The 144,179-nt window shown below is 41.7% G+C and overlaps 2 protein-coding genes across 3 annotated transcripts; one reads left to right on the forward strand and one right to left on the reverse strand.

Annotated features, from left to right (window-relative positions):
• Positions 1-4,317: 4,317 nt before the first annotated feature.
• Positions 4,318-25,878, reverse strand: SPRING1 (SREBF pathway regulator in golgi 1). Its single transcript, XM_075835197.1, has 5 exons — positions 25,362-25,878; positions 22,472-22,628; positions 19,994-20,145; positions 19,686-19,799; positions 4,318-6,472 (listed from the first exon to the last, which is right to left on the reverse strand). Exons 1-5 carry the CDS (start codon positions 25,470-25,472, stop codon positions 6,389-6,391), a joined length of 618 nt encoding a protein of 205 aa, XP_075691312.1. The 5' UTR covers positions 25,473-25,878; the 3' UTR covers positions 4,318-6,388.
• An 8-nt stretch (positions 25,879-25,886) lies between these two features.
• On the forward strand, positions 25,887-102,591 carry RNFT2 (ring finger protein, transmembrane 2). Of its 2 annotated transcripts, XM_075835176.1 has the most exons (10): positions 25,891-26,017; positions 36,378-36,598; positions 37,725-38,224; positions 39,184-39,260; positions 44,774-44,874; positions 58,215-58,368; positions 83,123-83,272; positions 92,186-92,251; positions 100,973-101,074; positions 102,151-102,591. In XM_075835176.1, exons 2-10 carry the CDS (start codon positions 36,525-36,527, stop codon positions 102,283-102,285), a joined length of 1,359 nt encoding a protein of 452 aa, XP_075691291.1. In that variant the 5' UTR covers positions 25,891-26,017; positions 36,378-36,524; the 3' UTR covers positions 102,286-102,591. The 2 variants fall into 2 exon arrangements, with proteins under 2 accessions (XP_075691301.1, XP_075691291.1); XM_075835186.1 differs by lacking the exon at positions 92,186-92,251 and having other exon boundaries at positions 25,887-26,017.
• The last annotated feature ends 41,588 nt before the right edge of the window (positions 102,592-144,179 follow it).

Raw genomic sequence — 144,179 nt, forward strand, 5'->3', positions numbered from 1 at the left:
ATGCCACCCATCGGCAAACCTTACGATTTCATTGTGAGGCTTGTCGATGTGCTAGAAACCCCTAAAATACGGAGATTGCAATCGATCGCTGCATTTAAGGGGTTAACTGCTGAAATCAGCGGCTATGAGCCGCTGATCGGCAACAGTGGAGTGTCAGCTATCGGGGACAGCTGGCCTCCCAGCACCGCGCAGTAACTGTACGTCCTCGTGTGCCAAGACACTGGCCACCAGGATGTACAGTTGCGTCGGTGCACCTAGGGGTTAAGAAAGACGCAAAAAAAAAATTTATAACTTTCCAGTAAATGGGACAGTAAAGTCCTTGGGATAAGCTTGTTCATAAGAGCAGCCACAAAAATTGGAAGGTCTTGTTCCAGGAAACTATTAGGCTGGATTCACACGAGCACATTACGTCCGGAAATCCCAGACCGAACACATTGCAGGGAGCCAGGCTCCTAGCATCATAGTTATGTACAATGCTAGGAGTCCCTGCCTCGCTGCGGGACAACTGTCCCGTACTGAAAAGATGATTACAGTACGGGACAGTTGTCCGGCAGCAAGGCAGGGACTCCTAGCATCGTACGTAACTATGATGCTAGGAGCCCGGCTCCCTGCAGTGTGTTCGGTCCGGGTCTTCCGGCCGAAATACGTTCCGTCCATTACGGACGTAATGTGCTCGTGTGAATCCAGCCTTAGGGTATGTTCACACGACAGCGTCCGTAACGGCTGAAATTACGGGGATGTTTCCGCCTGAAAACATCCCCGTAATTTCAGCCGTAACGGCATGTGCAGGCGCTTGAACGACGCGTCCATTACGGACGTAATAGGTGCTACTATTCATTGGAGTCCATGAATAACGGCTCCAATTACGCCCAAAGAAGTGCCAGGTCACTTCTTTGACGCGGGCGTCTATTTACGCACCGTCATTTGACAGCGGCACGTAAATATACGACTCGTGTGAACAGACAAACGTCAGCCCATTGCTTTCAATGGGCAGATGTTTGTCAACGCTATCGAGGTGCATTTTTCGGACGTAATTCGGGGCAAAAACGCCCAAATTACATCCGTAATTAGTGCGTGTGAACATACCCTTAAAATGCAACAATAGTGCACAAAATGTCTTCATAAACAATTTTTGCAGGTCCTTGCTTTGTGGCATCCAAAAAAAACAAAACAAAAACAATGGCACAACTCCAGTTCGTAATGGAAGCTTTAAAACTGGACTAAAAAAAATGATGACTCATTTTCTTCTGCGAAGGTACATCTTGGAATGATTAGTCATTTTGATATTTTTATGTTATCCAAGATTTGCATACCTCTTCAGAACTCGAAACCTGCTATTTAGCCTAATACATTGGCCACCATATTTGTGTGAAAAAGCAAAAAGTGTTGGCTAAAACTTCAAACAAGCTTTAGAGCGCAACGGTAATAAGAAAATCATCATTAGCATGCTACTTTACCATTTAGCGAAATCATCAAGCGGAGCCATTAGCGGTAATTAAAAATATGCAAAAATGGCAAACACATCTTCATCAGAACATTATGGTAATCTAATTTTAATGGAGGCCAACATGTTGAGTTTCCATACAGCAGAGCTTGTATGATGGATTGCAGGTGGACATTCTTTAAGATGACATGTACATCTACTCCCATCTGTCTGATGGCCCAAGAATGCCATAGGCATTGCCAAGTTAGTATAACAGAACATCATCATTTTCCACGAAAGATTACATTATAAACATTGACAAGCAGACGTGAGAGAATGCAGAAAGGATGAACCTGAAAATCTGTCCGTCATTAATCAACTGTGTGGAACTTGGCAGGAATAGGACGACGGGAAGAGGAAAGCCATTGTGCTTAATAGCAAATTAATCAGTCTTCCTTGAGAGGCAAATTTCGAGGACTGCACCATGTGGGCCCATGTGATACATAAACAAAAATGATGGTGACACTAAAAATGCCTACAGATTAGGAATTGAATTATCCTCTGAAGTCTCGGAAAACAAGAAGTGAATTTAGCGGAGATGGAGTAGTTTCTGAACCTATTTCCGACAATGTAAACAGTTTATGGGAAATTACCACATAGCCACTGACTCCAAAATGCTGGGTATGTAAATATTCTCATCTTTTACTATGGCGTTTCAACATACATCTAGCCGCTATGTTTTAGGCCCCCTTTAAAAAAGTAAAATACAAAACTTATGATGCTTCGAAGAGCGGTGTGTGAATCCGGCCTTACAGCACAATTATTAGAGCTGTGTCATGTAACTAGTCATACACCTGTGTGTCATTATATAACCATAAAACGTTTTTATCCAAAAGGAAGTAGTCAACGACCGTTCCTATTGAATGACAGCAAGCAGAGATCTTCCAAAGCGTTATGCAATTTTTCAATATACTGTGTATCCATTCATAACTTAATTATACAAGGAAAAACCTTTATTTGCTGAAAACCATAATACCCTCTTAAAGAGTCTCTGTCACCACATTATAAGTGGCCTAATGTAGATGTAGATTACAGCAGTGTTTTTTATTTAGAAAAACTATCATTTTTGACGGAGTTATGACCTATATTAGCTTTATGCTAATGACTTTCTTAATGGACAACTGGGCGTGTTTTACTTTTTGACCAAGTGGGCGTTGTTGAGTGAAGTGTATGACGCTGACCAATCAATGACCAATCCGCATCATACACTTCTCTCCATTCATTTAATCTGCACATAGCAATATAGCTATATCACTATGTGCAGTCATATAAACACACTATAACATTACTGCAGTGTCCTGACAATGAATATACATTACCTCCAGCTAGGACGTGATGTGTATTCAGAATCCTGACCACTTCTCTGTGAGTTACAGAATAGCAGGCGTAGTCTCGCGAGATTACATTGTAAACTGTCATTTATAGCGAGATCTCTCTGTGCTGTGCTGTGGTCTCACAGAGACGCTACAGAAGTGGTCAGGATTCTTGGCCAAAAAGTAAAACACGCCCAGTTGTCCTTTGAGAAACTCATTAGCATAAAGCGAATATAGGTCATAACTCCGTCAAAAATTGTTTTTCTAAATAAAAAAAAACTGCTGTAATCTACATTACAGCGCCGATCACATCATGTACAATAGTGAATTTATAATCTGGTGACCGAGCCTCTTTAATTATGAATTTATTGGATTTTTTTTTTCCCCAAGATGTAGAATTGTAATATTGTGCATGACAGTTCTAGGATATGGTCCTAAAGATAGTTTGAACTGAAGACGACATTGCAAGGGTACTTCAACAGGTATTTGAAAAACATTTTTTATCCCTATGTACAGTAATATAACAATCAGCGGCTGGAAGACGGGGGATGGGGAGAGCATGACTATAAGGATCTAGGTTGACTTATTAGCTGCATCGCGGGCCGTGTGCCGTAAGTATAGAATCAAAGTACTTGAACATAAAATCGATAGAACCCTGAAAGCAAGACCGGTTGGCTTTAAAAAAACAAAAGTACAGCAAACAAATTTATGCCAGCAATATGTAAAAGTCACATGACTACCTACAGCATGGTACGACTTATCTTTTTCTAACCAGAACTCACACACTACTTGTGTATTGTGATTGGCTGTTAAGTTCAGGTCATTATTACGAAATATACTCAAATACTTTTCTCCATGCTCCTGTAGGAATTGGCATAGTAACATAGCTCGGATTAGGTTGGCAAACGGGTCTCATGCATTTTAAGGGTACGTTCACACAGCTTATTTTTGGCCGTTTTTCGGGCCGTAAACTGGCGAAAAATCATAACGCCTCCAAACATCTGCCCATTGATTTCAATGGGAAAAACTGCGTTCTGTTCCAACAAGGCGTTTTTTTTACGCGGCCGTTCTGAAAAAACGCCCGCGTTAAAAAGCGCCCGCGAAGAAGAAGTGCGTGTCACTTCTTGAGCCATTTTTAATTGGCTCAATAGAATAACAGCTCCAAAAACTGCCGTAAACAACACTCCGAAAAATGCCAGTTAATTAAAAAACGGCTGAAAATAAGGAGCGGTTTTCCCTTGAAAACCGCTCCGTATTTTCAGAAGTTTTTTGCCAAGTGTGTGAGTGTACCCCAACAGACAAAATGTGGAATATCTGCCAATAGCAATCATTCAGATCACGTATTTTTCTTACTGGGATCATATTGGCTGCCGGCATCACCAAGTTTATTTGGCACTAGTTGTTACACACGAGATCCCATGTCTTTCCATCAGAGAGGTCCGTGCTACAGTACAAGAGTCGATTTCATCATCAAGCTTATATAGCCATTAACCAACGAACACCTCAATCTCGTTTCACTTCCTTTATTGACAGAATACAATGAAATATTTACATTCAATAAGTTATACAAAAAAAATTACATACAAAATAAAAAACAAAACAGTAATACTATTTAATGAACAAAAATAGAAAACAAAATGAAAGCAAAAGAAAATATTGGGACAGATTTACCGCAACAAATAACGCACGAAGTAGAGGTAAAAATGCATGCGTATTTGTTCATGCATTTCTGACTGCAGCTTAACCGAAACGTGTGAGTGGACCCCTGTTCACACAGTTTTTTTGCAGGCAGATTTTGACCTGCCTGCACGCCGTTTGCCACGGTATTTAATCGGCCACCGAGCACCTCGGGAAAAAAAGGCAGCGAAAAACGCTTTCTCTGCCTTCCATTGAGGTCAAAGGGAGGTCAGAGACGTAAAACCCCAAAGATAGAAGCGACACGCCCTATTTCCCGCCCGCAGTTTTTACCGCTCGCAGGAAAAAACCGCCTCCGCCTCCCATTGAAACCAATGGGAGGCGTTTTCAGACCATTTTACAACGCAGTTTCCGTGTCAAAAAACTCTGAGTGAACTCCCCCTTATTGTGTAATAGAAGTATAAGACCCTGGGGAGAACCATATAAGAAACGTGCTTCATATATTTCAGACAGCTAAGGCACCATTTGCTGCTTAAGACAACTGACACTTTATTGATGTAAAAAAGGTGGCGTTGCAGGGCTGTGGTGGGAGAGGGGCTTGTTATTCACAATTGTGCAGAACTCCCTCCATGGTCGAACAGAATTTTGCCTAAGGGCCTGTTCACATCACCGTCAGTTTCCGCTGAGGGGTTCCGTCTGAGGTTTCCGTCGGGTTAACACCTCAGCGGAAAGTCAAACAGAAATGTTAGCATCCGTTTCCCTCACCATTGAACTCAAAGTTGACGTGAACCTAGCTAATGGTTTCCGTCTGTTACCGTTGTGACAGGGTTCCGTCGTTTTGACGGAATCAATAGCGCAGGGAAAACGGAAGCTTAGGTTTCCGTTTGACTTTCCGCTGAGGGGTCAACCAGACGGACCCCTCCGACGGAACCCCTCAGTGGAAACGAACGGTGATGTGAACACAGCCTTACAAAAAATGGGGCACAGTAAGGGTATATTCACACAATGTGTTTTTTGTTATGGTTTATGCTCTTCAACCGCGGCAAGTTTAACATAAATAACTCCTGTATATACGTCCATAAGACAGGTCAGAATTTGGGCAAAAATTGAATCCCTTTTATAATAGGAGAAGCTGCATTTGCAACTTCTTATATTAAAATGTTGTAATGCAAAAAATGTATCACGAGCCCTGTGACACCTTAATAAAAACATTCCCGTGAAAATTTGGCCATGTTATTAACTATAGAGCTAAAGGGCAGCGCATGCCACGGGAATACAGAAGGAGATGGTCGCAAGTCATCATTTCTTTACTGCACAGGAAGGTGGTCCAGCAGGAGGGACATTGGGGCACAGCTATTGAAATTGGCATAGACCATTTGCTTGAGTAAAAAAAGAAAAAACAACAAAAAATACATGTTAAGTTTCCCCATCACTCCAGCGTCGACACTCTGGTGGTCCCTCCTGGGCTTTGTTTACTTTGCTGCACTGAAGACATGCTGTACACCTATATGACTGCTGCAGCCAATCACTGGCCTCAGCGGTGATGCTGGCATGTACAGCACAAGACCGCTGTGGCCATTGTAAAATGGGTTTTCTGGAGACTGCCCTCATGACCTCGATTCACACACCAGTGCAAGCCATTTGTGTGTATTTGGCCCCATGTGGTCAATTTAGCAGAGGAAAAATGGTTACCAAAAGCGCCCCGTAGTCTGCACGCTAGAGACTCTATATTTCTGTGGATTATATACTGCACTCAGTGCATACCAGAGAACGAAAACATTATTTCTAACACATTGTTCTTGGATCACAACTGTAAAAAATAACCAAAAACTGTCGATTTCACATTTCAGTCTGCATATGTAGTACCCGTAAACTTCTGTAACCAAGTCCTGAACACCAGATCCATATTGTTACATTTATCCATAGGGCTACCTCCGGGTAGTAGTCACATACTTGCTCACATGGGGAGGAGTTCGGGAGGATTTTCTCCGTAACAGAACTTGGCAACTGGATTCCTGTAACTGTTTTCATGTTGTACGCTCTAAATGGAAAAAAATAAATAAAATTATAAATATATATATCGCTGTGGAAATTCTATGAAATCATCACTGCATCCAGGTTAATCGGACATAGAAGATACATAGAGATGGCATCTGCCATGTAACACTGGACAACAATACACGTCTCATGAACAATTTTAAAAAGATTTATCTTTAGGAAAATAAAAAGTTGAGTGTGTAGAGTTCTCTGTTATACAGATGTTCTCCTCTCAACTTCTCTAAATCCAACATGAGATAAACATGTAAAAAAAAAACAACTTATACCTCCAATGGTTGCCTCCACATACTTTTAACGTGTACGTTCTTTACCGGATGGCTGTCACAGATGCCTCTGACGTATGACATCCATCACCCATAAACTCCCACGTTAAAGGGTAACTAAACGTTTCACAAACTTCTGACAGGTCGTAGTGACCGGCCAGAAGTTTGGATTGGTGGGGGTCCGAGCACTGAGACCCCCACCAATCACTAAAACAAGCAGCAGGAGCGCTCAGCGTCGGTTTGGCTTTTACAGGAAATCAATGTATCAGAGTACGGACTCAACAGAAAGTCTATGAGCCCGTACTCCAATACATCGGCTTTCCGGGGAAAGCCGAACAGAAACAAGACGGCTGAGCGCTCACACGAGCGATTCTGCCGCTTCGTTCTAGCGATTGGGTGGGGGTCTCAGTGCTCGGACCCCCACCAATCTAAACTTCTGACACGCCACTGACATTTCAGAAGTTTCCCAAACGTTTAGTTACGCTTTAAAAGAAAAAAAAAAAACAAAAAAAAAACTGCTTTAAACGTATACATTTTTGTACTTGACGGCGCGGGATTGTACTGAACCTAAAGTGAACCCCTCTTCATTATTTAATGGTTAAAAGAAACCAACACGTTTTAAAGCCATATATTGAACAGGAGGGGTAAACCCAAAGGCAAAGTCCATATCAAAAGTTAGAGCAGCAGCCAAAGTTTGGAAAGGCTTCTTTTTTTTTTTTTTTTGTCTTACAAAGATATGGCCATATTTCAGTTCTCACAGCGGCCATTTTACAAAATTGGAAAGCCGAAGTTCTGTCATATTGGTGCCGGATGATCTGCTGTCATTTTATCCTCCTTTTCAAACAACAACAGGGACAAATTCTCAGATATTGAAGGTAAAATTCAAAATGGACAATCAATATGGATGCACTTACGGGTCCTGGTCCTTCATCAAGGGTTAACACTAGAGGTCGAAGTGAAGTGACACGTGGGCTTATACAGTTTGATCAAAAGGTCTACTAGGAACCTCATGTTAAAAAAAAAAATAATATGCTTTCGCTCAGCTTACACCACGTTTGACATATATGCCGGGAAAAGCTCTGGGTGTATATACAAAATATATCCATAGGGCTCCATTCACCTGGTAGAGGTCAAAAGAATGTCCTCTTGGCCTCCGACATGATCGTATAAATTTTTTTTTGCTGTATAGAACACTTTTTTTTCGAGATGCCTCTGCATAGAAAACATACTGCGCAGTGTGCCATGTCAGTCTTTTGTCACAGGTATACATCAAGCAATACTCCCAATATATACGTATGACAGGAGGCTCTGTGTCATGGCAAAATGCACCACCAAACCGATTTTCGATCGATGGAATGAGAAAAGTTTAAAACTTCTAAGTACAGCTGCGCGTGTACTTTTGAGATAATTGATAGTTTTTGGAGCCGTTTTTCATTCACTCTATAGAAAAACAGCTCCAAAAACGGCCGTAAAAAACGCTGCCAAAAACGCGCGTTTGATAAAAAAAATGGCTGAAAATCATGAGCGGTTTTCTCTTTGTTTAGTAAGCGTGTGAACATACCCTTAGCCTTTTGGTGTGTCCTATAGCTTCTGCCAGGTGCAGAATTACACCCACAATGGCAACAGGACATTTGCTAAGCCATGTCCGGTTGCCATTGTGGGTGTAATTCTGCAGCTGGCAGAAGCTATAGGACACACCAAAAGGCTAAGGGTATGTTCACACGCTTACTAAACAAAGAGAAAACAGCTCATGATTTTCAGCCATTTTTTAATCAAACGCGCGTTTTTGGAGCCGTTTTTCTATAGTGAATGAAAAACGGCTCCAAAAACGTCCCAAGAAGTGATATTCACTTCTTTTTGGGGGGCGTCTTTTTACATGCCGTTTTTGAAGACACCTTTTCCTGTCTTGTAGGAGGGGGGGGGCGAGATTCCCTCCCACATTTACGGCAGCTGTGAGTCAGGTTGCTTTGCCTTATTCACCTTGCTGTAATTCTGGGAAGTGCTCCCTCTCGGTGGCCAACATAGGAAAACATGCCAAATTATTATTTAATTTTTAATACTTTCCACCATGTGGAAGAAAAAAAAAAAAAAAAAAACATACAGCAAAAAAACATTAAAAAATATAGTAGAAATAATTAACTTACTTATTAAAAAAAAATAATAAAGAAGCTTTAATTCGTGACACATTCCCTTTAAAAAAAAAAAACATTTTTATGAACTAAGTATGTTTTTTGTGCCACTAGGGGACTTGAAAGCATGAAGAAGACCTGATCGCTATGCCAATTAGGGATGTCACGATACCAGATACTTCGTTTAGTATTGCGATTTCGATACCAATTTAGATACTTTGCCAACAGTAATAAAAATAAAAAAAACTCTTCCGTTTTCTGATGTGAGGCGCGACGTGTGATGAATTTTGAATGCGCCTCACATTAATAGTAACTAATCCCATCATGTTTCTCAGTCATAATGGGTTAATGTGCGAGGTACATGATGGGGTTAATTGCTATTAATGTGAGGAACATGGAGGGTAAATTCATCACACCTCGCGCCTCACATTAAGAAGTGAATGAAAGCCGTGTTTATTTCATTTTTTTACAGCGTACACATCATAAATGATGCAAAAAAAAAAATTGTTGTGCACGACATTACTGAATGTGTGAATATTTTATATATTGAGACTTATTTTAATGTTTATTGTAAAAAAGGTGAATTTTTTTTTAAATTTAACAATACTTTATTTTTACTTTGTTCAGAAACTTTAATGTACTGACATATATCAGATATGTGCCAGTACATTAGCCTGTGGACGAATAGCACACAGGCTGTTAGGACATACCTCAGTATACCCTAACAACAAGAGATATGGTAGGACAGCCCTGGGGTCCGTCAATAGACCCTGGGCTGTCTGCCCATATATGATATGGCCCTCGATCGCGTCACAGGAATTCCCTGTGACGTGATCCAGGGGCATCCCCCTTCTCATTTTCTCCTGAATGCTGCAGTCAGCTGTGATCGCAGCATTCAGGGGAATAACGGCGGAGATGAGAGGTTTCTCCGATCTCTGCCGTTATAGAGCGGGGCTGCGGCTGTGTAATACAGCCATTGCCCCGCTCCTGACAGGAAGTGCGTGGTCAGCATGAGGAGGTGCGGCCGGCGCTGCACTAATGAGCGGCGGTTCAGGCACTGGAGACAGAACATGGGGGTGTTTTGTAGAGCGCCCGCCATGTTCTGTCTTCAGTGCCGCCGCTCATTAGTGCAGCGATGGCCGCATCGCATCATCCTGACCCCGCGAACTTATCATGACTCAGGAGCGGGGCTGTGGCTGAATTACACAGCCGCGCTCCCATAAATTCATGTATTACTATACTGAGCTGTGCGGCTGCGCAGCTCAGTATCGAAATACAGGAAATAGCGGTATCTAACCATTTAGGGATGAACAGTATCGAAGTTTCGATGCACCGTGCATCCCTAATGCCAATACACTCCACTACATAGTGCAGTGTATTAGAGCTGTCAGCTATTCATTGATAGCAAGCCTATTAGGCTTAGCGTCCTGGCAGGGCCTAATAGGCTTCCGTACATGGAGGCCATTGCTAGGCCTCCGGTTACCATAGCAACCATCTGCACCCATGGTTGCCATTAGCAACCATCGGGCGCGATCTAACCACCTAGATGCAGTGATTGCTTTTGATCGCTCCATCTAAAGCGTTAATCGGCCATATCGGAGCCTAGGTCCGGTCCTGGCCGGTACAGAGGGGTGTCGGCTGTAATATACAGCCGACATCCGGCGGTGATGGCGCTGGCTCAGCTTCTGAGCCAGCACCATCACATACGCGTTCTCAAGGAGCTGTGATTGGTCCCCTGCCGTCTTTCTGTGCCGATCAACTGTCAAACCGTTGATGGAACAGTTCTGTCACCTTGCCCTTTGACAGGGTGACAGTTGTTAGCCAGGACGCACCGGTACGGTGCATCAGGGGGTTAAAGGCTATGTAAACGTTTTAATGGAATTTTTTGTTTCTCTACAGAGTAGCTGTATCGTTTGATAAATCCTGCACCAGTCAGGTCCGCAAGACCGATGAGTTCAGTGAAAGAGGGTACTGCGTGTCTGACACGCAGGATCCATCTGTAATCTATCACATCTAAGTACATAACTTAGATGTGATAGATTACAGATGGATCCCCGCTAAGGGTATGTGCACACGCTAGCTAACTTTTACGTCTGAAAAGACAGACTGTTTTCAGGAGAAAACAGCTGCGTCGTTTTAGACGTAAAAGCTCCTCCTCGCAGTATGCGAGGCGTCTTTGACACTCGTAAATCTTGAGCTGCTCTTCATTGACTTCAATGAAGAACGGCTCAAATTACGTTGCAAAGAAGTGTCCTGCACTTCTTTGCCGAGGCAGTCAATTTACGCGTCGTCGTTTGACAGCTGTCAAACGACGACACGTAAATTACCGGTCGTCTGCACAGTACGTCGGCAAACCCATTCAAATGAATGGGCAGATGTTTGCCGACGTATTGTAGCCCTATTTTCAGACGTAAAACGAGGCATAATACGCCTCGTTTACGTCTGAAAATAGGTCGTGTGAACCCAGCCTAACACTCAACTAGTCAGGTCCGCGGGACTGACCGATTCAGGTCATAGCAAAAGATACAGCTGCTCTGTATAGATAATACAGAGCAGCTATATCTCAAAAAGAAAAATATATTTTAATAAAAACCATTTATAAAAGTAGCAAAATATCACACTTAGGCCTTATTCACACTGACGTGTCCGTTCTGCGCGCGCAAAAAGTCTGTGTGGCATCAGCATATGGTGCGTGGCTGCGTGATTTTCGCACAGCCGGCATCATTATGACACTCTATTTTTACGTTTACAAACAGAAAAGCATGTGGTGCTTTTCTGTTTTCCTTCTTTTTACTACTGTTGCGAAAATCACGCGCGGCACCCGGAAGTGCTTCCGTGTGCCGAGCGCGATTTGCATGCACCCATTGATTTCAATGGGTGGGTGCTGCACAAAACACGGGTAAGTATAGGACATGTCGTGAGTTTTACGCAGCGCACATACGCTGCGTGAAAATAACTGACAGTCTGAACGGCCCAATTCTCTTACATAGGTCCGTGCGACACGCGTTAAAATCACATGCGTTGCACGGACGTATAACACGTTCGTGTGAATAAGGCCTTACTGACCTTTTGATTAAAGAAGAAAAAAAAAAGCCTTTCAAAAAGGTGAACACTGGTCCTTACCACATTAAGAGAAGAATTCTCGACCTGTGCAACAGTGTGTCTGCGCGACCAGGAGCGGGGCAAAGAGAAAAGCGAGAAGCGAAACCTCTTCTCTCGGCCGTTAACCCCTTCAATGCCATGATCAAAGCTGACCGCTCAAAGGGAAAATGAGAAGTGGGGGGGGGGGGGGGGCATGGAATTATTGTGACAGCCCAGGTTCTATTGAAGGACCCCAGGGTTGTCTGTACACTGGCAGTTGTTAGGGCATACCTCAGTATACCCTAACCGGAAATATGGTCAATCAGTACACAGGCTAATTGTACTGGCATATAGATATATAGCAGTACATGAAGAGTAAAAAATTCCGCTGCGGGATTTAAAAAAAAATTTAATAAAATATAAATATATATATATTACACACACACACTTGTTATATTTTGTAAAGTTCATTAATTGTAAGTCCCTATACATGAAATACACATATTTGGTATCACCACGACCGTAAAAACCTATGCAACAAACGTATAATATTATTTCTGATGATCCGTGTATGGTGTTTTACAAAAATAAAAAATGGAAACTGCAGCAGAACTTTATTTCCTGCCAAAATAAAAGTATATATTAAACGATAATGTAAAAGTACCAAAAAAAAAAAAAAGTCACCTCCACATAAAGTACCACTTACTTCGCAAAAAATTGTCTCATACAGCTACGGTCGAAAAAAAAATTAAAAAAAAATTACGAGCGTCAGGAGGCAAAGAGGGAAATATAAAAAAAAATAAAAAAATTGTTCTGTCCTCAAGGCCAAAATTGTCCTGGTCCTTAAGGGGTTCATTTCCGCTTGGCTCCTGTCCCCTCTATTCAACGCACAGTGTTTGAGCAATGATTTAGCAGCCTCTGTAGACAGGGCTACCGTGAATAATACGCAATCAGCCAATAGTAGGCATTTAGTTAGAAAGTATCAATATCCGTTCAATACAAATTGTGAACAGCGAATACAATTAGTTACATAGTGTCAACATTAACAGCAAGCGGCCTTTACTTGGTTAAATTCATTCCGGCTTAGACGAGGAATAAATAGCGTACGGAGTATACACAGGAAATTAACGGCGATAGGATATAAAGCAATGACCAGAAAAGCTGCTTTATTCAGGTTTCATATTCAAGACAATTACAGTCTAAACTGACTCCATAAACCCGTGCACTGTACAGACAGAAAATGTGGAATATATATAGATTTTTGATTTAAGCTCCCATTATCTACCCCCCCCCCCCCCTAACCTCACCTATAAGCCCCTTTTTTTTTTTTTTTTCAAATATATTTTTATTCAAAGCCAGAACAGTTACAAGTATGCAATGTGTGTCACACATACAATAATACGTACATCAAATAACAATGTGTTCCAGCTTCAAAATTATTTTCCATTTTCCTTGTCATCATTAAGTTACAAAGTAATTAATAATACAAAACAAAGCCAACAATTCCCTTCCCTCCCCCCAACTTCTCCCCCATCTCGGTGAACATTTTCTTAACTAGCCACCAGAATGCCTAGCGTGCCCTGGATACTCTGTGAACTATACCATGATGTGTGTCAAAATGTGCGCATGAACACCCCTATCTCTGCTGTGGGATAATGTTGCTCGATGAATGTACGCCAAGTTTTAAAAAATTGTTCTGTAGACCTTTCTTTGTGTCTTTCTAGGTCCGTTTTATCATATCCCAATAAAGTCTTGAGAGTGGTCACGACCTCCGCAATTTCCGGTACCGATGCCTGTAACCAGTGGCGCAAGATGCACTTCTTGATAGCCAATAATGCCATATGTACTCCTTTCCGGGCCACTATAGGTGGTCCCTCCCCCCCTGGATCCAAAGGGATATAGTGAAACAACACTGCCTGTGGGTTTGCGTGCACCTCTTCCCCCCAGGTGTCTTTAATAAATTGTAGAGCCCGATCCCAAAACGTGCGAATTTGTGGGCACAACCACATCCCATGAAGTAAATTAGCTTTGTGTAAGTCGCATTTAGGACAACTACGCAGATAGTGTGCTGGAGCGTCCCTATAGGATAAATTAAAGGCGTATGTCGCTCTGTGCATAAGCCGGAAGTGCATCTCACGCCACTGTTCATTTACCATGACCTTCCTCACCCTCTCCCATCCATCTCGAATTTTGCTGGAGATTTCTGGATCCTCCAGCTCCACCTCCCACGTTCTAAAGCAAGAAGTACTAAAGGAATCAAGATGAGCATTCCGAAGTTTACCATATAAACTTGCAAGACTTCTCCCCGTACCACCCTGCGGCACCAACCCATCAAATGCTCCCCGTATCTCCACTCCATCAATATTGCAGACTTTGGTTTTACATAACCCTGTTACTTGAGCATATTGCAAATACTGGTTTCCCCTCAAATTATATTTGCTAGAGACCTCCTGCCACGTAAGCCATCTCCCCTCCTCAACATTCATGAGTTGGCCCAGGACATTGATCCCTTCATCTCTCCACTGCGAAAACAATTTATTCTGACTCCCCTGTGGGAACATGGGGTTATCCCACAACGGCCAGAATTTAGAAAGACCATACGGAAGACCAAAAAGCTTCCGCACCGCCTTCCAGGCACCGATTGTATCTTTCAGCAACAGACTTGACTTAACATTATTAGGCAGTTGAGCATACGGCAGATGTAGCAGGGCCTGCAGCGGAACCGATCCCGCCAAATCCTGCTCCAGCTGAACATTGGAGTACATATTAGTGTTATGTATCCAATCCCCTATATGCCTGCAGATGGCCGCTAAATTGTAATATCGTATAAGTGGCAGCTGAATGCCTCCATCCACTTTGGGTAGAGCCAATTTTTTATATGCAATCCTAGGTCTCTTCTTTTGCCACAAGAATTGTAAAAATGCTGTCTGTAATTTCTGGTTATCTAGATGCTTTATCAATATGGGTATGGTTTGCATTGGATATAGCAGACGAGCAAAGCTTATCATTTTTAAAAGAGCAGCTCTCCCAAACAACGACAATGGCAATGACGCCCATCGATTTAGTTCCTTATGAATTTTTTCAAACAAGGGTGAATAATTTAGCTTATAGAGGGAAGAGGGAAATTTGCCTATTTTAATCCCCAGGTATGTGATATAAGATCTGGCTATTTCCACCGTACCCTGCAAGGGTGGTCTTGCCCCTGATTCCTTCAAGTAAAGTAATTGACTCTTTTGCGCATTGACTTTATAGCCTGAGAATGACCCAAAGTATTTTAGCTTCTCCAGCACTCCCCCCAAATGATCCCCAGGCGATTTCAGAAACAACAGAAGATCGTCAGCAAAGCATGTTAGTTTGATCTCCTGACTGCCAACCATAATCCCTTCAAAATCCCTAGAGGACAAAAGATGTCTCGCTAGCGGTTCCAAGGCCAAGTCGAACAGCAATGGAGACAGGGGGCATCCCTGCCTTGTTCCCTTCTGTAAATGTATCGGTGCTGACAGAAAACCTGCAGTGAACACCCTAGCTAGAGGTTCTGAATATAATGCTTCCAAGTAATTCCTAAACAATCCTTGTACCCCAAATCTATCTCGAACTAACCTCAGCCAATCCCAGTGGACATTATCGAAGGCCTTTTCGGCATCTAGCGTTAAAAGTGCTGGCGAATCATGTCCCTCCATGTTAGAAGTCCTCATTGCGTCTTGTACCGCCAAAACCATGCGTATGTTTTTGACCGCCGACCTCCCCTTAACAAACCCCACCTGGTGTGGCCCAATCAAATTCGGGAGAAACATAGCCAACCTGTCTGCCAGTATCTTCGACAATATTTTAACATCCTGATTTATCAAAGAGATTGGTCGATAAGACCCCGGGTTAGCCGGGTCTTTCCCTTCCTTATACAAGACTTTGATATAAGCTACATTGCCCGATTTCAAGAATTCCTTATTTAACAGCATACGATTATACACCGGCAATAAAATGGGCGTGACTTCCTCCCTCATAAGTTTGTAAAAATCGCTAGAAAATCCATCTGGCCCTGGCGCTTTGTTATTCGTCAATGATTTAATGGTCGATATGATCTCTTGTTCCGTGATCAATGCATTTAATGCTTCTCTTTTAGAGTCCGAGAGAGACGGTAACGTTAAGGAATCCAGAAACTCCCTCCCCTCAGCCCTCTCCGAATTGTCCTGTGCATATAGCGCAGTATAATAATCTCCCAGTATATCATTGACGATCTTTGGATCTTTCTGTACTTCCCCGTTCCCATCTCTCAACCCCCCTATGTGAGTCGGGCGAAATTGTCCTTTCGCCATTTTGGCCAGCAGGGAGCCTGATTTGTTCCCATATCTGAAAAAATGCGCAGTTGTTTGTTCTCTCTGGAACCTTTCTTTTTTATCCAGCCACCTTTCAAACTCTGCCTTAGCCGTGAGCCAGTCCCCCCTAAGCGCTAGTGTCGAATTTGCCAAGTACGCTGTGTATTTCATGCGAAGATTCCTACTAGACTCGTTGTAATGCTTGTTGGTTTTTCGTTTAAGCGACGCCACATAAGAAATTATCCTCCCCCTCAGCACTGCCTTGGCTGTGTCCCAAAACAAGTGGCTGTTCTCTCCATGAGCTTGATTTTCCTGACTATATTCCCCTAACCACCCCTTCAAGCATGATTGAAAGGATTCATCAGTTGCCAGAAACGACGGAAATTTCCACAATATATCCGACCCCCTTTTAAATGTATCTGCCAAGATCAGAGAAACCGGTGAATGATCTGAAATCACCAAGTCCTCTATTCGAGCACTAAGGATCCTAGAGAGGAGCACCGGAGAAGCCATAAAATAGTCAATACGCGACCATGCGGTATGCACATGAGAAAAATGAGTGAATTCTCTACCTAATGGAAATTGTGTTCTCCATACATCTACCATGCCCGTGGAAGACATTAATGGGGCCAAGACTTTATCGTGTGTTCTTTCAACCAACACCCTACCATCTCCCCTTCTCCTATCCTCTGTTGTGCATAAGACTGAGTTAAGGTCCCCTCCCAGCAGAATCTGAGGTTCTTTATCCGCTAACAGTTTTCCTTCCAGAAATTTAAAAAAGACCCGATTGTTGTCATTTGGTGCATATATACAGTACAAACTCACTCTCCCCATGGCGCCCTCTAAGATCACATGCAAATATCTGCCCCCCTCATCCCGCTCATAAGTAATCACAGAACATTCAATTCTTTTGTGTATGAGCAGTAAGACGCCTGCCTTGCCATTAACTGCTGGAGAACCCATTACTGTGCCCACCCATAATTTACTCATTCTCTGGAAATCACGTTCCAATAGATGGGTTTCCTGTAAAATCGCTATATCCGCTTTCAGCTTTTTCAGGTGGCGAAGAACCATCATGCGTTTATGTGGGGACTGTAGCCCCTTCACATTCCATGTTATTACCTTAGGCATCTCACAGTAATGGCAAAGCAAACCTCATCCACCGAGACAGTTTCCCCCCCTCCTTCCCCCTCCCTAAACATAAAACAGAATTGAACCCCCAACAACAGATCATTACTAATTTCAGACTTCTCTTTTTTCGCACATTTTAGCGTGAAAACTCTGTACATTCCACCACTAGAAACCCCTTGGTATACAATGAACTCCCTGTATACCCGGAAAGTATCAACAGCGCCTTACACTCCCACCCGACTCCTTGCAAAAATTTCCTCAAGCCTCACTCAGCTGGGCCCTCCCCTACCATTAACATCAGTAAACCTCAACCTCCGATGCACCGATAGGTATAACAATTTTGTCTCAAACAATGTGGGACTTAAAATAACATGAGTCTCCTTCCATCACCGCCTGGGCAGCTCCCTTCAATCCGGGGAAGAAGAGGTGAGACCCCTCCTGATACTCCTGTTTCTGGAACGTCCCCTGCGAGGCAGTCCGTCCCTGTGTGTCTGGCTATCACCATTGTTGTCTTTGGACAAGCTTTCCACAAATTTAGCCGCCTCCCCTGGAGAAGAAAACGATTCCATCCCACCACCGGGTTCGAAGATCCTGAGAATGGCGGGAAACATCAAAGAGAACCGAATGCGTTTCTGGACCAGTAGAGAGCACACCGTGCTAAAAGCCCGCCGCTTACGTGTAACCTCAGCCGAGTAATCTCCAAACATTAAGATTCTGCTGCCTCGCACTCTCACTTGTGCCGATGACCTTCGGTAGGCCTGTAACACATTCGTTTTATCCACATAGTCCAGGTACTTCACAATGACTGGTCGCGGTCGTGCTGGGGCGCCATCTTGGGTCACACTTCGCACCGGTCCCACTCTATGAGCTCTCTCCGCTCTCAGCGGGGCTGGCAACCCCAGCGCCTGAGGCAACTCCACCGCACACAACTTTAGCAGCTGGCCTGCTGGTATAGACTCTGGGAGCCCAATAATACGTAAATTGCTCCTCCTCGAGCGATTCTCCAGGTCATCCACTTTATCAACCAGCTGTAGATTGCAAGCTATCACCTTCTTCACCTCCTCCTGTGTTCCCGCTAGCTCATCCTCCAATAAACTGAACCGTTGTTCCAAATCGTTAAGTCGTTCCGCCTGAGCTGAAACATCCGACTGAATTTGGTGCAATAATTTCGACACCGTCGCCTCCAGAGAAGCTGTGATATCTGGGGCTATAAGTTTCGCTACTTCCCTGGCCAAGACTCGACATGAAATGTCCATATTGTGAAACATAGTCTCAGGCTCACCTTCTTCCCCATCTGGCTGCACCAGAGGAGGTTGTGATGCCGAGCGCGAGCTCGTACTCCTCGTGTTCCTGGCCGGCTCAGGCGCCATTTTCCCCAGCGGCAGCATGTCGTCAGTCTGCAGGGCCTGTGATTTTAATCCTGGGGTCCCGGTTTTCACCAGATATCTCTCCATACGCCGGAGAGAAGCCTGTACGTAGGGTTGTCGGCCAGCAGCCTCAGGTCAGGTATCAAAGCCTCGGGACCCCGGTTTTTGAGTCGGGTTAACGGAGCTCTCCTTACTCGCGTCTACTCATGTGCCGGAACCGGAAGTCTATAAGCCCCTTTTAACTCACACTTTATTTCCTTGGCAAATAAATTGTGAGTGTTTTCTACTGTGTTATAATAAAACCTAAAAGTTCATTCTTATATTATTGGTTTTAGAAGTGTAAATTACAAGGCAATTCCATAATTTTTCCACTACTTGTTCTGGGAAAAAATATTCAATGAATTAATTTAACTTTATGAATCGGTTTGAGGTAACATCTTAAGAAGCCAGAATGTTCAGCTATTAAAGAAACATTGTTTTGAGTCATTTCTGCGATTTCTCTTTTTGCTACGAAGTAAAAAAGCCGGGTGAACACACAAATTCTGGCGATTCCATAATTTTTGCTAGGGGCTGCGCAATCCTGCTCAGTCTCTATCAACAATTCAGTACGGGGGGAAAAAAAAAAATGGAGTAAGCGAGTTCAGTATTTGAGTGCTATGATGCAGGACCAAGAATAAAGAAGTTTACAACAACTTAATTCGGGTCACTGGAATACGGACCTGTAAGGACGCCGTAATAATCTATCTACATAGCGCCAACATTTTGCGCAGCGCTGTACAATAGGTTAGTGCACAGTCACATACAACTATAATCAAGTACAATGTTCCAGCATGAGCCTATGGAGATAGGGCCGTAAGCAATTTCAATGTAACAAATAACGTGAATTGTAAAATTTAAGATGAAATATTTTACCTGCGAAGATGTCCGACATTTGGCCAAGCATAACTCAAAGTGGTCTTCTACAGCCATAAATAAATTCTGAAAGCCTATTGCAGCTCTTTTTAAAAAACGCTCCAATATATGTTGCTGAGAAGGGGGGAAAACAAATTGATTTACGATTTAGAGTTTTACATAGAACAATCCGTTATAATTTACCACATATTTGGTTGATTAAATAAAAGTTAGCGGCTGTACTTCTCAGATAAGCAATTCTGGAATACATACAGCTCATGTTAACATAGAATGACAATATATAATAGAAAATAAAATAAAAAACAGACCTTGTTGGGCTGTAAGCAGCAAGACACGCAGTACTCGTAGACACTGCAGCATCCATTGGACAGACAGCTCTCGCAGTTATATTGCCTTGTACTGGCCACGTTGATATTGCAACATCCATTAGCCAGAAGTTCTTTACGTTCACAAACATAACCTGTTAAAAAAATAAAAAAAGTAATAAATTAGATAAATGTTATATACAATGCAGCTTTGAGTATTAAATATGGCAATAAAGGCTCAAGAAAGAACCTGGGGCCTCAGCCAACTATTCTAGAGGGGCACAGTTTAGGCTCTGTTCACACTGCCGTCAGAGGCTATGACAGGTTTCAGAGGAAGAATAGCGCAGCACTATTTTTTTAATCACAAGTACAGACACCACATCACAGGACGAAATTGTAAGTCCATGGGGTCCCCCCGCACGTTGGTATCTTTCATACAACGGATGCGGAAACGCAACGTGGTTTCCATGAATTAAAACAATGACAAGTGTGAACATAACCTTAGTTATTCTATACATAGGTAGTTTATTTGCAAAAAAAGTTAGAATGGGTAATATATAAGCTTAAGCCTGAGGAAGACCTCGGTCAAAACGCGTCCGTCCGGAATAAAGAAATATAATTTATTTCCAATAACGACCGACATGTGCTTCTATCAGCCACGGGAGCGCCCCATATAGGAGCTCTTTTGTTTTATACCCGATCCAGTACCTATTGGACGCTGGGAGGATCTCCTTTCTTAGGAAACAGACACCCAGAATCAGCACTGGCGGCAAGCAAACCGCGCTGAGTCAGAGGTCTACAAAGTCCCGATCTGCCATAAAGTTGTGTTGTGCCGACCAACCAGCACAACCTGATCAGGTGAGCCTTCTTGTTTCACCTACTACTACGTGCACAAATTTCTCAAACGTTATTACCCGAGGGAAGCGCCGTATTTGTCCCATTTTTTTGTCTTCACTAAGCAGAATCCAGACAGTACTGTAGTACATTGACTGCTGCGCATGCAACAATGCAGTGTTCACCCACTCCGATTTTGTAAATCCTGCAGTCAGACCTCCACTATCACATATTGAATCAAAGGAATGTGCCAAAGTTTAAAGAGGCTCTGTCACCACATTATAAGTGCCCCATCTCCTACATAATGTGATCGGCGCTGTAATGTAGAATACAGCAGTGTTTTTTATTTAGAAAAACTATCATTTTTGACGGAGTTATGACCTATTTTAGCTTTATGCTAATGACTTTCTTAATGACCAACTGGGCGTGTTTTACTTTTCGGCCAAGTGGACGTTGTGGATAGAAGTGTATGACGCTGACCAATCAGTGACCAATCAGCGTCATACACTTCTCCCCATTCATTTACACAGCACAGTCATTTTACTAGATCACTATGTGCAGCCACATACACAAACACACTAACATTACTCAAGTGTCCTGACAGTGAATATACATCACCTCCAGCCAGGACGTAATGTCTATTCACAATCCTGACACTTCACTGACGTTTGTGTGAGATTTACAGCAAGACAAGTGTAATCTCGCGAGATTACGCTGCAAACTGTCATTTAAAACGAGATTACGCTTGCCTTGCTGTAAATCTCACACAAACGTTAGCGGAGTGTCAGGATTCTGACTAGACATCACGTCCTGGCTGCTAGTGATCTCGATTCACTGTCACGACACTTAAGTAACGTTAATGTGTGTATATGTGGCTGCACATAGTTATCTAGTAAGTACACTATGTGCTGTGTAAATGAAGTGTATGACACTGATTGGTCAGCGTCATACACTTCTCTCCACAACGCCCACTTGGTCAAAAAGTAAAACACGCCCAGTTGTCCATTAAGAAAACTCATTAACATAAAGCTAAAATAGGTCATAATCCATCAAAAATGATAGTTTTTCTAAATAAAAACCACTGCTGTAATCTACATTACAGCGCCGATCACATCATGTATAATATAGGCCACTTATAATGTGGTGACAGAGCCTCTTTAAGCATATACATCCCCTTTAAACTCTTGTATTTGTCGGCCTTATTCCTGTGCGGAGAGGTCATTTATTAAATTCATTGGCCTGAAGATGCCGGTCCATTGCTCCAGTGTCCGCATGACAACACTTCCTCTCTTGTATTTTTGCAGTTCCGCCTGGTCATAAGGGCATTGTGCAAAACAATAAAACCAATTTTGCACTGGCAATGTATAGAGTATAGGGACAAAACTTAGCAGCAATTTCTGGTAACATAAATAGAAATATAGAAGATGCCAGAAGCACTGAACAAGCTATCAAAAATACATGGTGCACTCCTGGAGGGTACCAGGTTCAAAGTCCCTCAGCAATCAATGCAAAGTCCAATGTCAGGCAGCACAAAGTGGTTTGTTTATTCCGAAATTAGCGATGTTTCAGCTCGCCATGAGCTTTTTTTCAAGTAGTACTGCCTGACCTTGGACTTTGCGTTGGTTACATAAATAGATGTTTACTTACCTAGATCATCCGTGATGAGGAGCTTGCCCTGCACAGAGTTACGACACTGGTTACTCAGTCGGCTGCTGTTCCCCAGATTAAACTGAATTTTCCAGTAAATATTCTGCTCTTGATCACTGCTCTGAAAAAGGGTTATATCTCTGACAGTCTTCTCTTCCTGATGGAGTCAGAAAATAGTGAAGAGTAGATTAAGATCAGTTAAACTGAAGTGTGCCAACCTACATTTCATGTGGCGTGGATGCAAACTTCTGCTTCCCATTCTCATGCCATCATTGCAAGACCAGCTCCTATTCTGGAGGACTCCGTGCAACCATCTATTAACCCCTTCGCGCACCACGACCTGATTCAGGGGGTGATGTATAAAGCGCGCTCATGCGCTGAGCGCACTCCACATGCAGCGGGTGTCAGCCATGTTTTACAGCTGACACCCGGGGCTACTGCCAGGAACAGCGAACGAGCTGTAAAACATGGCTGACACCCGCTGCATGTGGAGTGCGCTCAGCGTGTGAGTGCGCTTTATACATCACTCCCTGAATTAGGTCGTAATAGCACGTCGTGGTGCGCGAAGGGTTTAATAGATGGTTGCCCTGAGTCCTCCAGAATAGGAGCTGGTCTTGCAATGGCCATTTAATCCCTCATATGCAGCGGTCAAACGCGACCGCAGCATCTGAGGCATTGACAAGTGGGGGGGCAGCCCCCTCCGACAGTTCATTGCCCCACCGCAACAAGATCGGGGGTGCCGATGGTTGTCATGGCAGCCTAAGGGCCTAACGACGGACCCCAGGACAGCCTTCACTCTGCATCTGTTAAGCCCTGCCTGTGGCAGGGCTTCACAGAAGCTTGGAAAAAGGACTATACAATGCAATACATTAGTATTGCAGTGTATTTCACAAGCAATTTAACGAACGCTGGTTAAAGTCTCCTAGGGGGCGAATAAAATGTGTAAAAAACAAAATAAAAAAAAAAAAGTGAAAGTTTTTAGTAGTGAAAAAAAACTAAGCAAAATTGGTATCTCTGCATTCATAAGTCTGAACCATTATAATATACCATTATGTAACATGAACAGTGAATGGCGTAAAAAAAAATTACTCTAAAAGAAAAAAAATACGGTAAAACAAAACAATTCTTAACAAAGTGTTTTGTTAAAAAAAAAAAAAGAGTAAAATATGAAAAAGAAAAGACAAAAAAAACAATATAACATTTGAATCACCCTTAGGGTATGTTCACACGACAACGCCAAATACATCTGAAATTACGGAGCTGTTTTCAGGAGAAAACAGCACCAGAATTTCAGACGTTTTTACAAGTGCACGCGTTTTTCGCAGCGTCTTTAATGGAAGTAATTGGAGCGGTTCTTCATTGGAGTCAACGAAAAACGGCTCCAATTACGTCCCAAGAAGTGACATGCACTTTGACGCAGCCGTCATTTTACGCACCGTCTTTTGACAGCGACGCGTAAAATGACAGCTCGTCTGCACAGAACATCGTAAGACCCATTACAAGCAATGGGCAGATGTTTGCCGACGTATTGGAGACGTCTTTGCAGGCGTAAAAGAGGTTGTGTGCACATACCCTAATCATATTGAGCCACAGAATAAAAAAAGTTAAGTTGCCATTTTTACCACACGGTGAAAGCCGTAAGAACTAAACCAAAAAACAAATCTCCGTTTTTTTCCAATTTCAACCCGCAAATAAAAAAAATTCCCAGTACATTATACAGTACTTTAAATGCTACCAACAGAAACTATAGGGGGGGGGGGGTGCATGAGACAGGGATTCTCTCTGGGATTCTTTGACTTCTTGTGTCACGCGTCCCCTCCCCCCAGGTCCCGCCCCTGCTTGTCAGTTTTGTCTGAAGTATTCCTTTAAATGCCAAGGCTGGGTTTATAGGATTAAAATAATAAACTAGAGAAAAAGAGTCCATATATATCCACATATGAAAAAATGACACATCTTTATTAGTAATAAATACATAAAATTACAAGAACAGAGAATCTAAAATTGGATCCTTGACTAAGTCACAAGTACCTATATTAAACAGAGTATATTAAATTACATTAGAGTATATAGTTTTTATTAATATTCGAAATTACTCCTACACAGGGTACATCTATAAGAAATAAGATGCAAATACAGAAAGTACAGCAGGCCAGACTAAGTGATATTGAAAAGTACATAGACCCGTTTGCCTAAGGAGACTAGTGTTCCTAGGAAAATAACATAGTGTCCATATGAGTCCAGCAAATGCACTTACCCATGTTTTGAGGAGAATCGTGTGACCCAGAGTATGGAAGTGCGCCCCTCCATACTCTGGGTCACACGATTCTCCTCAAAACACGGGTAAGTGCACTTAGTCTGGCCTGCTGTACTTTCTGTATTTGCATCTTATTTCTTATAGATGTACCCTGTGTAGGAGTAATTTCGAATATTAATAAAAACTATATACTCTAATGTAATTTAATATACTCTGTTTAATATAGGTACTTGTGACTTAGTCAAGGATCCAATTTTAGATTCTCTGTTCTTGTAATTTTATGTATTTATTACTAATAAAGATGTGTCATTTTTTCATATGTGGATATATATGGACTCTTTTTCTCTAGTTTATTATATATTGTTAGAGTCTTTATCTCTAATTGCGTTAATGGGTGGTTGAGATTTATCTCCCACCTTTATACTTATGTCCTGTGAGACTTCGCGTCTAATTATAGGATTAAAATGTAGAATTGTCGTGATAAAAAGCGCTTTGTATAAGTTAATGGATCCAGGGTATTGGATGAATTGTCGCAACCAGAGTTCAGGTTATTTCCTTTAAGTTCGGTAGAGACTTTATAACTGGAAGCGATGAATCACGGGCGGGTAGAAGCGAGACGTGGAGTGAAGCACTCACCTGTTTAAAGGTGCTGGAAAGGAAATAGATCAGAGAGAGGCCAAACACAATGCCAAGCACCCATCTCTTCCGCAGGATCTTCCTCCACACCATAGATAAAAACTGGACCATTCCTGATCTACTAGAATGTGACAGATGAGTAAGACCTGCCTGTAGTGTCTAGATTACCCTCACTGTATATAGCCGGCTCAGTCTACAGACACCTCACACCGCCAAGTGAAGTGTAAGCTCCCCGGACAATTCATAATAGGAGCGCACACAGGGTATGGGTCTAGCTTTCTCACACGGCATAGAAACCCATTGTAGCGCTCCCAGCGCACTGCGCCAACGTCACTATCATCTATTCCTATTGTGTACGAAGTCCCTCCGCCCCGCGCACTGTGAATGATTGGCGCCTGCGTGTTGCGTGTTCTTGCTCAGCGCTAAACTCCCAATCTGCGCTACAACAACCATATGATTTTTTGTATTAAGAGCCCGGAAGTGATCCACTCAGAGGTTCCACTTCCTGTGCAAGCGCTCTGTTCCCATGGTGACCAGCCAGAACCTCTCAGCTCTGTCACATGACGTACTGCAATGACCCGGAAACCAATGACTGATCGTACCCGGCTTTCTGCCCACAGCGGTGACGTTATCCGTTCTGCGCCGCCCTAGACCAGGTGAGAGGATGCAGGATGATGTGCTGATGTCATATGTGCCAGGGCTTTGTTTATAGGCTGACATAATAAGGACGAACTGTAGGTAAAGTGCGGTCCTAGCGAGACAGTGTGCACCTATACTATGCAGTCTATCCAATGTATTGTCAGCCGGCATGGGAGAGGCTGGGCTGGCTGTACAGTTCAATAGGATGACTGCCGGATACATGAAGAGCTTCTGCCCCCATGATCTCTAAATAGCTCCAATTTTGAGAACCTCCAGAAACCTTTATACAGATTTGTTAATTATTAGCTGCACTTTTTATTATTATTATTATTATTATTATTATCATCATCATCTTTAGGGGTGCAGAGGTGACTGATTATAGCGCCATCTTCTGTGGGTCTGTGCATTGTCAAACCTTTAGGGTATGTTCACACAGAGTTTTTTGCAGACAGAAAATTCTGCCTGGAAAAATGGGCTCCGTTTTTTTTTTAAAGTGGTTTTGCACCACACGCGGGTTTTGCCCCGTTTTTTTGAGGTTTTTTTTTCTTAGCTATTTCTTCAACGTGTTTACTTCCGTTTCCCATTGATTTCAATGGGGGTTTTTAGGCGGAAAACGCATACAGATAGGACATGCCGCTTCTTTTTCCCGCGAGCGGTTTTTTTTTGCTCTTGGGAAAAAAAAACCTCCACCTCCCATTGAAATCAATAGAAGACAATTTAGCCAATTTTTTACCGCAGCAAAAAGAACAAACTCTGTGAACAGGGCCTTACAGTTAAAGGTTCATTCCCATCACACAAAGTGATGGCATATCGCTAGGACGTTAGGCTGAATTCACACGAGCTTGTGCCTTTTGCGCATGCAAAAAACGCAGCGTTTTGCCTGCGCAAAAGGCACTTGACAGCTCCGTGTGGCAGCAGCATATGATGCGCGGCTGCGTGGTTTTCGCGCAGCCGCCATCATTATGACACTCCATTTGGATGTTTGTAAACAGAAAAGTACGTGGTGCTTTTCTGTTTTCATTCATCCTTCTGACAGCTGTTGCACGAATCACGCAGTTCGTACGGAAGTGCTTCCGTGTGACATGCGTGGTTTTCACGCACCCATTGACTTCAATGGGTGCGTGATGCGCGAAAAATGCACAAAGAACGGACATGTCGTGACTTTTACGCAGCGGACCAACGCTGCGTAAAAATCACGCACATGTCTGCACTGTCCCATAGACTAATATAGGTCTGTGCAACGCGCGTGAAAATCACGCACGTTGCACGGGCGTATATCCCGTTCGTCTGAATAAGCCCTTAGTGTAGTGGGACCCAGGGCCGGCCTTTGGATAGATGGCGCCCCGTGCTAAATTATTTTCGGCACCCCACCCCCATAAAAAAAAGTATAATGCCCCATATAGTGCCCCCGCACAGTATAATAATATTTAATAATATAAAATATTATAATTCCTTTAAGGACACCGTATTTTGTCCTCTAATTGTGCCCACACATTATTATTCCCCCTGTAGTGCCCCTACACAGTATAATGTCCGCTTAGTGGCCCCACACAGTATTATGCACCCCTCCCCTGGCTGCCACACACAGCCCCCCTTGTAGATAGTGCCCCCCTGTAGATTTTGCCATACAGCCTCCCTGTAGATTGTCCAATAATCCCCTACTTTCTCCTTGTAGATCGTGTCATACATTCCCCCACCTTCCCATTGTAGATCGTGCCATACAGCCCCCCACCTCCCTCATGTAGACAGTGCCATACAGTGTCATACATTCCCCCACCTTCCCATTGTAGATCGTGCCATACAAATTTTACTTACCTACAACGGGATCCTTGTATAGGCCGGCGTCATCTTGTAGCCTAGTACAATGTTTCCCAACCTTTTCGGACTCGAGGCACCACTGGAAAAATAAAATTTCCTCAGGGCACCCGTACCAAAAATTGTTTTGCGAAAGACAGAAAACGGCTAAAAACAAGCACTACACTCTTAGGCCCCATGCACACGACCGTAAAAACTCCCGTAATTACGGGCCCATGGACTTCTATTGGCCACGGTTACCTCCCCGTATGCTTACGGGAAGGTGCCCGTGCCGTTGAAACAGATATAACATGTCCTATTTCAGGCCGTAATTACGGCACGGGCAGCCCATAGAAGTCTATGGGGCTCCTGTAATTACGGGTGACTACGTGTGTGCACCCGTAATTACGGGAGCGTTGCTAGGCGACGTCAGTAAATAGTCACTGTCCAGGGTGCTGAAAGAGTTAAGCGATCAGCAGTAACTGTTTCAGCACACTGGACAGTGACTACCGATCACAATATAGATAAAGCTGTAAAAAAAAAAAAAAAAGACATTCATACTTACCCAGAACTTCGTGCTTCTTCCTCCAGTCCGGCCTCCTGGGATGACGTTACAGCCCATGTGACCGCTGCAGCCAATCACAGGACAATCACTGGCTGCAGCGGTCACATGGACTGCCGCGTCATCCAGGGAGGTCGGGCTGGATGTCAAGAGAGGGACGCGTCACCAAGACAACGGCTGGGTAAGTATGAATTTCTTTTACTTTTATTACGGAAAGGGCTGTCCCAGTGCAATTTTCCAGCCAAAAATGTGCCCGTGAATACGGGTGACACCGGACCCGTATTCACGGGCACGGGTCCGTAAATACTGATGCAATACGGGTCGAATACGTGTGACCAAGGACCCGTATTTACGGGTGGACAAAAATACGGTCGTGTGCATGAGGCCTTAGGGTATGTTCGCACAGCGTTTTTTGTTATGCAAAAAAAATCTGCCCCAAAATTCCTTCAGGAATCCCACTCATAGTAAAATAACCATCAGCCCACCCCTCACAGTAAAATAACCATCAGCCCACCCCTCACAGTAAAATAACCATCAGCCCACCCCTCACAGTAAAATAACCATCAGCCCACCCCTCACAGTAAAATGACCATCAGCCCCCCACTCACAGTAGCGTGACCATCAGCCCCCCACTCACAGTAACGTGACCATCAGCCCCCCACTCACAGTAACGTGACCATCAGCCCCCCACTCACAGTAAAATGACCATCAGCCCCCCCACTCACAGTAAAATGACCATCAGCCCACCACTCACAGTAAAATGACCATCAGCCAGCCACTCACAGTAAAATGACCATCAGCCAACCACTCACAGTAAAATGACCATCAGCCCCCACTCACAGTAAAATGACCATCAGCCTGCCACTCACAGTAAAATAACCATCAGCCCCCCACTCACAGTAAAATGACCATCAGCCCGCCACTCACATTAAAATGACCATCAGCCCGCCACTCACATTAAAATGACCATCAGCCCGCCACTCACACTAAAATGACCATCAGCCCGCCACCCACAGATTCCCTTGTAGATAGTGCCACACGGCCCACTTGTAGGTAGTGCCACATCCCTTTTATAGATAGTGCCACACAGACCCCTTGTAGGTAGTGCCATGCAGCCCCCTGGTAGGTAGTGCCACGCAGCCCCCTTGTAGACAGCACACCCCTTCTTCCTGTAGATAGCGCCACTGTAGCTCCCTGAAGGAGCGGAATCCCCCCGTGGCCGGGGATTCCGCTCCTGGAGCGCTCCGCTTGATGTCTCTGTCCATATATGGACAGTGACACCAAGGGCAACTCCTGAAGCGGAATCCCCGTCCACAGCATTGCCGACGCTGTGACCAGGGATTTCACTCCAGGAGAAGCCCCTGTCGTCTGTGTCCATTTATGGACAGTGACGTCACTGGCTTCTCCTGGAGTGGAATCCCCGGTCACAGCGTTGGGGATTCCACTTCAGAAGAAGCCCCTGACGTCTCTGTTCATTTATGGACCGTCGGCAACGCTGTGGACGGTTATTCCGCTTCAGGAGTTGCCCTTGATGTCACTGTCCCCACACGGGGGTTATTCTCCTTCAGGGATCTACAGTGGCGCTAATAGATAGCAGAGCAGGGAGATACAAGCCCGGTGTCGCCGCTAGCAGCCACTATGACTGCTACAGCGGTAGCAACGCCACTGAGTGAAGAAGCACCCGTGCAGAAAAGCGGCTGCTGAGTCGCCGGGCCCGGGCGCTTCTGAGACAAGCAGGGGAAGGGAGCCAGTGCAGCGCCCCATTCCACCTGCTGTAGTGATGCACCCTGTGCAATGGCACAGGTCGCACACCCCTAAGACCGGCCCTGGTAGGACCCCTATCGAAGGGATTGCTTATCCTAGCAACATGCCATCACTTTGTGTGATGGGAATAACCCTTTAAGACTGTTTATTATGGAGCCATGACTGCTACGACGAATCCGTCTTCATATAAATCCCATTGACTTTGGGGTACTGCTATTTTTGACAGCAAGAATAGTAGCGCTGCAGACTACGCTATACTGCTGTCAAAATGCAACAGAGCCCCAAAGAAAAGGGAAAAATACCAATGTAAATTAGTATAGGCTATCATTGTTTGATCGTTGGGGGTCTGACTTCTGGGACCCTTGCCGATCAGAAAAATTAAGGGCCCCAAAGGTTGAACAACAACAACAACTGATCTTTCACAGCCTAATGTTTGTACTGGAAAACCCCGTCCCCTAGGGCTGGGCAATTAATCTGATTAATTCGCCATGGAGGCCAGTGACGATTCTGTTTTCAGACAGAATTGTTGAATAGATTTCATAATGGCACCGTCAGGCTGAGCTACAGGAGTAAGCTCCACCCCGTCGCATTGTCACCGGTGACTAAAATGGCGTCACTCATTTACCACTGATTCTCCCCTGCACTGACGCTGGCCGACATTCCATCCATTCAGTGAGGAGAGAGGAGACAGTGTACAGGACGCAGCAATGCTGTCTCCTCCCACCTCCAATGGCTGCCCGACGTAACGCTCCGCAGTACTGGCTTGCCAGTACTGCATCTGTTAGTCTTCCATTGGCTGGCAGCTTATGAAGTTATATGCTGCCAGCCGATGGCAGGTGACATTCAGAAAAGGGATAGGGTGGGATGTAAACTGAGATTGGTGGTATGGGCTAGATGTGCTAGATGAATGAGTGGCTATATGAGCTGCTTCTCAGAGCCCCAGGTGAGCTAAAATGGCGGCCTTTTTAGCATTTGTTTGTGCCCCCAACGCACAATACATATATGTATCAGTGTGTTTTGTGCAACTTTCAAAATACTTTTTTTTTTTTTTTTATTATTTTTACTTTTACAGATACAGCTGCTTTGTATCCTGTATACAGAGGAGCTGTATACTGAAACCTATATCTGTCAGGTCATCGATACTGACGAGTTTAGTGTCAGCGGGTCACCAAATACGGTTGAAGCTGAAGCACCTGGTCCGACAGATCTACACCCCCCATGAACTTATTGTAGTCTGTCGCACAGACAGGCTTATGCTTTTCACGGTGGCCACCATCTCTCTAACTGCCACTATGGTGTCTGGATGCAGAGTGGACAACATATAGACGTCCTTCCTGTCATTCCACTTTACTGCAAGTAACTGGCCAGTGGGAATGACGCCCCCCTTTCCACACGTCTGGACACCAATTACTTTGGGAATCCCACCCTGTTTTTACGGACTGTCTCGCAGGCCCCTGTATTTGCAGCATGGAGGGATTTAAAAAGGGGGACACTGCTATAAAAGTTATCAGTGTAGACGTGGTACCCTTGGTGCAGGAATGGCACCATTTGGTCCCACACAATTTTTCCGGATGTGCCAATTGTGTCTGGGCAGCCTGGGCGATTAATTTAGCGGCCTTTACCTTCATAGATGAAGAAACCCTGTTGTGCTCTCGCACACGTTATATAATTTAACGCCATATTTGGCATGTTTGGAGGGGATGAACTGCCGGAATGAAAGACGGCCTTTGTAGCTCATCAGGGATTCATCCACTGATAAATTTTGATCTGGGGTGTAGGATTTGAGGAAAGATTCTTGTAGGAGGGAAATTAACGGTCTCTATTTATTAAGGCGATCGTAATCTGGGTCATTTCTTTGGAGGACTTGGGAGTTATCTGTAAAATGCATGAAGCGCATTATGGATTTGAATCGGTGTCGGGACATAACTGCTGCAAATACAGGGGTAGCGTGGACAGCTCTTGATGCCCAGTAGGAGCGGATAGTTGATTTTTTGACCAACCCCATGTTTAGCTTTAGGCATAAAAAAAAATGTAAGCTCCAGGACACTAGTGGGGGTCAATGATGAGTACATGGATGTGGGTTTATGTGCAATGAATTGTCTTGCATAGATATTTGTCTGTTGGACAATCAACTCAAGGACTTGGTCACTGACAAATATGTGTAAGAAGTCCAAGGGTTATAATTAGCAACATCCACTTTTATTCCTGGGGTTGCTGACAGTTGCGGGACCTGGGGTGAAAATGAAATTGCAGGATCCCAGAACATGGGAGGGCCTGCACCTCTAGGCCCTGCACCACTAGGCCCTGCCCCACTAGGCCCTGCCCCACTAGGCCCTGCCCCACTAGGCCCTGCCCCACTAGGCCCTGGCCCACTAGGCCCTGCCCCACTAGCCCCTGCCCCTCTAGCCCCTGCCCCTCTAGGCCCTGCACCACTAGGCCCTGCACCACTAGGCCCTGCCCCACTTGGCCCTGCATCACTAGGCCCTGCCCCACTAGGCCCTGCCCCACTAGGCCCTGCCCCACTAAGCCCCTGCCCCACTAGGCCCTGCACCACTAGCCCCTGCCCCACTAGGCCCTGCCCCACTAGCCCCTGCCCCACTAGGCCCTGCCCCACTAGCCCCTGCCCCACTAGCCCCTGCCCCACTAGGCCCTGCCCCACTAGCCCCTGCACCACTAGGCCATGCACCACTAGCTCCTGCACCACTAGGCCAACACCACTAGCTCCTGCACCACTAGGCCCTGCACCACTAGCTCCTGCACCACTAGGCCCTTCCCCACTAGGCCATGCACCACTAGCTCCTGCACCACTAGGCCCTGCACCACTAGGCCCTGCACCACTAGGCCCTGCACCACTAGGCCCTGCACCACTAGGCCCTGCACCACTAGCTCCTGTACCACTAGGCCATGCACCACTAGGCCATGCACCACTAGCTCCTGTACCACTAGGCCATGCACCACTAGGCCATGCACCACTTTCTCCTGCACCACTAGGCCCTGCACCACTAGCTCCTGCACCACTAGGCCCTGCACCACTAGGCCCTGCACCACTAGGCCCTGCACCACTAGCCCCTGCACCACTAGCTCCTGCACCACTAGGCCCTGCACCACTAGCTCCTGCACCACTAGCTCCTGCACCACTAGGCCCTGCACCACTAGCCCCTGCACCACTAGCTCCTGCACCACTAGGCCCTGCCCCACTAGGCCCTGCCCCACTAGGCCCTGCCCCACTAGGCCCTGGCCCACTAGGCCCTGCCCCTCTAGCCCCTGCCCCACTAGGCCCTGCCCCTCTAGCCCCTGCCCCTCTAGGCCCTGCACCACTAGGCCCTGCACCACTAGGCCCTGCCCCACTTGGCCCTGCATCACTAGGCCCTGCCCCACTAGGCCCTGCCCCACTAGGCCCTGCCCCACTAAGCCCCTGCCCCACTAGGCCCTGCACCACTAGCCCCTGCCCCACTAGGCCCTGCCCCACTAGCCCCTGCCCCACTAGGCCCTGCCCCACTAGCCCCTGCCCCACTAGCCCCTGCCCCACTAGGCCCTGCCCCACTAGCCCCTGCACCACTAGGCCATGCACCACTAGCTCCTGCACCACTAGGCCAACACCACTAGCTCCTGCACCACTAGGCCCTGCACCACTAGCTCCTGCACCACTAGGCCCTTCCCCACTAGGCCATGCACCACTAGCTCCTGCACCACTAGGCCCTGCACCACTAGGCCCTGCACCACTAGGCCCTGCACCACTAGGCCCTGCACCACTAGGCCCTGCACCACTAGGCCCTGCACCACTAGCTCCTGTACCACTAGGCCATGCACCACTAGGCCATGCACCACTAGCTCCTGTACCACTAGGCCATGCACCACTAGGCCATGCACCACTTTCTCCTGCACCACTAGGCCCTGCACCACTAGCTCCTGCACCACTAGGCCCTGCACCACTAGGCCCTGCACCACTAGGCCCTGCACCACTAGCCCCTGCACCACTAGCTCCTGCACCACTAGGCCCTGCACCACTAGCTCCTGCACCACTAGCTCCTGCACCACTAGGCCCTGCACCACTAGCCCCTGCACCACTAGCTCCTGCACCACTAGGCCCTGCACCACTAGGCCCTGCACCACTAGGCCCTGCACCACTAGGCCCTGCACCACTAGGCCCTGCACCACTAGGCCCTGCACCACTAGCCCCTGCACCACTAGCCCCTGCACCACTAGCTCCTGCACCACTAGGCCCTGCACCACTAGGCCCTGCACCACTAGGCCCTGCACCACTAGGCCCTGCACCACTAGGCCCTGCACCACTAGCCCCTGCACCACTAGCCCCTGCACCACTAGCCCCTGCACCACTAGGCCATGCACCACTAGCTCCTGCACCACTAGGCCCTGCACCTGGGGATTCGACAGCGACGACTGACTCCACCACCATAGGGCTATGAGGGTCCAGAGGTAGAAGTAGAACTTGAGTCGTCTCTGTCTGAAAAAAGTTCTACCTCTGAAGCGGAATCAGTGTCACTACCTGAACTGTGTCACTACCTGAGGTGTACGCTTGCTCCGCAGTAAACATTCTCTGAACCATTATTTAGGTTGAACTGTAACCGTTAACTTGTAACTGCTTTTTTTAAACTAAGAAAAAAAAAAGGAAACGTACAGAAAACGTACAGATCACTTGTTCTCACACAGGGGATGAGGGGGCACAAACAGGGTGATCGGGGAGCACAGACTTGAAGTTTGTGTAATTTTTCAATTCACTTCTACTGCTCAGGATTTGGTATAGTGTCTCTCTCTCCTCTCACAGATCAACTACAGTGAGGGGAGAGGAAGACACAGCCCATGTCCTGGCTGTATTTGGTAAATATAATAACATAGATCACTGTGATAGGTATATCACAGTGACTATGTTAGCAGGGACCACTCAGATTGTGGACAAACGGTCCTTGGTCTGTGCCCCGAGGCCTCAGCTACCTCCGTAGCTGAGTACACGGAGTTTAAGTGCCTACCGGGGGCGCTATCTTATGCCAAAGCGCCGCTGTGAAAAGGCGGCGCTCTGGCATAAGTACCCTTAATGGCCGCCGTGAAAACACGTATAGGCAGTCATTAAGGGGTTAAAAGGACGGGTCTGCTGCTCAGTGGTCCAAAGTCCTGTTTTCAGATTACAGTAAATTTTGCATTTCATTTTGAAACCTCGGTCCCAGAGTCTGGAGGAAGAGTGGAGAGGCATCAATCCAAGTTGCTTGCGGTCCAGTGTGAAGTTTCCAGTGTCAGTGATGGTTTGGGGAGCCATGTCATCTGCTGGTGTTGGTCCACTGTGTTATATCAAGTCCAGCGTCAGCGCAGCCGTCTACCAGGAGATTTTCGAGCTCTTCATGCTTCCCTCTGCTGACAAGCTTTATGGAGATGTTGATTTCATTTTTCAGCAGGACTTGGCACCTGCCCACACTGCCAAAAGTACCAATACCTGGTGTAATAACCACAGTATCACTGTGCTTGATTGGCCAGCAAACTCCCTGACCTGAACCCCATAGATAATCTATGGGATATTGTCAAGAGGAGGAAGATGAGAGACACCAGACCCAACAATTGATAGCGGCCTTCAGCTCGTCTGCAAGCAACGTGGGCTTCCATAACACCTCAGCAGTGCCAAAGGCTGATCGCCTCCATGCCACGCTGCATTGATGCAGTAATTCATGCAAAAAGAGCCCCGACCAAGCATTGAGGGCATATAGTGTACATACTTTTCAGTAGGCCAACGTTTCCGTATTAAAAATCATTTTTGAAATTGGGCTTATTTAATGTTCTAATTTTCTGAGACACTAAATTTTGGGTTTTCATTAATTGTTACCACAATCATCAACATTTAAAAGAAGAAAACGCTGAAAATTGATCACTCCGTGTGTAATGAATCTATATAATATGAGTTTACCTTTTTGAATTGAATTACTGAAATAAATTAACTTTTTGATGATATTCTAAGTCATTGAGAAGGACTAGTAGATTTCCTCACCGAGCGTCTAGCTTTCAATACATAGACTCTATTCGGCTCCCCCATGCGGTCACATGATCTCTAATCTGACGCGCCGATTCCCACAGCGTCTTATGTGTGGACCGGAAGCCAGTTTCTCTATGTAAGTCTATGAGACTCAGAATGTGAGTTTTATAGACTTACAAACGGAAAACTGATTAAACTGATTTGTTATACTAGATATTATCATGTATTGTTTTTGTAAATAATGTCAATATTGTTTTTTTATTTTCTCCCTTTATTCTAGTCAGTGGACAACAACATTTTTAGAGGCCCAGGTTTGGGTCTCTGAAGTCTACCTGCAGTCAGCTTTATGAAGATCATCGATGTGCTCAAGACCTGCCAGCAAAAAGAGTGCCGCCTGATCACTGTCCCCATAGACGATACGCTTTAAATGTATTGTTTGAAGGTCTTGAGGACAATGCAGAGAAGACACAGCAGCCTGACGGATAACCCACCTCCAGAAAGGTAAAAGAAAAAGCAATGTCTCAAAGTCAGACAATCTGTTGTAACTAAAGAAAGAAAATTGAAAAATAGTTGACATTTTCCTTTTAAAATATTTGGGTCCAGTTAAAGGATCGCTGTCATTTTAAAATCTCCTGACCTGTCATAGAGACACCTCAGGGGACGTCATTGATGGGGATATAAGTGCTGAGACCCCCACTGATTACTAGAACGAGCGCTGTACCTAGTCGTCTCCTGTTGGTTTTCATCAGCTTTACGGCTCGTACACATCCCGCCAAGTAAATCTTCTGGCAGTGGGAGGTGCGCAGTGCTCAGTGAAGAGCCACAGTCCATTTGTTGTAGCAATTAATGGGGGTCCCATCACTTAAACCCCTACCAATCACAACTTCTGATGTATCAGAAGTATTTTAAAATGAAGGCAAGTAGCTAGACTGACACTCTCTTTGCATACACTGTGTAAATAGGTCCATAGGGATAATTATGGTTCGCACAGACCGTAATAACAATGCATGCAAACAGAGTGTACCTGTGTAGTTGGTAGAAGAGCAGCAACAGTAGGAATGTTAACCCACTGTAAAGCAAGTCTTCATGTAGGTAGCAATGTTTTTTAAGAACTAGAAGTCTTGAATTCAAAAATGGTGCTGATCTATATGGATTATTTGCCTTGACTCCCGTCTATTGTAATCAGCAGAGGATAAACAGATTACTAAGGCTGGATTCACACGAGCATGTTCGGTCCGTAATGGACGGAACGTAGATCGGGCACAAGTCCCAGACCGAACACACTGCAGGGAGCCGGGCTCCTAGCATCGTAGTTATGTACGACGCTAGGAGTCCCTGCCTCTCGGTGGAACTACTGTCCCGTACTGAAAGCATGATTACAGTACGGGACAGTTGTCCTGCAGCGAGGCAGGGACTCCTAGCGTCGTACATAACTATGATGCTAGGACTCCGGCTCCCTGCAGTGTGTTCGGTCCGGGACTTGCGGACGAAATACGTTCCGTCCTTTACGGACCGAACATGCTCGTGTGAACCCAGCCTACCGGTACAACTGTCTGCAATTTTATGTCAGAACTAGTGATAACAGATGGGAGGAAGACCTCATACTATTTTTATCCTACTGTTTTAGGAGTCGAGCCCAGAACCTTAGTGCTGATTCAAGTACGGATGATGGAGTATTTAATGGATTAAAACAAGACGCTCCTTCCTCTCAGCATCTGTTCTCCAGTTTAGCGGGTCTCCAGCCTGGTCCCGTCACTGTACAGTCTGGTTTAGTTCTGGGCTCCATGGCAGGAGGAGCTGATGTTTTCATCCAGATGCCTCCTCCACTAAGAGAAGAAGCCAGTGGTCGCTCAGAAACGAGCACCTTTCCTCATCATCACCATCATCATCCTCTTCACAGGCCACAGCCACCAGCCCACCATCAGCAGCATCCCTTCCAGCACTCGCACTCCAGGCCCTCCCTGCTGCATGCGGCCACGACTGAACGCCACAGGGAGGAGAACAATGAGGACGCTGGCACTCCAGCGCCAGCCCTGTCTGAGCTCAGGGCCATAGTTTCTTGGTTACAGAAGGGACTTCCATTCATTCTGATTTTACTTGCTAAAGTCTGCTTCCAGCATAAACTTGGTGAGTTACGTTTCTCTATTAACAAATACGCAGTCTGTATTCTCGTTTCCTATTTAGGTTTTATGACAGTGTACCCCAGTAATATTATTAAATTACTATAGTGCAGGACTTGCCATAATAACATCATGGATCTCTATAAGCCCTCTTCTTTGGACATTGCAGCTCAGACTTGCTCATGCCCAAGCTGCGCGCCACTCCAGAAATGAAGAAAGGAGGCTCTCGTATTCAGTGCTGAAGTTTTGCTCTGTGGCTCCTATTAAACTTAATAGCTTTGTAACAGAGGCCCCATACCGAATACAGGAGACTAGAAGGAAGAGCGCTCACTCATTCTTGGTCTGCAACATATTAATTTATTATTGCAACTGGAGGTACACTTTAAATGGCAGACGTCCTAATATCCTTCTCAGAGACTAAATAAAGCTTGCTGGACTTTCTAATATCTCCGTCATCAGCTCAATCGCATTGTTGTTCACTACCTATTATTAGAGTTTCAGCTCCTACAAGCATGCGCCTCTATATGTTTAAGGCCGAAATCAGACGACCGTGGTATACGTCCGTGGAACGGGCCGTTAAAACAACGGCTGCCACGCGTACACAGGTATTTCAATGGGGCCGTTCACACAGCCGTTATTTATACGGGCCGTATGAAGGGTCCATTGAAGAATAGAACATGTCCTATTTTGCTCCGTTTTTCTGTGAAAACGGGACCCGCACGGGGGCAACTCGGACGTGAAAAACAATGCTGGCCGAAACACAACTTCTATCATTTCTGATGTTGTGAAAGAGGTGCCTCCTATCTAAGCCATAGTTGAAAGTCTCATTTGCACCATTATATTTAAGCCCCGTCTCACCCATAGCAAAGACTGTTTGTTCTGTAACGGCTGACTTTTTTTTTTTTTTTTTTTTTTTTTTTACATCAGATACTGATGTACTAACGCTGTAATTCTATACACTTCCAGGCATTGCTGTGTGCATCGGGATGGCCACTACTTTTGCCTATGCTAATTACTCTGTCAAACACCAGGTGTCTCTGAAGGTAAGGACATCTGCTAAGATATAGCTATTGTAAAGCTAGAACTAGAGAGCATTCCCTGAAACCATATATTAAAAGGCCACATAGGGATAAATATAATAGATTTAAAAGGTTTGGTCAAAGTTTAGTAAAAAAATGTTTGATCTGGCATGAACCAGAACTGAAAGGTGCTAGATTATCTAGTGTTCTGGATTATTGTACTTGTAAAGAAGTTTATAAACAGGAACACAACCCTAAATAAAATGCTAACATAAAATCTGCTACCAAGGCTATACAAACTAGTCCGACCACGCGGCTGCTATGAGGCCCTTGGAGAGAAGGAACCCAGCCCTGGTGGGTTTAATCCACTCTGCTATAATGTGACGAGAATTTGTGCAGAACTCCTCTCTCTATATAAATGGAAGGTAGCAAACAAGGGGGGAAAGAAACACCAGACCCTGCTATCCTGGTTGGCAAAACCCGGCACCATAATGGGGGCCCTCTCTTCTCTGTACACCACCATAATGGGGGCCCTCTCTTCTCTCTGTACACCACCATAATGGGGGCCCTCTCTTCTATGTACACCACCATAATGGGGGCCCTCTCTTCTCTGTACACCACCATAATGGGGGCCCTCTCTTCTCTGTATACCACCATAATGGGGGCCCTCTCTTCTCTGTACACCACCATAATGGGGGCCCTCTCTTCTCTGTACACCACCATAATGGGGGCCCTCTCTTCTATGTACACCACCATAATGGGGGCCCTCTCTTCTCTGTACACCACCATAATGGGGACCCTCTCTTCTCTGTACACCACCATAATGGGAGCCCTCTCTTCTCTGTACACCACCATAATGGGGGCCCTCTCTTCTCTGTACACCACCATAATGGGGGCCCTCTCTTCTCTGTACACCACCATAAGCTACTGTCACTTTTTCTTTTATTCACAAGTCTCATAATTGCTTATCTCTGCTTGGTTCTCTTATTCTGGTCTTTTTAGATTTCAGATTATTTTGCAATTTTGTGAAGAAAAAAAAAGCTCCACAGTTTCAGCATTTCTTCATTACAAACTGCCAGATTAATTTCATTGTATTGTACTTTTGTTTGTGTAAAAGCTGGCCACTGTGGAATATTTTTCTTTTAGGCCAGGATCACACACAGTTTTGTTGCAGTATTTGTGGCAGTTATTGGCTCAATTTGTTAGAGCCAAAGCTAGAAGTGGATCCGAAGGGAAGGTGTAAAGGAAAGACTGATGCATCTCCTTTATTTTGTGTCCACTTCTGTTTTCGACTAAAAATAATTCAAAAAATGCATCAAAACTGTGTGTGACCCTTGCCTTAGGGGTAGAGTGTGAAAAATAGTCCTTCAGGCTCTACCTTTCGAGTTATCGGGTGGATATATCCCATACTAGTAACACTTACTGTATTGTCCATAACCCACTTTCTCCTTTTAACAGACCCATTGTCATTTTTGGTCCCATTTATTCAGCTCTTATGATATTAAATGCATCCCACTAAGTACACAAGTCCGTAAAATAAGTTTTTTATCTTTGAAGGGACCAGGTTCAGCCATGATCATTGGTTTATATGAAGTAGTGGCACACGTGCTCTTATCACCTTCTTTCTCTTTTCTTTATGTGAAAAGAAGGATTATCAACATTGTTTATCTTCATGCTATCCTTGCACAGTTCAAATGGCGCACTTTTCTTTCAGATTTTCGGTGTGGATTCCGCACCAAAAATCCATGGCTATATACAGTACAATACATGTGTATGGGGTTTTCAACACTTAGCGAAAATAAAATGACATACGGATTTGGTATGGAATTTTTGTGGCGTAAAAAGTCAACTATGTCAGTTGGCCTTAGTGAAAGTTTCTAAATCCGCTTAGCTGTTGAAATAGTTGTAGCGATAGCTCATGTGTAATTTTTGCCCATCATCAGCGCTCGGTCAGTACTTCATATTACATAGTTACATAGTTAGTACGGTTGAAAAAAGACATATATCCAGTCAGTTCAACCAAGGGACGGGAAAAGGGAACGGATGAAACAAAAATGTATACACATGTGACAGCTCCTGCGGTGACTATTCCATAGATTCACAGTTCTCACGGTAAAGAAGGCTTGTCGCCTCTGCAGGTTGAACCTTTTTTTCTCCAGACGGAGGGAGTGCCCCCTTGTCTTTTGAGGTGTTTTTTTTTACATGGAACAGGATATCACTATATTTCTTGTATGGGCCTTTCATATATTTATATAAATTAATCATGTCCCCCCTTAGTCGTCTCTTTTCAAGGCTAAATAGGTTTAGTTCTTTTAATCTTTCCTCCTAACTTAGATTCTCCATGCCCCTTATTAGCTTCGTTGCTCTTCTTTGTATTTTTTCCAACTCCAGGGCATCCTTTCTATGAACTGGAGCCCAGAACTGGACTGCATATTCTAGATGAGGCCTCACTAATGCTTTGTAAAGTGGTAATATTCTATCCCTGTCCCACGAGTCCATGCCTCTTTTAATACACGACAATATCCTGCTGGCCTTTGAAGCAGCTGATTGACATTGCATGCTGTTATTTCGTTTATGATCTACAAGTGCACCCAGATCTTTCTCAACAAGTGACTCCCCCAGTGTAGCTCCCCCTAGGACATATGATGCATGCAGGTTGTTCGTACCCAGGTGCATAACTTTACATTTATCTACATTAAACTTAATTTGCCAAGTGGACGCCCAAACACTCATTGTGCCCAAATCAGCTTGCAATTTACGAACATCTTCCATAGGGTTGCACGATGCATCGAAACTTGCACCGATACCGTGCACCCTCAAACAGTTCAATACCGTTATTTCATGTATTTCGATACTAAGCTGTGCGACTGCACAGCTTAGCACATTGTAACACATGAATGTAGTCAGAGCGGGGCTGCGGCTGTGTAATACATGTGTGATACAGCCATTATCCCGATCCTGAGTCCTGACAAGTGCACGCGCGGTCAGCGTGATGTGATGCGGCCGGCGCTGCACTAATGATTGCCGGAACTGAAGAGAGAGAACATGGTGGGCGCACTGCAAAACACCCCCATGTTCTGTCTTGAGTGCCTGCGTCGCTGCTTATTAGTTCAGCACTGGCCGTATCACCTTATACTGACCGGATGGCAAACACTTGTCAGGTGCGGGGCAATGGCTGTATTACACAGCCGCAGCCCCACGGCGGAGATCAGAGAAATCTCTCATCTCTGTCGTTATACCCCTGAATGATGTGATCAAAGATGACCGCAGCATTCAAGGGGTAAATGAGAAGGTGGGGATTCCCTTTGGATGCGTCACAGGGAATCCCAGTGAGGTGATCGAGGGTCATACCATATATGGGCAGGCAGCCCAGGGTCCATTGAAGGATCCCAGGGCTGTCTGACCATATTTCCTGTTGTTAGGGCATACTTAGGTATGTCCTAACTACTGCCTGTGTACTATCCATACACAGGATAATGTACTGGCATATAGATATGTCAGTACATTAAAGTTTAAAAAGAAAAAGTAAAAAAAAATAAAGCAATGTTAAATAAAAAAAATAAAAAAAACACACTTTTTTACAATAAACATTAAAATAAGTCTCAATACATAAGATACACATTCGGTATCGTCGCGACCGTAATAAATTTATAGCGTCATTTATGATGTTTACGCTGTTATAAAATAAAAACTGCTTTCTTTCACTTATTAATGTGAGGCACGAGGTATTATGCATTTTGAACCTCCATGTGTCTCACATTAATAGTAATTAACCCCATCATGTATCTCACACATTAACTCAATGTTGTCCATTATGACTGAGGAACATGATGGGGTTAATTACTATTAATGTGAGGCACATGGAGATTTAAAATTCATACCACGTGCCTCACATCAGAAAATGAAAGCATTATTATTTTTTTTATTGTTGGCAAAAGTATCGTTTTGGTATCGAGTATCGCAATACTACACAAAGTATCGGTATCGAAGTCCAAATTCTGGTATCATGACAACCCTCCATAGTCTGGTATCATGACAACCCTCCACAACAATCTTCCATAGTCTAAATATTACTACATAGCTTGGTGTCGTCTTCAAAAATAGAAATTGTGCTATTAATCCCATCCTCTATATCATTAATAAATAAGTTGAATAATAGTGGTCCCAGCACTGAACCCTGGGGTACACCACTTATAATCGGGGACCATTCAGAGTAGGAATCATTGACCACAACTCTCTGGATACGGTCCTTGAGCCAATTCTCAATCCAATTACAAACTATACTTTCTAAACCTATAGTCCTTAATTTACCCATTAGACGTCTATGGGGAACTGTGTCAAATGCCTTTGCAAAGTCCAAAAACACTATATCCACAGCGGCCCCTCTGTCTAGGCTTCTGCTTACCTCTTCATAAAAACAGATTAGGTTGGTTTGACAACTTCTGTCCTTAGTAAAACCATGCTGGCTGTCACTTATAATGCTATTTATTGTCACATAATCCTGTATATAGTCCCGCAATAGCCCCTCAAACATTTTCCCCACGATGGATGTTAAGCTTTCTGGTCTATAATTACCCGGGGAAGACCTAGAGCCTTTTTTGTCCATCAGCAGCGTTCAGTCAGTACTTTATCAGCAGGGCTCGGTCGGTGCTTCTACATCAGCAGCGCTCGGTCGGTGCTTCTACATCAGCAGCGCTCGGTCGGTGCTTCTACATCAGCAGCGCTCGGTCGGTGCTTCTACATCAGCAGCGCTCGGTCGGTGCTTCTACATCAGCAGCGCTCGGTCGGTGCTTCTACATCAGCAGCGCTCGGTCGGTGCTTCTACATCAGCAGCGCTCGGTCGGTGCTTCTACATCAGCAGCGCTCGGTCGGTGCTTCTACATCAGCAGCGCTCGGTCGGTGCTTCTACATCAGCAGCGCTCGGTCGGTGCTTCTACATCAGCAGCGCTCGGTCGGTGCTTCTACATCAGCAGCGCTCGGTCGGTGCTTCTACATCAGCAGCGCTCGGTCGGTGCTTCTACATCAGCAGCGCTCGGTCGGTGCTTCTACATCAGCAGCGCTCGGTCGGTGCTTCTACATCAGCAGCGCTCGGTCGGTGCTTCTACATCAGCAGCGCTCGGTCGGTGCTTCTACATCAGCAGCGCTCGGTCGGTGCTTCTACATCAGCAGCGCTCGGTCGGTGCTTCTACATCAGCTGCGCTCGGTCGGTTCTTCGTCAGCAGCGCTCGGTCGGTACTTCGTCAGCTGAGCTCGGTCGTTACTTCGTCAGCTGAGCTCAGTCGTTACTTCGTCAGCAGCGCTCGGTCGGTACTTCGTCAGCAGCGCTCGGTCGGTACTTCGTCAGCAGCGCTCGGTCGGTACTTCGTCAGCTGCGCTCGGTCAGTACTTCATCAGCTGTGCTCGGTCAGTACACCAGCCGTTGTTGAACACTCATCTGAAAGGTCCATGAAAACAGATTCTCACTGTTTTTGTAGCATCGCTACATATAAATACTATTAAAAAATGGTAATGGTTATTCTTTCTGTATTACGGTTTAGGAGAAGCGATCTGTCTTGAGTGTGTTTTGGATCGTGGTGTTTTTAATTGGAAACACTGTTTACCTACTGTATAGCTTCCGGTCTCAGCAGCTTTATTATAGGTGAGTTTGAACGACGTTACTTTTCCATGACTGAACTTGCATTCAATATTTATAATAAAGTGCTTACACACTTTACCAGTTTTGCTTATATTACAGTATGTGGCATTGCTCGTGGTATATTTGATTGCCATTGTAATTTTATGGCATTGTAATAAATGAATTCAAAAGCCATTAGTAATATGAAGTGTGAGTGCATATGTGTATATTGTATATCTCTTAATAACTCCATTAAAAGGGAATGTGCATACAATGCATTCGGAAAGTCTTCAGACTCTTTAATTTTTTTTCACATTTTGTTATGTTAAGGTCTTATGCTAAAACAAAAAAATTCACGTTTTTCCCCAACATTCTGCACTCAATACCCCATAATGACAAAGTGAAAACAGAATGTTAGTAATCTTTGCTAATTTATTTAAAATGAAAAACTAAAATATTGCATTGACAAGTATTTAGACCCTTTACTCAGTACGTAGTTGAAGCACCTTCGGCAGCGGTAACAGCCTCCAGTCTTCTTGGGTATGATGCCACAAGATTTGCACACCTGGATTTGGGGATTTTTTTGCCATTCTTCTCTGCAGATCCTCTCAAGCTCTGTCAGGTTGGATTTGCACCGTCGGGGGACAGACATTTTCAGGTCTCTCCAGAGATGTTCGATTGGCTTCAAGTCAGGGCTCTGGTGGGCCACTTAAAGGGAATGTGTTGCCAGAAAAACATGTTTTGTTTTTTTTAATTAAACATTTAGTGTGTGGGTGATTAAACATTGTTCAAATTTTTTTTATTTTTTCCACGAGTCAGGAAATATTATAAATTAATTCTAATTTATAATATTACCCATTTCTGGTCACTAGATGGAGCTATTCCCAAAATTGCAGCATTGCAAAATTGGGTAAAAAGCCCTCTCTCTAGTGAGCTCTCAGCATCCCCCCCTCCTTTATCCTGGCTAGTGCCGGGATAAACGAGGGGTTTGAACGGTGTAACCTCCTACACTGTGTGTCGCCATTTTTTTAGCCAACACACAGTGTAGTAGGTTTACATACAGTAGTAAACACACACAAACACGAACATACATTGAAATCTCTTACTTGCTCCTGCCGCCGCGGCTCCCTCCGGCCCGTCTGCTCCGTCTGCTGCCGCTGGGCCAAGTGCACAAGTCCGGAAGCCGCGACCGGAAGTAGTAATATTACTGTCCGGCCGCGACTTCCGGTCCACAGGAAAATGGCGCTGGACGGCGCCAATTTCAAATTGGACTGTGTGGGAGCGGCGCATGCGCAGTTCCCACACAGACGCCGTACACACAAGTGAATGGGACGGGAGCCGTTCGCAGTCCCTATGGGACTGTGGCTGCCGTATTCCATGTCTGTATGTGTCGTTAATCGACACATACAGAAATGGAACAAAAAATGGCAGCCCCCATAGGGAAGAAAAAGTGTAAAAATAAGAAAAAGTAAAACACAAACACACAAATAAATATAAACGTTTTTAATAAAGCACTAACATCTTTAACATATAAAAAAATAATTTGTGATGACACTGTTCCTTTAAGGACATTCACAGAGTCGTCCCCAAGCCACTCCTGTGTTGTCTTGGCTGTGTGCTTAGGGTCCTTGTCTTGTTGGAAGGTGAACCTTCAGCCCAGTCTGAGGTCCAGAGCACTCTGGATCAGGTTTTCATTAAGAATATCTCGGTACTTTGCTCCATTCATCTTTCCCTCAACCCTGCCGAGTCTCCCTGTCCCAGCTGCTGAAAAACACCCCCACAGCATGCTGCTGCCACCACCATGCTTCACTGTAGGGATGGTATTTGGCACGTGAGGAGCAGTGCCTGGTTTCCTCCAAACATTATGCTAAGAGTTGAGGCCAAAAAGTTCAATCTTGGTTTCATCAGACCACAGAATCTTGTTTCTCACAGTCTGAGAGTCCCTTTGCTGCTTTTTTGCAAACTCCAGGCGGGCTTTCATGTGTATTTTACTGAGGAGAGGCTTCTTTCTTGCCACTCTGCTGTAAAACCCAGAATGGTGGAGTGCTGCAGTGATGGTTCTCCTTCCGGATGTATCTCCCATCTGCACACAGGAACTTTGGAGCTCAGCCAGAGTGACCATTGGGTTCTTGGTCACCTCCCTTACCAAGACACTTCTCCCCCGATTACTTAGTTTGGTAGGGCAGCCCGATTTAGGGAGAGTCCTGGTTGTTCCAAACGTCTTAATTTATGGAGACCACTGTGCTCATGGGAGCTTTCAGTGCAGCAGACATTTTTTTTGTACCCTGCTCCAGATCTGTGCCTCCACACAATCCTGTCTCTGAGCTCTAGCGTTCCTCCTCATGGCTTGGTTTTTACTCTGATATGCATTGTCAGCTGTGAGACCTTATATAGACAGGGGTGTGTCTTTCCAAATCACGTCCAATCAAATGAATTTACCAAAGGTGGAGTCCAATCAAGGTGTAGAAACATTTCAAAGATAATCTAGAGAAATGGGAGGCGCAGAGCTAAATTTCAAGTGTCATAGCAAAGGGTCTTCATTTTTAATAAATTTGCAAACATTTCTAAAATTCTGTTTTTGCTTTGTCAGTATGGGGTATTGAGTGCAGAATGATGGGGAAAAACGTGAATTTCTTTTTTTTCCGCACAACTCCTCAACATAACAAAATGAGAAAAAAGTGAAAGGGTCTGAATACTTTCTGTATGCATTATATTTCACTGTTGCAAAGAATATAACAAATCCAGTTTAATAGCTAGCATTGATTTAATGCAGGTAGAAAAAGCGTGTGAGCAATTAATTTTCTATCAGAATGACAAAATAAAATACTGTACGTTTAATCTCAAATTTCTGTAACCACTGATTTCCGGGACGGAACTGCACTCTTGGAGAGTAGTATTTAAAAAATAAGTTTTAAAAATGGCAAATAAAATAATAGAAATCTAGAACGCTATAACCTAGTATAAGGTTTGAAATCAAAGAAGCAGAGAATTGACAGTAGATATAGGGGGGGATGTATTAAGACTGCGTCAATTTTCATTCAAAACAAACTATAGTAAGATGCGACATACACCCCATAATAAATTTGGCGCATTGTGTTTGTGCACCACCAAATAAAATGTACATCAGCCAGTAGCTGGCGTAGATTTCTGCTATAATTTACACCACTTTTTGGCGTCAATTGTTGTCAATGCATCAAGCCGCGAGAGGCCACGTCCCCTTTATGGAAAGTGGCAAGGGGAAATGGCCTAAAAATCGTAATTTTGCAACTTTTGGGCCAATTGCTAAATTTTTACACAAGAATACTGGTGTAAAAAAAAAGTGCAGTGGAAGAGAATAGAGTCCTACAAAACCCCAGTCAAACTCTGCTGGAAAAAAATCATATGCATCTGAGGGCATGGTACGGAATTTCAAATCTGTTGCAAATTTCTTCCGAATTTTCCACAGGTCTGCACATAACACCTGCAAATTTTGGAGCAGATTTCAGGCCATTTCTGCAGCAGGAAATCTCTTCTGTGTCTGAACGCGGCTATACGAACCAAATATGTTTACTTTTAATTTATGCTGCTCATCAATATTGTTGGGTACAAAAGTATTTTTCTTTATTTTATGTTCAATGTTTTTTGTTTTTTTTTAATTTCTCACTTTTTTATATTTTAGGTTATCACTTAGCCATGTGTGGTGTGTGAGTATTTTCTTTGTTTTTTTTTTTCTATTTCGTTTGTTTTATTTTTGTTTTGCTTTTATATATTATTTTCTCATTGCAAACTTATCAAAATCATGTCCTAGCTAGGGTGAATAGAGTATAGTGAAGAATGAGCTGGTAGTCAAAGATCATTGGAGTAAGATTAAGAACATGCCCGTCACATCATGTTGGACTGATTGTTCGTGCTCAGTGAAGGTCATTTCTCTACCATTGCTATCTAGTAATTGGGACACAGTGTCAAGATACTCGCTCTGGGAGCTCACTTGGTCTGTTCGAAGCAAAGTCAGTGTCAGGATGGTGATTATTCTTTGTCTGCATTAGTTTTACAATAGTAAACTGTAAATAAACTGGACATAGAGAGCCCTGCATCTACATAAAAACTACTAAGCTTGTCCAGTTCTAGCTTTAGAGTCCAAAGTGATCACTGTGGGGCTGCACCTGCTAGCTATGCCATGCCACTGTATGTCACTGTGCCAGCGCTGCAGCAATATTTATAGCTAGGGCTGTGTGAGGTGATTGTGTCGCTCTAGCCTGAGTCTATCAAGCTGGTGATAAAAAATAAATCTATGTATATGTGTATATATATATATATATATATATATATATATATATATTACATAATATGGACAAAAGTATTAGGATACTCCTCTTAATCATTGAATTCAGGTGTTTTATTCAGTTCCATTGCCACAGGTGTATAAAATCCAGCACCTAGCCAAGCAGTCTGCCATTACAAACATTTTTTGAAATAATAAGTTCTAAGGAGCTCACTGAAATCGAGCGTGGTACTCTAATAGGATACCAAAGGTACGACAAGTCTGTTTGTGAAAGAATAGGTCGTTCTAAAGAGCTCACTGAATTTGAGCGTAGTGTTGGAATAAGATGCCACCGTTGCAATAAGTCAGTTTGTGACATTTCTTCCCTCCTAGATATTTCATGATCAACTGTGAGTGATATTATTACAAAGTGGAAGTGCTTAGGAACCACAGCAAATGAGCCACAAAGTGGCAGACCACGTAAAGTTACAGAGCAGTGTCGCCGAGTGCTGAGACGCATAGTGCATAAAAGTCGCCAACGCTCTGCTGACTTAATAACTGCAGAGCTCTAAACCTCCTTTGGCATTAAAATCAGCAAAAACACTGTCTGCCAGGAACTTCATGGAATGGGATTCCATGGCTGAGCAGCTTCATGTAAGCCTAACATCACCAAGAAAAATGCCAAGTGTCGGATGGAGTGGTTTAAAGCACGATGCCACTGGGCTCTGGAGCAGTGGAAACGTGTCCTGTGGGGTGACAAATTACGCTTCTCTATCTGGCAGTCTGATGTACGTGCCCCACAAACACCAGAAGAGTCTAAGCTGTTTTAGCTGGAGAAGGGAGGACCAACTCTATAATAATGCATTTATAGGTGTCCCAATAATTTTGTCCATATAGTGTGTATATATATATATATATATATATATATATGAGAGCGAGGTCGGTAGATAGATAGATCGTGTAATGACAGGGTAGGGAGACAGACAGGTGAGCCCTAATCTACCCGCCACTCAGTCCCTGCCTACTTGCAACGACCCGTCCTAAGCGACGGGGTACAATTGGGCGACGGTCCCTACGCTCAGTAAGTGCAAGACAGACAAAACAGACAGGAGTACACAGAAGCTAGGGAAACGGGGCAGCTGCCCACGGAACACCGTGAGCAACAAGAGTGGTGAACGAGCCGAGTCAAACCAGGAGAGAGCGAGGTACAAAACGCTAAGCAGGAGAGTGGTCAGAAAGCCAAGGTCAATAACAAGCAGAGGATCAGTAGTACAAGCAGCAGCAGCAAGCCAGGAAACAAGCATAGAAGAATCACAGGCAAAGGAGGAACAGGAAAGGCAGGTATAAATAGACAGTGGCCGTGAACTAGCTCCGTCTGGCCAGGCTGTGATAGGCTCTGCCACTCCTAAGCCTGCCATCCTGAGTGGTGGAAGATGGAGTCAGTCTCACAGACATAGGAGCAGGTGCAGACTGATTGCCCACGGGCGTCGACACAGAACCTGTGTCTGGCAAATCCTTTACAGATAGATAGATAGATAGATATGAGATAGATAGATAGATAGATATGAGATAGATAGATATGAGATAGATAGATAGATAGATAGATGAATATAAACTGAATGTAAGAATAGATAACATTGCATTTCACTCAAATCTAACCGTCAAGTACAACAAAATAAATCTGCCCATACACATCAGAAAGATGTTTTCAGGGCCACCGACAAACTATGGTATATGGTAGCATCCAGCCTGTCTCCTGAGGACACACGTCAGACATAAACGAGGATGGGCTTGTTGCATATCCACATGCCTAATGCTTTTTTCCTTTCAGGAGTGTCTGGCAGTGACGCGTCTCCTTTCCTATTGAGTAAACATGCATGCTCTGAGGAGGGGAGGTACACGTTTCTAAGGGGTCGGAGACCGCCGTGGGGTGAAAGCTTTTTTATTTGTATAACCAGCTTGAGGTGTAGCTGATTATAAAACAACTTTCTATAAAGCAATAGTAGAAACAAAGATCAGAAATTTTTTGTAATATATTTATTACAGAAAAATGCCTCTTTCTCCACTGATCAGACTCATTTCCTCTTCCTCCCCTTCCTCCTTAACCCCTTCCCTCTTTGGCCACTTTTGACCCTCCTGACAGAGCCTCATTTTTCAAATCTGACATGTCACTTTATGTGGTAATAACTCCGGAATGCTTTTACCTATCCAAGCGATTCTGAGATTGTTTTCTCGTGACACATTGGACTTTGTTACTGGCAATATTTGCTTTGATACATTCAGTATTTAACTGTGAAAAACACCAACATTTTGTGAAAAATTCGCATTTTTCTAAATTTAAATGTATCCTCTTATAAGACAGGCAGTAATACCACACAAAATTGTTGCTAATTAACATCCCCCATATGTCTACTTTGGATTGGCATCGTTTTTTTGAACATCGTTTTATTTTTCTAGGATGTTACAAGGCTTTGAACTTTAGCAGAAATTTCACACATTTTCAAGAAAATTTCAAAAGCCTATTTTTACAGGGGCCAGTTCAGTTGTGAAGTGGCTTTGAGGGCCTTATATATTAGAAACCCTCAATAAGTTAGCCCATTTAAAAAACTTCACCCCTCAAAGTATTGGTTCACAATTGCAGAGACTCTGATGTCAAATAATAAAATTTCTGGGAAAAATAGGGGAATCGATTCTCCTATCTTATTCTATTACCCGCGAATCGACAAAACAGTAAAACATGCAAATTGATTCACTCAGCCCTGATCCTGACCAGATCGGAGTACAAGGCTCTACTTTTCCATTCAGATTAGAATCTGCTCCTCCCCGCTCAATTGGTATCTCCATGAGATTTGGATCTCACTCTGCTGAACTGAAAGTAAAACCTTTGTCCTGTAATTTCCTGTTAGGGAAAGCCTCTGTACTGCTAATCATATCTAAGGGAAATAATTCTTAGAATTGAATCTACTATTAATTTTTTGTTCCCCTTTAAGTCTGTGTGTTGTCCTCTGATGTCATGTTGTTAAAAGGGTTTTTCAGTCCTAAGAAATTGATGACCTATCCTCAGGATAGGCCATCAATATGTGATCGGTAGGAATCTGAACACTGGCACCTCCACCGATCAGCTACTTTGAAGTGGCCGCGGCGCTTGCGCAAAATTATATTGTACAATAAATTTCATGAAAATATGCAACTCGTCCCGCAAATAACAAGCCCTTATATGGTTATAGCAACGAAAAAATTTAAAACTTATGGCTTTTGGAAGGTGGGGAGGAAAAAACAAAAATTTAAATCCAAAAAATGGCTGGGAAGGGAAGCTCTCCACTTTATAATGAAATTTCGAAAACGCTTTAAGTTGCTGTGTTCTGCTACAGGCAACTGTGAAATTCTCCATCACTTACCCCTGCGCTTCATTTCAGGCCCCCTGCTTCTCCTTGAACGGCTTAGTAAACAGTAGATGGCGCGATTATCCCATTCATAGCTTTCAAGTAACTGACTGACTGCAGACCTCTGCCCTGGTGCTGAAAGCTGAATCCGCAGGTGGTATGAGGCTGAGAATTGTGGTATGTGGTCTATGATTTGTGCTATCTGATCTATAATGAGGGCCCCGCTAGGATGACTCCAACCCTAGACGAAGGCAACGCCAAAATGCGGGTTTGTTGCCATCCCGCTGCTTGAGGACACTCACGTCATTTACTTTGCCATGGGTATGTCGTTTTTCTACAACCTACTGCAATTCACTTTTTACAACCTTCCTGTCCTGCTAATGTATCTGGCTATTACCTAACTGCTATCTAAGGAATATACCTTGCTCTCAAACATATTAAGCGTGTATATTGCATTCTCTGATAGTTTTCCTATAGTATGCAGATTTCCCCAGGGTGGGTTTTAATATGTCAATTTGTATGTATCGTACCAGAAATTACTGGTACGATACATACAAATTGGCATATATATATATATATGTATATATATATATATATATATATATATACAGTGAAGGAAATAAGTATTTGATCCCTTGCTGATTTTGTAAGTTTGCCCACTGTCAAAGTCATGAACAGTCTAGAATTTTTAGGCTAGGTTAATTTTACCAGTGAGAGATAGATGATATAAAAAAAAAAAAAGAAAATCACATAGTCAAAATTATATATATTTATTTGCATTGTGCACAGAGAAATAAGTATTTGATCCCCTACCAACCATTAAGAGTTCAGCCTCCTCCAGACCAGTTACATGCTCCAAATCAACTTGGTGCCTGCATTAAAGACAGCTGTCTTACCTGGTCACCTGTATAAAAGACTCCTGTCCACAGACTCAATTAATCAGTCTGACTCTAACCTCTACAACATGGGCAAGACCAAAGAGCTTTCTAAGGATGTCAGGGACAAGATCATAGACCTGCACAAGGCTGGAATGGGCTACAAAACCATAAGTAAGACGCTGGGTGAGAAGGAGACAACTGTTGGTGCAATAGTAAGAAAATGGAAGACATACAAAATGACAGTCAATCGACATCGATCTGGGGCTCCATGCAAAATCTCACCTCGTGGGGTATCCTTGATCCTGAGGAAGGTGAGAGCTCAGCCGAAAACTACACGGGGGAACTTGTTAATGATCTCAAGGCAGCTGGGACCACAGTCACCTAGAAAACCATTGGTAACACATTACGCCGTAATGGATTAAAATCCTGAAGTACCCGCAAGGTCCCCCTGCTCAAGAAGGCACATGTACAGGCCCGTCTGAAGTTTGCAAATGAACATCTGGATGATTCTGAGAGTGATTGGGAGAAGGTGCTGTGGTCAGATGAGACTAAAATTGAGCTCTTTGGCATTAACTCAACTCGCCGTGTTTGGAGGAAGGGAAATGCTGCCTATGACCCAAAGAACACCGTCCCCACTGTCAAGCATGGAGGTGGAAACATTATGTTTTGGGGGTGTTTCTCTGCTAAGGGCACAGGACTACTTCACCGCATCAATGGGAGAATGGATGGAGCCATGTACCGTCAAATCCTGAGTGACAACCTCCTTCCCTCCACCAGGACATTAAAAATGGCTCGTGGCTGGGTCTTCCAGCATGACAATGACCCGAAACATACAGCCAAGGCAACAAAGGAGTGGCTCAAAAAGAAGCACATTAAGGTCATGGAGTGGCCTAGCCAGTTTCCAGACCTTAATCCCATCGAAAACTTATGGAGGGAGCTGAAGATCCGAGTTGCCAAGCAACAGCCTCAAAATCTTAATGATTTACAGATGATCTGCAAAGAGGAGTGGGCCAAAATTCCATCTAACATGTGTGCAAACCTCATCATCAACTACAAAAAACGTCTGACTGCTGTGCTTGCCAACAAGGGTTTTGCCACCAAGTATTAAGTCTTGTTTGCCAAAGGGATCAAATACTTATTTCTCTGTGCAGAATGCAAATAAATATATATAATTTTGACTATGTGATTTTCAGTTTTTTTTTTTTATATAATCTATCTCTCACTGGTAAAATTAACCTAGCCTAAAAATTCTAGACTGTTCATGTCTTTGACAGTGGGCAAACTTACAAAATCAGCAAGGGATCAAATACTTATTTCCTTCACTGTATATAATCATGTCCTTCACCGGGTTTATGACACCGCTTTTCTTGCACTGTATGATCCATTTTTAAACATTTCTTATGTATTGTATGTTTAATAAAGTATATTTTGTACTACATGAAGTGGGTTCAAATAATGATATGCGGCGATACCAGTTATGTTAATTTTATTTTTTCACATTGTGCTTGAACTTTTAATATTTAAATTTTTTTTTAATATATAGTACAAATACTTTATTTTACTCCATTTAACTTATTTTACTAGTCCCCCTGGGGGGCTTGAACCAGCGTTCCAACATTGGATCGCTTGCATGATATACTACAATACTAATGTATTTCAGTATACCTTTATACTGACAGTCTCCTGTCAAAGTACAAAGATGGCAGACTGGGGGTCTTCGTCGCAGGGGGGGGGTCTGTTGCAGCGTTTCATATATGCCACGGTCGCTATTCGCCGCGGCATCTAAGGGGTTAAGCGAGCGGGCTCCCGCTCGTTACACTGAAGTGTTGGCTGTAAAATACAGCCGATATGCTCGTTCTATGGAGTGGGCTCAGCCAGTGAGCCCGCACCATACTCCCCCACCCGACCTGCACCGTATATATACAGCGGATGTTGGGAAGGGGTAAAGAATGGTGTGATCTACTCACACAGTGCTCTCGGCCTGGGGAAGACCGATATTGCCAGCCTGTGAGAGTCACAATAGTGATGGTCGGCCTAGGGTTTTTAGATTAGATAGATAGCTTAGATAGATTAGATAGATAGATAGATAGATAGATCGATAGATTAGATAGAATGATTAAGCTGGTTGCAGCCAGTTGTAAACCTAATCCCCTGTGTTGGAGTGAGAATTTTCTAGTGTGCCAACCATCTTACCCCAGAGATAGCGATCCTGTAAGCGTGCCTATTATGTAAATAGGCGAAAATTACCACTGAAGTCGGTGCGTGCATCTTCTCTGATGGCTCCTATCATGGGTTTCACCACTGACGTCATTTTCCCACAAACCAATGCAACATAGACTAAAGCCACAAGATCTCGCTATTTATCGCGAGATCTCATGGCTGTGATTAAAGGAGCGCTGGTAAATTTGAAATAGTGTTGTGAGTGGAGGTAAGTCACCTCACTGCTATGTCAATTTAAAGTAGCACTCCAGGATTTTTTTTTTCTGCTTTGCCTATATGGTGAAGCTTCGGCTATTATGTGGGGGCTCCTGTGTATGCCATGTGTATACTTGTTTTAGTTGATGTGCCATATATGGGCTGTCCACTATCTTTGGCTCCTTCTTCCCCTCTGATGTGGGTCTCCTGCAGCCTACATTTCCCTTTATGCTTCTGGCTCTTCAGAGGTGTCTCATCACACTTCACTTGCTCTGCCCTTTTACTGATGGAAATTTGTGTGCTGTATTTGTTCAGATGGCAAGAGGATTTTTTTGTGTGTTTGCTTTTCTACACTCCAACAGCCATAACTTTTTTCACTTTTCATTTATGTAGCTGTGTGAGGTTTTGGTTTTTTTAAGGGCGCAATTTTGCAAAACGCTTAAGTAATTATTTAATTTTTTTAACACAATTCATTGATCATCATTACTAATATGATAACTGTATTGTATGGGTTGTTACTTCTAGTGTTTCTGCTTCCCATAGAGCAGGTCCACCAGAGGCCAGAGGCAAAGTAGTGCTAGAAAATAAAGTAAATATATAAAAGCAACCTCGGAGCATCAGAAAAGTGGTGTCGGCCCTTCCCCCAATGTCCCCCTTTGTAGGAAAAACTACACAGGGTTGTACAATATTAGAAAAAAATGGCAGCTTTCTTCCAGAAATAGCACCACAACTGTCCATGAGTTATGTCTGATATTATATCAGTTCTTTTTGAAGTGAATGGGATTAAGCTGCAATACCACACACAACCTGTTGACAAGTGTGGCACTGTTTTTGAAGAAAGCAACCATATTTTTCTGTGTACAACCCTTTTAAATGCAGACAGTAGTGAGCCCTGGAATCTGCCCAACCTAGCCGGCTGCTGATGCCGGCCCTGCCTAGAACTATTGTGCTTTAGTAATAAAACTCCCCTAACTCACACTGTAGAGTCTAGTATATTCTCTGACTTGCAGCTTCATGCTGCTCTTATTTGCCTCCTGCTTGGGATAAGTTTCTCCATGTTTGCTCTTACTAGCAGGAGGCAGGGGATAGCAGTGTGAAGCTTCATCTCATAGGAATAAACTGAGGATTGCACACCCATAGTATAGACAGGCAGTGGGACTCGGTGGAGATTAATATCTACAGCTAATCGTTGTATGGATTCACCTTTTATATCGCTGCACTCCTGCTCCCTTAGATAGGGCAGAAAGGATCTCTCCAGCAGCACTATATGCATGGGGGACATCTACAGAAACAATGAGGGAGGAGCTGGATGGGGAGGGAAAGTGTATCCGCGCTCCCAGGAGGGATTTGATAGGTGATGATGTAATCCTGTAGTTCACATGTTTGTTCTTATCACCACAGCGAGCAATAATCTGTACAGGTGTTTGTTGACTTTTATAACTTATTATAGGCACCATATAAATACATTTTGAGTTGAACAATTTATATTATCCTTTTCCTTTCCATTTTCGTTTTGTTTATGAGCACCAGAAAGTCAGTCCAGCGATAGATGATTTACATGGCATGGAACACGTTATTATAATGTACAAAAAAATGAAATGCTTAGTGAGAAAATAATTATCAGTCAACAGTCGCACACATACTGAGACAAATAAGCCCTAGTAAGGGGGTTGGCTTGTAGGTCTACTTGCAGAATAAGAAAAAGGCTGAAGTGTTTACAGCAGTTCATACATCGGCCTTGCTTCTGTATTGTATTTTCATTGTACAGATTCCTATACTAATTTGTTACATTTGTTTCATGCAAATCTTTTTTATGACTTTCTTGTAAAGGGCTACGCAAGTCATTAGACATAGTGCTTACCACGAAAAGTTATAATGTAGGTAGATTTTGTATTCTTTGCGAGGGGCAGGGATAAGATTGGCCATTATTAACTTATTGAACATCCATTATTTTTTGTTCTGCTTCACAGACAATCGTGCTGACTTTTAGACAGTGTATTTAGTTGTCTCATTACCGCTTCTGATCCCTTTAGTTTAATATCAGAGCTATGGAACAGATGAAAGCAATTTCATTGTCTCATCTGACAGGTTATTGTACCGTATAGTGTGCACTATACCCGAGACTAAATCTTGTCAAATAGGATAGTTTAATCTTGACAACAATGCTGATTACAGGTATCGAAGTAATGGGCAATTTGCAGAGGCAACAAATCCCCGGAGGCCCGTATTCTAGCGTTTTATTGCTCTAATTGGCTTATTTGTGGATGATGTCAAGAATTGTAAACCAAGGCATTTGGGGACATGCAACTTCTACCTTCTTTATAAACTTACCTGACTATAAGGATTCTGTTTGATAATTGTTGCTAAAGTTTCGCTCCATTTCCATAATAAAAAGCCTTCTCCGATTGTGTCTTGCAAATATGTTAATGTATTTTGTTCCTTCTGCAGTCTTATCTTTCTGAAGCCAAACTTAGAGACCATGGATTTCTTTGAGCTCATGTGGATCGTGGGGATCTCAGACTTTGTTCTGAAATACATCACAGTGTCTCTGAAGTGTCTCATCCTCGCTCTTCCTAGGATTGTGATAGCTGTGAAGTCTAAGGTAACTAAACCTGTGCTTAATAGTAACTTACCATCTTCACTTCACCAATTTAGCCACATCACTTTTCAATTGCAGGATGGAAAATGTTCTAATTATATGTAGAGTCATGTTATATATAATGCATGGTAAAGCATGAGATTTTTGATAGGATAGAGAATTTGGGATTATTTCTATCAAGTCCGGATTTGTTCTTTTCTGTGCAAAATAGTTGAACTGTTTGGTTATTATGGGTAACAAGGGAATTATTATTTTTTGTATAAGGACCCAGTTTTGTTTTATTTCAGAATATTTTCAATTCTGGCATTAACATGCCCATGAACAACACTGGTTTTGTGGGATTCACCAACCAATCTTAAAGAGAACCTGTCACTAGGTCATATAATATGAACTGGTTAATTGACCCGAATAGCACTGTCTCCTGATTCCGGCAGTGTTTCTTTTTTTTTTTCTGGACCCCCCCCCCCCCCTCTCCGTTCCAGAGATATGGCCCACTGTTGTGTTGGCTCCTATAGTCAAATTTTCTGTAGTTCGCCAACGAGGTGGAGCTAGCTTCCCTGCCTCTGATGCTGACCAATCAGCATGAAGTAGCTTGAGGGTAGTTCACGCTCTGTTGGCTAACTACAGCAAACTAGCATATAGGAAGCTAACACAACAGTAGCCATATCTCTGAAACGGGGAGACCTAGGGGAAAAAACAGCGCTGGAATCGCGGAGACAGTGCCATTTAGGTCTGTTAGCCAGTTCAACTTATATGACCTAGTGACAGGTCCTCTTTAAAGATATGCCACTTTTTTTTTTAACTCAGTTTATTGTAAAGAAAGTAAATCACAGTTATGATAAACAACACATACTTAGTGAATTACAAGAAACCAATCCTTCAAGAAACAGTAACAGAATAACAGCATTGATCTCTTTGTACATATAAATCATGAGATAAGCATCATAGATACATGTCACAAAACAAAAAATGCAAAAGGGATGAAACAAAAATTCAAAAGAATAAAGCAATACAGCACACTCCAGGTCCAGTCTACGTTCACAAACGGGCAATTCATCCCCACATAATTATCCCCCAAACACGTACCATATCAACCATCAGATATCCTATCCTGAGGTAAGGAAACCCTGAGGTCACCCACGCCAAAAGATGTATGAGGTGATGTACACCACCTGCTCCAAACACTCGTAAACTTATGCTGGCAGCCCCGATGTTTATACACCAAATTTACATATGAGAGCACAGAATTTACCATTGTCTTCCATTGAGAAGTTGTGGGGGTCAGGTCATCCATCCAGCGGATGGCAATAGCTTTCCTGACCAGAAACAGGGCCTCACGTAAGAATATACCTTCATAATGAGACCAAGAATCCATTGACAACAGACCCAATAAACAAATACCAGGCTCACAAGGTACCGATTTATCCAATATCAAAGAGGAAATCTGTTACTTCTCTCCAAAAAGTAGCAATCAACGGGCATAACCAAATCATATGATCAAAATCAGCTCAATCATTTTGGCATCTGGTACAGGTCGCCGAGGAAACACTGCCCATATGCAATTACCTGGTAGGAGTAATATAACATCTATGAGTGATATACAATTGAGTCATTCTATTATTCGCCGCAGGCGATACCAATAGGTGTGAAGGCATAGCATCCGACCAGTCTCCCTCAGACAGATCAGGAATTAGCCAGATCCACCGGGATTCTAAGGTACATTCGGCGTCAGCGACCCTCTGGGACAGCAGGAATGTATATACAACTGACATCCGCCCCCTTGGGCCTTGTGTTCTAAGTATCCCTATAAGCAGCAAGGAGGAAATGGGGTCCCGAGCTCCCCTAAATTGAGATAGCAAAACGTGTCTCAGTTGCACACATCTAAATGTATCCCTTTCTGGTACCTGGAACGTATCCTGTATTTCCCTGGCTGACAAAGTGCGACCTTCACCATTAATTAGTTGTTGCAATCGAGTCACCCCCAAGACTTCCAAGAAAGCGTGATCATGAAAGCCCAAGAAGTGAGACAAACCGTGGTTAGTCCAAATAGGTATTTCAGCTACAATATCAGAATAATGTAACATTTTTTTGGCATGAGACCAAACCTGCTTTGCCAGTTTAATTATCGGAAGGGAATGTCTAGGACTAAAATCATGAGGTTCTAAAATAGGCCATGAACTAGGAACGCGCAGAAAGTGAGCTATATGATGTTCAGTACTGGATAACGGTGCATCCGATATCCACATCTGTATAAAACGCAGCTCACCCGCCAAATAATAGAGAAACACATCTAGAAGGGCCGCCCCAGCTAACCGTTTAGGTCTCTGTAGAGTACTGAGCCTGAGCTTATGCCTACCCGAGCCCCAGATAAAGGGATAGAATAAAGAGTTAACCAAATTAAAAAACCTTTTAGGAACTAGGGTGTCTGCATGCTCCAGTGTATATAAAATTTTAGGCAATTTTAAGGAGGTTAATTCTGCCTGCTACCGACAGTGGAAGCAACTTCCATACTGCAAATTTATCCTTTAAATAGGATAGTAAGGGATATACATTCCTATCATAAGAGTGCGAACTGTCTCTAGAAATCCAAATACCCAAATATTTAAAACTGTGCACAACCTCCAGACCCTGAAACTGCGAATCCCAACCGTAATTATTGGAATGAAGCGGCATGAGATAAGATTTACTCCAATTAATATGTAGGCCCGAGAATCTACTAAACACCTCCATCAACACCATAGCCCTAGGTAGAGAAGCATTCGGTTAGCCATAAAAAGTTACATATCGGCTAATAATCCTATGCGATCTTCTCGCTGCTCTATACGAATACCCTGAAAAGCCGCGTCCTGACCGATACAGATAGCCAAGGGTCCTATGGCCGCAGCAATTAACAGAGGTGACAATGGGCACCCCTTCCTCGTGCCTCAATGAAGGCAGAAGGAAGGGGACAAGATCCCATTGACCACCACAGAAGCTCAATGATCTTTATATATCACAGTAATCCATTTAATAAAAGTGGTGCCAAATCCAAACCTCCTAAGAACTGTAAAAAGATAGGTCCATTCCACAGAATCAAACGCCTTGGCCGCATCGAAGGAGGCCAAGGCCCAGTCCCTCTGCTCCCTCCACCCAATCTGTGCGACCACCTGAGCTCTACGTATGCTATCAGGGGTGGGCTTTCCAGGAATAAAACCGGATTGATCTGGGTGAATAACATATTTTATGACACGAGCCAATCTTTTAGCCAGAAGTTTAGTCAGGATCTTATAGTCTATATTAAGCAGCGATATAGGCCGATAAGATCCACAGTCCTCCGAGTTTTTCCCCGGTTTTAAAATAACTACAATAGTAGCATCTTTCATGGAATCTGGCAAATCACTCACAGAAAAGCTTGCCTCAAACAAAGATAGAAGCTGGGGCGACAAAATATCAGAGTATTGGAGATATACTTCCAAAGGTATCTCATCAGGACACGAAGCCTTACCCTTAGTCATATCCAATATACACTCCGAGATCTCCTCTACTGTGAATGGCGCATCCAACATTGCACTACTATCGGAAGATAACTGTGGAAACTGAATTCCGTCTAAATACCCACCTAAAGAGTATCCAGCCCTTGAAGTATATAAGTCTCTATAAAAGCCAGTAAATTGGTCCAAAATATCCTGAGAGGAAGTGAGGAGGTCATTCTGAGAAGTACGAATATGCAAAACTGGGGGCATATTGTTGGTTCTCACAACCTGAGCTAATAATTTACTGGATTGGTTCCCCAATCCAAAAAAAGATTAAGTAAAGAAAATCCTACGATCTGCCTCCTCCTGTAAAAGCAACAAATATTCCCTCCCTACTAAAAGCCATGCATCTCTATTATGTGGAGAGGGGTCCCCCACAAACGCATCCTACAAATCTCTACACCGGCCTGCTAGTTCTGTTTCCCGTTGAGCCGAGGAACGCTTTACATAAGATATAGAGGATTTCAAACAACCTCTCAAATATGATGTTAAGGTATCCCACTTCAAGAACCCATTCAGGTATGCCACTTCTTATGCCATAAAAAGCATCAGATGAACGGTTAGAATCTTACCTATACATTGCTATTTTTTTCTCTGTAAATCTGCGCCTCCGGAGGTATTTTAACATTTTATTATCTTACCCCTCTCTATTGCTGTTAAGTGTTCAGCACCTCGGGGGAGGAGTCGGAGGTAATAGCTGCCAATACATTTTATTTGTTTGGACAGCAGCTTTGTACTGAATATAGTGTAGTGTAGTAGACCTTAATACCAGTACATACTGTAAGGTGGTCATTATGTTAAAATATTTTGTTCTTGTGAATCCTTACAAACATTGTCCCCTAAATTCCAAATTCCCAGCAAATAAATATACTACTAAAATGTGAACTCTTAAAGGGTTTTTCCATACTAATGTTAAGATGTTACAAAGTGTCAGCAGATAAGGTGCTAACACTTTGTGATATCCACTATGTTAAAGTCCTCCCTCCGCAAGCAGCTACGACATTGATTTTAAATGAATTCTAACTTTATTATGCAGGTATTTTTAAAGTCAAGACAAATGCATGAGAATATCACTAGTAAAGGTGAACAAAAGGGGTAACAGAGAGTAGAAGGGGATAGGGCATACATTTTCTAATACATAATGCTCGTCTACCACACCTTATTTTGTTAGACATTGTTAGCATCTTGATAGAAGACTATTAACAAGAACATATACGAATGAGGTGAGCATATGCTCCGTTCTCTCAAGTTGTTCTCAAGTTTTTTCTTTCTTCTATGGTTTTCATAGTGACAACAGGGAATGGCAGCCATTACAGCTCCTATAGGGGGTTGTCACCTATTTTTGTCAAGCTTCTACATAGCAAATCTGCCATGCAATCCAACAATAAGAGGGCAAACCAAAGATCCATTCATAACTTAGATTTTTAATGCAAGGCGTCTGGGGAAAGATAGGTGACATCCCCAATAGGAATGGTAATAACTGCCATTTTGTGTTGAAAATGGAGGGAAGAGACCGTTATAACTAAGAAAATAGCTGCATAAAATAAAATCTGAAATAAAAAGATACTTGAGGTAGCAATCCTCTAATGTGGCCTGATCAATGTAGCGGCTATGAAATTATTTACTAATAATTTATCTACGAATGAGTCTGTTCATATGACTTCCATGTATAGTCAGTGGTTAAAAGGTCTGTATACAGCTAAAATCATGTTATATATTGCATTTACAGCAAGGATGTCGTTGATTTTATTTTACATTTTCTTTGGGGAAAATTAATAGTGGAATTCTGTGAGAATTTCAGAAAGTTCTTTGATTATATCCATTATGACTGCATAGTAAAAATGCACTTTATTCAAAAGTGCTGTTGAAAAATAAAAAGAAACCACTCAAGCAGAGAGTGTACTCAATGTAGTAATGAAAAGCACCGAGTGAACACTTTATATAGCTAGCTACATTACCTCATGTCAATGAATAATCAATAGACGGCTCGTGCTCTGTTCTGTTAGGCTGGACTTAAGTATTTCTATAACTGACCACCACATAATGCAAGCGGACATGACTCCCCTTATAAACCAGTTAATGCGTCTGTCATTGAATAGACACTACTGTGAGTAACAAATTGACAATTGTGAGCAGCGCTGTCGTGGGCCACTCAGGAGCTCATATAGAGAGACTGGTGACCACAGATGGTGGCCTTCATGCATAAAACCTGTTTAAGAAAAAGTATTAACCCTTTCAAGACCAAGCTCATTTTGGTCTTCAGGACCAACCCAATTTTTTCAAATCTGACGTGTCACTTTATGTGGTAATAACTCTGGAATGCCTTTGCCTATCCAAGCGATTCTGAGATTGTTTTCTCGTGACATATTGTACTTTATATTAGTGGAAAAATTTGGTCAATAAATTCATTGCTTATTTGTGAAAAACACCAAAATGTAGAGAAAATTTGCAAAAATTATGATTTTTCTAATTTTAAATGTATCTGCTTGTAAAACAGATAGTAATACCACACAAAATAGTTACTATTTCACATATTACATATGTCTACTTTATATTTGCATCGTTTTTTGAACATCCTTTTATTTTTCTAGGACGTTACAAGGCTTAGTACTTTACCAGCAATTTCTCACATTTTCAAGAAAATTTCAAAAGGCGATTTTTACAGGGACCAGTTCAGTTCTAAAGCGGCTTTGAGGGCCTTATGTACTAGATAGTCCCCATAAATCACCCCCTTTTTAAAAACTACACCCCTCAAAGTATTCAAAACAGCATTCAGAACGTTTCTTTACCCTTTAGGTGTTTCACAGGAATTAAAGCAATGTAGAGGGGAAATTGACACATTTTATTTTTTTTGCTGCAATTCATTTGTAATACATTTTTTTCTGTAATACAGAAAGCTTTATCAGAGAAACCCTACACAATATTTATTGCCCAGATTCTGCAGTTTTTAGAAATATCCCACATGTGGCTCTAGTGTGATAATGGACTGAAATACTAGCCTCACAAGCAAAGGAGCACCTAGTGGATTTTGGGGCCTCCTTTTTTTAGAATATATTTTAGGCACCATGTCGGGTTTGAAGAGGTCTTGTAGTGCCAAAACAGTGGATAAACCCCAAAAGTGACACGGTTTTGGAAACTGCACCCCTCAAGGAATTTATCTAGGGGTATAGTTAGCATCTTGACCCCACAGGTCTTCTGCTATATTTATTGGAGTTTGCCTGTGAAAGTGAAAATCGACTTTTTTTCTGAAAAAATATAAAAAAAAATATTTGCAAGGAATAAAGAATGAAAAGCACCCCAAAACTTGTAAAGCTACTTCTCCCGATTACAGCAATACCCCATATGTGGTACTAAACTGCTGTTTGGACCCACGGCAGAGCTCAGAAGGGAAGGAGCGCCATTTGGATTTTGAAGCGCAGATTTTGCTGGATTGGTTTTCAGTGCCATGTCGCGTTTGCAACGCCCTGGAGGGAGCAAAACAGTGGAAACCCCCCAAAAGTGACCCCATTTTGTAGACTACACCCCTCAAGGAATTTTTCTAGGGGTGTAGTTCGCATTTTGACCCCACAGTTTTTTTGCTGAATTTAGTGGAATTAGGCAGTGAAAATGAAAATCTTTTTTCTGAAAAAACATAGAAATGTTTAATTTTTACAATGAATAAAGGAGAAAAATCACCCCAAAATTTGTAAAGCAATTTGTCCTGATTACAGCAATACGCCATATGTGGTAATAAACTGCTGTTTGAACCCACGGCAAGAATCAGAAGGGAAGGAACAATATTTGGCTTTTGGAGCTCAAATTTAGCTGGAATGGTTTTCGGGTGTCATGTCGCATTTGCAAAGCCCCTGAGGTACCAAAACAGTGGAAACCTCCCAAAAGTCCCTTTAGGGGACTGGAACGAGCGATCATTAGGTCACTGGTACAATACACTGCAGTACTAATGTATTGCAGTATAATATCATTTTTACAGGCTCCTGTAACAGCGCGATCGCTATTCCTGTCCATTAGTCCCTGGTGTCAGCTGTAATACACAGCGGACACCTGCAGAATATGGAGCGGGCGCAGCACATGAGCCCGATACATATATAACCCCCCGCACCACGACATGCTATTACGTCGTGGTGCGCGAAGGCGTTAATGCGCAGCGGATGGTGCAAAGTGAAAATTAAAATTTTCCACTGATATGCCATTTTAATGCACAATATGTTGTGCCCAGTTTGTGCCACTGAAGACAAATACCTCATACAATGTTCTCCCGGATATAAAATATCATATATGTGGACGTAAGCTGGTGTTTGGGCACGCTGTGGGGCTCAGAAGGGAGGGAGCGCCATTTGGCTTTTGGAGCGCAGATTTTGCTTGGTAGTTGTTCTGTTTGGGGTTTTGCTGGTATTTCAGTTTATAATGTGGGGGCATATGTAATCTGTGCGGAGTACATCAGGACATAATAAGAGGGTATAATAATGGGGTAAATAAATAATAATCCGCAGATATGTGGCCAATGTCGCACTGATAAATGGCGCCCGATCTTATCAGCTTTTGGACACTGCACAATTTCTGTAGCTATATTCTGAGAGCCAGAACTTTTTTTATTTTTTCTTCACCGGAGCCGTGCGGGGACTTATTTGTTGCGGGACAATCTGTAGTTTTCATTGGTACCATTTTAGGGTACATGTGATTTTTTTATCACTTTTTATTAGATTTTTTTTGGCAAGCAAAGTGACAAAAAAACTAATTCTGACAATGTTTTTTGTCTTTTTTTTTTTTTTACAGTGTTCACCGTGCGCTATAAATGACATTTTACTTTATTCTGCGGGTCGATACGATTACGGCGATACCAGATGTATATAGTTTTTTTTATGTTTTGTGGCATTTGCGCAATAAAATCACTTTTCGATAAAATTATTTATTTTTTGTGTCACCATATTCTAAGAGCCATAACTTTTTTATTTTTCAGTCAAAAAAGCTGCGTGAGGGCTTGTTTTTTGCGGGACGGGTTGTCGTTTTTATTTGTACTATTTTAGGGTACATGCGAATTTTTGATCAATTTTTATTCTATATTTCTGGAGGGTTAATGACCAAAAAAATAGTGATTCTGACATTGTTTTTTAATTATTTTTTTTTGAGCTGTTCACCGTGCGGGAAAAATAATATTATAGTTTTATAGTTTGGGTCATTGTGAACGCGGTCAGACCAAATATGTGTACTTTTTTTAACATTTTCATTTTTTTCCTATAATAAAAGACTTATTATAGGAAAAAAAGCATTTTTTGTTTTTGTAACTTTTATAACTTGTTTTACACTTTTATAAAACATTTTTATTACTTTATTTTTTACTTTTTACTTGAAGACTGGCAGCACTGATCGCTGCTATAATACATTACACTACCTAGGTAGTGTAACGTATTATAAACGGTCAGTGTGACGCTGAGAGTCACACTGACAGGAAGCTTATGAGGACCGGCCTCCGGCTGCTTCTCATAGGCTGCTGTGCATGGCAGACCCGGGGGCCGTTGTATGGCCTCCGGTTCTGCCTTATAACCGACTGTAGCACCTGCAATCGATCCCCGGGAAAGTTTGTTGTAGCAACAAACTTTCCAGTTTGTTGTAGCAACAAACTTTCCAGTTTGTTGTAGCAACAAACTTTCCAGTTTGTTGTAGTAACAAACTTTCCAGTTCGTTGCTACAACAAACTTTCCCTGCGATCACATGACCGGGACCTGAACCAATTAGGTCCCGGTCATGTCTCCGGGACCAGAGGCAGGGGTTAACAGCGTGATCCGGGTGTCAGCGCTACTCTGAGACACCCGGATCGCGCTTTTAACACCCACCGTGAATTCACGTCGGCGCTGCACAGAGCCCAGCAAGCGCCGACGTGAATTTACTGTGGGCGGTCGGGAAGCGGTTAATATTGCCCATAGCAACCAATCAAATTTAGAGAGCACTGTATTTACATGGTACCTATCTCCCATCACATGCACAGAAAGTGAGCATAGCTGTAAACGACACCTTGGGATAAGTGTCTGATTGCTTGGGGCTCCACCGCTACTATAATGGGGGTTTAGTAGCGCTTTCTCCTCACTTCACCCAAATACACACACACACAGTGAAGAATAGCTGTAATGGAACGCCAGACGAGCATGCGCCCTCCTTCATCATTCAATGTCTAGGCTCTGTACTTGACTGCCTCCATCAGACCCATTGACTTTAAATGAAGCGGTGCAGCGCGTTCTCGTTCGCCGTTCCATTTAGAGTTCTCACTTTGATCAGTAGGGGTCCCAGCGATCTGATACTTATCACCTATCCTTTGAATAGGTGATGAATGTTAATTGTGGGATTACCCCTTTAACTTTAATCTATACTTTTTTATATGGGATGGGGGGCTGTGATCTGCATTTATGGGGAGCATATGGCAGGCGTGCGGCTGGCTCTGTATTTAGGAGTCCTTTAGCTATCCCTGTACAGTATATGGACTCATGCCGCAATCATTGTATTAGGTGTTGTGACTGTCACATTATGTTCACCCTATAACACACGGAGAAAGATATGACAAAAAAATTTGGCGCAGACTGGTATCCCTTTTTTCATTCGCATAATGGATTTAAGACAGAATTAATATACGCTCTACTCTGACCTAAATATACATGTTCCTAACAAGCTTTACTGTGCCACTAAAGTAGGTCAAATTAGAACTTTACTCATAATTAACGCTTACATGTATATGTCTTAGTTGCTTGCTCTCTGCTATTCGTGTGAAATAAAATAGAACTGGGTATCTATGGTTAATATGACTCAAATCTAACTCTAGCATGAAAACTTTTAACCTGAAGTGCTCTCGCCAGGACATAAATGGTTTCTACAGACACAGCCTCATGCTGTTTATCCAGTCCAGAGATCTACAATGTCAAAGATAACTCGTCTGCTGAAACATTGCACCTATTGCAATCCATTGCAGCATATATTTTGAAACCATCACATGGCCATAGGTTTAAAAAAGGACCTGTCCTCGATCTTGACTTTAGTAAATACTTGCATTTCTCATAAAATAACAATTCTGGAACATTTTTTCTTAGAGATATGCATTGTGCCATTCCTCTGGGATTCCTCCTAGAAATGTATGATTAAATTGACAACTGGGCGTTACCACTCCCTTTGTCAATAGGGTATGTCCTTGCACTGTCTCACTCTGTCAGCACTGATTGGGCAGTGTCAGACTGTATGGGGCACACCGCCAAATGGTAACACCCAGCTTTCAAGCTGACAGGTCCTCTTTAAGACTTAGTTCAAGCTAACAGAAATAGTCAAGTAAAAGATTATTTGTGCTATTTGTCTAGTAGTGAATCCTGTTTTGTGCCAATGGCTACAGGTGTTTATAGCATCAATCTATTCAACTAAGGCTCTAGTCACATTGCCAAAAGGAAGAAAAGAAAACCTGGACCGCACATCCACTTGCTAAACTTGATCTATTGCGGCTGCGCAAAATAAAAATGTACGAGATGAAGTATAGCAAGTGGATGTGCGGTCCAGGTTTTCTTTCCTCTCTTGTGGATCTATTCACATTGCGTTGGCAGTGTATGTGCCATAAACTATCCGAACGTACTAGAAGGGATAAACAAGGTGGAGGGGTTTGTGTGTTTGTAAAATCCAACCTAAGACCAGTCCAGAATGAAGACATTGGGGAGACTGTGACCGTGTGGAGTCTTTATGGAGGCTGAGGGCACAGCAAAAGCATTATAAAGATCTCAATAGAAAATTTAAAAATGAAATCAAGTTCGCAAAGTTATCTACAGAAGAACAAATCGCTAATGACATTAAAATGAATCCCCAAAAAATGTAAAAATATATTAATGCCAAAAAGAAAAAATCTTATCATAATAATATTATTGGCTTTCTTAAAGATGAGCATGGGGATATAATTGTAGAGGGCTGAGATAGTAAACATATACTTTTCCTCTGTGTTTACTGTTAAGCTTCCAGTACCAGATATTCAGGGGGACAGTAATAAAGGTTCCCCACCAAACATTACCTGCTTAAAGGAACAGTGTCATCACAATTTTTTTTTTAATATGTTAAAGATGTTAGTGCTTTATTAAAAACGTTTATATTTATTTGTGTGTTTGTGTTTTACTTTTTCTTATTTTTACACTTTTTCTTCCCTATGGGGGCTGCCATTTTTTTGTCCATTTCTGTATGTGTCGATTAACGACACATACAGACATGGAATACGGCAGCCACAGTCCCATAGGGACTGCGAACGGGTCCCGTCCCATCCACTTCTGTGTACGCCGTCTGTGTGGGAACTGCACATGCGCCGCTCCCACACAGTCCAATTTGAAATGCGCGCCGTCCGGCGCCATTTTCCTATGGACCGGAAGTCGCGGCCGGACAGTAAGATTACTACTTCCGGTCGCGGCTTCCGGACTTGTGCACTTGGACCAGCGGCAGCAGACGGAGCGGACGGGCCGGAGGGAGCCGCGGCGTTAGGAGCAGGTAAGAGATTTCTATGTATGTTCGTGTTTGTGTGTGTTTACTACTGTATGTAAACCTTCTACACTGTGTGTTAGCTCAAAAAATGGCGACACACAGTGTAGGAAGTTATACCGTTCAAACCCCTCGTTTATCCCGGCACTAGCCAGGATAAAGGAGGGGGGGATTCTCAGAGCTCACTAGAGCGAGTGCTTTTTTTCCCAATTTTGCAGCAAAAAGCAATGTGGTTGCTTTACCACATGCAATGCTGCAATTTTGGGAATAGCTCTATCTAGTGACCAGCAATGGGAAATATTATAAATTAGAATCTAATTTACAATATTTCCTGACTCGTGAAAAAAATAAAAAAAATTTGAACAATGTTTAATCACCTACACACTAAATGTTTAATTAAAAAAAAAAAACATGTTTTGCTGGCAACACATTCCCTTTAACACAGGAGGAAGTACAGCTACGTCTGAGCAAACAAAATATTGATAAAGCCCCTGGCCCAGACGGCATTCATCCACGGGTATTAAAGAGGCTCTGTCACCACATTATAAGTGCCCTATCTCCTTATTCACAATCCCTGCACTTCGTTACTGTTTCTGTGGTAGTTACAAGCAGAGCAAGTGTAATCCCGCGAGATTACGCTGTAAATGACAGGTTACAACGAGATTACGCTTTCTCTGCTGTAGCTACCACAGAAACATTAACGAAGTGCTGGGATTGTGAATAGACATGCCGTGGAATGTCTATTCACTGTCTAACGATACTGAAGTGTTTAATGTGTTAGTATAAGACAGCACATAAGGATCTAAAAGGATCCATATGCGCTGACTAAATGAATGGAGAGAAGTGTATGACGCTGATTGGTCAGCGTCATACACTTCTCTCCACAACGCCCACTTGGTCAATAGTAAAACACGCCCAGTTGTCCATTCAGAAACTCATTAGCATTAAGCTAAAATCACTAATAACGTGGTGAAAATAGATCGTTTTTCTATAAAAAAAAACACTGCTGTCACCTACATTACAGCGCCAATCTCCTTATGTAGGAGACAGGGCACTTATAATGTGGTGACAAAGCCTCTTTAAGGGAATTGAGCTCCTTATTGGACAGACCATTGTATCTCATCTTCTTAGACACTCTTGTAACAGGATCAGTGCCACAGGATTGGCAGACGGCTGATGTTCTACCGTCCAGTCAGTTTGACATCTGTGGTAGGTAAATTATTTGAGGGTATTCTAAGAGATAAACTACAAAATTATATAGCAAAGAAAATTCTAATAACTGATAACCAGCATGGATTCATGAAAAACAGGTCGTGCCTAACCAAACCAACATGCTCGGTTTCTATGAGGGGGTAAGTGCAAATCTGGATGTTGGTCATGCGGCTGATGTGATTTATTTGGATTTTGCAAAAGCTTTTGATACGGTTTCACACAACAGTCTTGTTCTAAAGCTACAGACATAGGGACTGGGGGAATGTGTATGCAAGTGGGTAAAGAATTGGTTAAGGGACAGAAAACAAAGAGTCGTTATAAATGGAACTTACTCAAAATGGGTTAAAGTCAGCAGCGGGGTACCACAAGGATCGGTGGTAGGCCCAATTGTTTTTAATCTCTTTATTAATGACCTTGTGGATGGGATTGATAGCAAGCTGTCCGTTTTTACTGATGATACAAAACTTTGTAGGATACTTAAAATTCAACTTGACTATAAATGATTACAGAAAGACCTAGATAAGCTGGCAGCATGAGCAAAAACATGATGAAATTTAATGTAGATACATGTAAAGTAATGCACATAGGGCGCAATAATAGCATTAATTCATATACATTAAATGCAATAAATCTGGGGATAACAGAACAAGAGAAGGACCTGGGTATTCTGGTAACAAATAAGCTAAGCAGCAGCACTCAATGTCAGCCAGCAGCTGCAAAAGCAAATAGGATTTTAGGGTGTATAAAGAGCGAGATAAACTGTGATTCAAATGTAATATTACCACTCTATAAATCCCTTGTAAGGCCACATCTAGAATATGGTATTCAAATTTGGAGTCCACATTGTAAAAAGGATATAGGAGAACTGGAGAGGGTTCAAAGCCTTGCAACAAGATTATTAAATGGGATGGGAGGTGTCGCTTACAATGAAAGGCTAGAAAAATTGGGCTTGTTGAGCTTGGGAAAAAAGATGTCTTAGAGGTGATCTTATTAACATGTATAAGTATATGTGTGGTCAATACAGAGGACTAGCACATGATCTGTTCCTTCCAAGGACTCTACAAAGGACCAGGGGACACCCATTGCGTGTGGAAGAAAGACTTTTCTGACATCAATATTAGAGTGGTCAAGCTATGGAATGCCCTACCCCAAGAGGTAGTGATGGCAGATACTATGTCAGCATTTAAAAAAAAGGCTAGATGATAATTTATTTACGAATGGCATTTAAGGTTATAGTAAATCAAGCAATGAATGATGGGTAATTAATTGAGAAAGGTTGAACCTGATGGACCTGTTTTTTTTCAACCTATGTATTCATAGGGCCCCATTGACTGACGTTTGCCAAAAGAGTGTCCTGTTGGCCTACGTTAGGGAGGTATACATTGACATACCTTTTTTTTACTGTATGGAATAGCATAGTGGACTAAGCTATTTAATACAGAGGCATCCAGTAAAAAAAAGTCTACTGAGCAATATATGTTTTCTTTTTTGTTTTTACAATAGGACCCTATAAGTGACATATCCCAGTGTATGCTTATACAGTCACAAATGTCGGAGACTTACGTTGGAGGTTTACGTCGGAAGTGTGAATAGAGCCTTAGCAATATAGTTGCATGATTCGTTATCTAGATCTTTCATATCTACCATAGATTCTGTAAAGATAGGAACCCATGACACCAGAGCCTTATCTATTGCCTATAGCCTTCAAAGTCCTTGGATTACGTCCAAAACCCACCAAATTTTTCGTAGTGTTTTCTTTTGTTATGTTCATAGATTGAGAAAGTTTTTTCTCACCTCTTTCATTTTTATGTAGGTTGTGCTTTAAGATAGTAATAACCTTTTGTCTTGTAAGTAGGCCTGGCCCCTTTGAAGTGGAATCAGTGTAAGTTTTCATTGGTTCACAATTCCGAGCTTATCATTGGCAGACAAGTGCCACCGGCAGATCAATTAACTTTTGGCACACAAGGAATGCAACCAGGCAGCTCTTCATTTGTCCCTGGCCCTGCTCCAAGCTAAGCTCCCCCTCCTGCCTCCCTTTCTTTATCATCTTTTTTGTTTTTGGAGAGAATTAATATGCTAAAGCTGAACAGACAGGAATGATCTCTCCTGAGATAAATTGCTTCATCGGAAAAGGTTGAGCGTCGCTCCGCAACCCCCACCACCATCTACCGACAAATGGGAGCAGTCATTAATCCTTGTCATCTTGCTAGTGGATGATAGGAAGGAAAGGCACCCCAGATTCTCACCAAGGCTTTGTCTCACATGAAGGATTCATCTTTTTCAGATGAAATCAACCTCGGACTGAACAACTAGAATGGGAGGATTTTATTAACTCTCCACAGTGCGCCATATCAGATAACTAAAATATTGCCATTTCATAAGGCAACACTGTTTTACTCTGGATTTTGTTAATACTAATATCAAACTAACATTTAGAATTTGTTGCAGATTTTTTAGACTTTTTTTTTTTTTTTTTAGGTGCTTTACTTTTTTTTTTTAGGTGTTTTTTACTTTTTTATTTATTTTGTAATTTCCTTATTACATAAATAGTGCGAGCGATCTGCCCACACCACTATTTTTGCTATAATATAATAAGCTTCAAGGCCAGGTGTCATTGCCACAGATGTAGCAGAGCTACATTTGTCATGTGGTTAAAATCATGATAATGTAACGTGGTTTCACATAGGACTGTGAGTAACCTACTACATGCAGTTAAAGTTAATCCGTAAGTTTAGCTCTGCTATGTCTATAAATACTGAGAAAATACATATTGCAGATGATGGAGCCAGATATTCACTATCCTGATTAACCAGACACCAGAACTTCTATGTTGGAAAGCTTATATTGCCATTTTGTGTTCGCGTGTTCGTAAGAAAAGGGGATTTGCAGACTTGCAATATGTTCGACACTAATTTCTCTACGATTGCAACAATTTTGTGATCACATCTTTTTTTATTTTAGCGCAGGAGAACTCATTTGATTTTCTTTTTTCTCAATTCCACTTAATCAGTTGACAAGCTGAATTCGTCCTTATACTTGTTAAGGACAATAGAAACGAATGCATGTTTTTGTATGAGGTGCTTAATGATCCATGAACTTCCACAAAGTGATGTCCTTCAGATGAAAATATTCGTCTTTGCAGAATATCTGTGTCAAGAAGAAATTTAGAAGATCTATATATAAAAAGATTTGTTTCAAAGAAAAGCCAATGTCTCCCCGGGTAGTCCTTTTTACCCCCACTTTCTCCCCTTACCAAGGAAACTGAAATGAAAGCCATTGCGGAGATAGATGTCATGTACACACGTTACCAATACACATCATACGAATCCTTCTGCAGTACAGTGGGTGACTACACCAGTCTCCAAAGGAAAAGAAAGCTCAAGTACAGTCACTTGCTGCTTGTGCTAACTGTTGCTCTGTCACCAGATTATAAGTGCCCTATCTCCGAAATAATCTGATCGGCGCTGTAATGTAGATTACAGCAGTGGTTTTTAGTTAGAAAAACGATCATTTTTGACCAAGTTATGACCTATTTTCGCTTTATTCTAATGACTTTCTTAATTCCCAACTGGGCGTTCTTTAGCTGTTGACCAAGTGGGCGTTGTGGAGAGAAGTGTATGACGCTGACCAATCAGTGACCAATCAGTGTCATACACTTCTCTCCATTCATGTACTCAGCACATCGTGATCTTGCGTCTATAGTGGTGTGAGGGCTTATCTTGTTGTAGTATCTATCGGTAGCATTTAAAGTAGTATATAATGTACTGGAAAACTGAAAACAAATTATTTGCAGGCTGAAATTGGGGAAAAAAATGATTAATTTTTTGGGTTTCGTTTTTACGACTTTCACCATGCCGTAAAAATTACAACTTTATTCTGTGGCTCAATACGATTACGATGATACCAAATTTATGTAGGTTTTTCTATATTTTATTACTTTGAAAAAAAAATGTACTTTTTGTTTAAAAAAATAATTGTTTTGTGTCACTGCATTCTAAGAGCCATAACGTTCCGTTATTTTTTTTGTGGATTGAGCAGTGTGGGGGCTAGTTTTTTGCAGGACGAGCTGTAGTTTTTATCGGTACAATTTTTGGATACATACAACCTTTTTATCACTTTTTATAAAAAAAACATTTTAGAGCTAATTTGAACAAAAAAACTGAGATTTTTGGCGTTTCAAATGTTTTTGTTTCTTTACGGCGTTTACCGTGTGCGTTAAATAATGGTATATTGTAATAGTTCAGACTTTTATGGACGCAGTGATACCAATTTTGTTTCGTTTTTTTTTTTTTTTACATTACTTTAGAGGAAAAATGGGAAAATGTTTATTTTTTAACTTTTTTTTTACTACTAAAAACTTAATTTCACCTTTTTTTTTTTACACATTCTATTAGTCCCCCTAGGGGACATGAACAAGCGATCGTTAGATTGCTGGTACAATACACTGCAATACTAATGTATTGCAGTGTATAGTCATTTTTACAGGCTTCCGTTAAGCCCTGCCACAAGCAGGGCTTAACAGAGGCAGAGTGAAGGCAGTCCTGGGGGCCTTCACTAGGCCCCCGGGTGGCCATGACAACCATCGGTGCCCCCCGATCGTGTTGCGGGGGGCAATGAGCTGTAGGAGGGGCCCGCCCCCCCCCCCTTTTAAACGCCTCACATGCTGTGGTCGGGAGTCACCCGCAGTGTATGGAGCGCGCTACATACATCAACCCCACGCACCAGGACGTAATAGCACATACTTTTGCGCGAAGGAGTTAAATAATGACGTTCCTATGTTAGGTGGGGTTACACAAAGACATTTAGCCCTCATGCACACAACCTTGTGCACTTGCTGGGTCCTGTCATTGATCTGTGGAAAGATAGGACATGCCCTATCTTTCCACGGATCGGAGAATCGGGTCCGCTAAAGTGAATGGCTCCATGAAAACTATCGGGTGCCACTCGGATGCCGTGAAAAAAGGCCCATTAAGCAGCAATTTTAAAAAAAAAGAAGCTATGCAACAATATTTATATGCAGCCCTAGCGTTACCGTTCCGAGTATGGTTGTTGCTCTACTATCATTACTATATCAGGGATCATATGTGCTCGTAAATCATCTCATCTATAGTCCTGGATTTGTCGCAGAATACATTTTCTTTAATGTTTTTAAATCTGAACATTGCATCCTAGTCCTTAATTCAGAGAAGGCCACCATGCCCATAGAAATTGTTAGTTTAGAGCACTAATGCCATTCGTTGCCCTGCTGGCAGGACATAAAGCAACTTGTAGTTGCTCAACACATAGGGAGCGGGAGGCTGCTTCCCGAACCCATTACCCGGCACGTACCTCCTTTTTCAGTTAGTATCTGCACGGACATATTTAAGTTTATTACTGTGCATTTGTTCTCCGCCCATATACAACAGTCTGTTCTATATTTTTAAAATCTCATTCTTTCCCTGTTCTATTTTTCTGCATAAAGAACAATGTCGAATGACAACCTTATCTGCAGCTGGTAACCCACATGCGGACACTGATCTTGTCAGCTGGCCGTGAGTTCATGGTGCTCAGTGCCCCAGCTCATTGGAACACAGAGGGCTTTTTCACACCATGAGGAAATGGCTCATTGAATTACTAAGCAGACAATTTAGTAGCAAAATAATAGAGGTACATTCATTTTAGCCACACAAACACATCTGGTCGGCACTCAATCACAATACCAACTTATTGGGTGGCACTAGCTGAGAGCGGAGTACAGTCACAGATGCTGTTTGATGATTAAAGGTTGGACGCTTCCAGGTTTCTGCATGGTGATTTTGGTGCCCCCTTAGCCAACGTTTTGATTAATAAGTAGTCTTCAGCAGAGATGCCAGCTGACCACATTTTGTTTACATAGCAATTGTTGCCACTGGTACATCTTCATTTGCACTGATGGGAAATGATGATGATCTGTCTTTCAAATAATTGCTTTTTTTTTGCAAAGTAGATCAAATTATGACTTACTAATATTTTCCTGAATACGTCATAGTGTATTATGTCATTTATAAGGTCTATTTATTCAAATATCTGTATCATGTAGTCTAAAACAAGGGAGACGTTTTTTATTTTGAAATGATAAAACATTTGTATTTAAATGTATGCATCTCATTTAGAAATGTGTGACAGAACTTAAAATTTACAGCGACAATGTGGATGAGGGCGGTCCAAATAAAGGGTCAGGGATTTTGGTTTTTAATATGTTTCCTTGAGAGAATGGTACCAGATGTGATTGGCACCAGTAACCCACCAGTCTACATTCTGTCAGGTTTACGTTGTTTTGGGCGGCTAGAATAGCCGATCGATTCCATTCGAGTTACTGGGACCTATTATGCTTCCGTTTTAATTTGTTTTAAAATATTCGGTCACAGATTCATTGAAAAGTAGAGTCTGTAGGCCCCCTGAACGCGTAGGGGATTTGCTGCTGTTTTTTGTCTTTATTGACAGAGAGCTGGTAGCAGAAACTAATGTGCTTGCAAATCCCCAGTAGGAATGTGGCCCTTTGTACTCAAATTGCGCAAATTGGGACTTTTGATGCATTTGCGACTTTTCCAAGACCAAATACTGGTGTAGAAAATTTGATAAATTCCCCCCCTTGTCTTTCTGAATACGTTGGCTGTTGTTTATACACAACCCCCCAGCTCCTAGTATTGCCATTGTTTATTTATATATTTTTTATAGTGCCATGACTGCCAATAACACTTTTTATGTGGCTTTCCCGTAAGACATTATACGGGTTACTGTAGGTAATCAGTGCGGTAATTCCGTATATTAACCATACGCTACTCATAGCCCAATCCTTCCAATAGTCTTCATATCTGCTGACACAGAGTGTTTTTACGGAGTGTCTCTGTAACTATTTTCATAGATAATTCATATGACCATCACTAAGAACCACCACTAAAGTCTACCTAATTTATCGTTGAATTATTAAAAAGTGAAGCAAACTTTGTTTTGACCATTTGCAGCATTTTTGTTTTTCTCTGCACATTACGGTGACGGCTAAAAGCTTTAATTGAATGGGAAGGATTATCTATTTTCCATCATAGCACAACCCTGTACAGGAACTGATAACGTCATTACTAGTTAAATAATTATAAAGGGGGGGGGGGGGGACAATTGCCCAAACCTTAAGCATTTGTATACCATTTTTACATGCATGCAAGGTTGATGTTTTGTTTTTTTTTTAAAGCATTTTGCTTTAAATGGAAATCCATTTTTATTCTGGTCCTGTGGACAATAGAAAAACCATTGATTCTTACATGAAAATGTGCTGCAGTCAGCCCAATAGAGGGAGAGCGTGAGTCAAGAGACTTGTTTCTATATGGAGTAAATTACCTAATGCTGCTGCTTTGTGATAGCAACCGAAGTGCTTAGTTGATTGGTGCATTGCAAATTTCAACCCTTTAACTTTAGTGGTGGCTGTGATTGATGTCAGTGCGGATTAGTCTACCACTGGCGATGCCGTATCCCAAACCATTACACTTCCTAATGCATTTACATTTACTTCAGTTTCTTCTCGATACCTGCCCTTATATACCCTGCAATCTATCATAATCCCTGCGGATCGAGGGTTCCCTGCTTACTCTCTGCCTTTAGCACTTATCCTGGCATATTATTTTACGTTAATTGACATGCAAGTCATATCCCCTACTATGGTTTATTTGTACTGTTCTTTGGCACATATAACAATGGCAGAAACGAAATATCGGGATCTATACGTTTTTGCTGTGTGTGTCTGGTGCATTGCGGGTTTAAAACTGTTTCTAGAAAAGAGAAGGTATAAAAAAAGGTCATATAAAGAAGATTGCAGTATTTGGAAATATATATATTAAGAGTAAATACATGTCCCTGATCTGGACTCGTGTATGAAGTTTCTAAAAACTCACTTGGTACACCGTTACAGACGTCAGCCGTCACAGTGCCGATAGGGGTTGTCACTCAGCTTTCCACAAACCCTGCATGGCCGTACAAATCTCTGTTGTTTACAGAGCAACACCCCCTTCCCTCTGTCAGCTACTACTTGTCCTGTGCGGATATCAGATTTTACATTAGTCCTTAAATTCTATTCATGAACAAGTAGGCTCTGGATGAACAGAGATTTTTGTCCCTCTCACTTAGAGAGGTAACAGAGAAAATAGTGAATGTTAAGATTATTATATTTAGATTTTTTTAAGTAAAACATATTTATAACTAGAAATAAATGCTGTTTCTGTAACTGCTACCTGTTGGAGCCACCAAGAACTTTACCGGTCATCTGTGGGGCCTTCTGCAGTAATAATGCATATCAATTGACTATTCACACTGAGGATGGCTTATGTCTTTATTCCCAAACACAAGACAATTCCTGCACAGGAAGGAAGGGAAACCTTTCCAAAATGTTTCTCTTCTTCCCTGCGCTGGGATCTGTTCTTAAAGATGGGAAGGAGAACATATCTGTTGAACGCTATTCCGAACACTGTTTCATGTTGTTAGAGAGATCACAATTGGTGTGAAAATCTGACTTTCCAGGTTTACAATCTACTGCTTGATAGCCAATGCCAGTAAATTGCGGCAGTTGAAGCCAATCACTTTATCTCCAGGATTTGCTTTTCATCTTTTGAATTCAAGGCATTGAGCGAGTAGATTTAAAATCCATTGCTATTTAAGGCTTCATTCACATCTGCGTTTGGACTCTGTCATTCCATGAACGGAATCCAAACTGAGACCAACAGAAACTATCGGTTTCCGTTTCCATCACCATTGATTTCCATGGTGACTGATCCGGTGCAAATGGTTTCCGTTTGTCACCGTTGTGTAAGGCTTCCGTCGTTTTGACGGCATAAATACCATAGTCAACTGCGCTATTCATTCCGGAACCCTTGCACAACGATGATCAGCGGAAACCATTTGCATCGGATCAGTCTCCATTAAAATCAATGGTGATGCAAACGGAAACCTATGGCTTCCGTTTGTTTCAGTTTGGATTCCGTTCATGCGTTCCCCTAAGGGAAAGCTCTGACAGAACCTATGAATAGAGACCCGACGCAGATGTGAACTTCAGTATTTTAAAAAGTGCTTTATAAGAAATGCTAGCGTAATTGACTAGTTTACACGTCAGGTTTTTTTTTTATGAGCGCCACGTGAACATGCCCTTACACGGCCTGATGTGGACCATGTAAACAAGCGCCGATCAATGGCAAAATTTTAAAAAAAAAAAAAAAAAACATGTTTAACATAAAAACTTGATGAAGACAATAGGTAATTTTTTTTAAAACACATTCAGATCACCCATGATAAACTCTAGTATAATTGGGGAATTGCATATGCAGCAATTTCCTAATCTTGTGTTTATTATTAGAAAGCCTTTGTTTGGGGAGGCATTTCAAATACACACGCATAGGGCAGTACCTAGTTCAAGCTAAACTCCAGACTACTGCACAGAATTGGAAATGTCTGAATGCCATAAAATGCCATAAAAAAAGGGGAAAAGTCAGCTCATCCTTGCAGATTAGGATACCACAACCGAAAGAGATCCGTGCCTGGATATATCCAGAGTAGGATCTTTCCAGAATTCAGAAAAGCAATAGTAAATCCAGCACCAGGAACAAGCTCGTAAGGTTAAAACTTTATTTTTATTCCTCCATAATTAAAATCCACGGCAACAAAACATGGCAGTAGATCGAGTTCATCACATGGCAGTGGATCGAGTTCATCACATGGCAGTAGATCGAGTTCATCACATGGCGGTAGATCGAGTTCATCACATGGCGGTAGATCGAGTTCATCACATGGCGGTGGATGGAGTTCATCACATGGCGGTGGATGGAGTTCATCACATGGCGGTGGATGGAGTTCATCACATGGCGGTGGATGGAGTTCATCACATGGCGGTGGATGGAGTTCATCACATGGCGGTGGATGGAGTTCATCACATGGCGGTGGATGGAGTTCATCACATGGCGGTGGATGGAGTTCATCACATGGCGGTGGATGGAGTTCATCACATGGCGGTGGATGGAGTTCATCACATGGCGGTAGATCGAGTTCACCACTTGGCAGTAGATCGAGTTCACCACATGGCAGTAGATCGAGTTCATCACATGGCAGTGGTTAGAGTTCATCACATGGCAGTAGATCGAGTTTATCACATGCCAGTGGATCGAGTTTATCACATGGCAGTGGATCGAGTTCACTTATGTGTTTTTATAGACAACCTTAGGCAGAGCACACACCTGAGTAAAGACCTGTTCAAGTTTTATCTTTGCAAGCTTGTGCCTGGTGTTGGATTTTCTATTGCTTTTATATATCCGCAAAATCGTTCTTTTAATAAAGGGAACAATTCTGGTGCTAACATCATAAAGAGGTGAACCTACACTTTAAATTAAACTGCTATTGGATATACATTGCTCAAATAGATGTTCTAGCTCAATGGCTCATTTGTAACTTTAATTTTAATGCAGATAATAAATGTGCTACAAGCATTTTTAACAAAGTTACCTGCTGGCGCTATATCAGAGACTATTATTTTGTTGATCTCACACCTATGGAGTAAAAGGTAAATGAAAACAATGTAAGTGAGATGCTCTAAGCAGATGAGAACGTGAGCTCGCTCACAGCCCACTGGAGGGGTATGAGATCATAAGGATGCCAATGCTCTGAGCAATGAGGCTTATTCCTAGCAGCGGGACTGTAAAATATAAGACATGCGGTATGATCTCACCTCGATCCTTCCCTCAGCCTCTAAACACGGTCACAAACACACACACACTCCTCCTCTTACAAAGACCTCAGGGGATGCTAGGACTGAGGAGGCTCTAATCCATGTCTGAGTCGTTAATCAGTGTAGCACACTCTGCAGTCTTTTCATCTGCAGCACAGCAGTATATACCGTACACTACCCAATGCCATAGCACACGTCCCTGCACTGGAGAGATTGAGGTGTCTTTGGTGCCAGTTTTCTAAGATCTTAATGAGCTGATGTCGGCATGTGTACCAGGCACACATGCTCTTCTGTAATTGGTGCCATCATTAGTTCACAAGCCAGAGGCCAGTATTAGGACATAGCCTGTAAACCCATGGAGTCACAGTACATATGAATAAGTAAACTGTATAATTCTATTGTAGTCAAGCTGTTTTAATATTCAGTCTAGAGATCTTTTATATGTGCAGCAGTATAATTCATTTTCCGATTGTATTTGGTATTGGGTCATGATTTCCCTTGCCTGACATATTAAGATAAGTCATTATAACCATGAGTTTGTACACAAGCAATAGTGCTAGTATGGTGTCTGTAAGCAGACTTATATACGTAATGGTTTGCAGTGATTAATGGGTTTCTTTAAGTAGGTATTATGTGTAACTGTATTAATGGTATTGATTTTTATTTTGCATTTCTGTGATGTGAATTATGTTCTGTAATCCTTAGATTAATTGTTCTGGACCTCTGAGCATTACAATTCTTTATTATATATTCTCAAAAGATTCACAATCCCCAATAAAGTAATGAGAGTCTGTCTTCTCCCTATATCATTATGTGTGTAACTGTGTCTCCACAGGGCAAGTTTTACCTGCTTATTGAAGAGCTGAGCCAACTTGTTCGTTCCCTTGTGCCCATACAGCTGTGGTATAAATACATCATAGGGGACGATCCTTCTAGCGCCTATTTCTTAGGAAGCATCCTAATAATCCTGTATAGTCTGTGTAAGGTGAGTAGGATGGAAGCCTGTTGAACAATTTTTGTAATAGGGTGCTGGTCTTCCCATTTTTATGCGTACTAATCTGGAATAAATTTTAAAAAATGTTTTTCCTAGAAGGGTTAGTGCATGGCAATATTCAGTAGGGTTGTCAAAATACCAGAATACCGATACTTTGTGTAGTATTTGGATTCTCAATTCCAAAACGAAGGACAAAATAATTTTGTTTCTTTTTTCCTCTTTGCTTTAACCCCTTAATGACCAGCTTATTTTAGACCTTAACCCCTTCCCGCTCCTTGACGTACTATTACGTCATGGCAGCTGTATCGTTCGCGCTCCGTGCCGTAATAGTACGTCTCGGGAGTAACGGCCGTTTCGGCCGTCCTCCCGACACATACAGGAGCTGTGACAGTTGCTGTCTTGTTCAGCAGCTGTCACAGCTCCTACAGCGGGGACCGATCGCTGTGTCCCCGCTGATTAACCCCTTAAAAGCCGCGTTCTATAGAGATCGCGGCTTTTTAGGGGTTAAGCTGCCATCGCCGGCCTGCCGGCGATGGTGACTATGGCAACCGGACACCAAACAATGGCGTCCGGCTATGCCATAGATGGAAGCCTAGTGGGTCCTGACAACGTCAGGACCCACTATGCTTGCTGTCAGTGAGTAGCTGACAGTTCTAATACACTGCACTACGCATGTAGTGCAGTGTATTAGAATAGCGATCAGAGCCTCCTGCCCTCATGTCCCCTAGTGGGACAAAGTAATAAAGTAAAAAAAAAAGTTAAAAAAAGATGTGTAAAAATAAGAAAATAAAAGATTTAAAAGTAATAAAAGTAAAAATCCCCCCTTTTCCCTTATCAGTCCTTTATTATTAATATAAATATATAAACAAACAAATAAACTATACATAATTGGTATCGCCGCGTCCGTAACGGCCTGAACTACAAAATTATTTCATTATTTATCCCGCACGGTGAACGCCGTAAAATAAAATAATAATAAACCGAACCACAATCACAATTCTTTGGTCACTTCACCTCCCAAAAAATGGAATAAAAAGAGATCAAAAAGTTGCATGTACCTAAAAATGGTACTGATCGAAACTACAGTTCGTTACGCAAAAAATAAGTCCTCGCACGGCTTTATTGATTGAAAAATAAAAACGTTCTGGCTCTTAGAATAAGGTAACACAAAAAGTGAATGATTGTTTACAAAACGTATTTTATTGTGCAAACGCCATAAGACATAAAAAAAACCTATAAACATCTGGTATCACCGTAATCGTATCGCCCCGCAGAATAAAGTGAATGTCATTTATAGCGCACGGTGAACGCTGTAAAAGAAAAAAAAAACAATAGTAGAATTGCTGTTTTTTAGTCACCACGCCACCTAAAAATAGAATAAAAACTGATCAAAAAGCCGCATGGACCCCAAGAAAACTACAATGGATTCCTCAAGGGGTCTAGTTTCCAAATTGGGGTCACTTTTGGGGGGTTTCCAATGTTTTGGCACCACAAGACCTCTTCAAACTGGACATGGTGCCTAATAAAAAAAGGCCTCAAAATCCACTAGGTGCTCCTTTGCTTCGGAGGCCGGTGCTTCAGTCCATTACCGCACTAGGGCCACATGTGGGATATTTCTCAAAACTGCAGAATCCGGGCAATACGTATTAAGTTGCGTTTCTCTGATAAATCCTTTTGTGTTATAAAAAAAATGGTATAAAGAGGATTTTCTGACAAAAAAAAAAATTTAAATTTCACCTCTACTTTGCTCTAAATTTTTGTGAAACACCTAAAGGGTTCATAAACTTTCTACATGCTGTTGTGAATACTTTGAGGGGTCTAGTTTCTAAAATGGGGTATTTGATAGGGGTTTCTAATATATGGGCCCCTCAAAGCAACTTCAGAACTGAACTGGAACCTAAAAAAATAAATAAATGAGGCAATACTTCGCTTCTTACATTATACTGATAATGAGCAGTGCCCACCCCAAGATGACCCCAGTTTTGACCGTTTGTATAAACGGAGACCCCTATTAGACCGTTCCAGTGCCCGGTTTTCCCAAGCATACACCCCCGAGAAGTGTATTTCTATTGATGAGTCCCTGGTACATTTTAAAGGGAGGGTTCAATTCCGCGAGTACCTGCCGGGTAAGAGGGCAAGGTATGGCGTGAAGATGTATAAGCTGCGAGAGTGCATCAGGGTATACCTACAGGTTTAGGATATATGAAGGAAAGGACACCCCCAAACCAGACTGCATCCTGGACTACAATAGGTACATGGGAGGGATGGACTTGTAAGATCAAGCCCTGAAGCCCTACAACGCCATGCGGTGTGGTATAAGAAGCTGGCCGTGCACATCATACAGATGGCATTGTACAATGCGTACATGCTACGTCGATGTGCAGGCCAGACGGGAACTTTCCTGGAATTTCAAGAGGTGATTATCAAGAACCTAATCTTTAGGGACCAAGAAGGGGGGGCACCCAGTACTTCTGGAAGCGAGCCCACACGCATCGTACCAGGGCAACACTTTCCAGGAGAAGTTCCCCAAACTGGCAAGAAGGGAAAAAGTCAAAGAGGTGCAAAGTCTGCTATAAGGGATGACACAATATATCAATGTGACACGTGTCCCGAATAACCAGAGCTCTGTATGAAAGTGTTTTAAAATTTATCATACATCCCTTGGTTTATAATTTACCCCAATTTTACTTACCCTGATGCACTCCGCACAGCTTATCCCCCCTCGTCTTTCCCCTCTGGGCCCTGCCGTTTGTCCAGGCAGCTAATAACCGCCACATGTAGGGTATTGCCATACCCGGGAGAACCCACATTACAGTTTATGGGGTGTAGGTCTCCGGTCAAAATGCTCACTACACCTCTAGATGAATGCCTTAAGGGTGTAGTTTTTAAAACGGGGTCACTTCTTGCGGGTTTCAACTGTACTGGTACCTCAGGGGCTTCTGCATACATGACTTCGCACTAGAAAATCCCCAGTAGGCCAAATGGTGGTCCTTTCCTTCTGAGCCCTCCCATGGGCCCAAACGGCAGTTTATCACAACAAATGGGGTATTGCGGCACTCAGAACAAATTGCGCAACAGAATGGGGTATTTTGTTTCTTGTGAAAATAAGAAATTTTCAGCCAAAACTACATATTATTTGACAAAAATAATTTTGTTTTCATTCCCAGCCCAATTCAAATAAGTTCTGTGAAAAAACTATGTGGTCAAAATGGTCACAACACCCATAAATGAATTCCTTGAGGGGTGTAGTTTCCAAAATGAAATGGGGTCATTTGTGGCGGGTTTCCATTGCTTTGATACCTCTGGGGCTCTGCAAATGTGACATGGCACCCGAAAACCAATCCAGCAAAATCTGCACTCCAAAGAACACACAGCGCTCCTTCCCTTCTGAGGCCTCCCATGGGCCCAAACGGCAGTTTATCACCACAAATGGGGTATTGCCGCACTCAGGACAAATTGGGCAACAAAATGGGGTATTTTGTTCCCTGTGAAAATAATAAATTTTGATCACAAATGACATTTTATTGGAAAAAATGACATTTTTTTCATTTCAGAGCCCAATTCAAATACGTGCTGTGAAAAAACTGTGCGGTCAAAATGGTAACAACAACCCTAAATGAATTCCTTGAGGGGTGTAGTTTCCAAAATGGGGTCACTATTGGGGGATTCCTACTGTTTTGACACCTCAACACCTCTTCAAACCTGGCATGCTGCCTAAAATATATTCTAATAAAAAAGAGGACTCAAAATGCACTAGGTGCTTCTTTGCTTCTAGGGCTTGTGTTTTAGTCCACGAGCGCAGTAGGGCCACATGTGGGACATTTCTAAAAACTGCAGAATCTGGACAATACATATTTAGTAGTGTTTCTCTGGTAAAACCTTCTGTGTTACAGAAAAAAAATGAATAAAATTGAAATTCAGCAAGAAAAATGAAATTTGCAAATTTCACCTCCACTTTGCTTTAATTCCTGTGAAATGCCTGAAGGGTTAAAAAACTTTATAACTGCTGTTTTGAATACTTTGAGGGGTCTAGTTTTTAAAATGGGGTGTTTTATCAGGGTTTCTAATACATAGGCCCCACAAAGCCACTTCAGAACTCAAGAGGTACCTTAAAAAAAAGGCTTTTGAAATTTTCTTAAAAAGATGAGAAATTGCTGTTTATGTTCTAAGCCTTGTAACGTCCAAGAAAAATAAAAGAATGTTCAAAAAACGATGCCAATCTAAAGTAGACATATGGGAAATGTGAACTAGTAACTATTTTGGGTGGTATAACCGTCTGTTTTACAAGCAGATGCATTTAAATTCTGAAAAATTCAATTTTTTCAAAATTTTCTCTAAATTTTGCAATTTTTCACCAATAAACACTGAATATATCGACCAAATTTTACCACGAACATGAAGCCGAATGCGTCACGAGAAAACAATCTCAGAATCGCTTGGGTAGGTTTAAGCATTCCGACGTTATTACCACATAAAGTGAAATATGTCAGATTTGAAAAATGGGCTCTGAGCCTTAAGGCCAAAACTAGGCTGCGTCCTTAAGGGGTTAATGACCAAGCTATTTTTTAAGTTTTTCAATCGTCGCATTCCAAGAGCTATAACCTTCTTATTTTTGCGTCGACATAGCTGTATAAGGTCTTGTTTTTTGCGGGACAAGTTGTATTTTTTAATAGCACCATTTTTAGGTACATATTATTTATTGATTTAACTTTTATTAACTTTTTTTTGGGGGGGGAATAGAAAAAAATCGGAAATTGCGCCACACTTTTTTGCGTCCTAAATCTACGCCGTTTACCGTGTGGTATAAATAACACAATAACTTTATTCAGCGGGTTGTTACGATTGCAACTATACCAAATTTGTATAGATTTTGTATGTTTTACTACTTTTACACAGTAAAAACGCTTTTTTTTCAAAATTATTTGTTTTTGTGTCTCCATATTTGAAGAGCCGTAACGGTTTTATTTTTTCGCAGATGCGGTTGTATGAGGGCTTTTTTTTTGCGGGACGACTTGTAGTTTTTATTGGTACCATTTTGGAGTAGATGCGACTTTTTGATCACTTTTTATCACATTTTTTTAAAGTCAGTATTCACAGAAAACAGCAATTTTTCCATTGTTTTTTATTATTTTTTTACGGCGTTCACCGTGCGGGTTAAATAATGTAATAGATTTATAGTCGGGGTCGTTACGGACGCGGCAATATCAAATATGTGTAACTTTTTAACTTTATTTTGTTTTTTTAATAGTAAAGCATTTTGTAAGGGGAAAAGCGGGGTTTTTAATTTTTTTTCACATTTTTTTTTTAAATTAACTTTATTAAACTTTTTTTTCACTTTTTTACTAGTCCCATTAGGGGACTATAATATGCGATTCTCCGATCGCTATTGTAATACACTGCAATACTTTTGTATTGCAGTGTATTACTGCCTGGCCGTTTAACACGGACAGGCATCTGCTAGGTCATGCCTGCGGCATGATCTAGCAGGCATTCACTCCAGGCAGCCTGGGGGCCTTTATTAGACCCCCGGCTGCCATTAGAGACACAGACATTCGGCGATCGTATCGCCGGGTGTCGGTGGGGGAGAGAGGGAGCTCCCTCCCTCTCTCCAAAACCACTCAGATGCGGTGCTCGCTATTGAGCACCGCATCTGAGGGGTTAAACGTGTGAGATCGATACTAATATGCCTCTAGCAGCTGAGAGCAGGGAGATCTGACAGTTCCCTGCTCTGTTTACTTATTCCGATGCCACGACGTAAAAAGTCTATGGCATCGGAATAAGGCCCGTTAGTGACCGACGTAGAAACACGATGGGTCGGTCACTAACGGGTTAAGGCGTTCATAACTGTTTTCTTTTTTGCTCGACGTAGCTATATGAGACTTTGTTTTTTGCGGGACTAGTTGTATTTTATGAAGGTACTGTTTGTCTGTACAGTTACATTATCGTTTAATTTATATAAATTTTTTATTTTGGCAACAATTCGGAAAAAAGCAGTATTTTATTATTTTTTTTTATATAGCATACGATACCAAATATGTGTATACTATTTTATGTATTGGGACTTATACTTCAATAATTATTGTAAAAAACAAAATGCGCATTTGTGTATTTATTTTTTACAGACTTTTTTTTATTTAACATTACTTTTTTTAAAATATTTAATTTTATGATTTCGTTTTTTTTTTATTTTATTTAATGTACTGGCATACATATATATATGCCAATACATCAGCCTGTGTACTAGTAGTACACAGGTAGTTGTTAGGTATGCACTGATAGGAAATATGGTGAGACCGCCCTGGGATCCTTCAATGGACCCTGGGCTGTCTCTCCATATAAGGAATGTCCCTCCCATCACTTTACAGAGATTGCCTGTGACGCAATCAAAGGGGGGTTCCCTCCTTCTCAATTCCCCTTTAAATGATGCGGTCCGCTTTGATCGCGGCATTCAAGGGTATAACTGAGAAGATTAGAGGTTTCTCTGATGTCCACCGTTAGAGTGAGGCTGCGGCTGTGTACACCAGCCATTTCCCCGCTAATGATCGTGCGGGCACACTTGTGGAGCCCGCGCGATCAGCATGATGTGATGCGGCCGGCACCGCACTAATGAGCGGCAGGCACTGAAGACCGTAAACATGAGGGCGCTTTGCAATACGCGCACCAACTTTTATGTCTCCAGGGCTGGAGCTGCCACTCATTTGTACAGCGCTGGCCACGTCACGTGATGCTAGTCACTAAATTCATGTATTACAATACTAAGCTCTGCAGCCGCACATCTTAGTATCGAAATACATGAATTTATGCTATTGAACTGTTTGCGTGCACAGCATCGAAATAGTATCTATTTCTATGCATCGTGAAACCCTAATATCCAGTGGTTACCCTAGCTCTTTGTCCATTTGGACCACTTACACATATCACATTATATTGGTGAGGTCTATTGTCTTCATCCTTAATGTACTTCCACCCTTGACTATTTATATATGGAATTAATCTACATAAATAGTGTATCTTTCTAAATACATATCGTTACTTATTTTCGACTGATCGTTAAACACTCTATTATAGTTTAGTGCTTTATTCACATTTCTGTTGTATATTTTTGGAAACAATCGGCTGGCTTGTCTTCAGACACCCCCCTAACAGTTTAGCTGAGCTCCTGTAATGTAGTGGGAGAGTAAGCAATTTATACCTTTTGGGAATTTTTGTTTTTTTGCCAACTTACTTTTCATCCTTGGAGGAGCTAAGAGGGCATAATTTATGTTCTACCAGTATTCCTCTAGTGCAGGGGTCTCAAACTCGGCCGGGTAAGTGGGCCGCATATAGAAAAAATGGGAAGTTGACGGGCCGCATTACTTTCAAATTTGATACAATACAAAATTATTGTTAATCAATTAGTTATTTGAACTACTATAACACTATATTACTAGAATAATAATACTACATTACTATAATAATAGCGCTAGGTTTAAAATTTGAGATATTTCTCCACGTGCTTATTTCAACAATCCAGCTTTCCAGTTTAAGTGTCGCTAAATGCAGTCCGGCGGCTCAGTTAGCACACATGTCAAGATTGGGCAGCCCCTTTTTAGATAGTGCCGCAGTGCCCTCTGTGGATGCTGCCGCAGTGCCCTCTGTGGATGCTGCCGCAGTGCCCTCTGTGGATGCTGCAACACACCCCTAGATAATGCCAGTGTCCTCTTCAGATACTGTCACACACCCACTTGTAGATGCTGCCACAGTGCCCTCTGTAGAGGCTGCCACAGTGCCCTCTGTAGAGGCTGCCACAGTGCCCTCTGTAGAGGCTGCCACAGTGCCCTCTGTAGAGGCTGCCACAGTGCCCTCTGTAGACGATGCCCCAGTGCCCTCTGTAGAGGATGCCCCAGTGCCCTCTGTAGAGGATGCCCCAGTGCCCTCTGTAGAGGCTGCCCCAGTCCCCTCTAGAGGCTGCCCCAGTGCCCTCTGTAGAGGCTGCCCCAGTGATGTCAGGGGCTTGCCCAGAGCTGGAGTCCCAGGCAGAGCGCTAGTAGGCTCTTCCTGGGACTCCAGCTGTGCTCCTGACATCACTGGGACTCCTGCTCTGGGGAAGCCCCTGACATCATTGTCGATGTATGGACAGCGATGTCAGAGGCTTCCCCAGAGTCCCGGAGCAGAGCCGATAATAGCACTCTGCCCGGGACTCCGCTCTGGGGAAGACCCTGACACACTGTCCATATATGGGCAGCGATGTCAGGGAATTCCACAGAGTCCCGGAGCAGAGCCGACACCAGCGCTCTGCTCTGGACTCCGGCTCTGGGGAAGCCGCAGACATCGCTGTTCATATGTGGACAGCGATGTCAGGGAATTCCACAGAGTCCAGGAGCAGAGCCGACACCAGCGCTCTGCTCCGCTCTGGGCAAGACCCTGACACACTGTCCATATATGGGCTGCGATGTCAGGGAATTCCACAGAGTCCAGGAGCAGAGCCGACACCAGCGCTCTGCTCCGCTCTGGGCAAGACCCTGACACACTGTCCATATATGGGCAGCGATGTCAGGGAATTCCACAGAGTCCCGGAGCAGAGCCGACACCAGCGCTCTGCTCGGGACTCCGGCTCTGGGGAAGCCCCAGACATCGCTGTTCATATGTGGACAGCAATGTCAGGGAATTCCAGAGTCTCGGAGCAGAGCCGATACTAGCGGCTCTGTGTCCCGCGGGCCGCAGATGACAGCCCCAGGGGCCCTGCTCTAGTGGCTGAAGGACACCACACAATCGCTAAACGTAGAGAGTCACGTACTGTCAAGGGTTTATTTTGAATTGGATTTATACATAAAATCCAGTTATGATATTTTACCATTAAATGGTTTTATTTGCTGTAGTTACGTCACACGCAATAATGCTTATGAATATCTTTCTCTCTTCCAGTCTTTTGACGTTTGCGGTCGTATTGGAGGTTTAAGAAAAGCCTTAAGGATTCTTTGCCGCCCACAGGTAATATGTAGTTTAACCCCTTAAGGACACGGCCAATTTTGGCCTTGAGGACAGAACTATTTTTTTATATTTCCCTCTTTGCATCCCGACGCTCATAACTTTTTTATTTTTTGTGCGACGTAGTTGTATGAGACTTTGATTTTTGCGGGACGAGTTGTACTTTATGTAGGTACCATTTTTTGGTACAAATACATTATCGTTTAATTTATATACATTTTTATTTTGGCAAAAAAGCAGTTCCGCTGCAGTTTTAATATTTATTTTTTTACACCATACACTGATCATCATAAATAATGTTACAAATTTGTTGTATAGGTTGTTACGGTCGTGGCGATATCAAATATGTCTATATTATTTCATGTTTTCGAACTTATATTATAAAAAGTTTATTTATTCTAAAAAAAAAATTGTGTTTCTGTGTATTTTTTTTACTATATATTTATTTATCATACATTTTTTTTTTACATTGATTTAAATTCATTTTTTTTTAGTCCCATAAAAGCATTTTCCATTTTGATTTTGATTTTTTTAACTGTAATGTACTGGCATAGACCTATATGCCAGTACATTAGCCTGTGTACTGATTGTACACAGGCAGTTGTTAGGGCATACCTCAATATGCCCTAACAACAGGAAATATGGTCAGACAGCCCTGGGGTCCTTCAATGGACCCTGGACTGTCAGGCTGTACAAGTTATGGGCTTTGATCGCGTCAGTTATTTTCTGTGACGCGATCAAAGTGCAGTCCCCCCTCCGTGAACGCCGCGATCAGCTTTTGTCATGGCATTCAAGGGGTTAACGGCGGAGAGAGGATGTTTCTCTTCTCTCCGCTGTTAGAGCGGGGCCATGGCTGTGTATTACAGCCGTTCCCCCGCTCTCTAACGCGCGCACAGACGGCTGTCGCGCAGGACGAGAATGCTCGTCCTAATGCGCGAAGTACGCGCCGTTCAGGACGAGCATTCTCGTCCTGTGTCGGCAACAGGTTAAACAACTTACGGTATCAAACTTAAAGGGAACCTGTCAGTTCGTTTTTAACCCCCTAGACCATTACCATGTTGCAAAACATGACCTTACAAGGTTTCAAAACATGCCCCTGTATGTTTTCAAAGATGCAGCAAAATCTATAAAATCAAGTTTAACCCCTTCCCGCCGCAGCCACTTTTGGACCAAATGACAGAGCCTCATTTTTAAAATCTGACGTGTTACTATATGTGGTAATAACTTCGGAATGCTTTTACCTATCCAAGCGATTCTGAGATTGTTTTCTCGTGACATATTGTACTTTATGTTCGTGAAAAAATTTGGTCGATAAATTCCATATTTTTTTGTGAAAAACACCAACATTTTGAGAAAATCAGCAAAAATTTGCATTTTTCTAAATTCAAATGTATCTGCTTGTAAGACAGATAGTTATACCACACGAAATAGTTACTAGCTAACATTTCCCATATGTCTACTTTATGTTTGCATAATTTTTTGAACAACCTTTTATTTTTCTAGGATGTTACAAGGCTTATTTAGCAGCAATTTCTCACATTTTCAATAAAATTTCAAAAGGCTATGTTTTCATGGAACAGTTCAGCTCTGAAGTGGCTTTGAGGGCCTTATATGTTAGGAACCCCCACAAATTGCCCCATTTTAAAAACTGCACTCCTTAAAGTATTCAAAACAGCATTTAGAACGTTTCTTAACCCTTTATGTGTTTCACAGGAATTAAGTGTAAGGGAAATTTGCAAATTTCAGGTTTCTTTTTTGCATAAATTTCATTTTTCTTTTTTGCATAAATTCAATTTTTCCTGTAATACTGAAGGTTTTTTACCAGAGAAATACAACTGAATATTTTTTGCCCTGATTCTGCAGTTTTTAGAAATACCCCACATGTGGCCCTAGTGTGCTAATGGACTGAAACAAAAGCCCCAGAAGCAAAGGAGCACCTAGTGGATTTTTGGCCCTTCCTTTTCTTAAATTATATTTCAGGCACCATGTTAGGTTAGAAGAGGTCTTTTGGTGCAAAAACAAAGGAAACCCCACAAAAGTGACTCAATTTTGGAAACTACACCCCTAGAGGAATTCATCTAGGGGTGTAGTGAGCATTTTGACCACACAGGTATTTCATAGATTTCATTAGAATTGGGCAGTGAAAATGAAAAATTACATTATTTTCCAATAAGATGTAGCTTTACCTCAGAATTTGTAATTTTTTTCAACAAATAAATGAGAAAAAGCACCCCAACATTTGTAAAGCAACTTCTCCAGAGTATGGAAATACCCAACATGTGGTCATAAACTGCTGTTTGGGCAACCGGAGTACAGAGTTTGGATTGATTTCTCTGCACCATGTCGCATTTGTATAACTCCTAAGGTACCAGTACAGTGGAAACCCCCCAAAAGTGACTCCATTTGGGAAACTACACCCTAGAGGAATTCATCTAGTGGTGTAGTTAGCATATTGAACCCCAGGTGTTTCATAGATTTCCTTAGAATTGGGCAGTGAAAATGAAAATTTTTATTTTTTTCCCACTAAGACGTAGCCTTAGGTCAAAATGTTTTATTTTCTCATCAAATAAAGGAGAAAAAGCACTCCAACATTTGTAAAGCAACTTCTCCAGAGTACGGAAATACCCCATATGTGGTAATAAACCACTGTATGAATACACATCAGGGCTCAGAAGGGAAGGAGCGCCATTTGGCTTTTGGAGAGTAGATTTTGCTGGATTGGTTTTTCTGCACCATGTCGCTTTTGCAAAGCCCCTTAGGTACCAGTACAGTGGAAACTACCCAAAAGTAACTCCATTTGCCAAACTACACCCATTGAGGAATTCATCTAGGGGGTGTAGTGAGCATTTTGACCCCACAGATGTCTCATAGATTTTATTAGAAATGGGCAGTGAAAATGCAAAAAATTACATTATTTTCCAATAAGACGTAGCATTAGTTTAAAAAATTTCATTTTCTCAACAAATAAAGGAGAAAAAGCACCCTAACATTTGTAAAGCAACTTCTTCAGAGTACGAAAATACCTCATATGCGGTCATAAACTGCTGTTTGGATACACGGCAGGATGCAAGGGAAGGAGCACCATTTGGCAGTTGGAGCGCAGGATTGATTCCTGGGCGCCATGTTGCATTTAAAAAGCCCCTGAGGTACCAGTACAGTAAGAACCCCTGAAATGTGACTCCATTTGGTGAACTACACCTCTTGAGGAATTAATCTAGGGGTGTAGTGAGCATTTTGACCACACAGGTTTTTGCTGAATTTATTAGAATTGGGATGTGAAAATAAAAAATTAAATTAATTTTTTTTGCAAAAATATGTAGTTCTATCCCAAAATTTAGCATTTTCACAAAGACCATAGGAGAAAAGCACCTCAACGTTCGTAAAACAATTTCTCCAGAGTACGGCAATACCCCACACGTGGTCATAAACTGCTATTTGGACACACAGCAAGGCTCTAAAGGGAAGGAGCGCCATTTAGTATTTTGAATGGAGATTTTACAAGATTCGTTTTGTGGCACCATGTTGCATTGAGCTATAGTACCAGTACAGTGGAACCCCCGAAAAATTACCCCCTTTTGGAAACTAGATCCCTCAAAGAATTTTATCTAGGGGTGTAGTGAGCATTTTGTCCCCACAAGTGTTTTGCAAAAATGAGTACACAATAGATGTTGCAGATTGAAAATTGCCGTTTTCCACAGATATGCCATTTCAGTGCCCAATGTGTTGTGCCCAGCTTGTATCACCCTAGACACGCACCCCATAAATTGTTAAGCGGGTTCTCCAGAATACAGTAATACCCATATGTGGTCAGAAATTGCGGTTTGGGCACACTGCAGGCTCAGTTGGACCACCGTTTTGCTTTTGAAGCGCAGATTTTGCTTGGTGTTTTACTGGTATTTCAGTTTATAATGTGGGGGCATATGTAAGCTGGGCGGAGTACATCAGGGTATATGTAAGATGGGCGGAGTACATCAGGGTATATGTAAGCTGGGCGGAGTAGATCAGGTTATATGTAAACTGGGCGGAGTAAATCGGGGTATAAGTAAGCTGGGCGGAGTACATCAGGGTATATGTTTGCTGGGCGGAGTACATCAGGGAATATGTAAGCTGGGCGGAGTACATCAGTATATATGTAAACTGGGCGGAGTGCATCATGGTATATGTAAACTGGGCGGAGGGCATCAGGGCATAATAGGATGATATAATAATGGGCTGAACGAATAATCCATGGATTGGTGTGGTACGCTTTGAACCAATCCTTTATGCACAGGCCGGGTTTATTGGGTATTATACAGAATATCTGCGCTCCAGTGTTGCCTAATCTCTGACTCCTTCACTAGCCATATAAGCAGCACAAGACCCTAAAGTTTCCTCATCTCCGCTGCATCTATGGGGTCCAGTAAATGACGATGTGGGGTATTTAGTGAAATTCTACAGGACGTAAAAAATTAGTCTGGGCCGTCATTTTGCATCATTGCGTTTTGAGAGTCATAACATGTTATTTTAACGTTGACGGAGCTGTGTGAGGGCGCGTTTTTTTGTGGAACGAGCTGTAATTTTTATTGGTTACATTTTGGGGTACATGCAAATTTGTTATTTTTTTTTATCACTATTTATTCTATTTTTTGGGAGATGAGGAAACCAAAAAACAGCCATTCTAGCACGGTTTTGTTTTTTGTTTTTACAGTGTTCACCGTGCAGTATAAACAACATGTTAACTTTATTCTGCGGGTCGATACGATTACAGCGACACCAAATTTATATCGTTTTTTTTTACGTTTCACTACGATCCCACAATAAAAATACTCTTTTCTAAAAAAAAATCATGTTTTAGTGTCGCCATTTTCTGAGAGCCGTAACTTTTTTATTTTTTAGTTGATATCGCTGCGGGAGGACTTGTTTTATGCGTGACGAACTGTAGTTTTCATTGGTACCATTTTGCGTTACTTGCAACTCTTTAATCACTTTTTATTAAAAAAAATTTCGAGACAAGATGACCAAAAAATAAAATGCTGTCATTGTTTTTTATTAAACATTTTTTACGGTGTTCACCGTGCGGTAAAAATAATGTGATATTTTTATAGATCAGGCCGTTCCGAACACGGCGATATCCATTATGTATAGTTTTTTTTTTCATGTTTTCATTTTTTTCTAATTATAAAAGAGTTGATCAGTGAAACAGGACGATTGTTGTTTTTATTAGTTAACTTATGTAGTGCAGTGTATCGTAACTGTCATTCTTCATCTGACAGTTAGCGTATTAGGTCTTGCCTCAGGCAGGACCTAATAGACTACCGTACCTGGGCAACCAGGAAGCCTAGCAACGGCTTCCTGGTTGCCATAGCATCGATCGCGGGGGTGGCGGGGGAGTACAGAGGGAGCCCCCCTCCCTCTGTTAACCACTTCAATGCGGCGGACGCCATAACTTTTTTTATTTTTTAGTTGATATCGCTGCCCGCTTCCTTTACAGTGTGTGACTGTACGCCCTTGTGCGGGAATGCACTGTAAATCAGGGCGTACAGTCACGCCCAATAGCGGAAAGGGGTTAAAGACTGCGCGGGCTGTAGGCTAAATACCCTAAAAGAGTCATTGGGTAGCGTGGCCACTCTCCTGGAGTCATGCAGTCTGGTCTCCAAACCCGCCTTTCCAGGCATGTTTGACATACCCCAGCCTTTGCCTTGTGCTCCACAGGCATGCGCATTGCAGCAATGAAGCCGGGCAGAATACACCCCTGAGTACACTTGTCTTGATCCTGCGTTACAGTTTGTATTATACTCTAATGCTATCAATAACAATTCATTCAGTTTAGCTGAGCTCCTAGAATGCAATACATTGTAATGGACTACATGCTAGGACAACAATGCATGCTGGAATACAAGAGTTGAGGACACTTCAGAATGGGTTATAATACAAGCTGTAACCTTTGATCCATACCAGATAGGCGAAGCAATGTATTTACAAAGTTGTAAATTTTTTAATTTTAGGTAATATTTTTAACTAAACTATAAAATGTCATACGACGATGAAAATGTAGCGTAAGGAGAGCCTGTCACAACAATAGACACTGTACAGATTAAGGGACCTGTACTTCTCAGACATAAACTACTTAATGACCCCAAAATGCCAATCAGGGGGTAGAGCATAATATGTGACCTCTTCTTGGCTTTGATAGAGCTCACTAGGGGACATGTGACAAGCTTAACATGTGACAGCACTTAAAGGGGTATTCCCTTCTTCTAATGTTATGGCATATCCCTAGGTTATGCAGTAACATTGTGATCATAGAGTTCTGAGATCCCGCCGATCCCAAGAACGAATGGACTGAGGTCCCTTTGGCCTTTTTCCTGCACATAGGTGCTTCCGGCTACTGCTCCATTAAAGTGACCCTCATGGATAGTTGGAAAACACCTTTACTGAGGCCATTTAGTGTCCAATATCGCACTTACCCCTGGGTTAGCATTATCAGGGCACTTTCCAGAAGAAATGAATGTAAAGTTGTCTTTCCTGGTGATGTATTGGCTGACTTCATGATCAGAAACCATACATTTCAATTTCCTCTTCCCTTCTTTGGCATAGAGCAGCCCGATCATCCATATTCCTTCCATCACTAGAAACAGAATTGTCATCCTCCTGCAATCATGGCCTTCTTGGCTCCGAAATATTGCACTGAAGACCCAATAGTACACTTTAGGAAGCAACACGATATGGTTAATTCTACATATAGATTTACATTTCATTGCGTAACTAATAACAGTCTTTTATTCTGTACAATAATGCGCTTAATCGTACAGTTTTTCATGTGCTAGGGATGGAGCAGGCTTATATCATAGCATTTAGGTCACATTTTATTGCCAGTTATAGAAGGTGTTATCTCACATTTTTACATTGAAATGACTGGGTGGAGCTGTTACAGGCAATCTAAGTTCTGCTGTACATTTGCATTTTAAAAGAAGTCAATAGTCAAAATTTGACAGCAACTAATCATATTTTTCCCCAGGTATGCCATTTTAGTTTTACTGAGCAATATTCAAATATGTTTTTATGGCTGATAGTTATATAAGGCAGATGAGGCAGGGAAAGGCGAGCGGTATAGTTATAAGGGCCTGTTCACATCATGACATCAGCATTGGTTTCCGTTCATGGGTTCCGTTGCAGCTTTACGGCAGAGGAACCTATAAACGGAAACCATATCTTCCATTTGCATTACCATTGATTTCAATAGTAATGCTTCCGTTGCAAATGGTTTCCGTTTGTTTCCATTCCATAAGTGTGTTTTTTTGGTGGAATCAATAGCGCAGTCGACTACGCTATAGTTTCCGCTACATAAAAATGGAAACCTTATGGAACGGACACAAATAGAAGCCATTTACAATGGAAGCATTACTATTGAAATCAATGGTAATGCAAACGGAAGATATGGTTTCCGTTTGGCTTTCCGTTCATGGGTTCCTCTGGCAGAAAGCCGCAATTGAACCCATGTCGGAAAACCAACGCTGATGTGAATACAGCCTAATGCTACTCTTTATACATAACATATTATACAACGTAATATATTATCGATAATAATGTAGACGTCTCACTGCTTATTTTTTGTAATTTTCTAAATATTATATAATTTGACAAATTTGTAAATTTTTCCCCACTATAAGGCCTCATGCACACGGCCATGCCCGTAACCACAACCCTCGATTTGTGGGCATGGATGGCCGCAGGCCGCATTTTCGGGCCGTTATGGGAGCACGACCCATAAAAAACGAAAAGTAGGACATGCTCCATAATTTCCGGCACGGACACCTATCTGTAGCGATACGCAATTACGGAGATTTTATACGGTCGTGTGTATGGGAGCTAAGAAGTGATGGTATATTGCTAGGATATGCCATCACTTCCTGATCGGTGGAGGTCCCGGCAGTTGGCATGAAACGCTTCACTATAATACGGCCCCTTCACCGATTCTCTCTGTGCACCAGCGCACCGGTCTACCGACTGTGCAGGGAAAGAAGCCAAAGAAAGTGCTGCCCTTTTGTTCTCTGCATCAGCGAAGGTCCCAGAGGTCGTACCCCTGCATCTATAAAGTGGTGGCATATCTTAATTCCATCACATCTTATGATGAAATATCCCTTTAAAAATGGTGGTATCATGTGCTTCTACAAAATCTGTTGATGTCACTGGAAGATTTATCATAAGAACTAGCGAATTTGTAATTTAACATTTGCTTCACCTGCCAAATGCTAAACGTTGCTTTTCTGCATCTGACAAACTGTGCTCTGCTACATCTAAGAGAGGGTAAGCATTATGGCAATAGGTCGGACAGTCCTCTCCTCGGAGAACAATGTGACCATGGATTTCATATTATTGTTTTTTAGTTTTGTATAGGGTCTGTTTTCCTATTAGTAACAAATAAAAAAAAATCTTATTGGGGTTAAGAAATATGACGTGAAAAGAACATTTTGTGGTTGAACGCTGATCTACCCCCTGGCAAGTTATTTACTGCAATATCCCGTGGACTGAATAGTGGATTACAGAAGACGGTGTCGATTATTGCCCTTTGTATTAGGCAGTGCTGACTTGGCATGTGTTAGCAAGTGTTCAGCTATATAATGGAACCGCTGTAATATTGTGGAGAATGCTCGTTTCATAGTAAGCATATTTGCTAATGACAATTTATTGATTGAGCTTTTTATTAATGTTTGTCCATGTGTTTTCACCAATCTCTCTGTACAGAAGTATGGTGTCCGTGCCAGCAGCCAGCAATGCAGTGAAGCAGGGGATATATGTGCCATTTGTCAGGCGGATTTTAAAGAGCCCATTATCCTAATATGCCAGGTATCACTGTCATGTTACCCTTTGTGTCTTACCTGGAAGTCTAAACGTTGGAGTAATACTCTTGCTTCACATGCTTTCTTAATACATGCCCATGCCCAATGCCCTGCTATGTGCCAGAGTATACATTAGCTGTTAGGGAGTGCGATCCCCACAGCATCTAATAGTAATAGATTCAATAATTCACCCCTGAGCATTTCACTAGACACTCTGGATGCAGTTTTACCACTGCTGTGTTGAGTAGGGGAAGATCCTGGTGACTTTACATCCAGCTCTACTGAGGTCTTACCGGTAGATCAGGATCTACTATTTGGCCAGCGCTTCCTTAGTCCTTGTGTCTCCGATGGTGTAGTGAAGGTCAGCAGACACATCGGTAGATACTTCTACAAGTCGTTTAAACTAGAACACTCAGCTATGCTAAAGTAATTTCATGTATATTAGCGCATTGGGATGGTATGAAGTGATATCGGACAGGCGCACACCTAAAAGGCAGTATGTAACGGGATTATTGCATTAGTCTGTTTTTATTCCTGTCTACATTACTAGCACGACATGTCATTTATTCCAATTATTTTTATGTACTGCTAAGGGCATGTTCACACGGCTCTCAAAAAAACCGACGTGTAAACGTGTCAAATACACTGGCGTTTCTTGTGAAGCGCTTTTTAAAATACAGGCGTTTTTGACGCATTTTCCGTATGTTTTTTTTTTTTTTTAAGTGTGTTCTTGCTTTTGCGTGCTTTGTGGCGCATAATTAGGAGTCCCGTTGGCTATGGGAACATTTGGCCAGTTTTCGGCGCGCTTTACGCGGCACAGAGTTGACAGTACTTCTTTTTTTTTTTTTTTTTTACAGGATGAGTAATTTAAATAGGCTCACTTAAAAAAGCGCGTTGTATTCACTAATGGCGCGTTTTGCCATTGATTTTAATGGGAATCTCAATCGAGCGTATTTATACGCTCATTGCGGCGCGTAAAACGCTCCAAAATACTCGTCAAATACATGCCGTGTGAACAGGGCCTTAGATAAAAAATTATTTTCATTGACACTTCTGTTCTGTTTTCTACTTCCTTTCTTTTAGCACGTGTTCTGTGAAGAGTGCTTGTGTCTTTGGTTTGACAGAGAGAGAACTTGTCCCCTCTGCCGCTCTGTAGCAGTGGAAACGCTCCGCTTGTGGAAAGATGGCTCCACATCTGCTCACTTCCAGGTGTACTGACCGAGATGAGTGGAACAAGTTACTACATGTCACTACCAGTATGGACCCAAGCAGCTGAATGCAACTCGTGTGATCCTGAATTTATTCTCCTGTCCCTTTTGGGAAATTTGGTTTGCTTACGGTCTATGCCTTTCAGTTTCTTTACATACCCCTATTTCCATTCCTATAAAAACATAAAGTTGTCCTATACAGATGATGCGTATTCCATGCCGGTGTCAATTAATGTGTTTAATGAATATGAAGGGATGAAATCCCCGAATCTAAAACAGAGAATGTATGTATAAACATTCTAGATTGGGAAATACATCTAGACTGTGTCTGTGTCTGTTTTATCCTGTCCAGTACACATGTTCTTACTGCGGTCATTGACTTTTCTAAACATGGTCTAACCAAAAGAAACCAAATTAGTAGAACTCCATTTTTACATACTAAATTGATTGTGAATATGATCCAAGTCACTCGGTAACTGGAAGAACCACCAGAAAGGAAACAATTGAGTAAACCGGGGAAAGCATTCATAAAAAGGGGTGAAAAGCCCAAAATGTCAAATCTAGTTATAAATGAACATATAAGGAAGATGAGTCATTATTATAGCCGACATTTGCAAGGTATCGGCTGAGGAAAAGGTTTGTAAAAATAAATAAATCATGTCGTTCTATAGTCCGAGTATTCAGACTTTTCTTCAAACTTGTGTTGGCTTTTGGATTTATTACTCCATCCACACATAGCAAAAGAAATCGGCAGGGAATTTGAAAATCCGCAGCATGCTCATTATGTTGCAGATTTTTACCACAGATTTTACCTTTGCCAATGCAAAGGGTGAAATCTGCAACAAAATCCCCATGTAACGTGGATTTTGTTGTGGATTTGCCGTGGAAAATGCTTGCAGATTCCGCACTGAAAATCCATGACAGATTACAGTACAATACATGTGGATGGGGGTTTCAAAACTCCATCTACATATAGCAGAAAAATCGGTTGCAGATTTTCACCATGGGGTCCAGTGACTGGAACAAAAGTTTGAAAAAAACAAGTTTAGTTATTTCTGAATGTTGCATTAGGAGAGAGTCCTGAATCTAGTATTGGGTCTTATATGTTTCCTAGTTCTCAGTTGTGTCCACTATTAAAAGGCTTTATTTTTATTGAAAAATTGCTTTACTTTGTTTATATAGGCGTTTCTTCTAGGTTGTGTCTCACATTAATCTCCATTGTAATGGATGGGAGTTTGCATTCCTGGGTCCCAGGGTACATTTTGCTTATTTGGCTATTCTTACCTCAGCATACTAATGCAGGAAGACAGTGGCATGACTATGAAAGTAACATGCACAAGGCTGACATACAAAGAAGATGGCAGAGGAGAGGGAGGAAAAGAATGTCTGCTTACGTATGCAGCTTCTGTGACTAGATGACGATACTGTTCTACCAAAGTTCTCCAAAATGGCTGATTGTGACTCCACTTTCCTGTCCAGTTACAGTAAAAAAGCTATACAGACAATGAGAAGAAGGTCATGAGTATGTGTTAGGTTTTGGGTTTTTCCTGTTCAAAGAGCTGATTTAAAGGTGTTTCATACTTGTTTTGATTGATAGCATATTACTAAGATTAGTCTTACAGCTTCTACCAGACACCGCACCACCATCACCTGATACCAGTGTACAGACCATGTTCTTGCCACTCCGATAAAATGTGTGGTCCCTTTGCACCCGTGATTGATAGGATGCCATGAGTCAAGCCTGCACCATATCATAAGTATAAAACCTCTTTAATAACATATTTATATAACGTATTAAATGCTAATTGTTTCCAACAGTTAAAAGTGTCCCCCTAAACAAAATCCATTCTCCATTTCTTACTGCCACATTCTTGGTAACCGGTGCTGCTTGGTGACGTTATCAGGAGCCACGTCACTCAACACCACACAATACAATGCTGGTCTTGCCTCCTACTCTATGTCCTGTTACAACCAGCACAGCCCTAAAGATGTATATAATACATCATGACTTTAAACCCTTGTTGCAAATATAATATATGGACAAGAGCTGGCGCTAGGGTTAAAGCTCTCGGTGCAGTTTTCGGAGTACAGCACTCGTTTAAAATCATACATCGTGACTTTAAATTATTTTCGTGACTACAATAAAAGGACTAGCCGACTACAGGGTCAAACTCTAGGTGCAATATTCGAGGGACAGCACTTATTTGAAATCGGTGAGCAGGAGGAAAAGTCTTACCTCATGGCTTGTGTTTCTGTATCGGAGGGGGAAGCTGCAATCACAGCCTCTTACTGTTCTCTCTTCCTGTACTTCATGTAAGTTCTTCATGTTCTAACCTCTCTTATCAATGAGAGTTACATATGTTCTCTGATTGTCACATTTAGTTGTTTTTTTTTCCCCCTACTACAGGGGTGGGAAGATGAGCAGTTGTACATGTAGTCACCGGCTGTGCCTAAGCAGATCATTTGCCAAAAACATGACATCAATACACATTTGGTCTATTCATGTAGAAATAAATGGCATGTATGTACTCTACACATCCTGAACTTTTCTTTTTAGGTGGTGTTGTGCGTCTCAGGCTCTGCTTTGGGCAGAATTTTAGCCAGAAACGACTTTTTTGCATTTTTTTTACACAACATTATTGCTGAAAAATACTATGACACTGTCCATGAGTGTAACGTGTTGGGTGTTATTTTCACAATTTGACACATAGGGACAACAACCAGGTTTTGTAACACAATCTGTGTAAAGCTGCATGTAAGGGTTAGGGTATGTGCACACGATAGCAGGCATTTACGTCTGAAAAGACAGACTATTTTCAGGAGAAAACAGCTGCCTCGTTTCAGACGTAAATGCTCCTCCTCGCATTTTGCGAGGCTTCTCTGACAGCCGGAAATTTTGAACTGCTCTTCATTGAGTTCAATGAAGAACGGCTCAAATTACGTCTGAAAGAAGTGTCCTGCACTTCTTTTAACGAGGCTGTATTTTTACGCGTCGTCCTTTGACAGCTGTCAAACGACGATGCGTAAATGACAGGTCGTCTGCACAGTACGTCGGCAAACCCATTCAAATGAATGGGCAGATGTTTGCCGACGTATTGTAGCCCTATTTTCAGACGTAAAACGAGGCATAATACGCCTCGTTTACGTCTGAAAATAGGTCGTGTGAACCCAGCCTAAGAGTTAAGGCTGGTTTACATTGGGAGATTTCGGCCCAACGCTTGTTCGCCTGATAATTGGTCCGTGTAAATGGGCTTTAAGTAGATGGCAATAGCATTTACATTCTGTCATTTTTCCAGTGCAAACTGTCTTCAAGCTAGAAACTTCTATTCACTTTATTTTGAGAGATTGTGCGGCCAGATTGTTCAGTAGGATAAGCGTTCATCTGGTGCTGAAGATGCAAAGTAGTCCTTTATTAATCGTAGAGAAAAGAAATGTTTGCAGTATGTTTTGTGACTAACTGAATAAACATGTTGGGATTCTAAAGAGATTTTGGGTGAATGCCGTGCATTTCTTTTCTCTCTAATTTTGGACTTTTTCCAATTCCGTTGAGAAAATAAAGTAAAAGTCTGATTGTTTGCTATAGGCAACACCAGCTTTTTCTACGCTACTTAGAAATCAAGGACATTTATGGAATTGGTTTGAAAGGATTTTTTGAAGCAAATATAAATTTGATTTGTAGCCATGTCTAAAATGTGTTTAGTAAGAAATTACCTCAGGCAAGACAAAAGTAAACCCCTAGGTTAAATATTATAGAGATCCCCAACTTTTGGTGCTGATACATTTCAGTACATGAAATTAATGCATATAGCCATGTACAATTTATGGACATACTTTAGCAGTACAATGGGTCATACTAAAGCGCTGTTTGACATGTTCTGTCTCCTTTCCAACACATCAGTCCGACGGTTTTCTAATCTTCAAGAGCTTCTCCAGTCAAGTGCTATTTTTGTGAATTATGTAGAAGCAACTTTAGCTCAGTATTAAGCCGCTGAGAGCTTCATGCGTTCGGTGTCTGAGGTGACAATATGAAATTCTAAACATAAGCTGGCGTTCGGATAGACTAATCTGGGTTTTGCGGAGAGTAGAGGAGCGCTTCCTGCTAAGTGTAAAGTTTGGTGGTGGAGAATTTATGGTCTGGGGCTGTTAAGCCTGGTTTAGGCTGGGCCCCACATTTACCAAGGGAGATTGTGCTTCCAACTTTTTTTTCTCCAAGGCCCTTTTCTGTTTCAGCAGGAATAAATCTCTGGCAGAAAGCAAGGCTTTAAAAAAAAGTTTAATGTGGTATTTCACTGGCTGGCAGAGAGCCCTAAGATCACCCCTCAACTTCACCTAGAAAGCCTTGCTGCCCAACAGCCCCACAGCCATGTACTAAAATTTAGTTGAAAAGCTTCCAGGAAGAATGAGGGCTGTTCTAGAAGAAAATCGACTCTAAATTACCGGCCAGGGTTTTGTAATCAGATATGCAACAAGAATATGGATGTTATGTTTGGGTGTCCACATACTTTTGACCATATAGTGTATCAGTAAGTACCCCAAACATAATCAAACACGTGAACATAAAGGGGTATTCCCAGAGTCATAAACATGGCTCAATGTATTCCATTTGCAAAATAAACAAGCTTTTCAAATATAATAATTTTTTTTTAAAACTAAACTGTTTATCTGCCATAAACCCCCAAAATACCCCATGCTAAACGGTTATTTATATCTTGTTGGTACTGGAACCGTCCACTAGTTGTTCTTTCCCAGGTAGAGTATGGGCAATAGAATGCCACCATCTTGGCAGTGAGTCTGCTCATGCACAATGACCAGCACCTATTGCTGAACGTTATAATAGCCAATTGGGCTATATTTATATACTTTTATTGAAATATTAAAGGTAATGGGGAGGTACAAAAAAACGTGATATTCTGATCTAACCCCTTTAGAATTAGATCAGTCTCTAAAGGTTAAGCTAGCCATTGCATACCATGAGAAGCTCTTTGAAATATCTTTCAGTAGTCCTTAGGGGCTGTTCACGTACATGGAAACCTGTAGAGATCAGCCCAATGTGAAATCTCTGTATATATGGTGATGTATGTCATGGCCTAAATTGGAAAGATCATTTTTTTGGGGGGGGGATAGTTGTGTCTAGTTATTTTATTTTTTTTAGAGACCCACTTTTTGCTTTCTGTTAAGTGCACAGATCACTACAAAATTTACTGAATTGATCTTGGCTGATGGGTCTCAATCATTGGGTCTTGATTATGTTCTGAGATTAGCATTACCTGTATGTTATATATTCTAGGTCTGATTCTTAATAAACTGTATGGAATTATGTTCTTTATACAAAGATATAAAAGTTTCCATATATCATCGAACATTAAACATTTAATATTTCTGATGTTTATAACCAATGGAAAAATACAAATTGATCAATAATCGTTAAAAAAAGAGGTACTTTATTTTACTTATATTTCACATTTATCATAACACAGGCAGAAGAATTGTATCCAAAAGATACTTTTATATGATCATTGCACACACAAAAATAAACCAGCCAAATAGTAAAATAAAATCATTGAGTAGTGCACTTGTATATATAATAAAACGTTTTCTTCCCTTTAAAGAGCTTTCATTATACAGTTCTTTGTACTTCTGACAGCAGAACAAATGTATCACTTTGTTGTATTCTTCAGCTTTCGCCCCCAAATGGATTCTTTCCCTTTCTGGTTACAATTTAATAAAATAGAATGTTGTATCTGAAAGGAGTGGAGCTCTGAGGTTCTGAGAAGAATGAGAAGCGTGTCACGAGAAAAATTACATTCAGACTCTTAAATAATAATCTCATAAAATAAATGTTATTCAGACTTGTAACTGTGTACTTTACGTTCTTGTGGGATATTATACCATATTAGCTGTCTAGAATTAAAATTTATTTATCACTGAAGAGAAAATGGAGGATCCTTCACAGTAATCTTAACTCATATGGGTGCTCTCTGAGACACTGGAAACCTTTCCGCGTTGGGCAGATATTTCCAGAAGTCTGAAAATACAAGTTAGGGCCTGTTCACATCAGCGTTGGTTTCCGTTGAGGGGTTCCGTCTGACCTTTCCGTCGCAGGAACTCTTCGACGGAAAGTCAAATGAAAACAGTAGCTTCCGTTTGCATTACTATTTGATTTCAATGGTAATGCTTCCGTTGCTAATGGTTTCCTTTTTTTGGACGGAAACAATGGCATAGTCAACTGCGCTATTGATTGTCAGAAAAATGGGTTCCCCTGATGGAATGGTCTGACGGAACCCATGAATGGAACTGAACGCTGATGTGAACAGGCCCTAAGCTGTATTGAAGGTGCATGCTGATTGGCTGAATTTAAAGGAGCACTCCACTTTATTTTTTTATTGCACCCTCCGTTTCTACATTGGTGTTTCAGTGGGGTGCTGTATGCAAAATTACTTACTAATCCCCGCATCTTGTCTTTTTCGGGTCCAGCGCCGGTCACGTGATCTTCCCTCTGACTTGACTGGAGTCACTGTGCTTTTGAATAATCCAGAACTCATCCTCTCAATGCATTCCTATGGGAGCCAGAACGAGGCTTCATAGGAATGCATTGAGAGCCTGATTTCCGGTTTTCTGAAAAGTAGCGATTCCAGACCAGGTCAGAATGAAGATCATGTGAGCGGCGCTGGACCCGAAAAACGACGATGCGGGGATCAGTAAGTATTTTTGCACACAGCACCCCACTGAAACACCAATGTACAAATGGAGGGTGCAATAAAAATATAAAAGTAACACACTTATCATCTGAAGTTTAAAGGATCACTCCACTTTATAAGTAGATGCTCTCTGACATATTTTTACGGATTTGGAAATATCCAGTGAACACTGAAATTAGCCGGTGGTATGGAGATCACTGGAACATTTGGAACAATGATTTTTATGCCAGGACTACCTCAGAAAGTACCTATTGTTACAATGATGTGTAGATGTATATTTAATGTTGTGCACCTGGAAATGTGTGCTACCTGAATATTTTCTTTTTCTTTCTTTCCCTCTGCTGGTTTCTGTTAATGTACATTTTCTCTCCCCACACCTTCCTTTAGGATATAACAGCTCTAAAGTCTTCCCCCCGCTGACCACCTCTCCTTTCCCACTAATGCTGTTTCACGAAATCACTTAGTGAGAAACTGCAGCTGCATCCCCCTCCTCACCCCTGTCTTCTATTTACTGTTTTACACAAGACAGATTTCTTTGGTGACTGAGATGACTGTCACTTCTTATAATGAGATATAGTATAAATTATTATACATTCACGTGTACCACTGATTTATACAAAACATTTAAAATGAAAGGTATTGTTTACACGACATTCATTTTCTTTTTATTATTAAGTATTTTATGTAGTAACAGCTGAGATTAGATTCAGTAGCACCATTACAAAAATCTTTTATTTTTTTTACTATGTATCAGCAGGAAATCCGACTGTCCATCATAAAAGCTAGTATACTTGTAGAAAGATAGATTGATTTGCTTTTACATTAATTGTGGTCTTTTAATGCAAACAGAATCATTAAGTTGGTTAGAATAGATTTAGTTTTTGTTACGTTATAAGCAATTCATTGGGAATACCCAACTAGTGTGCTTTCATGTCGGAGACCAAGATACAACTGTAATATACAAAGTGATCCTTATGGGTGACTCGCCCCATAAAGATCAGCGAAATAGAAACAAAATATTTGTAAATATTTGATGCAATTTGATTTTTGTAAACTTTCCTCATTACAACTATCGGATCTACAGAGTGATTCGGCCCCTGCCGTTATGTGCAGTCTGCTCAAAACTCATATAAAGTCTAATAAAGTATCTGATTTCCAGAAGTAAACAATCAACATTCTTTTTGCATCTAAATTAGAATCGCCTTCTAAGTTTGGATAGTAAAGTATAGTTTTTACAGTAGTTAATAACTTTCCAATATTTTATCCTATTATTTTTGTCATTAATTTAAATTGAATTCCTGGCAGTTTTATTATAAAGGAAGGGGGGACGACTATCAAAGGTAATAACCAGGAAAAGTAGATGAGTTACCCACAGTAACCAATCCGATTCCAGCTTTGATTTTCCACTCGGAAATGAGTGCCGGATTCTGACTAGTTGTTATGGGTAATTCCTCCACTTTTTCTTTGCATCGCCTGTGATATATCTCCTATTGACACTCCCTCATACTGTACCGGGAAGGTATACATATAACATGATGTCTGAAAATATGGGAAAGGCGGTAGACTAAGGTGAGCAGTGTCCCCTTGTGGTGATGTCCATTCTTAAAGAGAATGACCAACAATGATAGAAAAATGTGCAGATCTTTATTAATAAAAGTATATTGATTGTAGATTTTAGCTTTACTATGTTGTTCTACAAAAAAGCACCCCCTGTGCTGGTTCGAACATTGACATTGTCGCCTTTAGAAAACTGAATATGTCACATGTCTTCTAGTCCATTTGCTCTTACCTAGATCAGTTACTTTTTATTTGTGTATATTTATTTTATTTTTTTTAACAAACTATCCAACAGCCCTTGAAAATGATCAGGAAAATGTAGCATCGCAAACACAGTAATTATTAGCACCGGACCAAAATCAAATCTATTTCATTGCCTTCTACACAACACTCATCGTTACCAACGTGTATATATAAGCCTGTGGCCTGTTGGCAGAAACTCGAGTTTCTTTCTTGATTGACAAAGTTTCACTCTTTTCTTCATCTTGACAACAGCCATAATTGATAAGGTTCTACTAAATCCAAAGCACCAGCCTTGATGTGTATGGCTACACTAGGCTCTAGCACCAGCTTACCTGCCTTCCTGTATTACCACTCCCATCTGTATCACAACTCCTACCAGGACCTGCCTAGAATTATAAAGACCCTCCTGTCCTACTACTATTATCAACCCAGCATTATAAGGCGGAACAATAAACCATTCGCACATTTCAAAGAAAATACACATTTGGTTAATATGAAACAGCTCTAACAGTCATGTTGTATTATACTGTATGCTTAGCCTTGGTGGTATATAGACCAAGGTCATCAAACCAGGCACTTCCATAACATTGTTAGGTTCTACTTATACATAGAAACAGTTACGTCACCAGATTTCTATACAGCATCAAATGGGTGCAATAAAGCAGTAATTGCTTGTAACAAAGTTATTAGTACATAGGCTTATTTATGCAATACAACAATGGCCTGTTTGGTACCTGGCACAGAACTGTACTGCTAGAATTTTCTTAGTCGGTGGTGGAGTCTTAAAATGTAAATTTGATCAAATGTTTTTTGAAAGTCATACATTTCTTTAAGAAAAATAGTTGTATTGCTAATTAAATAATTATTGAAAGTTCATCACCTATAGATTGTAGAGGAACATGGAGGAAATTAAATGGAAAATATAATTGCTTCAACTCATCAAATGTCCTTTCTAATTCCTCATCAACGAGCCTCGAAAACATGTCAAGAATTACAAAACCATAGGGTAGAGTTATACTTTCATTATACTTTTATATGTCCGGGTCTTATATGACGGTTGTTCTGTGCTAGTGACCAGGATGAAGCTGTAACTACCTTCTTCATGAAAAAGTGCAGCTTCTTACCATCACAGTATACTCAGTATGTCAGCATGAAAGATCTCAAAAATTCATGTTCAAGATATGGTAGACATTTGAAGAAAAAGTACTCCTTCATAGGGCGCTCTTGTGCTAGTGTTGGTTCGCCGTGATGTCTCTATAGATGGAGTGAAACTCCAAAAATATTCACAGGCTCTTCCAGCAAAAGAATAGGATTTATTGCAGAATAAGGAACATGTCCTATTCTTCAAATCTCTACCAAATTTATACAGACCATGGGAAAATCTTAATTTTGGAGCCAACACCCGGTGTCCACTCCAGAGGTCTGCAGATTGTGTGTACCCTAGAGTCAATGAACTAGATAGGCATGAAAGTTGAGTTGTGCCGATAAACTCGCACAAGATTCAGCATTTTGAATAATACCTAACCCTACGTTATTACCTTAGAGGAGTGCCGTCTTCTCTTTTTCATTTTTCCTTTGCAAGCATGTTCAAAATATAAAAGAACTGCTCATGTACTCAAGGATAAAAGGAAGAAAAGTTTTATTGTACGTGTTGATATGTTGCAATGTTAGGTAAAGATAACCTTACTAGGAAAACTCTTACTCCTTAAGGAGCCTCAGCAAGCAGGTAGGACATGCTTTTTGTGAAAAGTATGCATAAGTGCAAATAATCAACAAATTCGCTCCACAGTTCATATGCCAATGTCCTTAGAACTAAAAAAAACATTGTGCTATATTGCATATATTTCATAGGTATAATATGTCTATATGTACCTTCATATATTGCATGCTCTTTTTGTTTGCTGTAGAAAACGTACTGGTGACAATGACTGCTTTCTTTGCTGTTTTATGATATACATTTCTACTTATCGATGAGAAGACATAATTACCAAATTGGAGGTTACGTAATTCCCCCAAATTTTTGCATTATTGTATACAATCTGAAAAGATCATTTGTGAGCAAGCACATTGACCAGTAGTCTAAAGATAGACTTGAGCCACGTTCTGAACAAGTGATTGAGACGTTTCGCACGCTCATCTGACTCCTTAGGGTAGTGCCTGTTTGACAATTTATTTACATATACATCTCTTCAATAAAACGCCATGTGACAACATTATGCTTGATCATTACGTTAAGAATTTACATGTAAGCAATGTACAAGAGTTTGCTGTAAAAGCTGAATTGCTTTGCACACTTGTACTGGTCGAGAGTAGTGGAAAATGAGGCTCCGTATTTATTACTGTAGCAATGGCCCATGCTCTGTATTTTCTAGCAAGAGCCGTATCTCCTAGACCTCAGCCGGCTAATAATAAAGTTCTAATTTGTAGAACATCTTACAGTAAATCACCTTTTACAGCACCTAAGACCATTAAAGCTGTAGCAGATAGAGATAAATAAACACAATAAACCTTAAGAAACAGTTTTTCCTTGATTTTTTGGAATAAAGATAATAAATCAGTTGACAAGTAAATTTCGCTTTTGCACAAGCAATAAAACCGATTGGTATAAATGTAAAAAACTGCCATTAATGGTACTGAAAATTGTTTAGAGGTCGAAAAGTGAAATGCCTTATGTACAATAAATAGACTCTATAGGTACTTACAATATTTTTTACACATTCTGTGTATAAGAGAAACTTCAAAAAATCCACACATCTGCAAACAAACTTCTCAGACTGGAACCCTGTAGTGTCTCGTGGTAATGTTGTGACCATGACACTACGGGTTTAGCTTGTTGCTCTCCAGGAGAGCTTCACCACACTGCACACATTATAATCAGCCCATTGCACATTCTCCCAGACACTGCTGGCTAGTGGCAGCCACCTACTGAAATGCTGCCCCTTCCCATTATCAGAGGATAGTAAGGTTGAGTGTCCATTGCATGCACTGAAGCTCAACCATCATCAGCCAATTCTTATGACTGCTCCTTCATCTGCACTTCATGTTCAGCACAGGAATACCCTCTTCATCATCAGGCACCAATGGCTTCAATTACTCCTCCTCACGAGGACACCATACTTCCTAACCTGAAAGAAATGAATAGACAATCAGTCGTATATACATTATTATTATTTTTATAAATTTATTTTAAGACATTTTTATACCCGTACAGTCACACAACGGATGGCATTGTGAGAGCATTTCATACCAGTACAGTTCTGTATATTGCTCTTTTCACAGAGCAGTGAAGGTATAATCATGAATCCCAAGAGATCGCCTGTTGCTGTTATGTACAGGGCAGTATGTTTGGGAGGTGTCTGGCACGCTATGGCTGATATGAGCGCACAACATAAACCACTTGAGGTTCTTGTAACTTGGGACTTTTCAGACTGGAGAATGGGTTTTGTTTATTTTCTAACCATTTGGGACGTTTCTGAGTTCGGGGATTTTGTTCCTGTGTGATAGATTCTCCATCATTGGACATGTAAAGGTGCCAGTGTACCATGGTAAAGTCAATATGTAGACATTTAGAGGTTGAGCCCAGCTATAAGCTGACATTTAGGACATCCACGGTCACCTGGTTGCATAATGTTCGGAACCAAATTAAAGTTTAGCCTAGGACTTTATCTGATTATTGTCACCGTGAATATGGGATGTTGTAATGTGAAATAATACAATAGGATTTTGCTAGTGTAACAATGGACACTTTATTACACGCATGTTTTGATAAGGGGAAATGGGTACGATGTGAGTATCGGTAAAAAACGACTTGTATGAATGGATTACAAACTTGCTTCATCTCTGATATAGTGGCTTTTATTTCTCTTTCTTCAGATTTAATGAGATTAGGATTATGTTCGGTTTCCACCGCTACAACTAGTCACTGCTCCAGGCACAGACAAATCCAATGTTATAAACCACTTATGTTTATCTATAAACTGAGAATATAAAAAATTAATCTGCTTCTTTTTGAGAAAAAGTTTCACTCTTGTACATGGGTGATGTCTGGTATTACAGCTCATCCCTTTTTTCTAATCCTAGACAACCCCTTTAAGAAGTAAAGCAGAAACTCTGGCCAACATGAAACAATTAAACACACAGGGTCATGTATAATAAACATTGTCCTGATACAAAGGCAAATGCTTATAATATTCGAGACGGCCCATTATTTATATAGATTTTTCTACCACACCTTAATTCAAGTTCTGTTGTCATTTGGGAGATGCTTTTCTAAAGTCCTAAGAATAAAGTCCTAAACTCTGGAATATAGAAACTAGATATAAATTTACAAGCTCTGGACTGCACCTATTTTGTCTTTTTTAATGATCTTCAATATTGCCAAGTTGTTTTGTCCTAATAAAAAAATCCTTTTCCATACTTTTTAAGGTGGTTGGTGCTTCCTCAGTCTAGACTTGACTACATTTTATATTTTCTTCTATACTTTTAGTAAGTGTAACAAAATGTAAATGACTAATATATGTAAAGCTGTCGAAATATTCAATTATGTCATCATAATCCAGTCCATAAGGATGTCAAACAATATATTTTATACATTTCTAATTCTGTTCAGTTTGTTCACGAGACAGTGATGAGCTTGGAAATGAAAATGATTCTTGTTTATCTCACCCACATTGATATTGTGTCTTTTTTTTGCAGCAGCTTTGTAACCAATCAAACTCTTTTGCATGTAATAAAATGACAAAAGGTGGTTATAAAATATACTCCTGGCCATTGTTTTATCTATAAATGTTGTGAGCCCCACAATGGCAGCTGCCTTCAGTTTAATATACTGCATATAATATGTACACATGTGCTCTGACTGGTCATACAATTGGATATGTGCATGTTGATAGATGAGCACAACATTTCATTTTATTTCTCTGACATAAATTTGGTAGGAATATCTGGTCACTGCCAGACATTACATCAGATTGTTCTATCCATCAATTTTCCTCTGCTGGAGGAGGCCGCACAATCTAAATATACTAATTCCCAGGCTGAATGGTATTTATTAAGATGAAGGTCACATTGACATATATGTTGATAAGGAATACAATGTCCATACAAGGGCCGCCTATATGTGCACTATAGCCTACAGGATATAAAGGGATATAGATATTTCCACTTCAATTAGATCAGAATTGTACACAGCTCATTTTCTGTGCATATGTTCAGCACCATGGACAGACCTAGAGTCAGTTGTGACTATCAGTAGTGTAGCTGTTTAGCTCTAGGCTTGTGACTATCAGTAGTGTAGCTGTTTAGCTTTAGGCTTGTGACTATCAGTAGTGTAGCTGTTTAGCTTTAGGCTTGTGACTATCAGTAGTGTAGCTGTTTAGCTTTAGGCTTGTGACTATCAGTAGTGTAGCTGTTTAGCTCTAGGCTTGTGACTATTAGTAGGGTAGCTGTTTAGCTCTAGGCTTGTGACTATCAGTAGTGTAGCTGTTTAGCTTTAGGCTTGTGACTATCAGTAGTGTAGCTGTTTAGCTCTAGGCTTGTGACGATCAGTAGTGTAGCTGTTTAGCTTTAGGCTTGTGACTATCAGTAGTGTAGCTGTTTAGCTTTAGGCTTGTGACTATCAGTAGTGTAGCTGTTTAGCTCTAGGCTTGTGACGATCAGTAGTGTAGCTGTTTAGCTCTAGGCTTGTGACTATCAGTAGTGTAGCTGTTTAGCTCTAGGCTTGTGGCTATCAGTAGTGTAGCTGTTTAGCTCTAGGCTTGTGACTATCAGTAGGGTAGCTGTTTATCTCTAGGCTTGTGACTATCAGTAGTGTAGCTGTTTAGCTCTAGGCTTGTGACTATCAGTAGGGTAGCTGTTTAGCTTTAGGCTTGTGACTATCAGTAGTGTAGCTGTTTATCTCTAGGCTTGTGACTATCAGTAGGGTAGCTGTTTATCTCTAGGCTTGTGACTATCAGTAGTGTAGCTGTTTAGCTCTTTTCTTGAGTCAATTATATAAGTATCTTTCTAGGTCTTTACTTGGTAGTATAGTGATCTGCTTGGGCCTATAATTAATATGGCTTTTTAGCTCTTTGTTAAAGTCCATTAGTAGTGTAGCTGTCTAGCATTTTCCTTGAATCTATTAGTCATGTAGTTGTCTCCTTCCTTGCTTAGGTTTATTAGTATTGTAGCTGTCTAGCTCCTCGTTTGGGTATATTGGTAGTGTAGCTGTCTAGTACTTTGTATGAATCTATTAGCTATGTAGTTGTCTAGCACCTTGCTTAGGTTTATTAGTATTGTAGTTGTCTAGCTCCTCGCTTGGGTATATTGGTAGTGTAGCTGTCTAGTACTTTGCATGAATCTATTAGCCATGTAGTTGTCTAGCTCCTTGCTTAGGTTTATTAGTATTGTAGTAGTCTAGCTCCTCGCTTGGGTATATTGGTAGTGTAGCTGTCTAGTACTTATGCATGAATCTATTAGCCATGAAGTTGTCTAGCTCCTCACTTGGATATATTGGCAGCGTAGCTGTCTAGTACTTTGCATGAATCTTTTAGCCATGTAGTTGTCTCGCTCCTTGCTTAGGTTTATTAGTATTGTAGTTGTCTAGCTCCTTGCTTGGGTATATTGGTAGTGTAGCTGTCTAGCACTTTGCTTGGGTCTGATATTCATATAGCTGTCTAGCTCTAAGTTTAGGTCTAGTAGTAGTATATCTTTCTCATTTTTTGCTTGGGTCTATTAGGAGTGTACCTGTCTAGTTCTTTGCTATGATATATTAGTCGTGTAGTTGCATAGCTCTTTGCTGAAGTCTACTAGTAGTATATTTTTCTTGTTATTTTCTAGGATCTGTAAGTCATGTAGCTGTCTAGCTCTTTGAATGAATCTATTAGCCGAGTCATTGTCTAGATCTTTGAATTAAATCTATTAGTAGTGTAGTTGTCTAGCTCCTTGCTTGGGTCTTTTAGTAATATAGCATTCTAGCTCTATGTTTTAGTCTAATAGTAGTATATCTTTCTAGTTCTTGTTTGGTCTATTAGTATTGCATCTGTCTAGGTCTTTGCTTGAGTCTATTAGCCATGTATTTGTCTAGCTCTTTTCTTGGGTCTATAAGTCATGCAGTGGTCTAGATCTTTGAACTGAGTCTATTAGTAATGTAGTTGTCTAGGTCTTTGCTAGGATCCATTATTAGTGTAGTTGTCTAGGTCTTTGTTTGGGTCTATTAGTAGTGTATCTGTCTAGGTCTTTGCTTCAGTTTATTGACCATGTCGTTGTCTAGATCTTTTTTGGGTCTATTAGTCATGTATTTGTCTAGATCTTTGTTTGGGCCTATTGTATCTGTCAAGGTCTTTGCTTCAGTCGATTAGTCATGTTGTCTAGCTCTTTTTTGGGGTCTGTTAGTCATGTATTTGTCTAGATATTTGGGTCTATTAGTAGTGTATCTGTCTAGCTCTTTGCTTCAGTCTATTAGTCATGTTGTTGTCTAGCTCTTTTCTTGGGTCTATAAGTCATGTGTTTGTCTGAATCTTTGAACTGAGTCTATTAGTAATGTATTTGTCTAGATCTTTGGATTTATTAGTAGTGCATCTGTCTAGGTCTTTGTTTGAGTCCATTAGCCATGTACTTGTTTTGCTCTTTTCTTGGGTCTATAAGTCATGTAGTGGTCTAGATCTTTAAACTGAGTCTATTAGTAGAATAGTTGTCTAGATCTTTGCTTGGGTCTATCGATAGTCTAGCTCTTTGCTTATGTTTATTAGAAGAGTTGCAGTCTAGATTTCTAGTTTACAGTTTTTATTTCACACTTTACATGTAATACACTCTATGGTAAGCATCTGGTACACGCTGCAGAAGATCTTAGTAATACCCCATCTAGCATTGTCTATATGATCCTTTTTAATAATGTGTTCTAAATATCAGTATTCGTACATTTTCTTATGGTTAAATAGTGACCTTACGATCAATAATCATGTTTAATAAGTAATTTATCGGTGCAAAATAAGACATTTTATAAGTGCAACTGTTTAATGATTATTTTTTTATATTTAATTATTAATTAAATTTAAAGCCTATAAATGTGTTTAGCCAATGAGTGTTCCTATTGTAAGGTTGTAAGCACATGTGTGTGTTGTGTCATACTTGTTGCCTTCAGCATTGGATATCGCTCCCGTATAGTCTGTGACCACGGAAGAAGTTTACAAAAGATAAACCATTATACAATACACAGCATTATGGACTATGGCTTTGATTGTGTATGTTATAAAGCTTATTTATATCCATTAGTTCAGTTTGTCATTCTAAAACAACGCATTGTGATGTAGTGATTGAGATCTCAGGTTTTGTCTTGGACTGCAGGTAAGACCTACGAGTTATGTAAACGTATAAGTTACCATAGGGCACAAAATAAACAAATAAATGACAAACGCACCTCTGCTACATCTGTATGACATTATGTATCAGCATTCAAGTTTGCGCCAACAAAGTCTAGTATCTTAACGTGAATAATAAAATTACTCAATTTTGTTTTTTTCTAGACTAATATTTCAAGACTGTTCTAGAAACAGCCCATTTCTCTAGACAAACATTACATTACACTAGTGGGCCAACCTATTATGCTAGTAGGTTAGTATGTGTGAGATGTTATTTACAACAACGCTATTCAATATGTTGCTGTTTTACTTATATATAACTGTGTGTGCAGCTTTGTACTTTCCAACCATGTGTTTCTACTCCACTTTACCGTCCCCATCTTCAGTTGCAATCATACTTTTTCTATGGTATGTCTCTTACTATGTTCCTTTAGACTCTTGGAATGTATATACTGAACAAAGAATCAATATCCACACATAGCCCTTTAATAAAGTCCAAAAACATTAAGCCACTTGCTTAAAATAATATATACATGTTATGTAAATAAAATGCTTGTTTGTAGCAGAGCTGAGTTTGTCACTAGGGCACCATTGTTAGTGCATCATGATAAATAAGAATTAGAATGTTTACCTATAGTTCTATGATAGTGTTCGGAGTTAACTAGATTTACAAATGGTAGTGTGTAAAACCACAAAACCACATCATGAAATCTCTGCAGATTTTGCATAGTTGTATGACCTAAGTGGTGTTTTTTTTCCTACTTATCTGAAACAATAGGGAATTCGCAACCTGTGGGTTGCAACTGAAAACATGAAGTTATTGCAGCATGACCACCTTGTAGTATTTGCTTTATTACCCTCACATTATAATCTTCGCTGTACTATTTCAGACAGTCCTTACCATTTTGGTTGATACTAAATATATCTGGTTGCATGCGCCCCTTCATTGTGGAACTTTTCTGTCCCTTATTTGCAACGTATAACTCCCTCGGTTACTTTTTGTTGTGCTTTTTGTTATATCCATGAATTTTTGGACTATTTTTAACAGTGATATAATAAATATTACGTTTTACATTTTGCTTCTGCTCCGTGATCGAGATACGCGCTGATTTCACCTCTTCATATGAAGGGGTTAAAGTCGCCCCTGATGAATTATAGTTTGATAATATAAATAAGACTACCTCAGAGACACGAGCATTTATAAACTGCCCTGGTAATTCGCCCACAAGGACTTGATGCATATAGCAAAACCGTAGAGAAGAAATACGCAACTCTATAGGGAATCCATGTACGGTTATTCCTAGAAGGGACGGGCCTCTCAGGACGCTCTGAGCTTAAAATATTTGATGTGTGGTCTGTGGAGAACTATTTGTTTATAGGTTATGGTGAAGGGAGCAGGGGAATAACCATGGAGGAGACGCTGTGTAAAGCAATGTTATTCTGTCATGTTTATAGAAGTAACTGCATTACTTATTTCTTGTTCGCGCTCCTTTTGCCAAAGTCTTTTTTTTAAATCTATTTACTATAGACTGAAGTGAAGTCATGGCAGTTTATGCATTCAACCGAAACCAAGTCATCATATGTTTACACAGCGGCCATAGGTCGTCTCACTCATCTGATGTCATCGTCTGGGATAATGTGATACATTACACATACTGGATGCGTGTTTTACCCAATAAACCTACAATAATGATGTGTTCACGTGACTACGAAGTTCGAGCTTTATACACTATAGCAACAAGTCCCACAGGGCAGATGACATGAATACAGACCCAGGGGGCAAGATACATTGTAATACATACAAATATCATTATATGGATACATATATATTCTTATACTCTAACATTCATTTATCTGGCAGGGCATGTCCTTCCTGGCGTGTTATCAGTAGCTTTTATTTTATAAGATTGTAGGAACACTATTATCATCTGTTGTCTTTGGGTTTTCAAAGTATAGCAGCAATCCAGCTCCAAAGAGTTAAAAGAGAAACTCCGCTCTACAGCAACTGAACCTGCCATGAGTTACAATTATAATGTATGGAATTATGCTTTGACAGTTGGTGCCCCTGAAAGACTGTGAGAGTAAGTAATAAGATAGAGATGGAAAGAGAGAGAGAGAAAGACGGAGAGAGAGAGATGGAGAGAGAGAGAAAGACGGGGAGAGAGAAAGACAGAGAGAGAGTGATGGAGTGAGAGAAAGACGGAGAGAGAGAAAGACAGAGAGAGAGAAAGACAGAGAGAGAGTGATGGAGTGAGAGAAAGACAGAGAGTGAGAGAAAGACGGGGAGATAGAGAGAGAGAAAGACGGAGAGAGAGAAAGACAGAGAGAGAGTGATGGAGTGAGAGAAAGACAGAGAGAGAGTGAGAGAAAGACGGGGAGATAGAGAGAGAGAAAGACGGAGAGAGAGAAAGACAGAGAGAGAGTGATGGAGTGAGAGAAAGACAGAGAGAGAGTGAGAGAAAGACGGAGAGATAGAGAAAGACGGAGAGAGAGAAAGACAGAGAGAGAGTGATGGAGTGAGAGAAAGACAGAGAGAGAGAGAGAGAAAGACGGAGAGATAGAGAGAGAGAAAGATGGAGAGAGAGAAAGACAGAGAGAGAGTGATGGAGTGAGAGAAAGACAGAGAGAGAGAGAGAGAAAGACGGAGAGATAGAGAAAGACGGAGAGAGAGAAAGACAGAGAGAGAGTGATGGAGTGAGAGAAAGACAGAGAGAGAGAAAGACGGGGAGATAGAGAGAGAGAAAGATGGAGAGAGAGAAAGACAGAGAGAGAGTGATGGAGTGAGAGAAAGACGGAGAGAGAGAGAGAGAAAGACGGGGAGATAGAGAAAGACGGAGAGAGAGAAAGACGGACGTAGAGAGAGAAAGACAGAGAGAGATTTTTATTCTTTCATTATACAGTATTTATAAAACTTTTTTCACCTATTCCTAATAGATTGTAAGCTCTTGTCACTCTTCTTGTCTGAATTGTTAATTAGTTTTACTCAATAATATCTGTATGTCTTCCCTCTGTATTGAAAAGTGCTGCAGAATATGTTGGCACTATATAAATAAAGATTATTATAATATTTACTATTATTAGTAACAATACAATATTCAAAGGTCCAAACGTGCAAGAAGTTTCGATACATTTAGGTATTTATTTAAAGGGGTTGTTCAGTTTCAGCAAAAAAAAATTTTTTTTGTATACTTAAAAGTTATACAATATACTTTCTGTATCAATTCCTCACCGTTTTCAAGATCTCTGCTTGTTGTTATTCAGTAAGAACATTCTTTGTTTACTTCCAGTGGATAAAGTTCTGTCCATGGTCATGTGATGTACACACAGGTGCACGGCTCGTTACAGTATGTGTATCAGAGCTGTGTCTTCTAACGACCTGTGTGTCCATCACATGACCATGGACTGAATTTCATCCACTGAAAGTAAACAATGATTGTTTCTACTGAATAACAAGCAGCAGAGATCTTGAAAACAGTGAGAAATTATTATAGAAAGTATATTAGAAAATTGTCAACATTTTTCATTTGACAAACAATAACATTCATTTGCTTGAAGAGGAGTACCCCTTTAAATGTTCATTTAGGTTTTTTTTAAGAGATCACCTGAATGGCTGTATCCTGTACATGACTACATACTGTATATACTATGCTTCATACATGTACTCCAGCTCTTATCCCCTTGTTCTAATGTGATGACATGTCTGATAAACTAGTAGTTCTGATTATGGATGGTAATATTGTGATCACTCAGTGAAGCTGGTTAAATCTCTGGTTAGATACTGCTTGACTAGATCTACCTTCAGCACAGATAGAACTAGTGTTATGTCAGCCTCCAGGCTTAGCCTGCTGTACAGTACCTGTTGCTGGTGCTGAATGGACAGCTCCATTGCTCCCCGGGTCCTACAGGTTCCTCTTGCCCTGCATTAGTAGTGCCAGTGCTGCCAGGTGAGTGGCAGTGTAGAGCAGGTAAAAGCAGGTGCACAGCCTCTTTCTGCCCAGGCTTGTTTTCCTCCGCACTGTCAGCTGGTGCAGCTCATCCCCGACCATCCTGAGCCGGGAAGCTGTCAGCTGTACCCGAGAACACAGCTCTCCTGGGCGCTCAGAGCTGCAGACACACACCTCTGGCAGGCTGGCATGGAAAGGCAGCGGGCACATGGCTCTACTTTTTTCCAGCTGAGATCAAAGCTCCAGACATGAGGGGGAACGTGTGCTGAGCTGTTATTGTGCTAACAGCTCCATTATTAATTCACATGTCACATGGTGGAGTTTAGGGGAGGTGAGATCGGGAACAAGGGAGGAGAATAAGGAGAGTTTACATCATCTTCCCCCAATGGAACCTTCACATGAGAGCTGGGAGGTGAGATTAACCCCTGCCTGGCTGAGGGCTCTGCACCACTACCAGTCTAAGGAGAAAACTGCCTGGCAACAGGCTCCTGTTCTGCCATGCCTGGTATATATCAGAGGAGCCCTGCAAGTGCGCGTCACCTGAAAGTGTCTCTATGTGTATTTATATCCTGAGATCTGCCCAGCAATTGCTACATGGAAAGTATCTGTGCTGCTCCCTGCAGATACCTCCCATGGATGGAGAGCCAATTACAAGCTGTGCCTGGGAATATAATGCTACATAGTCACCAAGTTGGAGAGGCCCTTGAAAAAAAAAAGTTTCCTAAAGATTCAGGGACTATTGGTCCAAAGCAATGGGGAATCATCATCCCAACATGTCATACACATGTGGGCTCATCTGATATGGTAGAATAATACTGGAAACATCATGTTAATCAATCAACTATTATCTGTTTTTGGGTTTTTTAAATGTGCAATAAATACTGATATATTTATTTATTCCTATACAGTACTATAACTGTTATACCATATAATAAAGTGACGCTCTAGTGTAAAGTCACTTTAAATATTGTAATATTTGTTATTATGTAATATAATGTTATTATGAGAATCGCTCCATTAATAAAAAGGAACAATATATAAATATAAACATATAAATAGCAACCTGTGTCATGGTCAGACTGACTCACCTAAGTGCCAAAAGATCTGGCATCAATAATGGACTCAAAGGCGCAGCATTAGACAATCCAATTTGGATCTGACGTTGGAGCCAAGAGTTGATTCACAAAACACCTACTAGACCTTATTGAAGATACATCCTGCATGTGCAATGATAACAGCAAAGTTTACCATACAATTAAAAGTGTACATGTTCTGTATAAATGGAGGGCGGGCCCTCAGAGTCCCTCCTGGGGCAACCCCTTTAAGGTCGCAGACCCGTTTTTCAAATCTGACGTGTCACTTTATGTGAAATTAACTTTTAATTGCTTTTACTCATCTAATTGATTCAGAGATTGTTTTTTGTGACACATTGTACTTCATGTTAATGGAAAATTTTGGTTAATGGGTTCTGTGTTTATTTGTGGAAATTTGTCAATAATTTGGAAATATTTTCAGTTTGCAAAATTAGAATTTCTCTGCTTGTAATACATATAATAATACCACACAAAATAGTTACTAATTAGCATTTACCATACAGTATGTCTACCTTATGCTGGATTTATTAAACTTCCTTCTTCCTTTTAAAACGTTACAAGACAATAGATTTAGAAAAATAAAATTTCCAAAAATATATATTTTTAGGCACCAAGTCAAGTCTGAAGTGGCTTTGAGGTGCCTAAAGATTAGAAACCCCCATCAATCACCCCATTTTAAAACCAGCATGTAGTAAGATTGTTAATCCTTTAGGTATTTTACAGGAATTACAGCAAAGTGGAGGTGAATGTTTTTTTTTTTTTCAGAACTCCAATTCTAATCTATTTTTTTCTGTTACACACCAGGTACTAACAGAGAAATGCAACTCAATATTTATTACACATCAGAACGATGGGTGTGATCCAGCGCAGGAGAAAAATCATTCAGAATTCCAGTTGAATTAAAATGGAAGCTAGTTCCAATTTTATTGGATATGAAATAAAAAACAGGGAGAGCACCCTCCCACAGAGGAAAGGTGGATATATGGAGAGAAGATAGGTGTGTGAAGCCTACGCGTTTCAGACGATCTCCTCGTCCTTAGTCATGGCTGAAAAATGAATGGTCTGACTGACGGGGTGAGGGCTTATATCCGGTTTAGTACAGGTGTGTTGGATTGCGGTTCAGGAATCTAAAGGTGGAACGCAAACATATAACTGGTCCGGCGTCGTATCTCTACATCCGACTAGCCGGCACACTTGGGAATCACAGCGCGGGGACCCACGATGTATTCATGGTAAGTATATGTATAACCATCCAGTATATTTAATAGTTGCCGATTAACTGCGTTAATAGTACTCTTAAATGTCGGAATGAATTCAACACTTATTTCATGAAAATGTGGTCCTCCTTAAGAATGGGTAAATGTTTAAGGATAATTTTCTTTATCATTGCAAATTGGTTGCTGTACTGGAGGATAATAGCTGGTTTATTTGTGTCCGATGTTAAATATTTCTTCGTATTAGTAAGCATGTCCTCTCTGCTTTTTCTAGAAGTGATCGTGGAAGCTCTTTCGAGTGTCCAGTTAGGGTATCCTCTCTTGCGTAACCTTTGGGAGATTATATTTTGTTCCGCTGAAAAACTAGCCTCCGTGTTGCAATTACGTCTAGCCCTATACAGTTCGCCCACGGGAATGGAAGTAACTGTTTGTTTGGGATGGTTGCTCTTCGCATGGAGAATGGTGTTCCCTGAAATGGGTTTACGATGTGTCTTAGTGTAGATCGTTTCGCCCTCAATCCCTTCCAATTCTAAATCTAAGAAGATTGTGTTGTTGGGATGGAAAGTGTGGGTGAATCTGAGGTTGGCAGCATTGGAATTGAGGTAGCTCGTAAAGAGGGAAATATCTGAAATTCGTCCTTTCCAAATAAATAGCAGGTCGTCTATGTAACGACCATACCAGTGAATGTATGTATTGAAAATATTTTTGTCCGAATAGATATACAATTCCTCCCACCAGGCCATTACTAAATTTGCCAAAGAGGGTGAGAATTTTGCCCCCATTGAAACGCCCTTAAGTTGGAGATAGAATTTGTGGTTAAATGTAAAATAATTATGTTGCATCAGAAAAAGTTTTTTCGAACTATCCAACATTCTAACAAAAGCTTTATAGGGTTAAAAGATATTAAATGTCTTGAAATTCGTCCTACCATATCATGTAGCCAGTGGTTGGTTATATAAGGTTGTCGCAGCCATTCGTGGTCCTGACCCCATACTTTCATCGTACAACATATAACACACTAACATCTCTATTTGTCAAGTCGTCTCTGTACTTCATACTTTTTGATGTACAAATAGTAGCTCACTGCATGTAGACATATACGTCAATGTCAGTCACTTTTTATCTTTTTTAGACATTCTGCACTTAGTGTGCATTCACACTACCTTTTCTTCACCGAACTGTTTTCTGTCCTTCCGGTTCTAATCAAATATACCAACAACTCCGTTTTCATGAAATAAGTGTTGAATTCATTCCGACATTTAAGAGTACTATTAACGCAGTTAATCGGCAACTATTAAATATACTGGATGGTTATACATATACTTACCATGAATACATCGCGGGTCCCCGCGCTGTGATTCCCAAGTGTGCCGGCTAGTCGGATGTAGAGATACGACGCCGGACCAGTTATATGTTTGCGTTCCACCTTTAGATTCCTGAACCGCAATCCAACACACCTGTACTAAACCGGATATAAGCCCTCACCCCGTCAGTCAGACCATTCATTTTTCAGCCATGACTAAGGACGAGGAGATCGTCTGAAACGCGTAGGCTTCACACACCTATCTTCTCTCCATATATCCACCTTTCCTCTGTGGGAGGGTGCTCTCCCTGTTTTTTATTTCATATCCAATAAAATTGGAACTAGCTTCCATTTTAATTCAACTGGAATTCTGAATGATTTTTCTCCTGCGCTGGATCACACCCATCGTTCTGATGTGTAATAAATATTGAGTTGCATTTCTCTGTTAGTACCTGGTGTGTAACAGAAAAAAATAGATTAGAATTGGATCACACCCATCGTTCTGCTGTGTCTCTACCGACGTGTGCCGACACGAGGATCCTGGCGCAACAGGCATTGAACATTTTCCTGCCCTAAGGTGAGCTGGAGGTTCCCTCCAACATTTTTTCTACTCAATATTTATTACCCTGGTTCTGTAGTTTTAAGAAATATTCTGTATGTGGTCATAGTGTGTTGCAAAAATGAAAATAAATTATAATTTTTTTCCAATAATATGTATTTTTTATTTTTTTTAAAATCACCTCAAGTTTATTGAGACAGTAGAAGAAAATAAATTGCATAGTAATACATGTCTAGATATTCACACAATCAAATAAAATATAAATATTGTCATGTCTCAAAACTGTAGAGAACCCCCAGCCAACCCCCCTCCCCTTTTGCAACCTCTATCCCTCCCTGTTCCATATTACTCTTCCTCAATCCACTTCTCTCCAAGCAGAACATTACCTTTAAACATCCATATTAACCCTTATATTTCTAAGCAGCTCTCTTGTCGCAAACCCAAGGTAATCCAACCACTTCCCACATTGTTTATCAAACTTCCTAACAGCCCCCCTTTTCAAATATACTTTTTGTTCCATCAGTATAGTTCCATTAATGGAATTTACAATTTCTCCAATATTAGGTAGTTCCGACTGCAACCAATCTCTTGCTATGTCCTTTCGGACATGATACAGAATCTTTGCTACAGCCAATTGTACCATCCTATCCCCCAATAGATCCTCTACAATTCCCAACATTCCTACTTTCGGTGTCTTTGGTAGGCAAACTCCATACACTCTTCTGATAAGGTCTTGTGCAGGTGTCCACAGTTCCCCCAAAATTCCACAATTCTAGAACATGTTCATAAGGTCAGCATTCTCCTCCAGACACCTGGGACATCTAGCATCTGCCCTCACTCCCATGTGACGCAGTACCACCGGAGTTCTGTAAGCTCTATCAGTGAGGAACAATTGCAATCTCCTTCAGGTTACATTAACTGACAGACAACTCAACATTTGATAAAGGCCTCACCTCCTGTTCCCATTTAACCTTGACCTGCTCCATTTGATCCCCCACATAATCCTGTAGTAGTCTGCAATATACCATAGACATTAGACCTTTGGTAGCTTCTGCCCTCACGACACATTCCAAAATTCCTAAGGATCCAATAGCTATATCTACCATGCGAGCCTGGAGTGCATGGCGGAGTTGCAGGTATTGATAGAACACCCTGTTATCTATTCCATACTCTTCCCTCAGCTGTTAAAAAACGTCAGGGTCTCATTTGTGCGTAACTGACAGAGTCTCACCACCCCCTTTTGTTTTCAACCCTGCATCCCTTCCAACTGATTTATTTCCCACAGGTACGGATTATGCCACAAAGGATTATATTTAGAACATGTCCCCATATACAGAATCTTTTTACATTCCCACCACACCTAGACATGGGTGACAGAGTTGGTCTCCCCTGGGTTAGGGCCTTAAATTTCGTGTATGTGCCTCAAGAGCCAACCCCTCATGAGATTGGTTAGAATCCTTTTACTAGACCCCCCAGTGCCCTCCCTAGCCCACCCCCCCCCAAAGTTCGAACATTGCACCGCTAAATAATATATCAATGCATTCGGCAATACCAATACTCCCTCTTGCTTCGGTAGCTGAAATTTCTCCAATTGAATATTCGGTGTTCCCTGTTTCCACACCAGATCTCTAAACAGAGCATGTATACGTCTAAACCAACATTTTGGGATCCATATAGGCGTTTTATGAATTACATATAGAATTTGCGGCATTAGTGTAATTTTAATCAAATTGGATCGGCCCAGTGACGAATGAGGCAATTTGGACCATATCTCCACTGTGGCCTTAATTCTCTCCAACAAGGGCTGTAGGTTTAAAGAGAGATAATCCGACAATTTAAGTCTGCACCCTAATTTCTTGAATTCAGACACCATCAGGTTAATCTCACCACTTAATACTCTGGGAGGTTGAATGGGATCAAGCGGTATCAACGCCGATTTTGTCCAGTTAATAAACAAGCCAGAAAAACTGCCAAATTGAGTGATGACATCCATTCAGTTTCCGTCATAAACAGTAATAAGTCCTCAGCATATAATGCTATACGTTCATCTAACTCCCTATATATAAATCTCCTCATCTGTGGAGGCTGTCTGACTGCACATGCCAACGGTTCCACCGCCAATGCAAAAAACAGGGGTGATAGAGGACACCCCTGTCTCGTCCCCCTAGTCAACTTCAGAAAACCGACCTGACATGGACCAATTCGCCAGAATCTTAGCTGTAGGAGCTCTATACAATAACTGAACCCATCTAATAAAATTCGGGCCAAACCCAAATTCTGCCAAGATGGTCCAAAGATACCCCCATTCTACACTATAGAAGGACTTTGTCGCATCTAGGGACAGTATTGCTCTCCCCTGGGGGCATCCGGGACCGCCTGGAGGTTCAATAATGATCATCGTAAATTTTTCTAACTGATGCGCCATTAGCTGTTTGTGCACCTCTATCCAATTCTTCAAAGTAGAAGGTCAGCGATCTATGAAATAGTTTCTCCTCTATGTCAAGCACTCTCTCTCATAAACAGTACCCCATCCTCCGAGACTTATCTTTAACGTCTTTAATCTCCCTAATAAGCACCCTTCTCAAAAAGGCCTTCAGGGCATCCCAAAGCATCTTTCGTCACCATATCCAAATTAAATTGGAAGTATTCTTGAATGTGCGCCACTACTGTGACTGTAGAGATCAGTTTTAGCCAAAATGCATTAAGTTTACATCCCAATTGCCACCCCAACTCCAAGACCAATAACATAGGAGAGTGGTCAGACAGTGCCCTCAGAAGATAATCCACTTGTAAAGCACAGGGTAATGCAGCTGCACTACATAACATGAAATCAATTCTTGATAAGGACCTATATGTAGAAGAAGCACAGAAATAACGGCGTTCCCCCAGATTTTTAGCTCTCCACACGTCATATAAACCCACCTCTATCAGAAGTTTACCAAAGGTGGTGACCGTGCCCCTGCCCAAACACACACCTTGCGGGAACATGTCCAGCCGCACATCAACCACTGCATTGAAATTTCCCATAACTATCAAGAGTACTTCCAGAAGAGTAGCCAGATGTTCTAACATCTTACGGATCGGAAAATTCGAGCTCAGAGAAAATACATCACTATGAGAATACATTCCCAATGAAAAATAATGCAATGCACCCCTACATATCTTCCCTCACCATCCATAAATGAGGAATGAGAAATAAATGGCAAGTTTCTGTGTATAAGGAGGCTCACTCCCTGGAGTAACTTGTGTGAAAATAATGGAATGTATTCCCTAGCCATACTCTATGAAGAAGTGACCTAATATCACGCTTCAGGTGTGTGTCCCGCAGCCCCATCATAGCAGACTGTCTTAAAAAAAAAAAATGTAAATATAGCAGTACGTTTCCTAGCCTCCCCTATACCTCTAACGTTCCATGATAAACACTTAACTGTTCCCGCCATTCCTAATAAAATATGCATGCATATACCCCCTCCCTCCATGTCCAGCTGAGGTAGTACCTGTGCTGTGCAATAAAACTTCCTCCCAACTATACCCCCCTAACTCATAACCAGTAAACCTCGCCTCCGCAGATGGTCGGGGTAACAAACATCCGCCCTGCTGGCAAGTGTAAGCCACTCGCTTGGCGCTAATAAGTACAGTGCAAAAACGTACATCTTGCATAACAACATAACGCACAATATTATGCAGAAGCTCCCGCTACTACAATGCACCCATTCTGATCCCCACCAGATTAAGCATTAAGAACAGATATAAACAATTTGCATATAACCAGTCATAAAAGTCCATACGTGCAACCACTCCCGGATTCCGTGCCTCAGTCACCCGGTTCTGCTCTTTCAGCTGACCTTGGACAATGGAGCTGCTGTTCATGACTGTCTAGCCCTCGTAATGCGTCTTTCGGTGTTTCAAAGAAGTCACCACTCTTAGCTTGGCCGGATATATCATCGAATATTGAGCATCTAGTGACCTCAGTCTCCTTTTAGTATCAAGAAACTATAATAATTTCCGCTCTACATCTGCAGAGAAGTGCGGATAAAAGGACACGCTCACTCCATTAATGGAAGTATCCTGGCGTTCCTGCGCCTTGTGAAGAATCAAGTCTCTATCTCTATAATGTAGAATTTTAACCAACACTGGTCTAGGTGGGCGCCCCGGAGGACCCGGACGGGTAGGGACCCTATGCACCCTCTCAACAGCAAAGAGTAGTGACAACACCTCACGCCCGAAAATATCGAGAGGCCATTTTTCAAAATATTAATTTGGGTACTCTCCCTCCACTTTCTCCATAACCCCTACTAGATGAAGATTGTTGCGGCGCAGCCGATTTTCCAAATCATCTGATTTCGCCTGCAGCGCCATTACTGCCTCTGTGACTGGCCTGCACTTCTATAATGCATTCCGACACCTTTTGCACATAATGTCTTAGCAGCATTTTATCTTCCTTCACACCTCCTACCTGACACGTTATGGCACTGAGAGCCGATGAGTTCTGTCTAATAGCCTTTAAGATATCTGCCAGGGTTGTCTCCTCACCACTTCCCTGTTGTCCCTGCTCACTGCTGCCAGGCTGGGGGGTGCTGGGCTGGCCGCCACCATCTTCCTCTAAATTCCTGTAGCCAAAAGACGGGCTCGGTGGTTGTGTTGTTGCCGGCATGATAGAGTTATGTGCAAATCTGGGAGTGTGGGCAAACCTCCCCAATTTCTCTGCCATCTCAGTCCTTAGCTCTCCTCTCCGACGCCATATGCCCTCTCCTCTGCGCCATCTTGGGTGTGGCACTCCGGACTTCCCGGACCAGTTTTTGTCTTGTTAGACCTCGACACTTGCGGTTCAGGTAATCCACAGGGTTCCCATGAACCTTACCTGTCGTCAGGAACAAAATATATCGGTCTGGTGGGTCGATAGTCACAGGAAGCCAGCCTCAGAACTCCATCTCTCAGCATCTGCACACATCGGCACCTAGGCCACGCCCCAATAATATGTAATTTTAGTTTAACATTTTTAATTTGGGAGTAGAAGGAGAAAAAACACCCCCAAATTTGTTACACCAGTTCTACCAGGTACATAATTTGTGGTCATAAGCTGCTGCCTGTCTACACATCAGAGTATAGTAGGGAATGAGCGCCATTGGGCTTTTGGAGCACAGATTTTGCAGGAATGGTTTTTGGGCACCATGTTGTGTTTGAAGAGCCTCTGAGGTACCAGCACAGTTGATACCCATGAGAAAGGACCCCATTTTGGAAACTTAAACCTTTAAGGCATTCATCTAAGGATGTAGTGAGCATTTTAGCGCCACAGATTTTGTCCAACAGTTTAATGCGCAGCAGATGGTGCAGAGTGAAAATAAAATTTTTCACAAATATGCTATTTCAGTGCCCAAAATTATGCATGCAGATTGTGCCCTGGACCCACCCTAGAATTTGTTATAAAGGTTCTACTAATCTGCTGCCTGGGCACACGGCAGGGCTCAGAAGGGAAAAAGCTCCTTGGGCCTATTGGAGCACAGATTTTGCTGGAATGGTTTTTCAGTGCCATATCACGTTTTAGAGCCTATGAGGTACCGGTACCATTAAAACCTCCAAGAAGTGTTCCAATTCTGGAAACTACACCCCTTAAGGTATTCCTCTATGGGTTTATTGAGGGTTTTTTAACTCCTTCCCGTCATTTGACGTATCCATATGTCATAGCCGGGTAGGGAAAGTATGGAACGGGTTCACAGAGTGAACCCGCTCAATACGATGCGGGTGTCGGCTGTATGTTACAGCCGACACTTCACAGTAATGAGCGAAATCGCGCTCGAGCGAGGTCCCGGTTGTTTAACCCGTTAAATGCCGCGGTCAATAGCGACCGCGGCATTTAAATCGTTAGTAAGAGGTAGTTTTTAATAAATTAATGTTTACTGGTTGGTGCAGAATGAAATTAGCACTTTTTGCACAGATATGGCATTCCAGACAGTGCCCAATTTTATGTTTGCAGCTTATCTGAAGATGCCACAATTTGTTACGCTAGTTCTCCTGGGTACGGTAATACCCCACATGTGGCCATTATCTGCTGCCTGGGCTCAGAAAGGAAAGAGCACAATATGACTTGAGGCCTAGTTTGGTAATATTATGCTGGCACAAGAGGCTCAAAGTTGTTAAAGTACTAGAAAACTACGAGATGTGATCCCATTTTGTAAACAACACCGCTTAAGACAAATACGTAGCTAAGGCTCTGTTCACATTATATTGTAGCCCTATGTTTGCCATCAACGTCAAACGTATCCATAGGACTCCATTCACCCAACAGGGGTCTTAAGAGTGCTTGTATACATCGATATAGCTTTTTTTTTTGCTGTATAGAATGGCGTAGTACTGTAGACTATATTATTCTATGCAGAGGTATCCGTTAAAAAATATATTCCACACATTTTTTTTTTTACAATAGGAGTTGATGGGTGACCTAGCAAATCCAGACGGAAAATCCACAGTAATTACTTTATGTATGCAGGGGGCCAAAGTGTCAGGAGCCTCCCATGAGAGACAGCAAGTGATTGGCGGGTAGATGGGCAGGAGTCTCTCTACAAGTTTATTTAGATAGACTGCAAGCTGGAGGTGAAGCAAGGACAAGCATTAAAGGGATGGATGTACCCCTGTATCTTAATGTTAGACAGCATTAGCAAATCTGCGCCAATATCTTGTATTATAGGGGCACTGTACCTAGCACATTTAAATGGGCACTTCTTAAAAAAAATGTCCATGTGGTTAAACCTATTATCCTGCAGTGTTAAGAAACGCAAAACAATGCTGAGGTGGCCTTCCTTGCCGACTCTAAATGAAGACCCAAAAATCAGCGACCAATCCCCAGTAATCTAATACACACAATTTGTAATTTTGTCACAAGGTGTGGACACTCAGAGAACATATCATGTGCGTAACTACTAGGGTAGCAAGCATAGGAACTCCTTTGGGACCCAACAACTAAGGGGACCCACCTCCACACAGAGGTAAAGTGCAGTCAGTGATGACTATGGATGCATTAGGCCTTAACCCATCACTGGACTATATTACAATTTGACTGCCTGGTCTAAGTTTACACTGTTTAAATCTTAGGGTATGTTCACACGCAGTGAGCAAAAACGTCTGAAAATATGGAGCTGTTTTTTTAACAACTCGCATTTTTTACGGCCGCTTTTGGAGTTGTTTTTCAATGGAGTCAAAGAAAAACGCCTCCAAAAACGTCCCAAAAAGTCTCCTGCACTTCTTTTGACGAGCCGTCATTTTACACGCCGTATTTTGACAGCGACGTGTAAAATAAAGGCTCGTGGGAACAGAACATCGTAATTCCCATTGAAAGCAATGGGCAGATGTTTGTAGGCATATTAGGGGCGTTTTTTCAGGCGGCATTTTAGGCGTAAAACGCCCGAATTACGTCTGAAACCTCTACGTGTGTACATACCCTTAGACAGCATGTGTAGAACTAAATGGGGCAGGTGTAGAACTGAACGGGGCTTCATTCCAAGTTTTGCTGTGGAGCCCCATAGTTACTTGTTGCATCGGTGCTATTTGCGTTATCCCTCTGCAACATCCCTTTTTGCATTACTCCTGTGCTTTGACATCACTGCATTATCACTGTACTGTGACATGACTGTGTGTTTTGTTATTACATGGTCACATCAGTATATGTTTTTTTTCTTTTGCATCATGACATTTTTGTGTGTGTTATTCCTGTGATTTAATATCATGTGCATTATTTCAGTACAGTGACATCACTGTATACACTGGCGTAGCTATAGGGGTCGCAGCGGTCGCAATTGCGACCGGGCCCCGAAGCCAGGGGGGCCCACAGCCCCCCGCACCACAGCCCCCCGCACCACATCAATAAAAAGTTACTATAGTAACTCGGGCCGCGGGCCCCTGTTACTATAGTAACAGACTTTACTTACCTTCCTGGTTCCGGATCGCAGCGGAGGTCCTGACGTCAAGCGCTGTGCGCAGCGCATGACGTCACAGCGCTATGCACCGCACACAGCATCTTGACGACAGAACTACCTACGCGGCTGAAGAGGAAGGTAAGATTAGCCCTGACTGGCGGGATCCGACTCCCGGGTCCCGCAAATCAGCTGTTTTGAAGGGGCCGCAGCACTCGTACGAGAGCTGCTCCCCTTCATTCCGGTCACACTGTGAATCGGTGTCGGCGATTCACAGTGTGAGCGAGTAGTGAAATGAAGGGGAAGCAGCTCTCGTACGAGTGCTGCGGCCCCTTCAAAACAGCTGATTTGCGGGTCCCGGGAGACACATCAGCTATTGATGGCCTATCCTGTGGATAGGGCATCAATGTTTAGGGACTGCACAACCCCTAAGCCTACGATGTAGCAGGCTTAGGGGGCCCATGAGACAGGATCACAGATTGTGTGATGCTGTCTGCTGGGCCCTGTATCTAAGCCAATCACATGGTAGGCTTAGATACATGGCCCATGCGTGATCCTGTCTGCTGGGCCCTGTATCTAAGCCAATCACATGGTAGGCTTAGATACATGGCCCATGTGTGATCCTGTCTGATGGGCCCTGTATATAACCAATCACATGGTAGGCTTAGATACATGGCCCATGTGTGATCCTGTCTGATGGGCCCTGTATATAAGCCTACCACACTGTAGGTTTAGATACAGGGCCCCAGCACACAGTAATCTTATACTGTATAAGATTACTGTCTGCTGGACCATGTATCTAAGCCTACGTTGTGGTAGGCTTAGATACAGGGTCCCACAGACAGTATCACACATGGGCCCTGTATCTAAGCCTAACACATGTGTTACTAATCGTTTTTCTTGTGTGTTTTCTTACAGGTTCGGCCGTTGGACTACGTCGGATTCCAGGACTACTTCGATGACGGCTTTTTTTTTTATTATCAATAAAATGGTTAATGAGGGTTGTGTGGGTTTTTTTTTTATTTCAATAAAATATTTTTTCTATGTCTTTGTGTTTTTTTTTAAACTATATTACTACCGCCTTAGTAATCGCCGCCGGCTGATTGACAGTATCCATTGCTACGGCGGGGCTTAGTGTTAGCCGGTGCAGAGGCTAACACTAACTCCCTTTATTACCCCGGTACCCACCGCCACCAGGGGTGCTGGGAAGAGCCGGGTAACATCCAGTACCTGACCATCTGTAGCGATGGTCGGCCACTGGGGTGGCCGCAGGCTGGTATTATCAGGAGGGGAAAGGCCAAAAACAGTGGCCCTTCCCACCCTGGTAATGCTAGGCTGCTGCTGCTTTATTGTATCTGGCTGGTTATGAAAAATGGGGGGGACCCCACGTCACTTTAAAAAATAATTGGAAAGAACGATGTGGGGTCCCCCCCCAATTTTCATAACCAGCCAGATACAACACAGCAGCAGCAGGCAGCATTACCAGGGTGGGAAGGGCCACTGTTTTTGGCCTTCCCCAGCCTAATACTACCAGCCTGTGGCCACCCCGGTGCCTGACCTTCACTACAGATGGTTGGGTACTGGTTTGTACCCGGCTCTTCCCAGTACCCCTGGTGGCGGTGGGTACCGGGGTAATAATGCGGGTTAGTGTTGGCCTCTGCACCTGCTAACATTAAGCCCCGCCTTAGTAATGGAGGTTGTCAATCAGCCGGCGGCCATTACTAAGGCGGTGATAATAAAGTTTAAAAAGATACAAGCACATAGAAAAATATTTTATTGAAATAAAAAAAAAACAACCCCCATTAACCATTTTATTGAGAATAAAAAAAACGCCGTCATTGAAGTCCTCAAATCCGAAGTCCAACAACCGAACCTGTAAAAAAACACAAACACACAAAAATAATCAGTAACACATAAAGAAGCAAAATTATTATTCTTACCTTTCCTGGGTCCAGCGCTGGAGCTGCAATGTCAGCGAGCTGAGCCCTGTATCTAATCCAATCATGTGTGATACTGTCTGCTGGGTTCTGTATCTAATCGTATCATGTGTGATACAGTCTGCTGAGCCCTGTATCTAATCCTGTCATGTGTGTGATACTGTCTGCTGGGCCCTATATCTAATCCTATCATGTGTGATACTGTCTGCTGAGCCACTGTATCTAACCCTATCATGTGTGATACTGTGTGCTGAGCCAATGTATCTAATCCTATCCATAGTTTATAGGGTCATAGTGCTATAAATATGCTATGCTGTCTCCTATACACACTTGTTTTTTTGGGCGGACACATATGTATTGGGGCTATTTCCCCTGACATTTTAAGCCCTCAGGGTATGTTCACACGGCAGCGTCCGTTATGGCTGAAATTACGGAGCTGTTTTCAGGAGAAAACAGCACCGTAATTTCAGCCGTAATGGCATGTGCAGGCGTCTTTCGCTGCGTCCATTACGGACGTAATTGGAGCTGTTTTTCCATGGAGTCCATGGAAAACGGCTCAATGTAGTCTGAAGAAGTGACAGGCACTTCTTTGACGAGGGCGTCTTTTTTACGCGCCGCCTTTTGACAGAGGCGCGTAAAAAAAATGATCGTCGGCACAGAACATCGTAAGACTCATTCAAATGATTGGGCAGATGTTTGCCAACGCTTTTGAGCCGCATTTTCGGACATAATTCAATGTTAAAACGCCCGAATTACGTCCGTAAATAGAGTGTGTGAATCCAGCCTTAGTGACACCCCTGGCTGCTAGTGCTGCATTGTTGGGTCACTTAGGAGACCCAGCGATGCAGTTGAAAGCTGCGGACCGTCGGCCATGAGAAGTTTGCGGGGGGGGGGGGGCCCAATAAGAACTTTTGCATCGGAGCCCATGAGCCTTTAGCTACGCCCCTGACTGTATACATTATTCTTGTGCTGTGACATCACGAATTTTTTATTATTTCTATGCTGTAACTCCACTGAGTAGTAAATCCTTGCACTGTGATATCACTGTGAGCATTATCCTTGTACTGTCACATCACTGCGTGCAGGATTCCTGTGCAGTACCTTTATTGCGTTAATTATTCTCTTATCTCTGTGTTTGGTCATTACTGTGTGCAGTATTTCTGTACTGTGACATTACTGCACATTATTCCACTGCACATGATTCCTGTTCTGTAACTTTATTATATTAATTATTATGAATTATTATTGCCCTGGGTATTACTCTATGCTGTGACGTCACTATGTACATTGTTCTGAACTTTCTGCTGAAAATAGTCATGGTAGAGTGTGGCTCCATTCTGAGTTTTGTTATGGGGCCCCATAATTACATGTTACACCCTTGGAACATAGTATTCTATTGAAATTATGATTAGAGTTGTTAAGGTGTGGCCAGAATACGAATGGGTGGGGTCATATAACTGACAAATTTGCTGCGGCATGTTTTACTATGATTTCAGCTCTTTAATAGCAGATAGACGTTATTTTGGCTCTCAAAAGCCAGTAAGCCGGCCACCACAGATATATATTATTGCAATAAAAAGTGAAACAAAGTTAGCAGAAAATATTTTTATATTAGACAAACTGTCAATCAAAAGGTATGTTCCCATAAGTAATTAAATAACGGTAAAACTGAAAACATAAATAAGAATATAAAACAGACATGACAGAACTAGAAGACAGAAGGTTATCATTTCTGTCTGGCACATTCTTGTACCCTTCATATAAACAAAAAAAAGAGAAACAGAATTGCAATGGCACTCGAACAATATTCATAGCTGACGTTCACATATTCACAGCTTGTCTACTTATCCATGAAGCTGTCCTTAAAGAAAATGTACACCTTTGAAGCCTTTTCTTTTTATTATTGTGTTGTGCAACTTTGTAATTTATTTTTATGATTTTTATTTTTTACTTTTTCAGATACAGCTTCTATGTATCCTGGATAGATAGAAGCTGTATCGTGCGCTGAAACTTGAATTTAGATGTGATTGATAACAGTTGGATCCTGTGTATCAGAGACACACAGGACCCTGCTCAGGGCCGGCCTTTGGGGTGTGCGACCTGTGCCATCGCACAGGGCGCAACACTCCAGCAAGTGGAAGGGGGGCGCTGCGCTGGCTCCATTCCCCTGCTTGTGTTTCTGAAGTGGTAGTTACGCCGAGAGCAGAGAAGGAGCGCTCGGGCGGAAAGGCAGTTGCAGTCGCCGGGCCCGTGCGCTCCTTCTCTGCTCTCGGCGTAACTACCACTATCTTCAAGGGGGAGGTGGGGGTACTGTCTACAAGGGGGAGGTGGGGGATGTATGGCACTATCTACAAGGGGGAGGTGGGGGACTGTATGGCACTACAGGAGGTCTGTATGGCAGAATCTACAGGGAGGCACTATTTACAAGGGGATTGTGTGTGGCACCCATGGGAGGTGGGACATTATACTGGGCCACTAAGGGGGAATTATACTATGTGGGGGACACTAAGGGGGCATTATACTGTGTAGGGGCACTACAGGGGCATTATACTGTGTGGGCACACTTAAAGGACAAAATACTTTGTCCTTAAATGGGTTGTAATAGGATATATTATTAAATATTATTTTTATTATACTGTATGGGGCAGCTAAGGGGGTATTATATTGTATGGGGGCACTAAAGGGGCATTATAATATGTGTGGGGCAATATACTGTGTTGGGGCACTTAAGGGACATTATACTGTGTAGGAGGCACTAAAGGTCACATTATACTGTGTGGGGGCACTATAAAGGACATCATACTATGTGGGGCACTAAAAAACGGCATTATACTGTGGGGAGGCATTATAGTTTTTTTATGGGCCATTTTTTTTATTATGGGGGTAGGGCGCCGAAAGAAAATTTTGCATGGGGTCCAGTCCTGGACCTGCTGTCACTAAAGCCGTCAGTCCCGCTGATCTGTCGGATTCAGGTTTCAGCGCACGATACGGCTCCTATGTATCATGGATACATATAAGCTGTACCTGAAAATGTTAATCTAAATATGTTTTTAATAGTATCACTATGAACAGGAAAATAAGAATCAAAATGCCTGATATAAATTTAACTGGTTGACACAGAATCCATAAAATGCTTTTTCCTGTCCACCACTTTTCCCAACTTAGGTTTGTAAAAAGATCTTAATTCCAATTTGTTAAAAGATCTTAATTCTAATATGGTACCATATTACCATCTGAACAATAAAGTATTGACCTAGAATGCATCAATTTGAAATGTGAAAATGTTGTCCTGAAAAATTTAGCTACACATTAGGGGATCATTCAGAGGGAGTATTTATTTACTTTACTTCAGAGCCATTTAAATTTATTTATTTTTTAAAAAATACAATCAGAAAATAAAAACAGAATAGCACAACAGGAGTCAATTTTGAAATTTGGTATTAGTAAAAAAAAAAAAAGTGTAATAAGCACTGTTTTAGCCATAGTTTAGCTGATGGCTCGGCTGAGAGTTTATCGATCACATCTTATATGTGATCAATATAATGTTGGTCCTGTGTGCTAGTTCCTTTCACTGACAAAATCGAGAACGATACAGTTCTTATTCATAGAGGATACATAGAAGCTGTATCGGAAAAACTTAGCAAAATGTTTAATAAAAGTAAATTTGTAAAAATGTTTCAAATGACCAAAAAGACTGTAATAATAATTTTAAAAAAAGCCTTGCAAAAATGGTGACAGACGTTAAGCAGAATTTATACTATAATTATTCCTGGAGAATCCATTTAAGTGTATCTATTGGATTTATTATTGCTTTATTAGTTAAATAGGTCCTGATATAAAAAGTAACTGGGGAGTTATATTTGTATAAAAGTAGGTATAACTGCAATGGATAAAGTAACAACCTAAATTATAACAGTTGTAGTGGGTAAAATTGCCAAATTCTATCCATGTTATAGAAACATTTTGGCGACTTTAGTCAAGTCTCTGTTTAAGCACTGATGTAACACTTTTGGTAATGTTACAAAATGTATAATATCTTTAAAGGTGCTAAACCGCTTAAGAACCTCAATTACTAAAATATCATTATATATTGCTTCTTATAAATTGCTATTCACAGAGAATTTAATCTGAAACACAGGGTGAGCTCCTTCAGCAGCTGATTTTATGTGACAGTGATCGGTTATTTATGCGCTGCAATAAAATTTCTGTGTATGTTCCTCTTTTACACCAAGACCCCACTGTGAGATTTATTGACTTAGTGAGCGGGGCAGTGCAAAATATAAAATTTTGTTTATTATTTATTTAGCAGTATATTTCATTTTATAGCCATTCTCGACCAAATCACATTTCTATTTGTGTTATTTAAAAGAATCCACATTAAATTAGATTTTATCCTACAGTTTTTAAGTACAATACTACTTATAAACAAATTATTTTCAGGTTTCCTATATTTCACTGTTGCTTCCAGCTGGTTTATTGTAAAGGAACTTAATTTTTACAATAGACTTTTTACGCCCTAATCCCTATTCCTTATAAATTTCTAAGATGGTATGGACAGGGCTGCTACCTAATGTACAGTATCTTAAAAACACTGCATCACATGTCTATACCACACTGTTTCTTGTATTTGTTACAATCTGTTACCCCAATATTGTGCTATATAAAGCACTACAGAAGTTAAAGACAATATATAACTAAATATTTATTTTAGATAATATATCTGTATTTGAATATTTTTTTTACTATTTCTGAATAAACTCAATGCAAGATATCTTTATGATCAGATATTGCATGCAGACTAGAATTAAGTTTAAGGTTAAAGGGGTATTTCGTGGAACATACCATAAATATCTGAAAGATGCAGGCTCCAGCTCTGAGACCCACACCGATCTCTAGAACTGGGGTAACCTGACTCCATTCCAGCCCAGTGAGGAAGTCGCTGGGCACTGCATCCAGGTGGAGAATGAATGGAGAGGTGGCCGAGCATGTGGGTGCCTTTCTCCATTCATTCCTACGGGAAAAAGCAGAGTATGTACTGTATGGCCACCTCTCCATTCATCCTCTGCGTGAATGCGGCAGCCAGCGGCCACTTTACCAGGCAGAATAGGGGTCACCGGGTGGAACAGGGGTTGGGTAACCCTTGTTCTGGAGATAGGTGCGGATCCTATGGCTATGCCATAAATGTTTTGAAATACCACTTTAAGGAACATAAATACTAATAATGGTAAAGGAAATTGTATCAAAGAGCAAAACACCATCCACAGTTAGCTGAAAAATCTGAGCTTCCGCAGAATGCTCATGATTTTACAGAGGTATCGCAGCTTCTCTCCATAGATTTCACCCTTTGTAATATATAGGGTCAAATCTGTGGAAAATGTGCATAAAAATCTGTGGTACAATCCAGACGTAACGCATTTGGATATCGCAGCGGATTTCCGTTAAAATCTGCGATGGAAAAAGTAAATAATGTGTGGACTTACCCTATGGGTTTGCATTGCAAAGGGTAAAATGTGTGGTGAAATTCCAGAACATTTCTGCAATTAACATGCCCCAAAAGCCCATCTACATGTTTTATACTGTTAATTTTCGCAGATTTTTAGTGCAGAATCCGCAGTAAAAATTTGCAAGATCTGAACTTGCTCTATCTGTGATAACTAGTGTATGATATGCTGTAGAAAGAAGAAAGAGGAGAGAGTACAGAATAACTAAGTGTGTAAAGAACAACTGTAGACATATCTTTAGGGAGTCATTACCCAAACAATTGGAGAAGACAACATACTCCAGTCACTGGAGTCAGGGAGATAGAGGTTTAATTAAATGATCAACAGTTTACAGCACGACTGTTGTCAATCCTTCATTAATGTACATATTCAGTCAATGGGGATGCCATATTAATAGCAACATGCATCTTACAAAAGTGCTTAGTCCAGTTAATTTCACACATCTCAATGGTTTATTAATAAGAAAGAAACTAGGAAACAAGGAAATTACCATTTAATAAATTAAGCAGGATAGGTTCAATGTAGTGCCTGAGAACCAAAAACACAAGATATATAATTTTTGCACTGGGGTTTCTGATAATGTGGTCATCTCATAATCTTGGCCTATTATCCTGTTTGCGCTTAGTTACACTCATGGAGTAAACAAGAGCTGAGGAGGAAGCTCCGCCCACAGCTCTGCCCTGCAAGAAGCCTGTGAGCAAGGAGAGATGGTAAGTTTATATATGTCTCTATGTGTATAGGTGTCTGTGTATATAAGTCTCTGTGCTTGTATATGTATATGTTCTAGTATGTGTGTGTGTGTGTCTATATATGTGTCTGCATGTGTATATGTCTCTTTGTAAGTGTGAGTTCAATATTAAGGTGGAACAGATAAAATTAATATATCTGTGCTGCCCCTATATACTATGCTGCCCCCTATATACTATGCTTCCCTTATATACTATGCTGCCCCTATATACTATGCTCCCCTTATATACTATGCTTCCCCTTATATACTATGCTGCCCCTTATATATTATAAAGAGGGAGAAAGGAATGGGCTCTCACTGGCCAAATTCTGACACAATGTCCACTTCCGAGGAGATTATACTTTTGGCTATAATGTGGAGTCAGCTTTTTTATTTTGCCAATGGGGTACTCATTGACAAGTATAGAACTGGTATTTGAATAGAAAAGTAGAAAAAAATAAAAATCGAGGTATTCACCGTTAGTGGCAATAAAACGTCTTTATTCATCTAACTATGCTGCCCCTATATACTATGCTGTCCCCTATATAATATGCTGCCCCTTATATACTATGATACCCCTATATACTATGCTTCCCCCTATATACTATGCTGCCGCTTATATACAATGCTGCCCACTATATACTATGCTGCTCCTTATTTAATATGCTGTACCCTATATGAAATGCTGCCCCCTATATACTATGCTGCCCCGTATTCAATGGGTCGGACTGTGAACAGGATTCTAGATCCAATTGTGGGTGCTCCATCCACCAGGCTGACCTCCAAACCTGGACTTATAGAGAATAATGACACAAAAAAAAGAGAGCTGCACTCCAGTGGGCATAATATAAAAATAAAAATGTACTCACCCATAGTGAATAGGC

Source organism: Rhinoderma darwinii, chromosome 1 (assembly GCF_050947455.1).
Source record: "Rhinoderma darwinii isolate aRhiDar2 chromosome 1, aRhiDar2.hap1, whole genome shotgun sequence".
Classification (NCBI taxonomy): domain Eukaryota; kingdom Metazoa; phylum Chordata; class Amphibia; order Anura; family Rhinodermatidae; genus Rhinoderma; species Rhinoderma darwinii.

Bases quoted from the DNA above. Each gene is read 5' to 3' on its own strand.
- SPRING1 (XM_075835197.1), bottom strand. From the start codon at position 25,472: ATGGTCCAGTTTTTATCTATGGTGTGGAGGAAGATCCTGCGGAAGAGA. The intron at 22,629-25,361 runs GTGAGTGCTTCA...TGACTCCATCAG, and splicing joins TTTCCAGCACCTTTAAACAG to GAAGAGAAGACTGTCAGAGA. The intron at 20,146-22,471 runs GTAAGTAAACAT...TTTTTTTAACAG, and splicing joins CCTCATCACGGATGATCTAG to GTTATGTTTGTGAACGTAAA.
- RNFT2 (XM_075835176.1), top strand. From the start codon at position 36,525: ATGTATTGTTTGAAGGTCTTGAGGACAATGCAGAGAAGACACAGCAGC. The intron at 44,875-58,214 runs GTGAGTTTGAAC...TTCCTTCTGCAG, and splicing joins TCTCAGCAGCTTTATTATAG to TCTTATCTTTCTGAAGCCAA. The intron at 92,252-100,972 runs GTAATATGTAGT...CTCTCTGTACAG, and splicing joins GGATTCTTTGCCGCCCACAG to AAGTATGGTGTCCGTGCCAG.